The 144179-nt window shown below is 45.2% G+C and overlaps 3 protein-coding genes across 5 annotated transcripts; 1 reads left to right on the forward strand and 2 right to left on the reverse strand.

Moving 5' to 3' along the window:
• Positions 1 to 3966: 3966 nt before the first annotated feature.
• Positions 3967 to 60641, forward strand: SLC44A4 (solute carrier family 44 member 4). The gene is made up of 21 exons (XM_063122382.1): positions 3967 to 4251; positions 30160 to 30208; positions 31951 to 32024; positions 34496 to 34574; positions 36718 to 36817; positions 38433 to 38579; positions 40173 to 40233; positions 41125 to 41230; positions 41875 to 41958; positions 42678 to 42790; positions 45221 to 45343; positions 46664 to 46763; positions 48386 to 48478; positions 50904 to 51006; positions 52637 to 52893; positions 54634 to 54728; positions 55619 to 55722; positions 56885 to 56958; positions 57071 to 57236; positions 58474 to 58558; positions 58648 to 60641. The coding sequence occupies exons 1-21, from the start codon at positions 4191 to 4193 to the stop codon at positions 58752 to 58754; spliced, it is 2181 nt and encodes a 726-aa protein (XP_062978452.1). The 5' UTR covers positions 3967 to 4190; the 3' UTR covers positions 58755 to 60641.
• A 1092-nt stretch (positions 60642 to 61733) lies between these two features.
• On the reverse strand, positions 61734 to 75085 carry LOC134395556 (myosin-1-like). The gene is made up of 10 exons (XM_063121719.1): positions 74171 to 75085; positions 72444 to 72569; positions 70917 to 71012; positions 70142 to 70252; positions 69137 to 69274; positions 67403 to 67582; positions 65126 to 65302; positions 63930 to 64109; positions 62395 to 62488; positions 61734 to 61878 (listed from the first exon to the last, which is right to left on the reverse strand). Exons 1-10 carry the CDS (start codon positions 75083 to 75085, stop codon positions 61847 to 61849), a joined length of 2049 nt encoding a protein of 682 aa, XP_062977789.1. The 3' UTR covers positions 61734 to 61846.
• Positions 75086 to 98385: 23300 nt separating this feature from the next.
• PPT2 (palmitoyl-protein thioesterase 2) lies at positions 98386 to 140809 on the reverse strand. 3 transcript variants are annotated; one of them, XM_063122384.1, is made up of 9 exons: positions 140785 to 140809; positions 116980 to 117152; positions 110605 to 110758; positions 108539 to 108634; positions 106742 to 106849; positions 105898 to 105981; positions 105200 to 105284; positions 102432 to 102486; positions 98386 to 100714 (listed from the first exon to the last, which is right to left on the reverse strand). In XM_063122384.1, exons 2-9 carry the CDS (start codon positions 117139 to 117141, stop codon positions 100571 to 100573), a joined length of 888 nt encoding a protein of 295 aa, XP_062978454.1. In that variant the 5' UTR covers positions 117142 to 117152; positions 140785 to 140809; the 3' UTR covers positions 98386 to 100570. The 3 variants fall into 3 exon arrangements, with proteins under 3 accessions (XP_062978454.1, XP_062978455.1, XP_062978453.1); XM_063122385.1 differs by lacking the exon at positions 140785 to 140809 and adding an exon at positions 124864 to 124912; XM_063122383.1 differs by lacking the exon at positions 140785 to 140809 and adding an exon at positions 122421 to 122444.
• Positions 140810 to 144179: the final 3370 nt, after the last annotated feature.

The raw sequence follows: 144179 nt of genomic DNA on the forward strand, positions 1-144179 counted from the left end.
TTGCAAACGTATCCTTTTACCCAGGTATTTGATGATTTTAATACCTAACTTAGTAGATTTTCTTCATTTTTATCTATATATTTTATTTAAATTGTTTTAATTTATTTTGGTCACTGCCCCATGATTTCATCACTAAGGGAGGTATATTCAAGAAATAAACAAACCACAAGGTTTGGGGAAGTACAACAAATATCTGGGGCTGGGAATGTAGGCAGGGGGCTTCTAAGAACGGCTCAACAAGGACTGAACATGGAAAGCTTGCTGATTGTTGGGGGGAAATGGGGAAATGGAGTATCCTGGAAGAAAGGCTGGCTGGAACCCTGAATAAGAGCAACTTACATTCAACCTTTTGTTGCAGAACCTACTGGTTGAGTTAGTTCCCAATGCCTAGCTGACTGTCACTGGTTAGCAGAAGCTCATTAAACTGTTTAATGCGTTTATTTTTAGAAAGTCCAGCTGTGTTTTATTATTGACTTAAGAGATACAAATAAACTGGAAACCAACTGGGCCCTTCTGTGGTTTTTTTCCTCCTTTTGTGAATGACAAAGGTATTTATTTATTTCATTTCTATACCTCCCAATAGCCGAAGCTCTCTGGGCAGTTCACAAAAATTAAAACCATGAAGAGCATAATAAAACAACCAACAATTTAAAAACACAAATACAAAATACAATATAAAAAGCATGACCAGGATAAAAAGACAGCAAAAATTGATATAGGTTAAAATATGAGATTAAAACCGCAGAGTTTAAATTTAAGTTAAAATAGGTGTTAAAATACTGAGAAAATGAAAAGGTCTTCAGCTGGCGACGAAAGGAAAACAATGTAGGTGCCAAGCGAAACTCTCTGGGGAGCTCGTTCCACAGCCGGGGTGCCACAGCAGAGAAAGCCCTCCTCCTAGTAGCCACCTGCCTCACTTCCTTCGGCAGGGGCTCACGGAGAAGGACCCCTGCGGATGATCTTAAGGTCTGGGCAGGCACATATGGGAGGTATGACATAAGGCAAAGACGGTTCTGCTTGTACAGGAGTCGGGGAATTGGCTGGTGTGGAAGATGAAAGAGGAAGGCGAAGGCTAGGATTGTAGGATGGGAGAAAGGGCAGCTGTGTGGCTAAGGACGGTAGGGTGAGGATGATGTGCTTTGCATCTTGCAAGATATAGATTTTTTTTCTTGTTTGGTAATGGTTGACAAGCATTGGGGAGGGGGAGCTTCTTAGAGGAAAGGTGTAATAAAAAATGTAACAAATAAAGGTAGCAAGAGTTTTTTTACTCTTGGCATGACAATCCCTGGTCATGGGGTACGTGGCTATCGGAGCCATTGTGGTGTAGCTTCCTTTATTTGACTAGGGGACACAGAGCCAGGAAGCTCATGGGGTGGTCTGCGGGTGGTAGACCTCTTTCTTTCGACCTATCCTGCCTCCTGTGTTTGTCATGGGGTAAAACAAAACAAAACGCACTCTTCTTCAGCCCCTTCAAGGAACAGCAGACTACAAATGCCGACAGGATGACAGTTACAACACTACTGACCTAACTTACCTCATAGGGTTTCCGCTGAGGATGCAATTAACGTACAGATATGTGGTAACTTTTTCTCAAGAGGGAGCAGAGCAGGGGGATTGGGAGGGGGGAGGTTTGTGGATACCCTGAGAGCCTCCTGTATTCTTGACTGCTGCACAGAAAGGAAATTTTTACTAGGTATGTTAGCTTTCCCCACTATCATGCTTGCAAACTTATCCTTTCTGGGCAATTATTAACGGCACAAGGGCCCTCAACTTCTTTTTTTTCTGGCAAGGCTTCCATGGTGTTAACTGTAGAGTGACCAGATGAAAAGGAGGACAGGCCTTCTGTATCTAACAGGTGTATTGGAAAGGGAATTTCAACAGATGTCATTTTTATGCATGCAGCACATGGTGAAATTCCCTCATCACAACAGTTAAAGTTGCAGGAGCCCTGCCTAGCATGACCAGATACAAGAGAGAGCAGGGCTCCTGCATCTTTAACTGTTGTAAGGAAGAGTGGGGTTCACCAGGTGCTGCATGCATAAAAATGACATCTGCTGAAATTCCCTTTTCAATACAACTGTTAAAGCTACAGAAGGCCTGTCCTCCTTTTCATATGGTCACCCTAACTATTTACCATTTTTAACAGCTACTTGTCATACAAGCAAATAAAACTTATTTTTCTTGGCATGGAAGTATACCTGATGAGGTACACTACTCCTGTTACATTTCTTCCCTCCACTTTCTGCATATGTTATATGAACATTTTATTTGTCACTTTGTTTCTCTGCTGTTTTAAATCAGGAATGGCAGAAGGTAGAGTTCTAGATTTTGGGGGGACTACAACTCCCAGAAGTCCCTGCAGGCATGGCCAATGGTCAGAATACAACGAGGATTGTACCTACCTGTTCTAGATTATAGATTCCTAAGGAGCTGGAACCTGTTTTATGTAGCTGATGCAACTTGGTAAGGCAGAAAGTGTCTTCTAGGTTTTAGACTATTTTTTTTAAAAAAAAAATATGTTAGTATGTATGTGTGTGATTCTAATTTGATGTTCTCCACCCTATAGCTTATGCCTTGATGATAAGGAAACTCTTGACAGATACTTAATAGAGCACCATGTACACTGCTAGTGCAGTATAAATAATAAAATTGTCAGCATAATATAAGATAGCAACAGCTTACAGCATTGGTAAACGCTGCTCCATATTTGTGCATCAGGCAAAGAAGCCCTTGCCAATAATAATAATAATAATAATAATAATAATAATAATAATAATTTTAAAAAATCTTGCTTGTGGCGGTTTTTCTAGACAGACATGACGGGCTGTGCCATGTGCCAAGTCATGCTGTATTTTACAGATTCAGTAATTTCCTGACAATTGAGCATGTTTTAAATATGACTGCTTTCTGGATGTTGGTGTGGATGTATTTTGGTAGCCCCAGTTTCTGAAGGTTTTCTGAATAGTTTTTTTAAAAAAATGTGATGTGACCTTTTCCTGTTGCTATAATTCTTTGACTTCTGTGGCCAGTGGTATATATTTCTCTCTCTTTTCCTCTTCAACATTTTTTGTCATTAAGTATTGCTATGTCAATGAAGTGCAGACTTTATACTGTTAGTTTTACCCTACCCTGTGCCTGCTTACCCTACCCTGTGCCTGTTTGCATTCTCTTCCCCTCCTTATTGTTTTACTATGATTTTATTAGATTGTAAGCCTATGCGGCAGAGTCTTGCTATTTACTGTTTTACTCTGTACAGCACCATGTACATTGATGGTGCTATATAAATAAATAAATAAATAAATAATAATAATAATAATAATAATATGTGTGTTTTTCTATTATGTCTGGTCGTTTACAAGGTATTGTCTTGTCTGTATGAATTATTCTGTCCCAGTATATTTTGATTTGCATTTTCCAAGATTGTTTCTGGTGAGTATGTATAGTATGGTGTAGGTTGTTTGAGGTTGAATTTGATGGACAGTTGTTGAATTATTTTTGCAGCTGTATTGTGTCTGTCCATATAGACCATTTCTGCCAGAATTTTACATTCTCCTATTATATGGTCTATTTTTTCTTGGGATTGATGGCATTTCCTACATAAATCTGTTGTTACACTGTTATCTATTATTATTATTATTATTATTATTATTATTATTATTATTATTATTATTATTATTTATTATTATTATTATTATTATTATTATCTGGCAATCCTATTTTTAGTTTCTGGATCTCCTATGGAGCTGATCAAAGTTATATTTAAGGGTTGAAAAGTGAGGGGGAGAAAGGAGCGTCTTTCCTCTGTAGGAAAAGTTGGGACCACGTGACGCGTTCCGACGCTTAGCCGAACACGGGTGCGGGGACGTGAATGGCGCTCCAGCCCAGCGCGGGGCGGGTTAACGCGCAGATGTGGAGGGGCGTGGCTTGGGCTCAGCTGGGCGGGAAGGGGCGTGGCCGCCGGGCTGAGAGGCAGGTGAGCGCAGCCCGCAGGTGTGTACAGCTACGTCCAAGGCAGGGCTGGCGGCGATGATGATGATGATGTCAAAGCGGGCGGGGGAACGCAAGTGCCAAGCAACAGGTTCCAGATCAGAATCTCGCTTTTCAAACACTCGCATTTCGCCTTCCATCGCTGGGGAGCAGGTGGCGCCTGACTGATCGCAGCCCGCCTTTCCTCCCTCTCCCTCCTTACCATGGGGGGGAAAAAGAAAAAGGAAGATACCCCTGCCGAGGCTTCCTCCTCCGGCCCTTACGGTGAGTCACTGGAATGGTCTTTACGCATCGAGTTCCGCAGGTGTTTGAGACAAGGGAGGGGGCTGGAGGGGGGGTGTCTCCCGGCGCTCCAGAACTCGGGCATATATGTTGAGAGGGCTAGCAAGTGTCCTCTCTTCGCCCTTCCTGTTTTTCTTCTCTGGAGGAGTCGATGATTGGGGGAATTCTCCGATATGCGAACGGACAGACCTTGGGGCCACTTGGGGGCTTTGGGAGGTGGAACTTGAATCCGGTGTGTTTGGGGGACCTCCAGGGCGACACTCCAAGCCCTCTCCGCCCTTTCCCACCTCTGCAAGCTCGCGATTTTTACGAATCTGCTGGGGAGGGCTCAGGAAGGGGGTTGAAGAGGATGGGAAGTCCATCCCTTTTCGACTACCACACCCATCATCCCCGGCCAGCGTGGCCAGTGAGCCTGCTGGCTGGGGGCATAAGGGCATTGTAGTCCAACGCATCCGGAGGGCGTCAGGATGGAATGCTGAAGGGGAATTTTGGAGGGTTGTGTTGTGTTGGGGGGCGAATTCAGCTGGAACTTTCAAAGTACCTGAGGGGTGGGAGGAAGTCGGGGGACCTCTCTGGGTTCAGAGGTTTGAGCGCACAAATGTGCAAGTGATGTTTGTACTCCATTTTTTGCGGGGAGGGGAGTTAATGGAATAAGGAGGGTCACAGGTGGAGATAGGGATTTTATTATTATTATTATTATTATTATTATTATTATTATTATTATTATTTTATTTATGTATTTAATCTGGAAGACAGGGCTGTGGTCAGTATCCATTCATTTAGCTCCAGAGTCTGAGAGATGGGGCTGTATATATATTTGGGGAGGGGGGAGTTACAAGCAAGGAGTCTCCCCACTACTTTTCTTTTCTTTTCCAAATGATTAAAGGCACAATCATATGCATGTTTAGACAGGAAAAAAAGTCCTCCAACTCCTGGCTGGCTGGGGAATGCTGGGAGTTGGAGGACTTTTTTCTGTCTAAACATGCATAGGATTGTGCCCTAAATGTTTTATTTACATAAAACTGTCAATAGTAGAGTGACCATATGAAAAGGAGGATGGGGCTCCTGTATCTTTAACAGTTGTATTGAAAAGGGAATTTCAGGTGCCATTTGTATATATGGAGAATGTGGTGAAATTCCCTCTTCATCACAACAGTTAAAGCTGCAGGTGCCCTGCCCTCTTTTAAATCTTATTATTATTATTATTATTATTATTATTATTATTATTTATATAGCACCATCAATGTACATGGTGCTGTACTCTAGTATAGCTTCTGCAGCTTTAACTGTTGTGATGAAGAGGGAATTTCACCAGGTTCTCCATATATACAAATGACACCTGCTGAAATTCCCTTTTCTATGCAACTGTTAAAGATACAGGAGCCCCGTCCTCTTTTTCATATGGTCACCCTAGTCAATAGTATATTACAAAGTAACAAGACACACTCCCTACCCTGAGGAACTTATAATAAAAAAAATTAGACAGAAGTGCAAGAAGACAAGTAGTGGCAAACAGGCAATGGATACTGTGGGACTCGGGTCTTGCTTGTGGGTTTCCTGGGGTCAACTGGTTGGCCACTGTGTGAACAGAACACTGGACTAGATGGACCCTTGGTTCACTTGCATGTACTTACACTTTTTTCTGGTGGGGAAGGGGTGGAAAACCTGTGGTCTGACAACATCTGGAGGATCCCAACTCCCATCATCCCTGGTGGCTGGGGCTAATGGGAGATGGAGTCTGACAACATCTGGAGAAGCAGTACAGGAGACTCTGACCCTCCAGATGTTGTTGGGTCCAACTTCCATCAGCCCCAGCCAGCATCGCCAGTAGTTGGGGGTGATGGGAGATGTAGTCCCACAACATCTGGAGGGCCACAGATTTCCCACCCCTGTAGTAGGGGATGTGAACTAAGGTATTGTGCTACTGGCATACTTAGTTTGGTTTAGTTTCTAAAGGAAATAGGCAGAGGGAGAGCGGATATTTTCCACCTGACAACTCAAGGATTACTTACTGTGGAAATTAGTAGTAGTAGTGGGGAGGACAATAGCTCTAATAGAGCACCTGCTTTGTATGTGGAAGGTCTTGGACTGGGGGTGGCAACCTGGTGACCGCAAGATGTTTTCAACTGCAAGACCCATCACCCCTGACCATTGGCCATGCTGGCCAATGGTCTGATGGGCTCCAGGTTACCTATCCCTAGTCTTGCAGCTCAATTTCTATGATCTTTAATTAAATAACTGAGTAGCAAGGTGCTGGAAAAGGCCTCGGAGGGTGAGTAATGGGCTAGTTGAACCAGTGGTCTGACTCCTAAGAATGACGCCACTTCCTACGTTCCTAACTGAATAATAATTAACATTTATATAGTGCTTTGGATTAGAACATTCAAAGTACTTCCTGGACGGATTCTCTTTCAATCTTTGTGTCAATCTTTTAAGAGAGGATAGCTAGTACTGTACATGGGGAAGTGTCAAAGACCACCCTGTGGAGTTGAAAGTGAGAGGTGAGATAACCCCCAGATGTAGAGTTCAGTCTCCTAGCTGCTACTCAAAGCTCTTACAGCCAATAAGAGCTCTAAGGAGAGTATATAGAAAAAATGATGGACCACCTAAACTTAAGGAAATAAACGTCCCCTGTTTTGCCTGCATAGGGAAAGTACAAGCAAATACCGTTTCCCTACTGCCTGCTATTCACAGAAGAGACCAGGAAGTAATATGTGCTTCTATACTTAAAGTTCTGCAAAGAGAGCAGTAGGTGGAGGAGATAAACTATGTCTCCCTCCCTCTTGCAAATGTGGCAGGTACCAGATTATACTTCGGAAAACCTTATCTCAACACCAGTTCTTGCTAGCAAGGCGTAAACCCAAAATGTTCCAATGCTAGCAGCACTGAAACCGATGATGTTGGGCCTGTTCAGACAACACGCTAAGCCGTGGTTAAGCTGCTGACCCTTTTGCAGCAAATGGTTAATAAAAGTGTTTAAACCGTGGTTGTGTAGCCACCATGCTTAGGAATGGTTCATGTGACACATAATGCTTAGCTCAAAATGCTTAGCCACCGTGGCTTACGTGTTGTCTGAACGGGGTCGTTGTCTTACATTGCGTCAGAACCATTGATCCATCTAAGCCAGTATTTTCTACTCTGGGGGTGGATAGAAAGTAGATCTGCTGATAGATCACGATTAGATCAGCAAGGGTTTCTGACTCCCTTGCTTTTTTTTTTTAATATCAACAAAAAGGCTCTCCCCCACCTCCTTTCTAAATTAGGCCATTTGAATCTGTGATCTGAGGTAACTTTATGTACATAAGTACTTGTACATGTGGCTCATCTCAGTATCGGTCTAATAAAATAAGTGTTATCTTAAACCAAAAACAAACCTGAAAGAAAAATAGGTTTAAGGAAACTGGTAAGAAAAATATGTCAAATTCTGGTGTAACTATGCCTGTTAAAATAAAATCATGTGTTTGTAGAAAATATATTTAATCCTAAAACAAATATGTACACTTAAAATTTAAACAGAATGGTCCACATACAACAAACATCAAACATAAATCCCAAATGCATTTCGACCCTAAAGGTCTTCATCAGTGGGGAAAGAATTATATGCGGATTTTTAAAAAACTTATTATGGAAATTTTAAAACAACTTTTTTATGCCCCAGATACAGGGATTTCCAATAGGACCTGAAAAACAGAAAAAAAAAGAAAAAGAAATAATGATTGCCAAATGCCTATTAGTGGTCTCCATCTTTTTTTTTTTTGAGCCCAAGAATTTAATCTAATAATTATTTACCAAAAGTTGGCTCCTAGCTAATTTTAGACGCTGGACTTAATGGACTTTTGGACAACCCCCATTTGGAGACTCAGTGTGGTGTAGCAGTTAGAGTGTTGGACTGGGTCTCAGGAGATCCAGGTTCTAGTCCCCACTTAGCCATGAAGCTTACTGGGTGACTTTGGGCCAGTTGCTGACTCTCAGCTTCACCCACCTCACAGGGTTGTTGTGAGGATAAAATGGAGAGGGGAAGAGGATGACAACTATGTAAGCTGCTTTGAGTTCCTTAGAGGAAAAAAGGTGGGATATAAACGTAATAACAAATAATAAAATAAAAATCAATAATTACCTCAGTTGTGAAGCTCATCACTAACATTTCTCTTCATCCCACAACCAATATGCTTTATAAATGCTGCCACGTTCTACGTATCTTAGAACAAGAACAACAAAACCATTTGCCAACCCTGATTTCATAACAAATAAATCTGTGCATGTGCAGATTTGCATTTTAAACTCACTTAAATCATAACACCATCATAGCTGCAGGAATACAAGGGAGTTACTTCTGCTGCCCTAGTCACCTGCCTTTCAGTCATTAGGGGAGCTGTGGGGGCCCTGAACCTTGTCCCCAAGGTTCCAGCTCTAGTTGCACCACTGGGGTTCTTTGAAACTCAGAGCAGATTCACCACCCCACTGACATTGGAGCCACCAGCTTCCATTGCTCAGAGTTCTAGTTTTAAAAAAACCCACACAGAAGTAGGTTTCACATGCTTGATATCCACCCACACCTACATCTCTTCAGCCTGCCACGTGCTCCCCAAATAAGTAAGGTGATGTATCCTGTTCAGTCACACCTTCTGTGAATGAAAGAGTATGCAAACTTTCATATTATGCAAGAATCCTTGCCTGGCTGAATGTCAAGCTAATAGCCACGTGCCTGAAAAGCAAGGCTCCTTTGAGTACCTAACTGGTTAATAAGTTACTTTAAGGCATAATTGCTAAACGTTTAGCTCTTCAAATCAGTGGTGCAGTTGGGTAGCTCCATCACACCGGGGGTTAACACGCTCCCTACCTTCGCTTCTCCACCCGTGTTTTCGTTCCTCAGTTACTTCCTCTTTCAAAAAAGAGGAAGTACCCAACAAGCAGGAGGCCCATGGAGTCTGCCGTTCTAATGGCGCTGCTTCTCCTGCACACAGCAGGGGAGAGCAGCAATTCCGAGTATAAAAAAAATCGGACTTTGAGGGCTTTTTTGTCGCACAAGGAAGGCCAGAAGGGGCGGGAGGCAGACGATGTCATGTGAGGGACCTGAGCAAACTCCGTGAGGGCCCAGTAATGAGCGTGCAATAAAACACTCATCGGCTGGAGCTTTTAGGCTCTGAACTTAATGGTCTTACTGATGTGGAGGGGACTGTTTAGATGGTGTATTGCAACCTGCCCCAACCTGGTGCCCTCCAGATGTTTAGGGCGACAATTCCCAGCATTCTTGATCGTTGATCATGTGGGCTGGGTCTGATGAGAGTTAAAATAAAACACAACTGGAGGGCACCAGGTTGGGGAAGGCTGGAGTATTGCTTTGAAATGCAGTGTAACAACCCCTACTATGTTTGCGGGGGGGCGGCGGGGGGCTCCTGCTCATTTTGCTGAGCAGAGCCCTGGGCTTCTGCCCTGAAGTCCTACCCTGATGGCACTATTGCTACAAATCCTGGCCGTATAGTTACTGGCTGTGATACGTACACAAGAGAGCTTCTCTGCTTAAAGGGGTAACTTGTATTAATGCCTTGCTGATTTTGGATTCCACAAATTATTCTGTTGTTTCCTATTTATTATTATTATTATTATATACAGCCCCATGGCTGAAGCTCTCTGGGTGGTTTGCAAAAGATTCCTATGCATAGGTGGTATAGAAATTTCTATTTTTAAAAATTATCATAGTTGTTGTTGGCGGCGGCTTGTATTGGGCAACAGCACAAATAGTTCAATATTTGGACCACCCTAATTGTACTAAGAAAAGGTAGGCACCATCTCTTCGAAGGTCTTTTGCAATGATTTGGAATGAGAAACCAAGAGAGGTGTGTGTGAGAATGAAAGACATTGGCTCATGTTGCATGCAGAGGAAGAGCTTCGCAAGAGAGGAAGCAACCGGAAAGAATAACTTATTTAGCTTCACAACTTTTTAGTAGGGGTTTTGTGGTCAGAGTTCAGGAAAATGGCCAAGAGTCAGGCAAGGAGTAAAGTGTGGTTCGGAATGTTTGCATTCATCCCTGGGTTTTCCCTCTCACCAAATCTAGATTTGTAAGCTCTGCAGGGCAGAGACCTGTCTCTAGCATCTGTTTCTCCATAAAGCCTGGAATATCCTGAAAGCGCTGTATGGATAATAGATAATCAGAGATAGATAATTAGGTGCTCTCCTGATGTTTTGGACTACAACTCCCACAGTCCCTTACCGTTGGTCATGTTTGGGTGGCTGATGGGACTTGCAGTCCAAAATTCTGGAGGGCACCAAGTTCTCTACCTCGATAGATAGGGAGGCACACTGAACTCACCATGTGCCAATCTCAAGGCCAAGAACATGTACTTTACATGTAAAGGTCCCAGGTTCAAGTCCCACCATCTGCACTGAGAAATATCCTTGGTCTCAGGTGTTAGGAAGGCCTGTCTTTGAGACTCAGGTGAGGCACTCTTAATTAGATGAGACAGTCCTGGGGTAGATGAACTGTTGCCCTGACAAGTGTTACGGCAGTTTTATATGTTCAACCGTAGACATCAAAAGCAGGCCTGTGTAGGAGCCAAGAAAGAGGAAATTCATCATGAATTCATGATAAAAAAGGACAGATCTGCATAAATCTTTCATGTGATAATTTGTGTGTATAAGTATAAATTTAGAAGTAATTACAGTAATTTAAATGGAATTACAAGATATCTCTCCATTGTGGGGAAGGGTGTGACAGGTGACCTGTGTGCCTATGCAGTTTGCTGTTCAGGGATTCACTGTTGATGGAGCCCTTTAGCTCTTTCTTCTGATGGCTCTTTAGCTTTAAACCAGATTAAGCAGCCCTTCAAATCCTGGATAGTCAACTGTAAATAAAACATATGGCCATGTACCTGCATGGGTCCACCTCTGTTTGAAATAGGCTCTCGCTTAGGAAAAGTGCTGCTGTGATACATTTATTAGCCTTTAAGGCAGCCTTTACCATTCTGGTGCTTTGCAGATGTGTTGGACTGTATGCCCCATAATTCCCGGCCAGCAGGGCTAGTGCTGTCTGGGAATTATGGGAGTTGCAATCCAAATACATCTAAAAGTCACCAAATTGCTGCTTTAAAGGCTCTTTAGAGTTTTCATAACATCCTCCTAATCCAGGCGGTTCAGGACTGACATAATTTACTAAACGCCCCTAATATTTTTATTTTGTTTATTATTATATTTATAACCCACTATTTTCCCTCTTGCAAGGAACCCAAGGTGACGTTTACATAACCCTCCTCCTCTCCATTTTATCTTCACAACAACCCTGTGAGGTAGATTAGGCTGAGAGTCAGCAACTGGCCTAAAGTCACCCGGTGAGCTTCGTGGCCAAGTGGGGACTAGAACCCAGATCCCCTGAGTCCCAGTCCAACACTCTAACCACTATACCCCACAATAGCCAACGTTTCTCTTAATATCCAAACAAGGGTAGGTGTTTTCATTTGGCAAGCGTTGGGGATATATGTTCCTTTTAATGATCCTCATTGACTGCCCTCTCCCTTTGTGGGCAAAATGGTCTTATATCCTTTTGTTGAGGTGATGGAAGCGGTGGGGAACCGTTCCAGGCAACAAGCTGGCATGTTTGGCCAGAAGGGTGTAGCCCAACAAAGAGGAGGAGGAGAAGGCGGATATTTACTTACCTCTGTCTAGATTGTGAATAAGGAAATGCCAAAAAAACTCACCACACAAACCACCCCACTTTCATTGGGAGTCTATTAAGCACTCAAGTTTATAATCAGGATAGTTTGCTTCTGTAGCCAGCAGGAAGCAAAACTCTTTAAATGAAAGGAGGAAAGAACAGTGCCAGGGTCAGGTTAGGAGGGCAATGGGGCAACAGGCCCCCTCTCTCAGTGGGACTTCCTTTTCACTGCTGTTGTCCTGTTCATGATGGCTATCTCATTTTGAGAGCCAGTGTGGCGTAGTGGCTAAGATGCTGGACTGGGAGTTGAGAGACCCGGGTTCTAGTCCCTACTCAGCCATGGAAACCCACTGGGTGACTTTGGGCCAGTCACAGACTCTCAGCCCAACCTACCTCACAGGGTTGTTGTTGTGAGGATAAAAAATGGAGAAGGGGAGGATTATGTACGCCGCCTTGGGTTCCTTGGAGGAAAAAAGGCGGGATATAAATGTAATAAATAAAATAAAAATAAGTTGTCGCCAGCTGCTATCGTTCCTCCTCCTCGTTGCTACTGCTCGCTCACTCAGCAGGCAGCGCATGTAGGCTGTGGCCTCTGCTGCTCTTCTTTCTCTGCTACTTGCTGCTGGGGTCAGGGGTAGGCTTGGTCGAGTACCTGTTGAGGGCCCCACATCCCAGCAGGGGCCCACTGACAAGAGCCCCCGGGAGTTGCTGCTTTTCACCGTTGCCATGTTCCTTGTTCTGGCCCAAACTCTGGTGGTGGTGAAAAGGAGGAGCAGCCGATGCCACGGCCTCCTGGCTCTCTGCCTGACAAGCAAGCAAGCGGTGGCAATGATGTGAAGGAGGGTAAGGGCCAAGAGCAGCTGGTGGCAATGGAGGCGGGGATAGGGTGGCCACAGGAAAAGGAGGACCGGGCTCCTGTATCTTTAGCAGTTATATAGAAAAGGTAACTTCAGCAGGTGTCATTGTATGCGTCCAGCACCTGGTGAAATTCTCTCTTCATCGCAACAGTTAAAGCTGTAGGAGCCCTGCTCGCTCTAGTCTTGCTGTTTACTGTTTTACTCTGTACAGCACCATGTACATTGATGGTGCTATATAAATAAATAAATAATAATAATAATAATAATAATAATAATAATAATAATAGTATAGCTCCTGCAGCTTTTACAGTTGTGATGAAGAGGGAATTTCACTGGGTGCTCCATGCATAGAAATGACACCTGCTGAAATTCCCTTTTCTACACAACTGTTAAAGATGCAGGAGCCCTCTCCTCCTTTTCATAGGGTCACCCTAGGCAGGGAGACAGACTCACTAAAGGAAGAGTCCTATTGAATTTGTTTTGGGTTGTTTTCTGGCTTTTGGGCAGTTTCAGAATGCCTTTCCTAAGGGTTAGTTCCTGCGGCCTGTCTTGACGAGGGGTTTGCCCGGGGTGGGTTCAGAGTGGCGGCAGATATGACACTATATGATGCTGACACCATCCTGAAGCCATCAAGGGACAAACCTCCTAAACGCCACTCCAAAAAAGTTGGGCACTTACCCGATGTGCCACAGCCGATGGTGACTGCTGATTGGTCACCATCTGCTGGAAGAGGGCAGGTTCGGACGCTGCATGTCCCTTTCTTCCTACCCCCCTCTGGCTGCCCCGTTCCTCACATCGATAGATAAAAAATTTAAAAAATGGTGGGGGGAAGAAAGGAATGGGACAGGCAGAAGGGGAGGAAGAGAGAGACCCTCTCTCTGAACTCCCTCTCGCTGCACCCACCCACATTTTTAAAAATTTCTTATCTATGGATGTGATCCTTCGAAGGATCGCATCTTATAGGTAAAAAAGTGGGGGAGAGGAACTGGGCAGCGAGAGGGGGAGGGAGACAGGGAAGCGAACCGGCTCTCCTCCCTCTGCCCTCCTTCTCGCTGCCCCGTTCCTTCCACGCCCTCCTTTTTTTTAATCTGTAGATGCGATCTTTGGCATCTATAGATAAAAAAAATGGGGGGGAGGAACAGGTCAGGGAGAGGGAGGTCAGAGGGAGGAGAACTGGTTCGCTTCCCTGTATTCCCCCCCCCCGTTCCTCCCCCCTTCCTGGTGCTCAGCAGTTGCAACTCCGCACTTGCGCACCTTCTGGTGCAGATGCCAGGAAGGGAGCCCCACGCCTCCCGGGCACCAAGGCACTGCAGACAAGACGGGAACCTGGTATTTTTGTTTTGCTTTGGCCACACCCCTTGTACCCTTGACCCCACTCACCACAGCCATGTGGCCCCTGAGGGCTTCTTCAAAATTGAATTTGGCTGAAAGAGGTTCTGCACTTACGCTAAAAACAGACCCATCCTCCCCAGTCATTTGCTGGTGTTCTCCTTGCTCTGTTAGCATTCTGAGGGCGAGCCCAGTACATTCTGTGTTCAGAAAAGAGAAAGGTGGGTGGGTTGGCGAACGAAAGGGAGTGGGGGGGAGTTTGGTTTATCCCTTTTAATCCAGGAACATAAAAGGTGGGGCCGGAATTCCATTAGTGTGACTGGCCTTTGGCTCTTCTCCCTATGTCTTAAAGATGCCAACAAAGTGAATCAGGGCCATAAAACACTTGCAGCATCCCTCAAGGCTCATTTGGGCAGGATCTACACTACTGCTTTAAAATGGTTTATAACAGTAGTGACAACTGTTGGGGCCCAGGACATCCTCCATATACAGTTTTCAAAAGGTTTTCAAAGTGTCATATCCTGATTGGTGTAGATCTGGCCCTGGTTAAAACTCTTTAGGGCAGAGCTTTCCAAACTGTGTCGTGACAAGTTAGTGTGTCAGCTGCAGTGTGTAGGTGTGTCACGCGAACGTAACGAGAAACTTCTGAGTCTATGTGAAATAAGCAATACCAACTTGCATGCATTTTTATGCAGCAAAGGTGCCCATTAGTATGGTGCACTAGTATATTCCCCTTCTGTCATATCCATGTATGCACACCACAGTTGAGGGATCATACAGGTACTGCGCATGCACAGTATGCATAATCGGGTTGAAACAGCTGATTCCGCGTCACTTCCGGTGACGCGGCTGCACCTGAAGTGACACATTCGAGAAATTCCATGGGTCCAGTTTTTGATAGAACACTGTCTCAACCGCCACTCGATCGCAGCTCGTCAAAATTGGTTCAATATGAAAAGTCTTGGAAATGTATGTTATTATCTTGCAAATCATATATTTTAAAAAATATAAATGAAAGGTTTTCATGAGATATGTTGTGTCCCCATACATTTCGTTATTACAATTTATGTATGTGTCCGTATCTCTTATAAGGCGGTAGTTTAACTTTTGGTTTGCTAGTAAAACTGAATTACTGTGTCGCGAAATGATGCATGTCTAAAAAGTGTGTCACCAACATGAAAAGTTTGGAAAGCTCTGCTTTAGGGCTTACTGAGAGTTTTAGGGGACTTTGGGCAAAATGTCCTTTAGACCCTCTCCACCCACGGGCCCTGCCAGGCTTACCTGGCGACAGGTATTAGCACTCCAAAGAACATTTATTTATCATTTTATTTATTTATTACGTTTTTATACCGCCCAATAGCTGAAGCTCTCTGGGCGATTCACAAAAATTAAAACCATGAAGAGCATAAAAACAACCAACAAATTTAAAACACAAATACAAAATACAATATCAAAAGCACAACCAGAATAAAACCACACAGCAAAAATTAATATAGGTTAAAATATGAGATTAAAAACAGCAAAGTTTAAATTTAAGTTTTTTGTTTGTTTGTTGTATGGGTGGGCAGCTGCGTCTAGCCGGCATTTTAACTGTTTGCAATGCTGCAGAGCAGTGCTGTGAGGAATTGTAAAATTTAGGGGCATTCTGGGAAATTTAAATGGCAATTCGATCCAGCTGCTCAGAGCAGTAGGCTGGATTGTTTTTTGAAGTGGGAGGGGGGAGGCATTAACAATGGGTCCCACTGGGGCCTTGGCGGCTGCCCAAGCTTGCCAGGTTCTGATATCAGCCCTGAAACAGCTGCGTTCTACAGAGAAGTGAGTTAGGAAAAGTGCAGAAGCAATAGTAGTGAAATATCTTTAATGGGATGAACATGAACTGAAATTATAAGCATACATCTGAGGTTGCTCAAACGCTTCCTCAGGCTGGCCTCCCCCCAGCATTTCACAGATGAAAACAGAGACATGTTCGTGATGCACCCGGGCACCAGGGACACACTGCCCAGTGCTGACCCAGTGCCATTATGTATTGCTATCGGCCTTATTCCACTGCTGTATCTGTTAACTCTGCAACAGTCTGTTTTCCAGATTTAAAAGCCAAAACAATGTGTGTACTCTCAGAAGATATGCCGGAAAAGCAATTAATAGTCCATTGGTTTGTACGTGAACTCTTCCAACTATACTTCAGCAGTTATGTGTGAAATGGGAGGCTGCACAGCCCTTTAGTCAGTGGGTCACTTGCAAAGTACAGAAGTCAAAGGTGCTTTAGAAAGCAGAGATTGGCCCCGTTGAGACAGCGCGCTAAGCCATGATGGTTAAGCCTTTTGAGCTAACCATGATGGCTTAGCGTGTTGTGTGAACGGTGTTTTTCCTAACCGTGGTGGTTACATGTCCTGCTGTGGAAAATGCCACAGGGACAGAGCGAGTGAAGGGATTTTCCAAAGCAGCATCCCACCCTCTGGGTGGAAGGAACCTTCAGAGCCAGGCATTTGGGCTGAGATATCTCTTCGTAGAGATGGCTGGCTGCTTTTTATGGTTGGTGTGGCTCTTAAGAAGGCAACATTGGCAGCAGCAGTGGAGAAGGGGGCACAGGAGGTGAGAGGCATGGCAGGGGAGAAATGCAGCATTGGGTGCGGTGCGGTTATGCATGTGTGAGGAAGGCTGGTCCTGCAACAAGGAATCCTACATAGTAGGATTAGAACAACCTTTCCCAACCTGCAATAAAGGTTTACAGCGCTCCCTCAGATTACGGGATTTTCCTTTCAAACTTCTTATGGTTGGGAAACTTTTCCGCCAAAAATTTGTTTGCCAAAGAAGCCATGTTTGGAAAGGGTTTAGGGGGCATGTTGTTTGTGGGGCACCTCCAAATGCTGTTGGACTGCAGTTCCCACCATCCCTAACCATTGACCATTTTGCCTGTGGCTTATGGAAGTTCGAGTCAAAAAAGCACCCTCATTATCAGGACATTGACAACCTGGAACATGACCAACATGGAGAAGAAATGACTATAAGGGAGCCATGATTGTGGTCTTTAAAATACCTGAAAGGCTGTTATGGAGTCCTGTTCTCTCTTATTCTAGGTGGCAGGAAGGCCAGAACCAATGGGTAGATATTGCAGGGAAGAAGATTTTGGCTAAATGTTAGGAGAAACGTCCTGAAGATAGGAGTTCTTGTATGGTGGTACAGATGGGTTACCTTGGCAGGTGGACTTTCCTTTGTGAAAGTTATTTGAAGTGAGTTTGGGTAGCTGTCCTGCACTGAGCAAGGGATTGGGCTGGAAGGAGTGAACTGATTTTGGGCTTTTGGGGTGTACTTTGTTTTTTTTACTACTACCCCAGATCCACCAACAGGAGCCTGGTGCAAAGAACGTAAGAATGCTGAGCCCCTATAATATATATAATTATAATATGTGTGTGTGTGTGTATTTTTGTGTGTGTACTATTATGATTATTTATAAATCAATTTATATACTTATAGGTAAAATCTCTTATTTTACAAAATAAAAAATAAATACATCATCATTTATTTATTTATTTATTTATGTATTACATTTCTATACCACCCAATAGCCGGAGCTCTCTGGGCGGTTCACAAAAATTGTGAACAAAAATATCATGAGTATTCTCATGATATATGTATACAGCCAGTATGTTGCTTCTCTTGTTAGAGAATTGGGTGTTTGGAAAGATTTCCAAGCTACTGCTCCCTAGTTACCTAGGGAGGTTGTGGGCTCTCCCACACTAGAGGCCTTCAAGAGGCAGCTGGACAGCCATATGCTTTAGGGTGGATTCCTGCATTGAGCAGGGGGTTGGACTCAATGGCCTTATAGACCCCTTCTAACTCTACTATTCTATGATTCTATGAAATCATCTTCCGCCCACCTCTAAGCAATGACCGCCAAGGTCCCTGCATGAATTTACATGGATGTTCTCTAGAGCAGCCTTTCTCAACATAAAACCATGAGAATATATAAATATTATATATTTATTTATAAATATATAAATATTCTAAATAAATAAAATAAATAAATAATATAAGAGCCCTGCTGGATCGAACCAAGGGTCCATCTGGTCCAGCACTCTGTTCACCCAGTGGCCAACCAGCTATCCATGGGAAGCCCACGAGCAGGACATGAGTGCAACCGCACCCTCCTGCCCACGTTTCCCAGCAAGTGGTGGGCCTGGGCGTACTGCCAGTGATACTGAAGGTAGCATATAACAAACAGGACTAGTAGCCATTGAGAGCTTTCTCCAGCATGAATTTGTCCAATCCCTGTTTAAAGCCATCCAAATGGGTGGCCGTTGCCACATCTTGTGTTGGTGAATTCTATGGTTGAACCTCCTCTCTCTCTCCCTTTTCCTCCATGCCCTGCGAGCTGCTGGGTGGGTGGGTGGGTGGGTGAAATTGCTCCTTGCAACTGATTCCTTGCAGTCAGCTTTGGAAAAGAGGCTGAGGCCGGGCCGGGCAAAGCTGGTAATAGGCTCGGGCCAGATAGGAAATGTTGGCCCCATTTCAAACTGCTCATTAAGTATTTTTAAATCAGTTCTAAATACATATGAGCTAGAACGATTTATAAAAAAGGTAATGGCAAGCACTTTTATTCAAGATGTATATAAGACATCACTTCTTCACATTCAGAAATGCTTTACATGCTTTTCTTTGGGCAAATTCATCATCAACAGAAAAATCAAGCAACTTTGCCCAGGGGGACTCGGAGTAGCCCCACTCAGAATCATAGGCCCATGCCAACAGGCCCCACTGGGCCCCCCTCTGCCCAGCCCTGGGCTGAGGGCTGTAGGTTACCCATCCCCAGATTTGGTTGGGTCTGCTGCAAGCACACAGATCATTTCTGTTCCCCAATATGGGTTGTGTTTTACTATCCAGCCTGAAGAAGCATTCTGTTGACCGCAAAAGTTGCTCACTGCTTTCTAATATTTTCTCTTGGTCCCGATGAAGATACTATGAGCTGTTGCTGCTTTTGTCCCTCCCCCTCTCAATTTCCTAATGGACCAACTCACTTTCCATTAATTTGAGTAAAAGTGAAATTCTTATCCCTCAACGCCCTCCCTTGTTCACATAAGCAACAGCGGCCATAAAACTGTTCCTGGGCGGTATCGCTTCAGCCTGCTGGTGGGTTTACGTGTGTGAGTGTTCCCCATATATAAAAATGCTCCTTGCCCATAGAAAACTAGATGGCCGGAACAAGGGCTCTGTCCAAAGGAATTTTCTTTATGGGGATGCCTTCGGTCCTGCCTCTCCCTCAGCTGCAGTTAGAAGTAGGATAGGCCTGAAATCATTTGACCGCTTCATCTGCGCTTTGTATGAAATGTCTCCTTGAACTATGACTATAAGGTGTTGGGAGCAGCTTTTTCTGTGGTGTCACTAATAGCCTGTGATGCTTAAGGACCTGTAAAGGCAGGGCGGGGGCCATGATACTATTTTTTAAAGCAAAATTGAGGCCTGGCTGAGACTTGCCCAGTTGACTCAACACAGTGAAGTTGGAGGCCTGAAATGTTTAGATAGATTTATTTATTCAGCATTAGTCCACAGACCATTTATGTTTCTTTACAAATAAAAGGAAAATGAATTCACAAACAAAAAATGTAGGCTCATGACGACAGTATATAAATGTTAAATGAGCAACATCAAGGATGATCATTTGCAAGTATTTTTATGCCAAGGACCGGCATGAAGGGTAGGTATGGCTGGCTACCTCCCAAGGGTCCGTTGACAAGAATCCGCTAGCGTTGTTCCTCGTCTTCCCCACTGCAACCTGCTTGTTCGCCTCCCTCTCACTCCGATCCAAACAGTAGTGGTGGTGAGGAGGAGGAGGAGATTCCATGGCCTGCTTGCTCCCTGGCTCTCTGCCTGTCAAGCAAACAAGAGGTAGCAGTGATTAGAAAGAGGATAAGAAGCAACAGGAGCTTGGTGGCAACGGTGGTGAGTAGCTAGACACACTGAGGGAGTGTCCCTGGTGATTGCGCGTTTCCCCAGTGTCCTCAAAAACCTGGAGCCAGCACTGATCTCTGGTATAATTTTGAAAATTGTATTTTACAACCTTGAAATGTTCCAAGTAATGTTGACATTACTTTCCTCTCGTAGCACCACATCTGAATCATTTTTGCTCTAGCCCCCTTTTCAAAGTTATAACAAAACTTTGGTCTGGTTGACATGGGTTGAATCGTGGGTGGTCGTTCCATGTGAACCCTGCACTGTGGTTTAACTATAGTTTGGTAACCACAAACAACCCAGACTTCACAACCCAACAATAAACCATGGGTTTTTCCCCCTGGGTTGTTTATGGTTAACAACCCACAGTTGAACCATAGTGCAGGATTTGCCCATAACAACAATTCACAATTCAACAACAAGCCATACTCAACCTGTACTCTGGGTTGTTGGTACACAAGGGCAGAGTCTTATAGCAATAGGTATTTCTCCATATTTGTCCTGTAACAATTGGGACTACCACATAAGAAATTGCTAATTTGAAAGCCCCGTACTTTGGGATACATTATTTCAATTTCAGCTGATTGATTGTAGTCAGTTCCTGTTAGGGCTGGGTCCTAACATGAAACGGTAAGAAGCTGACACAGCAGGCAGCGGAGTATGGGAAGAGTAGTGCTCTCTCCCACCAGAAGGTCTTCCGCTTCTTGGTCCTGCTGGCCGCCTGTGAGGCTGGCCATGTAGACAGCCAGCAGGACCAAGAAGCACCCACTCGCTCGCCTGTGTGCCTCCTGTGTGTGCACATGCCCATCCGCCCACCCCACTTGTGCACTTCCCAACCCAGCTGGGCTTGCCCGCTGCACTGCCAGATAGCCAGCTTACATTCCATGGCATAGACACAGTGCCTGCATCGCTAGAGCGCTGCCTATAAGGTCTTCCTGTCTGCGCGAGGTTGGACAATCGCGAGAAGTTCCAGGATCTCTCATGATACTTTGCCAGGCACTGCGTGGCTCCTGAAGACGGAAACAGCTTAAGGGGCACTGGCAAGGTGGGTGTAAGGTTTAAGTCTCATGCAAAGCCAGGGAGGCCTTGCAGGGTTGTAGATTTAATTACAATTAGTTTGGAATGTCTGTGCAAGCTTGTCTCTGTCAGAGTTCTCGGAGAAGGTCACTCACTCCTTGTCTCAGCCTTGAAGCTGTTAGACGTCTGTGGGAAATTGATAAGAGTATTTTAGAAAGGGGAGCTTATTGAAGGAGTCACTCAGATTGTAGTGACATCTTGGTGGGCTGAGCAGTGCCGCCCTGTTTGGACACGGGTAGGGCTTACGGGCTGAGCCCCTGTCTCTCAAGTGGTTTTGAGCAGGCCTATGCCTCCCTTTATAAGCTGGAGCAAAGATGAGGAGTCTTTGCTAGGAACATCTTTCGACTCATGGCCTGAAAACCCTCCCTGTTTGGGTCTATCACCCTTTGAAAGCACTCTTCTCTTTGGACTTCGAAGGGCTGTGCCATGAAAAGTATTGTGAGACTTTTCGTAGACTTGAGCTCGCATTTGCTGTGGATTGTGTATTTGCGGTCAGCCAGCATATGGCAGGTTTGGATTGACCATTGGACTTTTCCTCTGCCAGACTCAGGTGGCAGAGAGTTCCCCCAGAGCTAAAGTACATGCAGGGGATTTCTTGCGCCTGAGATTTTTTACCCACCCTGTTATCTTGCTTAGGCTTTGGCTATGTTCCCTGAGTTGCCAATGTGTGGCTGCATTTGGGCCAGCTCCCTTGGGATGGTTTGTTAAGCCTTTTAAGAATTCCCCATTGTGATTGCCTGAAAGATGGTATCAGGAATCTTTCCCCTCCATTGGTCGGGTTTGGAACCCATTTTTGGAACCGTTGCGATGTCAACCAGGAAACCAGGTTGTTAAAGCATTTTGACTGTACATCATCTTGAAGCCTAAAGCTTTCTGACCATCAATCAGCTTTTGAGTATTTTGGAAGTGTGTAACCATTACGCTTTTCACCGTGAGATTTCCCTGAATAAAAGAAGTCTCACTGACTGGGTATCCTGGGTCGGTTTGTCAGCACGTGTGAATGCTGGAGGGAACAGGAATCCACGACAGTGGGCACGCATGGCCACGCTAGGAAAAGTAAACTATGTGTTGGCAGGAAGCATACAGATGGGGGGTGGGGTTTGGCGGCATGGTGGGTCCCCGTTTCAGGCGGCTCTCTGCCTTGGGCCAGGCCTGGTTCCTGTAAATATTAACTGTGCTGTGGGGTGAACTTTGGAAGGGGGGAAAGCTCTCATGGCACTATCGTAATGTTTGAAAGGAAGTTTATCCTTTCTCATTACCTGTGATTAATATTTATTTGCCACAGGACCAGAAGAGAAAATGGTTAGCAAAAGCTTTCAACAGATCTCTGCACCTCCTTAATGGGATAATGCCCCATCTCCATCTTCCAGTCCAGAGGATGCATTAAAGGCTGTTTGGCCCTACGTAGGAACATAAGGAGCTGCCTTATACTGAGCTAGATTCTAGCCCAGTGCTGTTGACAGTGGCTCTCCAGGATTTCAGGCAGGAGTTTCTTCCAGCTCTAACTGGAGATTGAACCTGAGACCTTCTGTGTGTGAAGCAGGTGCTGACTAGCAGCGCCTGAGTTACGGCGCCTTCCAGATGTGTTGAACTGTAACTCCTATCATCACCAGCCAGCTAGCAAAATAATTGTTGTAAACCGCCCAGAGAGCTTCGGCTGTGAAGTGGTATATAAATGTAATTAAATAAATAAATAAATAAAATGATGGGAGCTGTAGTCTGATGCCCCCTAGGGGCAACAGATTGGGAAAGGCTGCCCAGTGCATTTATTTTGTGGCATTTGTTTGGTTCATAGTTTGCAGACCTGTATCCCTCTTTATGTGTCGTTGGAGAGAAAGATAAGAGCAAATGCATCATGGGGCAAATGCGTCAGGGAGGAATTAACCAGGCTCAGCTTGCAGCTTCTTTGCATGTGGCTTCTGTCCAAAGAAAGGAAATTCAGTTTTTTTCCTCCTCCTCCTCCGAGTAACAGGGGATAATTCTATTCTCATGAACATGCTGTGAAATAGTCCAAATTACGGGCTGACTAGACCAGGACATTTGTCATGTGCAGGGCTAGCCCAGAATCTATTGCTGCCCAAGGCAAAGAACAAGATGGCGGCTCCTCCCATTTCATGTACAAAAGCAAACTGGACGTGCAGCTGAATCTTCCTTCAACACAAGCCATGGGTCAGCGCCCTCCACTACACCTGAAGGGAATAGGCTAGCTTAGGGAATACACTGCTCTCTCCTCGAACACCGTGCTGCCACCTCCCAGTTTCTGCCCCCTGAGGCAACGACTGCCTCTCTCTGCCTAACAGTAGGGCCGGCAACAGTCATATAGTTTACCTTGGTATAGTTCTTCCTCTTTAACCAATAGCTGATGTTGGGCAGCCCGATCAGGACCATGGTGTGAGAGGCTTCAATCCTTTGCCCCCACTGTGGGTTCCAACTGGGACTATGGCTGGGGCAAAGAATTAAAGCCTGGTGTGGATAGTACTGATCCAGCTAGCCCCTCCTCTCCACTGGGAGTCACCTCCAGCACTGATTTATTGTGTTTCCTTGGTCAAGTCACTTGGTTGCCTATTCCTAGGTCTCTTGGGGACCCGGCAACTGCAGCAAAGGCCTCTGGGAATCTGGCGTGCTGGGGCTCCTTCTTCGCTGTGGGCCAGCTCAGGTGTATCTGCTGCCATGGGGTGGATCCAACTAGTGCTATGGTGCTGACAAAGTTGCCTTTATGTTAAGAAAAGCCTTGTGGTATCAGACCAAAAGATCTGCCTTCCTTCAGTGCTAATGAGAAGTCTGAAGGCGCTGCACGAAAGTAATAGCCTCCTCTTGTTCCACACCTCCCCAATGGCTTCCCAGTTCTCTGCTGTCCTCCAGATTCTTTAGACTACAACTCCAGTCATCCCCACCATGCTGGCTGGAGATGATGGGGGTTGCAGTTTAAAACAGTCACGGGGTAAGTGCTTGGAGAAGGCCAACGGCAAACTCAGTTCTCCAAGTGCCAATGCTTATATAGCCAAAACAGCAGCATCTGTGCACAAGAGGGAGGTACTGATAGACTTGAAGAAACCCTAAACAATGCACAAGTACACACACAAAAATCTTTCAGGAAGAAAAGCCTACAGTTGATGGCAGTGGTGGTGAACCTCCAGAACAGCTTAATGAGGACTGATCGTGGTCACGTAATGTTAGCTGATTGTTGGAGAGGGAAAATCGGAAAAACTGGACGTGTATGGAATGGAGTCTCCTGGAATTGGGTGTGGTTGCCTGGCCAGGAACCTTTCACACTGCAACTTTTTGTTGCTGGCCCGGCTTGTCATTATTTAATAGTCATTGACAGATCCAGTTCTCCATGAATTAGGCTGGCTCCTTTAAAACCATCTAAACTAGGGTGACCATATGAAAAGGAGGACAGGGCTCCTGTATCTTTTACAGTTGTATTGAAAAGAGAATTTCAGCAGGTGTCATTTGTATGCATGCAGCACCTGGTAAAATGCCCCCTTCATTACAACAGTTAAAGCTGCAGGAGGTATATCAGAGTGACCAGATACAAGAGAGGGCAACTGTTAAAGATACAGGAGCCCTGTCCTCCTTTTCATATGGTCACCCTAACTAAGCTGTTGTGGAACTTTCTAATGTGCACAACAGCAGCTCAGAGTCTTTTGCTGACTTGTACTTTAAACCCAGGCCTTCATTCCACTGGACTACATTGGCTTATGAACAGAAGAGCTGCCTATCGCAGGTCATGTCCGGGATGAACTGGTCAGACCAGAAATGTGGGCATTGCGCCTCCATGCTCAGCCAGCATAGCAAGAAGGCGAGCCCTTCATTCTCTAGAAAAAGCCTGGAATGCTCAATGCCCTGCAGTGTTCGTGCCCTTAATGTGCCCGCAACCGAATAAATGACACCACTGACATTCTCATACTGTCATTATGATAATTACTCATGCGCCTCTTGCAGTAAATGCAAGGCGGCGGAGTCACAGGGCAGGCCCAGGTTGAGGGCAAAGCATTATTTCCTCTGATAAAAATAATCGTTACATATCACCCTTATATATTTATTTATTACACTTATATACTGCCCCATAGCCGAAGCTCTCTGGGCGGTTTACAAAAGTTAAAAACAATGAACATTAAAAACAAATATACAAAAATTTAAAAGCATGAAAACAGCAATATCCATTTAAAAGAGTTATTCTGGGGTTAGTTTAAAAACTCAGCATATGTTGTTAACTGCCTGGGAGAAAAGAAAAGTCTTAAGCTGGTGCCGAAAAGATAACAATTTTGGTGCCAGGCAAGCCTCATTGGGGAGATCATTCCATAATTGGGGGGCCACCACTGAAAAGGCCTTCTCCCTTGTTGCCATCCTCCGAGCTTCTCTCGGAGTAGGCATTCGGAGGAGGACCTTAGATGTTGAGCGCAGTGAGTGGGTAGGTTCATATCGGGAGAGGTGTTCCATCAGGTATTGTGGTCCCAAGCCATGTAGGGCTTTATAGGTTAAAACCAGCACCTTGAATTGGGCTTGGGAATGTATAGGTAGGCAATGCAAGCGGGCCAGAGTGGGTCTCATATGCTCGAACCTTCTGGTTCTAGTTATCAATCTGGCCGCTGTGTTTTTCACAAGCTGCAGCTTCCGAACTGTCTTCAAAGGCAGACCCACGTAGAGTGCATTGCAGTAATCTAATTTGGAGGTTATCAGAGCGTGGACAACTGAAGCTAGGTTATCCCTGTCCAGATAGGAGCGTATTAGGGGTATAGCTGGGCCACCAACTGAAGTTGGTAGAAGGCACTACGAGCCACCGAGGCCACCTGAGCCTCAAGGGACAGAGATGGTTCTAGGAGAACCCCCAGACTACGAACCTGCTCCATCAGGGGGAGCGCAACCCCATCCAGAGCAGGTTAAACACCCACTATCCCTTTACATTGATGAGGCTTGTAGCCTGATCCTACAATTCCACAGTACCAAGCAAAAATGGTGTCCGGTCAGGGGTGAGAGCTCTTTGCACCGCTTCATTATTGTGGCGTTCCAGCAGTGCAGGAAAACCGCCCCCGAATGTTGCATTGGTGGAGCAATGTGACAAAGCTTGTGCAAGATGAAGGCGGAAGGTGATGTCTGTATGTTTAGGTGTTGATGCATTTGCTAACTACGAGGCTGGACACACCTTTGGGATCTATGTGGGTTTTTTTAAAACTAGAACTCCAACCAAAGCCAGGTGCAAAACAGTCATATGGGGAGTGGGCGCACGTGTCCACTTAGAAAAAGGGTGTTAAAGCTCCAGACCAGCTGGGGTCTCAATCCAGTCCTCAGGGATTCCCCCGATGAACAGCCGCCCTGATTGTTTGGTGGTTCCCGGCTTTTGCGTAGCTTTTTCCCATTCTGAAAGGTTGAAATGCCTCTACTAAGGCTTAGTTACTCTTAATAAAAACTTTAAGGCGCAATCCGGCTGGCGAATGCTGGGAACGGGAGGACTTTTTTCTATCGGACCATGCCCAGGATTGCGCCCTGCAACTAAAATATGCTCGTGTTTTTCACTCCGCCCCTTTTACCTTCATCCATGCCCACATTGGAATGCAACAGCCCTAGAGTTTCTTCAAAATGGAGCTTGGTCCTCAGGCTAAAGCGGTTTGACATCCCCACCCCAACTTAGAATGAAGGAAAAGCAACCCTCAACCCAGAAAATAGTTTTTAGTGCCAGTACTGTGTTCTCAGTCCTTACACACGCAACTCTACTCCTCCTTCCTCTCAGGCTTTCTTTGTTTTTAGCAGTCTATTTTAGGACCTCAGAAAAAAAGCCTTTTCTTTGTTGTTAAAACAAGGCTGTTGTCAAACAGTGAGGTGTCAGTAAACTCTGGCAGATCGACTGCAGCTTATCCAGAGGTCTGCCAGCAGATGCCAGGTTCTTCCCTGCCTCATTCATAGAATTTTACCGGGGGCGGAGGGTGATTCCAGACATCATTGTCTACTCTTTACCATGCCCAGGTATTTTACCATCATGTCTTCCGTCTTTTTCCTTACCTTGGGAAATCCATTAAAGGCGCAATTCTAGGGTGACCATATGAAAAGGAGGGCAGGGCTCCTGTATCTTTAACAGTTGTATTGAAAAAGGAATTTCAGCAGGTGTCATTTGTATATATGGGGAACCTGGTGAAATTCCCTCTTCATCACAACAGTTAAAGCTGCAGGTGCCCTGCCCTCTTTTCAATCTGGTCACTCTAATATAGCTCCTGCAGCTTTAAATGTTGTGATGAAGAGGGAATTTCACCGGGTTCTCCATATATACAAACGACACTTGCTGAAATTCCCTTTTCTATGCAACTGTTAAAGATATAGGAGCTCTATCCTCCTTTTCACATGGTCACCCTACCTCAGACAATATAACATCTTGGCTTAGCCCTGCTTGTATCCTGGACTGTAGCTCTTGAGTTCCACAGGGAGCTATACTACAGTGACCAGATTTAAAAGAGGGCAAGGCACCTGCAGCTTTAACTGTTGTGATGAAGAGGGAATTTCACCAGGTTCTCCATATATACAAATGACACCTGCTGAAATTCCCTTTTCTATGCAACTGTTAAAAATACAGGAGCCCTGTCCTCCTTTTCATATGGTCACCCTACGCAATCCTATGCACATTTAGACCCCCCCAAAAAAGGCCTACAGCTCCCAGGATGCCCCAGGCAGCAACAAAATTGCATATCCCTAATTTTTCTTTTGCCTATCTTGCTCGGACATGTTAACTGCTGTATTAGTTAGCAGTCTCCACTCAAAAGATTGAGCACTTTGGCACCCAATCAGTTTGAGGTGGAATGAATGCTTTTCGAATGCCACCACTAGTTGTTGGTGTGTGTGTGTTTTTGCTCTTTGGTGAGAGCCTGATACACCCTTGCTCATTCCATTATAGAGTGCCAAACTCCTGGTGATGTCATTTTGGGCAAGAAACTTCCCTGTGCTCTGTTGTGAAGTTTTGCATTCCACAGCAGTGACCGCTACAGTCTTCTAGCACCTGATACTTCCTGGCTTCTTTTTTTCTTTTTAATTGATCTTTGGTGGTTTCGTGGTTGAATTTTTACAGCCTTTTTGTCCTTGCCTTATCTCTTATCTCTGGTAATTGGACTTAACAGCATCAATATCAAGGCTGCCATTGAACTTGGAGAGGTGATTTGCAAACAAAACACACACACAGGGATATAAACAGAGACTGGGACATGCGGTTCTGCACTGAGCCCGTCCAATCCGCTCTGAATACGTCATAGGATAGCTGGAATGCTTGGCTTCTTTTCCCCCTCCTGAAACCATTTCTGCCCTCCAAGCGCTGCCTTCTCCCTTAAAAAACGAAACTCTGATAGCCTGTCGGCCAATAGATCCCTGGGCAGTGCTCAGATTACAAGGGGAAGAAGGCAGCTGGACACCTTCAGTTTTTGTGATGGTCTCCTTAGTATAAAAGGTCCCCCTGTAATTTAGGCACTGCCTGGTAATTCTGAATTTATAGCCTTTGGGAGGCTGTGAGGTGTGTGCTTTGGCTAAAATTGGAGAGTGTCAAGCACCGGGGCTGGTGGGTTTCATGAAAGGCCCTACAACCACCATCATCCATTCCTAGTTTGAGCACTGATTCATACCTTTGGGAAATACTTTCCTTTAATGACTACATGTAGTGCAAATGATTGTGGCAAAGAGAAAACCACTCTGTGCATGCTCCAAGGCACTCTCCCTACTTGTACATCTAAGCTCTGGCCCTAGAAACAGGTTCTGGAATGACATCCAGGTCATTTATCTACCTCCGCTTCGTCGCAAAATTAAAATTGCATCTCTACACAGAGTTTTTCCTCTCCTGCCTTTCTTCTACATAACCTCTACGTGGTGCTGTGGTATAGTGGAATAACACAATTACACTAGTGGGGACTTGCGCTTTGTTTCAGGAAGAAAAGAAATACTGCATTTCCACCATGCCCAAAAAGCAAAACTGGTCTTTAAAAAACAGAAGTAAAACTTGTGGGGTTACAGCGTCTCAGACAATAAAAGCCTTGTGTAGAGAAGTCCAGAGTCTCTTTGCTCTCAGTGTCTTTTGTTGTTCATCTGTTAATCCCCACATCAGAGGGACACAATTAAAAACCACATGAACATATGCAATTAGCACAGATTTTTCAAGAACAAAATTTATATGAGCAAGGACTCCCAACCCCAAAGAAGCCACCACAGAGCAGGCCCACATTATATGCCTCAAGCGGGGCCTTGTCTGCATTAGAGCAGCCGAGGCCTTGATGTTGCCAGGCAACGCTTAGCACCTGGACGCAGACTGAGCAGGTACACAAGGTATGCTAGTCACTACCTTCCCCGGCTTTTGTCCTCTGTTGTGGCGATACATATGTGGCTGATGTAGGGATGTACAGATTTGGTTAAATCCATTATATTTGTGTTCTGGAAATTATCTTTCATTCTCTCATCTGCTCCTTGATGGAACTGGATTATTAAAACCAGAATTTTGTTGTCCTTGCGCTAATTTATATTACTAATGTGTATCAATAATGTGCATTAGCATTAAGGCATACAGTGGTGGCCAAAATTGTGGACACTTATTGAAATTTTCATGTTTTGCAACTTTGCAAGCTTATAGAAAGTGTTCTGTTTCACGAAATTCAAATGTTTGTATATCAACTGAGAGAAATTAATGCTGAATTCAATACAAAAACAGAATGCAAATACTTGTTCAAATACAGTAAACTGCACGAGTTAATGCAAAATAGTGATAATGTTCATTAACTAATGTGGATTAGCGCACTGCAGACGTGTGCATTAATGCAAATTAGTACAAATCCCCCCCCCCCTTCAAAAGTGGTAAAAGTGGTCTGCAAGAAAATTTGTATGGCTTGGGAAAAGCCCGTCCACTGTGGAATCTGCAGGTTGGATCCATAGAAATACGAACTCATTTGAATCCCTTGCAGATGTCTCTGCCATACCTCTACCAACCTACTGAAGAACTTTTGGTCTTGGCTCCTGGCCTTGTCCTTGTCTTACTCCCCCTCTTCCCCCCCTTTTTTTGTCTCTCTCACCAGGGGAGAAATGCAAATATGACCCCTCATTTCGTGGCCCTATCCAGAAAAGGTAAGAAACCCTCGCGATATGAACAGATGTACTGACTGGCATTTATTGGAGAAGTGGGCTGCCAGTGGGGCTGAAGAAGAGCTGGGAAGCTGGGTTGTCTAGCAGGGGTGTGGGCAGGCAGGCTTAGAAGCATTGGTGTGCCGGGGAGGGGGAATATTGGGGTAGCCAAAGTGTATTTTGGGGGGTGGGGATGGAAGTGTGGTCCAACAAATTAGATTTCTGAAACAGAACTAAAGGTCGACCCTAAACCTATTCCCCCGCACCGTAAACCCATTTCCTTTCAAATAAGGGTGTAATCCTATGCATGTTTAATCACAAAAAAGTCCTACAACTCCCAGCATTCCCCAGCCAGATATGCTGGCTGGAGAATGCTGGAGCTGTAGGACTTTTCCTCCCGTTCTAAACATGGATTGAATTGCGCCTTAAGTCTATTTCATTTAGATGGTTTATCATGTGACAAACCATAGGATTGTTGTCTTATTTTAATTTCTTCTTTATTTATTATTATTTATTAATTAATTACATTTCTATACCGCCCAATAGCCGGAGCTCTCTGGTCGGTTCACAAAAATTAAAAACATTCAAAGTGTAAAACAACAGTATAAAACCATACTATAAAATACAATATAAAAGCTCAACCCGATAAAAACAGCAGCAATGCAAAATTACAAATTTAAAACACCAAGTTGAAATTTATAGACTGTTAAAATGCTGGGAGAATAAAAAGGTCTTACCTGGTGTCTAAAAGCATATAATGTGGGTGCCAAGTGAACCTCCTTAGGGAGCTCATTCCACAGCCGGGGTGCCACAGCAGAGATTTATGATTCAGGCTCCACAGGCTCCAGCGTTAGGGAATAGGAAAGCTATTTACGGGAGAGGTTTTCCCCCCTTCACAGCTACTGCTTGTGGAAATGCCTGGAGCTCACCTTTTCCTGGCAGATGTGTCCTCAGTTTCAGATTTGTATAGATCAGCTGAGGTTACTCAGTGGTGAAGAAAATGTACTCTGTGCATGTTTAGAGGCATTTTGTTTATTTATTATGACTTCTTCCAGTGCTGAGAACATAAGGACCTAAGAAGAGCCCTGCTGGATCAGACCAAGGGTCCATCTATTTATTTATTTATTTATTTATTTATTTATTACATTTCTATACCGCCCAATAGCCGGAGCTCTAGTCCAGCACTCTGTTCACACAGTGGCCAAACAGCCATCAGCCAGAGATGAACAAGCAGGACATGGTGTAACAGCATCCTCCCACCCATGTTCCCCAGCAACTGGTGCATACAGGCTTATTGCCTCAAATACTGGAGATGGCACACAACCATCAGGGCTAGTAGCCATTGACAGCCTTTGCCTCCAGGAATTTATCCACCCCTCTTTTAAAGCCATCCAAATGGGTGGCCATCACTACATCTTGTGGTAGTGAGTTCTAAAATTTAACTCTGTGCTGTGTGAAGAAGTACTTCCTTTTATTTGTCCTGAATCTCCCACCAATCAGCTTCACAGGATGACCCCATTGGATTGGGATAGAGCAGGGATGGGCCTTTCAGATATTGTTGGACTGCCAACTCGTGTCAGACCTCACCGGGGCTGATGGGAGTTGTGGTCCAACAACATTGGAAGGGCATTTGTTCCCCACCACTGCTGTAGGGAGAAATGGACTATATATCTATGTGACGATATGAATTTGTGTGTGTGTGTGTGTTTGTGTTTGTATTTGGCTCCACTGTGCCTCTTTTCCAGGAGCTGCACCGATATCATTTGCTGCGTTCTCTTCACGCTCTTTATCGCTGGCTACATCGTGGTGGGGATTCTGGGTAAGTAGCACAGAAAGCTTCATAACTCGGAGAGAAAGGCGAGGAAGGAGCGATCAGATCAGGAGGAATGCTTTGGCAAGCAGACACTGTTTAACTGGAAATAAGAACCAAACAAACAAAACACGACGTTTCCACTGCTGGGAAGCAAGGCTCTGCCAACCGCATATGACGAATGAATCTGTGCACATAGTTTTATGCTCGTGCTTAATTGCGGGGGCAAACGCGGTGCAGCCTTGGCAGGTGTGAAAAGTTTGAAACATCGGCCTTTGTACCGAGCCAAAGCAAGCGTTATCTGGGAAACGGATGCAGGGCAGTGGATTTGCTTCTTGTGGGAGTGCTGAACTGTCAGCACCTAGGGTGGCCATGTTGTCCTCCTTCGCAGTCTTCTCTTTGAAGGTGCCCTCTATGTGAAGGGCTGTTCAGTCCAAAGGCTGTTCCAAGATAAAAGAACTATATAGGGATAAAGAAACCCACCCCCCAAAAGAATAGGAGGGAAGGGAGCACAGGAGCCGTGAAGTTCCCCATCAGCAGTTACCACCTGAACACAGGTGAATGAACAGGTACACGGGTTACCTGGTGACTCCCCACTGTGGTTGGATGTATTGGCTTTCATCATCACCATAACCACCACCACTTCAAATTTGCCTGCAGCTTTTCCACACCATCTGCTCAAAGTGGTTCCCAACTCAAGAACAACATTACAAAACCAAGAATGCATATCGATACATCGATTGCAACAATGCATAATTTAAAATAACAGGCCAAACAGTTCATTTCTCCTACAGGTGCGTCCTCCAAGGGAAGTTTGAAGGGTGGTAAAGAGGGAAAGGGCCTTTTTGTGGTCTGTCCCCCCACCACCACCCCGGATTATGGAAACCCTCCTCAATGAGGATCAACATTGTCATCCTTTTGGCTCCAGGTTAAGATTTCCCTCTATTCTCAGACATTTGACATAAGAAGGGCCCTGCTGGATCAGACCAAGGGTCCGTCTAGTCCAGCACTCTGTTCAAACAGGGGCCAACCATCTGTTGACCAGGGACCCACAAGCAGGACACAGTGCAACAGTAACTGGTGTATATAGACTTGCTGCCTTATTGACCCCAGATCTATATTTAGGCCCGGGTGAGAGTTCACAGTTGTTTTAAATATATATTGTCCTTGTCTGTTATTCGTTTTTATGGTTTTATGGCTTTGAATTTTGTATGTCGATCTTTAATGTTCAACGTTTTAATCTTTGTAAACCACCCAGAGAGCTTCGATTATGGGGCAGTATATAAATGTGGTTGATGATAATGATTCCTCTGATCCTGGAGAGAGCACATAGCCATCAGGACTAGTAGCCATTGATAGCCTTCTCCTCCAGGAATTTATCCAACCCCCTTTTAAAGCCATCCAAATTGGTGATAGCATTTGACAAAGGGAATTTCACCCAGTGCTGCATGCTTAAAAATGACACCTGCTGAAATTCCCTCTTCTATACAACTGTCAAAGACACAGGAGCCCAGTCCTCCTTTCCATAGGGTCACCCTAAGGTTAAGCTGAGAAATGGTTGCACTCACGTGTCATGTTAAGCCTGAAATCCTGTCTTATGAAGCCACAAAAGGCACGAGCTGTCGCTGCTGAGGCCTCCTGCCTATTTTCTCTCGCTTTGTTCCTCCTGCTCGCATGAGCAGGTAAAGAAAGCAAACATAGATACTTCTGCTTTACATCCAAGCCTGGGATTATGGTTAGCTGCCAGATTTAAGTCAGGTTTTGTTGTTGGTTTATGAATCCTGGCTTGTTTGGGTTCAATAAACCATGATCCTGGATTCGAATATAACATTAAACTACTCACATCTGGTTTGTTTCCCTGCTCATGCAAACAGGCGGGGCAAAATGAGAACAAGCAGACTGTGTGCATGAGCACATAGCTCATGCGTATTGTGGTTTAATAAACCAGGATTCCTGGCTTAAAGTGACATGCAAATGTGGCCATCAACTGACCCATGGTCACCCAGCGAGGTACATGGCTGAATGGGGATTTGAACTTGGGTCTCCTCAAACCTAGCCTTCCCCAACCTTGTGCCCTCGAAATGCGTTGGACTGCAACTCCCATCATTCCAAGACAGCCTGGCCATTGCTGACTGGGAATGATGGGAGTTGTAGTCCACAGTGAGAGCCAGTGTGGTGGTGTAATGGTTGAAGTGTTGGATTGGGACTCAAGAGAGCCAGGTATTAGTCCCCACTTGGTAATGAAGTTCCCTGGGTGCCTTAAGGCCAGTCACTGACTCTCAGCCCAACCTACCTCACAGGGTTGTTGTGAGGATAAAATGGAGAGAAGGACCATGTAAGCCACCTTGGGGGGAAAACAGGATATAAATGTAACAATAACAACACATTGGGGAAGGCTGCTCTAGCCACTATACAACACTGTCTTTCATCTGTTAACGGTGTGTTCCCTTTCATCTCTCTCTCTCTCTTTCATATACAAGCCTGGCTGTATGGCGATCCTCGGCAAGTTATTTATCCCAGGAATTCAACTGGAGCCTATTGCGGAATTGGTGCCAATAGGTGCGTTTGGAGATGCCTGAGAAGAAAGGGGAACCAATGGAAAAGGGATGTGTTGTCACAGGGACGGAATTTAATTCGCACACAAAGGCTGGGCTGCTGGTTTTCTCCCTGAATCCAAGACCTCTTCTTGGGGGGCGGGGGTTCCCCCTTAAATCAACATTTACGCAAGTTGCGGCCATAATTTGCTTAATTTTTGCAAATTTTGGCCATAATATGCTTGATTTGTGCAAATTATGCCTGCGATTTGTGGAAATTTGTGGGTGTATTTTGTGAAAATTAAGGATATGATGGCTGCGATTCACGCAAACTAAGCAAATTACAGCCAAAATTTGTAAAAATGAAGCAAACTATGGCAGCAATTTGCGTAAAAGTTGATTTCAGGGGAACAAACCAACAAAAATGAAAATCCATCATATGAAACAGGTGGGTTTTCGAAGCCTTTTTAAATACTGCAACTAATGGAGCCAACCATACATCCATTGGAAGGGAGTTCCATAAAGTAGGAGCCACAGCGGAAAAGACCCTGTCTCTAGTGCCTACTAATCTAACTGTTCTTCATGGCAGACCAACCAGTTGGGTTTCTGATGCTGATCTTAAAGCATGGTCAAATTAGTATTGGTACCGAATAGCTGTTGATATTCTTATCAACCGAGGATTTGTCTGATCCTTTAAAATAGGGCTGCATCACCTCTTTCAGCCTGAGTGCTGAATTCAAGTTCAGGGGAAATCTCCAAGGTTGGATTCCAGAGATGGGCTGAGCCAAAGAAAATGGAGGGGGGCTAATATACCCCAAATACCAACACATTTTACCTTAAAGTTCTTACTACCAGTAAATCTTAAGAGAGGCATTTTAGTCTTTTAGATTGGGGGGACAACAAAAGCCAGGAAACAACCAAATGATTGATATTTGGGAGAAAGGGGTGTGGCTATCTGAGAAGTTTTGGGGAGTGGGTGAATTGGCTTGCCAGGAAAGCAGGATTCCCCACCCCCCAGGTGTTAGGTTCTGCACTCCTGCTTTTCTTTAAAAAAAAACTTATGGTAGTGATTTTCATAAGTTAAGCAGATATTGCATGATAAAGTGCTGGATTCATTGTCTTAAGGTGACCACATGAAAAGGAGGACAGGGCTCGTGTATCTTTAACAGCTGAATAGAAAAGGGAATTTCGGCAGGTGTCATTGTTATGCATGTAGCACCTGGTGAAATTTAAAGCTGCAGGATCTATACTAGAGTGACCAGATACAAAAGAGGGCAGGGCTCCTGCAGCTTTGACTGTTGTGATGAAGAGAGGATTTCACCAGGTGCTGCAGGTATAACAATGACACCTGCTGAGTTTCCCTTTTCTAAACGATGCAGGAGCCCTGTTCTCCTTTCCACATGTGTGTATGTGGGGGGGGGGGACCAAATAGCATGGGTGCAAAGGAGACAAGCTCTGGTGCTAAGAAAATTCGTACAAAATTTCTTTTATTTGTATCCAAAGGTGCTCAACGCTTTGGACTGGGAATCCTTTGTCAGGAGCTGGAAAGAGATAATGAGCTGCCAGGTTGCTACTGTAGTGCAAAGTTTTTTTCAGATTGCGGCCTGCAGTTTCTAATGCTGTAGTTTTCAGCATTCTGTGCTGGAACTGCATCTGTAAATTTTAAAGAGCCGTGTTGCTATTTGCATGAGGCCAGCCCTACGGTTAAGTGGGGCGAGGCAGCCGTCTTAGGTCGCCGATTTTAGTGTTGTGTGAAAAGGGTAGCAAATTATTAGTTACTGAATTTATTATTGTTGCATTTTTACTGCCAGGGAGGAGGAGAGATGCTTGTGGGATTTTCCACTTCAGGTGCCAAAGTAGCTGAACCGGCCTTGGGCGCTATGCACCTTGGCTTGATTGGGGAACGGCCATTGGGCGTACTCTTTGGAGGATGGGGAAACAGAATTGGGATCAAGACACACGGCCAAGGAGGGTTACTCCTTTCCCCCCATGCCATAACGCTGGCGAAAATTGCCCTTCTTCTGAAGCTGCTACTATTAGCCCTGGGAGGAAAGCCTCCATTGCCCCTGACATCTGATCTCTTGGAAAAATTGTGCACCTGCTTAACATCTCCTCTTTGTTAACTTGAACGATTTAACCTGTTCCCTCCCTCCACTCTTTGCTTGCAGCGACAAACCTTTTGTTCTCTATTTCAACATCATAAAATGCGTCACCGCTCTGAACCCGCTGGCACTGGCAATGAATGGATTGCAATGCCCTACCACACAGGTAAGATACAATTCAGGAGCGGGTAACCCCACTTGAATGTTCTCAACCTGGGCTGCAGAGGCCCTTTAGATTCCTCCAGCCCCTGGAGTAATCCCGTTTGTTATTTCCAATCAATAATTGGAGATAACGGCTGGGATTCCTCCTCAATCCCCTTTCCCTCCCAATTAGGGACAGCAAGCAGTGCGCTAAGGGGGATCCTGGCTGTTATTTCCAATCAGAGATTAGGAAGAATAGCGGGGACCCAGCTTTGTGCGCTGTTCATCGTCCCAAATTCCAAGCAAGTCCCGAATCCTTTTGTGTGCTGCTCATCACCTTGAAGGAGGCACCGAGCTCAACCAGTGCTTGGAGGAGCTGTTCTTTCAGGCACCAGCAGAGTGAGCCTTTACGTACTGCACAGCACACTGATTGGGATGGCGCATAGTGCATGGAGAAGGCATCCCAGCTCAGCCTGTGCCTGGAGGAGCTGCTCACTGAGTCCATTTCTTCATGCGGAGGGAAGCGTGCAACTCTGTGGTTCTCCTCAGCATGGAGAAATGCAAAGCAGACAGGAAGAAGCACATGAGCTCAGGGGAGGCGGGGGAATGCCCCGCCCTCTGATGTCATCTGGCCCCGCCTCTGGACATGTTTTAGCCCCCAGACTAAAATAGTTACCTCACCCCTGATCTCAGTAGAAAGGCTCAGGGAAGCCTGGAGATTGAGTGGGTTGGAGCCAGGGCACATGGGTTCAATGGGCTTTAGGATTGCCGCCTTTTCCTTTTCTTTTGTCAAGGGTCCTGTGCCTGAAACAACTGCACAAGAAGTAGAAATTTCTTTTCTTTTCAAATGCCTGGCAGCAGAGGAGAGTATTCACCTGGCACTGAAAAAAATGACAAACTTGGTGCCAGGTGGGCCTCACTGGGGAAAATGTTCCACAATTGGAGGGCCACCACCGAGAAGGCCTGATCCCTTGTTGCTGTCCTCTGAGCCTCCCTTGGTGAAGGCACTCAGAGGAGGGCCTCAGATGATGACCATAATACAAGGATAGGCTCATATTGGGATAATTGACTAAGTAAACCGTCACCCCCCTCAACATATGTGTGGGATAAGATGGGAAGAGCCTCACATACTGAATTTCTAGGAATGTTTTAAGCTGCCTTAAATACTGAGTCGGACCACTGGTCCATTTAGCGCAGTAGTGTCTATCCAGGGTTGGGGAACCTGCAGTACCCTCCAGGTGTTGGACTCCAAATTCCATCATCCATAGTAATCAACCATGCTGGCTGGGGCTGATGGGAGTTGTAATACATCTCCATCTGGAGGGGCAGGAGTTTCTATCCCTTATCTGTGCTGACTGGCAGCAGTTCTCCCATTCAGGGCTCGTACTCTACCCCTGAGCTTCTCTTCTGCATACCATGCTGCTGTGAAAGGCACAGGAGCAGGGCCACGGGAGAAAAAGTTGGCAACCCTGCCTGCAAGAGAAGGGAAAGCCTGGGAAATGGCTGTGCATCTAGGTGTCGGGAGGCAGCAACTCCTTCCAGACTCCAGATCAGAAATTCTGTCACATCCTATAAGCAATGAATAACTTTGCAGATTCTGCCCAGGTTCATTCCACGCTCCTCTTCCTTTTTCCTTCCAGGTTTGTGTCTCTTCCTGTTCGGACAGTTTCTGGGTGGTGCCTCCAAAGGCTTTCATCCCTCCCAGTGCCTTAAATCAAGTGCACCCTTCCACGGTATGGAACCAGTCCCTGTGCCAGCCCGCCATTAACCTGACTACTACTGAGCTGGTAAGTAAGGCCTTGTTCACTCCTTTTGCGAGACCAGCTTGGGTCTTCATGCAGGACCACGCTTGGCTCAAGGCGTGGTCTGAGGGCTCAGGGTTCATCCACCTTCCTGAAGCTAAGCAGGTCTGTACTTGGGCAGAAGACCACGTGGGAATCCCATGGCACCCTCTTGAGCCCCACGATGGAAAAAACATGGGATACAAATGAAATAAATTCATACATGCCTACATTTCGGCCTCTCCATGTCCCACAAACATACCGTATTTCTTCGATTGTAAGACGCCATCGATTGTAAGACGCACACTAATTTCAGTACCACCAACAGAAAAAAAAACCCTAAGACACACTCATGATTCTAAGTCGCACCCCATTTTTAGAGATGTTTATATGGGGGGGGGGGGGGAAGTGCGTCTTAGAATCGAAGAAAGAGGGTATCATGCTTCCGGCGTGCTTTGACTCAGGTGGGGATTAATTCGTGCCAGGGCGCAGCTCAAGAACTTGTTTTCGGCATTAAGGCTGAGCCATGGGGTATATGAATCAATGCAACAGTTTTTCGGGGCATGTGCAGAAGGCTTTACCCTCACCACCACGAAGAACCCATAGCATGTCCCTCTCTGCACCTAGGCTCACAGAACAGACCGTCGCCTCTATTTTTTCCAAATTAAGCAGTGAACCAAGGGCTTCTCCGTCCCAGGAGAAGACAGATTTCAGATATGGCTTATTTCCCCTTCTTTCATGTGCCGGTTGCAAGCAGGGTAGAATAACATAACTAATCCCAGCAGCACGGTTTGCCATGTCATGTGAACCCGGGCAAGGTGGCTTGTTGCTGTGAGTAACAAGCCACCCAGACCCCCATGGCCTTGTGTAGGGCTCTGGGTGGCTTGTTACTACGAGCGAGCTTCACGGCTGGGGGGTGGGGACTAGAACCCGGATCTCCCAAATCCCAGTCCAACACTCTAACCCCTACATCACACTGGCTCTCATATAATTAGGGCTACAATCTTCAATGTAACGTGATGTGATCTGGAGTGATCTGACTGGGACCTGCAACAAAATATTGCAGTTGTATCTTCATTTTCTAGCAGGAAAGTTGCTGTTCAGGGTGCCAGCCAGCCAGCCATGGCCTCCTCCAGATACTCCATTCCGTTGATTCCATTTCCCCCTACCCATTTTTCCTTTGCCCTTCCTGCAACTTACATTCAACATTCCATGGCTACTGAGAATGCTGCATGGTCATTGGGTTAGTTTTGGTTTTTCAATCGATTTTTTGAGGGGGTATTTCTGCATTTCTCAGGATTCCACTGAGCATGCTAATAACTCCCTCTTGATTCTCAATGACCCCTGATTGGCTCCAGTTCAGCTGGCACTTACAACCTGCGTTCACTATTAGAGGGAATGATTTATATCCTATTAATGCAAGGCCATGCCATTACGCAAATCTCCCAGCAATTGCTAGGTGTGGTCCTCTGTTGGGCTGAAGTACAGAATAAAGATAATGATATTCTAGATACAGCATAACAACAACATTTTATACCAGTAGCTGATAACCTCATCTGCACCAGCAAACACATTAATTTCTTGATGCTTTTTTCCTAGACTGTGGCAGAAATTCTCAACCAGCAACTTTGTCCAGAATTCACCATCCCAACCAAACCACGTAAGTTGCTAATTGCAGATTCAGGCTCAGCGGGATCACCAGCTCCAGAACTTCCATGCGATGAGTGACCTTGATGAGTTGTACTAAAGGAGAGAATTCTGTTGGGTGCTGCTTCTCCCATCATATGAGCACTGCAAAAGGAAAAGCAGCACCTAGCAGGATTTTCTTCTCTACCACTTTTTAAAAGACAAGAAACTTCTCTGCATCCCTAGACATTATTTATTTATTTATTACACTTATATATCGCCCCCATAGCCAAAGCTCTCTGGGTGGTTTACAGAAATTCTAAAATTGAGATAAAAACAAGTATACAAAATTTAAAATTTTGAAACACAGAACATACACACATAAAGCATTAAAAATCATTAAAAAACTAAACACGTGAGTGATTAAGATGTGCTGCCATATGCCTGGGCAAAGAGGAAAGTCTTAACCTGGCGCCAGAAGATAGCAGCGTTGGTGCCGGGCGAGCCTTGTCAGGGAGATCATTCCATAGTCTGGGGGCCACTACCGAAAAGGCCCTGTCCCTCGTTGCCACACTCCGAGCCAATTACGATTGCTGGGGGAAAGGAGGAGAGAGAGAGAGAGAGGATTCCACTGAGCATGCTAATAACTCCCTTTTGATTTTTCAATCCCTTGTTGGCAGTGCCTGATGAAACCTGTAATGGGCAGATAGAACTAAGCAGTAGTTTGGAACTCAGAACAGGACAGAATTTAAACATCCCATCAAAATCTCAGCAAATATCCCCTCCTCCCAGTATGGAATGTAATTGGCCCTGAGGCCTGGGAATTGCAGGCGTGGATAGAACTGTGTGGTGCTAGGCCTTCAGTCTTTATGCTAACCTCTGTTTTTCAGAATCACTCCTAATTTACATCTGTTTCTTTATACAGTCATTAATCGTTGCTTCCCTAGTTTCAACATTTCTCAAGTTGAAAACTTTAAAGTGGGCGGTATGACGGCCAATGAAACCATGCAAAGTCTCAAGGATGGCACAGAGTAAGTCCTGTTTTCCAGAACCTCAGCCCATAGGCCTTGGGTCTGCCTAGGAAAATGTGGCATATCCCCTATTAACGTGTCACCTTCCCTCTTGCCTACTTCTTGAGGATGGGAATCCTTGATCAAATCTCCCATCTGTTTATATTTTAGCAAACAGCAGCTATAGAGGTGGGAGGTTGGATGGGATCATGGTGATGGGGGAGCAAAGTGTCCCCCTATCAGGCAAAAAGCTTTGGGGGAGTGGGGAGTGGATTTTCACTGAGAAAGCCCCAAGGGATCACCTCCCTCCCATGGAGGCATTTGGCTAAAATTTAAATATGGGAGGGTTTTTTTAAAGCAGGGAAAATGTGACACTTAATTCCAAAGAAAGTGTGATTTCCTCTTGGGTATTTGTGCTGTTCTGCTACACCACAGTGCCAACTAGAGGTGATGTAGCAGAAAAGCAGAAGAGGAAACACTCTCCCTGTAGTGCTCAAATCTCAATTCTACAACGAAACTGAAAGTAACTATAACAGTTTAAGAGCCAATTAACAGCCTCATGTAGAAAAACTCTAAATCCTCACCTCCCAGTTTTGGCATTGGCTTTTAGTTCCCACCTGTGGATTTCCCTCTAACAGTCCCTTTGGGGTTCCTTCTGTTGGCAGACAACTTCTACAGGGCCTTAATGCTAAGAATATAGGATTGAAGATCTTTGAGGACATCACACGGTCATGGTACTGGATCCTGATGTGAGTGCTTGGGAAATTAGCATTGCAAACGAGGGGCTTCTTGACTTTGGGTGACACGTGCTTTTTTCAGCATCGCGTAAACGTGGAGGAGAACGTCACCTTTGCGGTCTCCTGTTTTAAAATTTCCCCTCCTGGAAAAAGTGCAGAAAAGGGCAACTAAAATGATGAAGGGGCTGGAGCATCTCCCCTACGAGGGAAGGTTACATCAACTGGGATTGTTTAGCTTAGGGGGAAAAGGAGGCTAAGGGGAGACCTGAGAGAGGTGTACAAAATTATGCCTGGTATGGAGAATGTGGACAGGGAGACATTTTTCTCCCTCTCTCAAAATACTAGAACCCAGTGGGGTCGTCCCATGAAGCTGATTGGTGGGAGATTCAGGACAGATAAAAGGAAGAACTTCTTCACCCAGGGCATAGTTAAATTATGGAACTCACTACCAGATTTGGATGGCTTCAAAAGGGGGTTGGATAAATTCCTGGAGGCTATCAATGGCTACTAGCCCTGATGGTTGTGTGCTACCTCCAGTATTTGAGGCAGTAAGCCTATGTGCACCAGTTTCTGGGGAACATGGGTGGGAGGGTGCTGTTGCACCCTGTCCTGCTTGTTCATCCCTGGCCGATGGCTGCTTGGCCCCTGTGTGAACAGAGTGCTGGACTAGATGGACCCTTGGTCTGCTCCAGCAGGGCTCTTCTTATGTTGTTATGTTCTTAACCCTTAAGAGGACTCCTGATTGCCCTGGTGCTGAGCCTGCTCTTCCTCCTGCTGCTGAGGTTCACAGCTGGGGTGCTGGTGTGGATTCTCATCGTGGGGGTGCTGGCTGTCATTGCGTATGGTGAGTAAGTGACGGTGAACAATTGAATTAACCATTAAACGAAGTGTGCTAAAGCCCCGGCCTCCCGTGATGGTGCGATGAGCTGATGTTCATTCATGCAGTTCATTCATGCAGTTGTGCTTTTTATACTGTGTTTTGTATTTGTGCTTTTAACCTGTTGGTTGTTTTATGATGGTTTTAATTTTTGTGAACCGCCCAGAGAGCTTCGGCTATTGGGCGGTATAGAAATGGAATAAATAAATAAATAAATGCAGTAGGCATGCACATCTTGTTCCACTGTTACGTCCGGGGCGTGGGCGGCAGGGAGCTAGGCTGGGCCGCCGGGACCCGGGGGAGTGAGGCGGAAGAGAACACCACACTGAAGCAGGATCAAGAAGGGTTCAGCTTTATTGACTGTCACTAGTGTGTGCCAGGGCCGGAGCCAGAGGCCCCCTCCTGTAGCGTGCAAGAGTTCAGAGGCACAGTTGAACCTGCATCGGGCCGAGCTGGAGCAATGTCCCAGAACCGGCTCTAGGGTCCAGCACCGCCTGCAGAGGCAGAACCACGGAGTAGTCCAGAGGCAGTCCAAGGGTCAGGAACCAACAAGGTGTGGCAGAGGCAGGGGGCAAGGTGAAGTCCAAAGGCAGTCCAGAAGTCGGGAACCAAGGCAAAGCGAAGTCCAAAGGCAAAGCGAAGTCCAGAGGCAGTCCAAGGGTCAGGAACCAACAAGGCGTGGCAGAGGCAGGGGGCAAGGCGAAGTCCAAAGGCAGTCCAGAAGTCGGGAACCAAGGCAAAGCGAAGTCCAAAGGCAAAGCGAAGTCCAGAGGCAGTCCAGAAGTCAGGAACCAACACAATCAGGAACGGGCGTAGAGGTTTGTGGGAAGCGGAGCCAGGCAGCATAGGAGCAGTGTTGCTGTGGCGAGGGTTGAGAGAGAAGTGCAGTGCTTAAATAGCTCTTACCCTGGCCCCACTCAGCTGAACTCCAATCAGAGCTTCGGCTATTGGGCGGTATAAAAATGTAATAAATAAAATAAATAAAAAATAAATAAATACTCCCTGCCTGTAGTTAGTCAGGGCCCTGAGGCTTGCAAACACCCCAGCAGGACAGGTCCCGACCAAAGACCTGGGTCCTGCAAGCACTCAGTACAGCATAGGTCCTGACATCCTCCTGCCAGGGCAATTTTGAGTGTTTCCTTACAAATTGCAGTTACGCACATGATCAGTGTCCAGAGCTAGCGAGGGTTTCTTTCCTCGTGGAGAGGGCGGGACCTGGAAAGGAACCCTCTGCAGGCCAGAAGGGGATCCTCCATGGGCTACATTCGGCCCATGGGCCAAAGACTCCCCATCCCCAGCATAATGGAAAACTGTGGTTATCTGGCACTTAACTCATTTCCCCCCTTTTAATGTGAATTTAACAAAACAGAAAATAAATCAGAGGGGGGAGAACAAAGATGAAATGCACAGGAATGTCATTTCCCCCCATCAGATACACCCTTCATTAAAAAAAGGGGGGGGGAGAGTTATGCATAGGTTTTAAGAAAATCAGACCAAATATTCATGTATTTATCCACCAGCAAGTGGTGTCTCTATACCACCCGTTCAAATGCTGATAGCGTTGTTAAGTCCTATTGCATTATGGGAGGTGAACACTTATCCTTCCAACATAATAATATCAGTCTTTTAGCTGTCATAACGGCTCAGAAAATCCATTTGTGCTGACCATGTATTAACCAGATGCCCTTTTCTGTCCTCAGTTTGCTCTCCTGATGCTAACTGTGGATAGGAGACTTCAAGGCTCCTGCTGCTGCTCTCCCTTCTTAGGATACTTCAGCTTTCAACCAGGCTTAGACTGGGCAGCCCACCAAAGAGAAGACACCTTCAAACACAGGACTGTCCTCTAACCACCCTATAAATGCACTTTGCCCCTTTCTGTATCTTTTCTAGTGCCACCACTGAATTATTGATTTATATATTTCATTTCTACGTCGCCCAATAGCTGAAGCTCTCTGGGCGGTTCACAAAAAAAAATCATAAGGCATTGACCGTACAGAGCTGAGTTCCAACTCCCAGTTCAGCCTTGAAGCAATTTGGGCCAGCCGTTACCCCTGGAACTCGTGCCTGCTGCCAAAAATGGCAGGCAGGTGTCATCTTCTTGCCTAACAAGCAGTAACCTGATGCCATGATGTCATGCATCCCCTCCCCTCATTCCCCAGCCAGGGAGACACACACACACACAGAGGAGAAGTTCCTTTATAAACCAGCATAAAAGAAAGGGGACTGGAAGCCAATGGAGGCAATAGTGGCTCCAATGTCAATGGGACACTTTGGAGAGCTCTGACTGAAACCCAGAACTGATTCACCGCCCCACTGACATCGGAGCCACCAGCCTGCACTGCTGGAAACTCTTCCTGTCTGGGGAATTTCTCTCCATATCTGCTTTTTCTTTTCCAGGAATCTACCACTGCTATATGGAGTACAGTGAGCTCAACAAGAAGGGTGCCACCATCCAGACCCTTGGATTTACCACCAATGTAGCTGCCTATGGTAGCGTCAAGGAAACCTGGCTTGCGGCCTGTAAGTTTGTGTGGTGGGGAGTGGGCTTCATTTGGCAGGGGGTGGGTTAGAGGGGCAGAAGAGATTTGGCAAAGATAACAGTGGGGCCTAGAGACTGTATCCTGTGGTGAGGAATCACGGAATCATTGCAGAAACACAAGTGGTTAAAAGCAGGTAACCAAATACGTTTAAAATCAATTTGTTGCAATTAAAAGTGAACAGAATAAAATTTAATTTTATGCAGTTTGAAAATGAGGGCCCAGGCCTCGTCGGTGACTTTGGGTTAATTCGCCTTGAAAGGGAAGAGAAAGATTCTTCCCTCGAGACCAGATGGTAGAATCCTTCCTGTCTGCTTTTCTTTATAATGTCTGCAAGTTCAAAAAAGGTTGGAGGCTTGCTGGGGTTTTTATTTATTTTCTTTATTTAAGATGAAAATCCGGGTGGTGGGGGCTAAAAATTCCCTCAGGGGAGCCACCCCACATGGACCTGGTTTGCACAACACGACAGCCCAACATGGCTTAATTTACCTGCAGCGGCTGTTGCGTTGTGTGAGGCACCCGTGGGCACCACCAGGCAAAAATGGCATTTGCGGATGCCCTGCACAATGCAACACCCTCTGCAGGTAAATGAAGCCATGTTGGGCTGTTGTGTCACATGAGCAGGTGACAGAGTCTCCTGTGGTTACCTGCTTCTAATGGTTACTTGCTGTGAGTTGTCGTTGTGGCATAAGAGACTTCCACATCTTGAGGAATGAGAGAGTTTTCCTGTGGTGGGACAAAGGCTCCATTCCAACATCATGTCAAGTTATGGTTTGTATTATTTATGGTTTAGATTCCTAAGAGTGGTTTGAGCTTTAATGGGCCAGTTCAGACAATACGGTAAGCCACAGTTAGGCCACTAACCCTTTTGCAGCAAATAGTGAGTGAGTTTAAACCGTGGTTATGTAGCCATCATGGTTAGGAATGGTTCACACAACACATTATATCAAACCATGGTTCTTTAACTATGGTTTTAAGTGAAGTTGTGAATTAACAAACCATAGTTATGACCACAGCTCTGCCTCCAGAGGCTGCTGGACTATGAAGATGGGAGCAAGCTTATAAAGAAGAGGGCTGAGAGGGCAGAAAGCAGACAAGCAGCTCTAAACCATTGTTTGCCAGTTGCACATTTTGACCCTGCTCAGACGACACACTAAGCCATGGTGGTTAAGCATTTTGAGCTAAACAGTATGACTTATCGTGTCATGTGAACCATGACATAGTGTGTTTTTTATGTGGGCCCAGATTAAACCTCTCTCTCTCTCTCTCTCTCTCTCTCTCTCTCTCTCTTTCTCCCCCTCAGTGATAGTCCTTTGTGTGACGGAAGCCATTTTGCTTCTCTCCCTCCTGTTCCTCCGCAAACGGATCTTCATTGCCATTGCGCTCATCAAGGAAGCGAGCCGGTGAGTGCGTCTCTGGGTTTTTCCACATGACCGTTTCTTCCCGGAACAGTACCACTGTTCCGGCTCCCTTTTTCTCTCACAGGCCATTTACACTGGTTGGCTTTATCCCGGAACAGTTTCGTTTCGTTTCTTTACACGGAGAGGCAGCACCTCACCTGGGCGGCGGCATTCTTGCGAGTCAAACTTTTGTACGAACTTTTGAGTTCCTCATTTTCCTCTGTGGTTCACGCCTAGTTCCCTCCCGCTAGCTGGCTATTGGTCTCCCTGTCGTGATTGACACAGCCTTCCAGTATGGACGACCGGCAACCCAGTCTCATTGTAAAAAAAAAAAAATTAAAAAATACCTAGGTGCGAGGGAAATCTCGTGCTCCAAAAAGTAAAGCAAGTGGAAGGAAAGTGGCAGATTTGGGGGGGGGGGAAGCTTACTCCCAAGCCTTGTATTCAAGACCTAAGGTTTTTTTGGAGGGTGCTTCTGTGCACTTGCTCCTGTGTTTTCGTCTCCCCCAAATATCCAGCAGACAAGGAACTCCATGGCCCTGGCGGACGTGTGGACCAACAGCAGCAGCAGGAGAAACAATGTGCTCAACATTCTCAGCCATCCTTGTGTTGCATAATATGCTTTGACCAAGTGCAACGTTGTGTCCAGATATGTACACACTTGGTAGAAAGACAACTTGGAGGCCTTTTGGGAGTTTTCTCAGTTTACTGAACTGCAGTTAAGGGTGAACACTGCTGCTCATGCAAAAACAATGTCACGCCCCTCCCTAGTTGAGGGGCGGCTCTTATACATTTTTGTTATCAACACCATCAGCTTACATTCATTGGTCCATGTGATTTAGCATGTGGTTAGTAGTGTGGATATGTGTTTGTTAGTGCAATCAAACGTTTATTGAGATATTAAACACGCATGGGCAAAGGCAACTTATGGGTTAAGTTAGCACTTGAACTCTATTGGTTCACTTGATCATTTACATAACTGAGCTTGCGCTCTTAAAGCTTTTTTTGTCCTCGGCCCATGGGAATCTCTACAAACATTAGACTATGTAACTTTTACTCAGCGCTGAGGCTGAGTTTTTCCAGGTGGCGTCATTGGTTAGTAGCTTTGATTTCCTGTTAGGACAGGTAAACAGTGGAAATCCGTATAACACTTGTTCGGCCATTTTGCCACTCTGCCGTGGAGACGCCCTTGTTCAGCAGTGTCCGGCCTGCCGACCTGCCAATGCAACTGGAAATGGTAGCGACAGAAGTGCCCATAATGCGGAACTGGACACACTGCCCCAGTCAAGCCTCCTCAGCATAACTGCACCCCTCAGTCCCACCCACATGAAGCGACATGGAAACAATAAATGGGCTGGCAATGGTATGAGCAGGAAAAACACCGCATTTTCCCCAGTTTGAAATAACATGAGTTAGGCAAGGGGGAAATAGCAAGAAAGAAACTGGACAATGACGGCGTCATGTAAAGCACCCAGAAAATTCCATGCCTGAGGAATGTCGATTACACAACAAAACCATCATGTAGGAGACACCCTCTGTGACCCATTGTACTGCTTCTAGTGGAAACTAATCAAAGCTGAAGGGATCATGGTATTTACTGTTGTCTCTCTTGTCTTGTTCCCCAGAGCCATTGGGCACATGATGTCTTCCCTCGCTTACCCAATCGTGACCTTCGTCTTGCTGGTGGTATGTGTGGCCTACTGGGGAATGACTGCCCTGTATCCTTTCTAAGTGGGGGCTTGTATCTTGTTCACTGATCTTTTCTAAGTGCAGAGTTGTATCTTGTTCCATGATCCTCACCCTTCAAAGGGAGTCAGTGAGCTACAGACGCTGGAGAATGAACTAGTAGAATTATAGAACAGTACAGACTACAGGTTAGGAACAGCATTTTTAATGCTCCCTGTGTAAAACAACAACCAACTCTCTGCAAGTAACAGAATACTAGCACACAAGCCCTCTTCCTGCTGTGCTAGTTTTCTGCTTGCAGAGGTTTAAAAAAAGAAGAAAAAAGAATGTAGGGAAGCATTAAAAATGGGATTCCTCCACATACATTCTAAAGCAGTTCAGTTCACCTCACAGGGCCACGACTACATTTAATAAAAATCTTGGGAGGGTGGCACTGTCATATTAACTTTTTTTAAAAGCATTTTTCTTACATCTTCAACCCAATTTTATATGAAGCTACCTTGTACCAGGTGAAATGTTCATCTAGCCCAGTATGATATATTTTGACAGGCAGCGTCCCTTCCAGGGTCTCATCAACTCTGATCTGACCCTTTTTTAACCAGAGACATCTGGGATAAAGCTTGAGACCACCTATATGCAGAGCATGTGTTCCATCTTTCTTGACATATAGAATCATAGAATAGCAGAGTTGGAAGGGGCCTACAAGGCAATCGAGTCCAACCCCCTGCTCAATGCAGGAATCCACCCTAAAGCATCCCTGACAGATGGTAGTCCAGCTGCCTCTTGAATGCCTCTATTGTGGGAGAGCCCACAACCTCCCTGGGTAACCGGTTCCATTGTCGTACTGCTCTAACAGTCAGGAAGTTTTTCCTGATGTCCAGCCGGAATCTGGCTTCCTGTAACTTGAGCCCATTATTCCGTGTCCTGCACTCTGGGATGATGGAGAAGAGATCCTGGCCCTCCTCTGTGTGACAACCTTTTAAGTATTTGAAGAGCCACGTAGTCATTGTTTACTTCCTCTTTCTTCCCCCGTGTGAAGAAAGAGGAAGTATTTGGGGACAGAAGCGGGGAGGGGAAGTGACGGTAAGGCAATTTCCTGCCCCCATCTGATGACGCTCTCTTCCTTCCATGAACTTTCTCAAATTCTTTTTAAAAACCATCTGTGGTAATACCCATCATCACTAGATATGGTAGTGAACTCCGCCTGTTGTGTGAAGTATTTCCTTTTAACTTCCGACACTTCGTGCAAAACTATTTCATTGAGAGAGATTCCAAAATTCTAAAGCTGAGGCAAATATTTTCACTTACCTACTTTCATTGGACCATTTGTCCCCACATAAAAGTGTGTCTGTGGAGAATGGAGTGAATTTTGGAAAGTTGGGGGGGGGAGTGAATTTTCAGAATTTGTGTGGGTGTCTTAACGTTTTTCAAGGTGGACAAGGGTTTATTTTCCTTTCCTTCAAGTAAGAAAGAAAAGAAAAGCCGGACCACTAGTTCAAGTTGTTCTCATAAGGCAGTGTCATTCCCAGGGGCATGATTGGGAGCGGGAGGGAAAGATGGCCGCCCAATGCTGTATCAGAGAGCTTGAAGTGGCAGAAAGGTTTTTATGTTGTTAAAATGGAAAGGGAGGGAACCTTGTGAAAGTAAGACCATCACCTCCCTAAAAATTTGTAACATTTGCCTGCCCTGAAAGAATAATCCAAGCTTTAGCGTATTTAGTGTCACTGGGCAAAATATTTCGGAACAATGCTACCAAATTCAAGTATTTTGAGGGGGGGGAAAACGTTTTCGCTTTCAACACTCTCTACATCATTGGTAAATGTATATACCTCTATCATCTCCTCCTCTTACTTTTTTTTATATATATATATAAACTTAAAAAATCGAGACGTTTTATCCATTGCCAGGAAGGTGCTCCAGCACTTTGACCGGTTTGCTTGCCCATTTCGAAGTCCCTGTCCATCTCCACGTCTTTGAAATCAGGCAACCAAAACTGTACACAGCATTCCATACTTTGATGTGTCATAGATTCATATGAAACCATCCTGATGCTTTTATATATTTATTTATAAGCGTGTTCCTTGTCATTTCTGATCCGGAATTTGCATTTTTCACTATTACTACTGCCCTGAAATGATCCCTTTCCTGGGTAGTCACAGCCAGTCTGCGCCAATGTGCATTTATTTCCACTTATTTAACGCTGAATGTCACCTTCCGTTTTACCGGCATTCATCTACTTTAAAGACTTCCTCTTGGAACTTTTCAAAAGCCTTGTTAGAAATGACTAGGAGCGTGCTTATAAATAAAAATGACCATAATGCCCTGTCCAGAGCCATAACATCTCCATGTTTTAGATGGTAAAAAGTGAAAGGAGGAAAATGTCTCTCTCTGTATTATTTCTGTGGGTGGGATGTGTAGGTGTGTGATCTTCTTCCTTGACTGTAGTTCACCTTTTAGATATCTTGCCACCTCTGGAGCGCCCCTCTATCGCACCACTCCCACAAATGAGAGTGCTCCTGGCTGTGAAAATATCTCTGGTAATGTGAGCTGCAGTCCATTGGTGAGTGATCACAGAACCAAAGCTTCAAGTCATAGAATCATAGAATAGCAGAGTTGGAAGGGGCCTCCAACTTCCTCCTCAATGCAGGTATCCACCTTAAAGCATCCCTGACAGGTGGTTGTCCAGCTGCCTCTAGTGTGGGAGAGGTCACAACCTCCCTAGGTAATTGGTTCCATTGCCGTACTGCTCTAACAGTCAGGAAGTTTTTCCTGATGTCCAGCCGGAATCTGGCTTCCTGTCACTTGAGCCCATTATTCCGTATCCTGCACTCTGGGAGGATCGAGAAGAGATCCTGGCTCTCCTCTGTGTGACAACCTTTCAAGTATTTGAAGAGTGCTATCATGTCTCCCCTCAGCCTTCTCTTCTCCAGGCTGAACATGCCCAGTTCTTTCAGTCTCTCCTCATAAGGCTTTGCTTCCAGACCCCTGATCATCCTCGTCGTCCTCCTTTGAACCCGCTCCAGCTTCTCTGCATTGTCAGAGGGCTCCTAGCACTACCAGTCTAAAGACATTGTGCAGTGAATCCTAGTCTTTTTCTCCTTAATCCCTTTTTTGTGAACCACCCAGGGAGCTTCAGCTATTGGGCGGTATAAAAATGCAATAAATAAATAAATAAATTTGTGGAATGAAAAAAATATGACAGAAGAAGCAATTGGAAAACATAGGGTTACAAGTAGAAGATGGTGAGGTTTGTACCTCCTCACCCTCCATAAAATTGCTGAATGAGGCAGGGTGATAGTGAGATAAATGTTCCTCTGGAAGTACACTGGGTTCCCAGATCCGCCTCTGACATAGCCCATCACATGGACACATCCTTCATTTTTGCCAAAATGACAGGTCTGGATAGGTCCTGCACCTGTTCATTGTTCAAGGAATGCTGGGAATTGTAGTTTGATGAGAAAGCTGCTCGTTCCTTGCTAGAGGGAAATAGAAGCAGGGATAAATGAGAGAAGTGGGTGTGTTTATTTCACTTATATATGGGTGCATACGAAGATGCACCCTTATAAAAGCGATCTGTGATTGGGGTGGGAAATGGGGAAGGGGTCTTAACATTAGCCACAGTGCCTGGACCGCCCCCCAAAGGGAGATCCTGCCCAGATGTTTAGCCCTCGGCTACCCAGTGGTTCAGCTTCTCAGGAACACCATGGCAGCATAATACCACCCCTCCCCCACCCCTGCAACATTGTAGCCTTTAACTTTTATGTTAATATCAGTGTTTTTCAAAACATGTTGATCAAGGTGAGTCCTTGTGCTTCCTACTCCCTACTCCCAGCAGTAATCCAGTTGTTCAACACGTGGCAAAGTTACTTGAAACGTGGCCTGTGTTTAGATCTTCTTTGTCGCCTGGGGATAGACTTCTGATTTTTGTTTTGGATGCTTTTGAAGGATCCTGGTCAGGCAGGTCGTCTTCTCCTTCTCCTCGACTGGAGGGTGATGATAGTTCTTCCCCTGGATCTAGATTCGTGGCCGTCTTTGTGATCAGTAACTTCTATTGCCCTGTGGTCTAGCCGGTCCAGTATCTTAAAGGAGTAGCCCCAACTGGAGTTAGTTCCTTTTTTGCAGCAATTTCTGCCTCTCGTTTCCTTGAGACCAGCCATTTTCATGCCCTGTTCCTTCCTTTCCTCCCGTAGACGTTCAATGCCACCCAAGACCTCCCTTGCGTGACCGAATGCGTCTTCTTCAAGTACAACGACGAAGGGCTGTTCCAGCGCAACATCTTCAACCTTCAGATCTACAATGTCGTGGGCTTCCTCTGGTGCCTCAACTTTGTCATTGCTCTTGGACAGTGTGTGCTGGCGGGCGCCTTTGCCTCCTATTACTGGGCCTTCAACAAGCCCCGAGATATCCCCACCTGCGCTGTGACCAGTGCCTTTATCCGGACATTACGGTGCGCAGCTTGGCGTTCCCCCCACCTTCGGAGGCGCCTTCACCAGCATCTCCTTTGGGAATGGGGTGGTGGGGGCTCCAGGGATGTGGAACCTCAATCCAGGTTCCAAATCTGGCCCTATGGGATTCCCCAGCAGAACAGGCCTTCTTCCTCTGGTCCCGCAAACACCAATCAATTGTTGCTTCCTTGGCTTTTCTGAAATGTCTTCCCTAACATCTACTTACTGACAGTAAGAACTTTAAGCTAAAATATGCTGGCATTTTGGCCTCGCCCCTTTTGCCTTCCGTCCCGCCCACCACTGCAACGTGGCCCTCGAGAGTATCTCTGATATTGAATTCGGCCTTCGAGCTGAACGAGGTTCTCCATCCCTGCCTTGCATGGTCAGACACATTACTGCATAGCGTTGCCAGCTCCCACCAGTGGGGGGGAAACAGGCACCCAGCTGTTGCTAATTTGTATAGGATGGTGGTCAGAAACTGTTGATGTGTGGACGAAATCCAGGGACTATTTTATTACATTTATTTATTATGTTTCTATCCCACCTTTCTTCCATCATAGAACTATGGGTGGCTACATGTGTTTGCCAGATCATCTCCCTTCCAAAGAACATGGGAAGCTGCCTTATACTGAGTCAGATCATTGGTCCATCTAGCCCAGTATTGTCAATACTGATTGGCAGCCCTCATATCCTGCTTGTGGATTTCCCAGGGGCATCTGGTTGGCCAGTGTATGGACGAGACAGGCCTTTGGTCTGATCCAGCAGGGCCCTTCTTCTGTTCTTATGTTGTCCCATCATCCCTGACTATTGGCCATGCTGACTGGGGCTGTTGGGTATTGGAGTCCATCAAAAGGGCCACAGGTTTGTGTGGCGTTACACCCCACAAGTCAGTTCTCAAATGTATGTCTGAGTTTGTAAGTCTGTGGTTTTTAGAATGTTGACCTGAGTGGGCGGAGTTAGAATGTCTTGGGAGGGGGAGGAGTGATATATAAGGGAAGGACTGAGGGGATTGTTAGCACTCTGTTTGTGTGTTAGCTCTTGGTGTTTAGAGTACTTGGGTTCTGGAGAATTTGAGGTTCAGGGTAGAGAGTGGTGTCTTTGGAGTGTGGTGTGCACATAGTTGATGTATATTAAACAATACTGACAATAAAGAAAGCTCAAGAGTGATTGTGTGAGAGAAAGGAAAGCGTGTATGTGAATGGGTGAAAGGATTGGATGAAAGGTTTCAAAAAGGTTTTTAAATGTTTTATTTTGAAAGAAAGCTTGTGAACTTTTTAAAATAAATTTTAATTATTTTATTTTTAACTACCACAAAAATCCCACGTGTCTGTCTGGCATATATTATCTGAAGTTTCTACATTTAGCACCCACTCTGACAATAATTCACCTCCGCACATATAACTCACAGCGTATTATTTTATATATTGAAATCCTTCTCCATTTAACCCCTTTCTCCACATAGTTTGGACTAAGGCGGTGTTTGTCCCTCGCCTCAGGCATATCAAGCTGTGGTGCTTGGCTTGAGCAGGGAGTAGCCACAGCCAGGCCTGGTGTTCAGAGCCTGTGTCATGGCAATTTGCCACCCTGAACCTTGATGATGTCATCAGTACATGAGGGCCTATTTGAGGATTCCACTCTGATGCCACGTTGGTCTTCAAATTAACTATCTGTTCCCAATCTTAACATAGAATATTTTAAGGGGTATGTCCATATAATGGGGCCTCTGCTCTCTCTCTCCACAGATACCACATAGGGTCTCTCGCATTTGGTGCCCTCATCCTCACCATTGTCCAGGTCATCCGCATCATACTGGAATATTTGGACCACAAGTTGAAAGGCAAGTTGCAGGGCGGGCGAGAAGGCGAATCATTCTCATTTATTTCATTTATTATATTTCTATTCCGACCCATAGCCGAAGCTCTCTGGTCAGTTCTCAGAATAAGTCCGGAATAAATACCTCAAATACTCCCAGTCAGGTTCAGTAACATTGGAAGTAGATTTAGGAGTAACTTCCTTTCAAATTCTAGAAGAGTTTTGAAGCAGGCAGGGTCAAGGTAGAAGAGATGTGGATACTGAATTGGATCTCAACTTACGTGTGAGCAACCGCACTGGCTGAAGTGGACTTCCTTGTCCCCTTCTTCCTACAGTAGCCCGTCCAGCCTCCAGAAAATGCTACACAGTTCACATCACATGACCCACCAGGTCCACCATGGGTTATTTAACCCGCAATGAGCCGCAGTGAAAGCTGGGTGCCATTTTGAATATGCAGCCCCCAATGGGCTTGTGTTGTGTCTGTAGGGGTTATGTGAAGGTTAAACAACCCTTGCATAACTCTACAATAAACTGAGAATTATGTGAGGGTTCAGATGACACGCTGCAACCCCATTGGGGGTTGCATATTCAAAATGGCATCCAATACATGCCATGGCTTATCATGGGTTAAATAACCCATGGTGCAAACTGAGCCACAGAGGGTCAGGAGACCCTGCTGAATGGGGGAGCTCTGGTGTGCAGGGACCTGGGATCCCCCAAAATTGGGTGGAAGAACTTTCCAAAAGTAGAACCCTTCCTGCTGTAGAAGGCAGGTCCTAGATCCAGCCTGTGTGCAGATGTATTTACAAAGAGGAGCAGGCACAGCCTCGTACAGATTGAAGAAAGTTCAGTTGCAACATAACCAATGTGAGCCCCCATCCCAACCCAAATCAAATCTGAATGTGGTGTTTGCAGATTCCCACAATCCAGCTGCCCGGTGTATTCTTTGCTGTCTGAAATGTTGCTTCTGGTGTCTGGAGAAGTTCATCAAGTTCCTCAACAGAAACGCCTACATTATGGTGAGCCTTGCTGTCGGGCGAAAGAGAAAATCCGTGGGCCTACTGGGCTGGTTGTGGGGCAAGGGGCCTCTGATGTGAGGGAAGCAAAAAAGGGGGTGGGTGAATTGTACTCAGGGGGCCTGAATGGCAGTGCGGTGCAGTGGTTAGAGTGGTACATTTGGATGTGGGAAAGCCAAGTTCAACCATTGCTCGGATACTACCAACCACCCAGGGAGGGTGGTAGTCAAGCAACTATTGAACCTGGCTTTCCCACATGCAGTTGTGGGATCTGATTCCACAGGATTCCGGTGCAAACATAACACTAGCTTTCTGAAAACTATGGTTTGCACAGCAGGAAAGGCCTTGTGCCTTTCCTCTAATCCCCCATCCTCCATTGTTACAACAATGCTTGAACACCATATTTAAAACAACCCAGGTTCCCTCAAAAATCGTGGTTTGCTAACCCAAATTGTGCTTTCAAGGGCTCCATGAGCACTTATTTTATATATACACATTAATTGATGGCTGGATTAAATTTCTTAGATGCCTTTCTCAGAGAAAAAAGTAGATTATGGTGACTTGCAACAAAAAAATAATACATACCAAAAAATAAAATTGCTGAAAACTAACAATAAAATGCCATGATTTGATAAAACAACTAATTTAAGAAGCTCATCAAAAGCCATTTATTTTATTTATTGCATTTTTATATCACCCAATAGCCGAAGCTCCCTGGGAATTTGGTGGAAAGTCTTAACCTGGTGCCGAAAAGATAATAGTGTTGGTGCCAGGTGGGCCTCACTGGGGAAAGCGTTCAATATTTGGGGGGATGTCATATTCATAGGCAGACAGACAGGCACAAACACCCCTTCTCAAACAAAATTGGTTTCCAACCTATATTTTTGTGGATTTTACAATTGAAATCCACCATAATGTACAATTCGTCAGAGATATTTGGGATTCTCTGGCAAAACCATAATTATAGGAAGCAATTTTGCATGTGTGTAGCAGTGCCAATGTGAAGGGGTTGTGTATAGAAGTCTGAGGAAGCACAAGATGTGAGGGAAATGTGGTGTTGCTGTGTATTGTGTGTGTTTTACTGGGGAAGGGAGCAGGCATCTATATCCCTTCAAAAGATTTAATGTCTTTCTTTTTGTCTCTTGGAATCCTTCTCGGCCCCCAGATCGCCATTTATGGAAAGAATTTCTGTGTATCAGCCAAAAATGCCTTCAAGCTACTGATGCGCAACGTTGTCAGGTAACCAGGGCCAGAGGTTGGGAGCAGCAGGGGCCTCGGGATAAAGCAGGCCGATGGGACGGAATGGGAGGAAGACATTCCCTGTTCGGTCCTTCCCTTTCTCTCTGTGCAGAGTCGTCGTGCTGGATAAAATTACGGACCTGTTGCTGCTTTTTGGGAAGCTCTTGGTGGTCGGCGGAGTGGGCATTCTGGCCTTCTTCTTCTTCACGGGGCGAATCCCCATTGACAACTCCCAGTTCCAATCCCCCGTCCTCAACTACTATTGGCTGCCCATTCTGGTAGGTAACTGGGACCGATTACATAGCCCTTCCCAACCGTTTTGAAGGCAGTTCTGGGCCAGGGAAGAAGGAATCGAAGCAGACGGACGAAGACCACCTCAGGCCTGTGCTTCAGTTGGGCTATCCCCTCCCTTCCCCCCCCCCCACAGGGCGTCCTACCATCTACTGCCTTGTAGGGCGTCCTACCATCTACATCCTTATCAGCTGTTATTTTTAATATTGTTTTTTTTTAAAAAAAAATATATTAATGTATTGTTATTTTACTTGGAAACTTGGTAGGATTTCATCCTGAGAGGCGGGCTATCAATCATTGCAATCAATCCATAAATCATATGGTGACTGCTTCAATACCAGAAGATGGGTTGAATTAACTAGAATGTGTGACAGAGCCTGAGAAAACAAGTCACTGGTAGAAAACTGCAAGGAACATGAGTGGGGAAAATGGACTGTTGCCAGGAGGGGCCGTAGCTCAGCAGGAGAATACATACTTTGTGTGGATCAGTGGCGTAGCGTGCTAAAAAGGCAACTTGGTAGTTTCATATGTGCTTAGTCTGTTTGACAGAATAATTTGCAGAAGCCATTGCAGAAATTATATTGGTTGTTCAAACAAATTGGTTGACAGAAAATGGCTGACAGGAATATTGTAAACCAGGGTTGGGGAACCTTTCCCACCTCAAGGGCTGGATTCTGTTTTGGAGAAGCTCTTGGGGGGAACATGTCTACTCAACATGTCTACTCAGAAGTAAGCAGAATAAGTCTTTGCATGGCTATTCAGAATATGCAGGAAAATTCAGCAGCAAATAGCATATCAAACACGAGGCCTCTGTATGTAGACTCATAAGCAAACATGAACATCATGACTACTCACAAGTAAGCAGGGCAAGACTCCGCAGCTTCCTCCCCTGTCCTTGCCCCACAGGGGAAAGCTTTTATCTCCATTCAGCCACACTGATCAGAGATAAGAGCTTTTCCCTCCATGGCTGGGAGGGTAGGATGGGAAAGAAGTTGCTGGGCCAGATAGGGAACTCCAGGCCTCTTGTAAACCTAGTGTCCTCCAGATGTTTTAGACTACAACTCTCATCGGCCCTTGTGATTGGGAGTTGTAGTCCAAAACATCTGAAGGCACCATGTTGGGGAAAAGTATAGTAAGGTGTCTGGCTTTCTAAGTGGGTGCTTTATAATTGAAATTCTTCCCCTTTTCATTTCACTCCATGTTCCCCCCCCCCCGTCCCTTCAGACTGTGGTGGTAGGTGCCTACTTCATAGCCCAAGGATTCTTCAGTGTCTACAGTATGTGTGTCGACACTCTGTTCCTCTGTTTCCGTGAGTATTTTTCCTCATCCCTCTTGACTGCATTTCACTATTCAGCATATGGACAGGCCTAGATGCAAGGCTCTTGTTTCTCCTTGTAGTGGAAGACCTGGAGCGGAATGATGGCTCCCTGGAGAAACCCTATTACATGTCCAAGTCCCTCATGAAGATCCTCAACAAGAAGAACAAGAAAGCCAAGGACAAGTAGAAATAGTGCTTTTCGGTGGGAGGGGGGCAGCTCCCCTTATAACGTGCATTTCCGGTCCACATCATTTCTTCCTGCATCACTCCCTGTCAGCCATTTCTGCATTTTTAGGCTCTATGCCTGCCCATATCAGGTACAGCTCAATATATCGCTTCTCTCTCCATTCCAGTCCATACCGCATCCATGTTCGGCATTCGGAGCCTTGCATGAGGTGACTGACCAGCCTTTGCCACATTTTGATTTGCCACATTGCCTTGCCAGTTTCAAAAGTGCAATATTTTATTGACTATGTTGTTTTAGATTCTGGTGTGTGTGTTTTTAGATGATGGCAACCATTTTATCATGATGCCCCACTTTTAATCCAACCATATTGGGGTGGAGGTGGTGGTTTTTACATTTCTGTGACCAACCATTGTTTCCCCGTGTGCACGCACTCCGATACTTGGTCTTACTTCCCTGCCAGTGCCCTCACTTCTACTCCACGTAGCCCCTTCCAGACTGCTATTTTTCTTTCTGTCTTGTCTTCCAAATCTCCTGGTCTTCCAAATCCCCTTCGCTAGAGGCTCCCCGTACTTGATCAGTCAAAGCAGGGAAGCACTTTGCAGCATTTCCTGCCAACTAGTATCCTGATGAAGCTAATCAATCTGTAGGCTATGAGGTTGTAGCCAATGTTACTCTAACTTAAGTCCTGTTCATTTCAATAGGTCTCTCTTAAGCAGGACTAACACTGTGTCAAAACCACTGTTCTTCTATTCATGGCTGGTCACTTTCCTGGTCTTTTCAATAAACAGCAGGTTTCTTTGTGGTCTGTGCCAAATCAGGCAATTGGGATCCACGCGAGAGTCCCTTCTAAAACTCACTGTGCAGCGAGGCAGCCTGTTCTAGCTCCTGAACATGTGGCAAATTCCTGTGCTTCTCTAGCCCATTAAGTGACTTTAGTGGGGTGGGGGGAAGCCAAGGGCAGCCTTCTCCCAACCTGGGGCCCTTCAAGTGTGTTGGACTACAACTCTGTGGCTGAGGATGATGAGAGTTGTAGTCCAGCACACCTGGAGGGCCCCAGGTTGAGGAAGGCTGCCCTAGGTTAACTAGGTGGCTGGTAGCTCCCTTTGATGTCCTCTCCAGCTGTTTACAACTACTGCATGGTAAGCTACTCAGATGGCTTCAGTGTGTTTCATAGTTGCCCGTTTCCACCCTGACAGCCACTTCTGGATTAATTTGGGGAGGGGGGGGGAGACTCTTAATGTTTTCAGATTACTTGTGCCTACCAATTTTTCTGTTTCATTCATTGGTCTTCCAGGTAAATTTCATTATCTAACCCTGCCCAAACTCTTTGTTGCTGTTGTTCCTCTAATAACTTCCACCTGTCATCTGGTCTTTCAGTTCAAACTATACCAATTCCTGCACCGGCAGTTCTTTTTTCAGGGTATCTTGTCTGTTCTCTATGGCATTGGCCAAACTCCTAACAAAGAGTTGTGCACTTAAATCTAATGAAGCAAATGGGTTTACACACACACACACACACTCCACCCTGAATGGTAACCCACTAAGTGCCTTCATTTACAAATTACACTTCCCTTGTCCAAATTCGTTTCCTAGTTTTGCTATGGACTTTTGGTCTGCAATGTTGTTTTTTATTCCCACACTTTGAGCCTCACCTTCTACCAATCAGCTTCTAGCCTTATATTGTTTCTACGGGCCTGGCTGCCCTCTTTTGTAATACAAAAACAATTTGTTTGTGGTGCAAAATGCAATCAACGCTCCTTAGATCCCTTTTTATATGACCCATGTGAGCTGCTAAAATGTACTGTAAATATCTTTCTTTCTGTACAAAAAAATTAAGAGCTTTTTTATAAGGAGGAGACAAATTTATTAAAGCTGATTTTAACTAAACTTCGCTGTGGTCTCTCTCATTCATGCAACCTATTTTGAAACCAACAAAATGATCTACCTATGTCCCTTGTTGGCAATAGTATAGACAAATGCAAGAACACCCCTTTGCCCTGCACTCAATGGCATTGCATTCCAATTCTTCACCAAGTCAGCCTTAATGACACTATCATTGAATCTGCATAATACTATTTGTGCTGTGTGATTTATGCTAGTTCTTGCATTTAAGTTTGTTGCCTTTGGGGCCACCTTTGAAACGATTCAGAAACTTCAACTGGTCCAAAATGTGGCGTCCAGAACTTAATGACCAACTACTGGGGCATCTCACTCCAATTTTGTTCCATTTTTGTTGGTGATCTACTTTCCACACTCCATTTATTTTTTTATTTATGTCATTTATATCCTGCCTTTTTTCCTCCAAGGAACCCAAGGTGGCATACATAATCCTCCTCCTCTCCATGTTATCCTCACAACAACCCTGTAAGGTAGGTTGAGCTGAGAGTCTTTGACTGGCCCAAAGTCACCCAGTGGGTTTCCATGGCCGAGTGGGGACTAGAACCCAGATCTCCCGACTCCCAGTCCAACACTTAAGCCACTACGCCACACTGGCTCTTTATACTACTGGCCTTGGCCTTTAAAGCCCAAACCCATCAAGGGCCTGGTTCTTTCAGGAACCATCTGCTCCTGTTGTCTATGCTTTAAAATCTGCCTTCTCTAAGACAAAGGGACCGTTCATGAAAGGTCCCACTGCCTGACCACCCCTCAATCAGGAGAGGGTGTTCCTAGATTGCCCGTACCACAGCAGCAGTAACAGTGGCGGCAGCAACGGGAGATGTGGCAGAGGCAGGAGAGCTTGTGTACTGCCCTCTAGTGGAACACAGAAGAAAACCCCATCAGCATCATCAGAAGAGCGTTCACACCATCTTAAAGCAAAAACACTTTATTATTATCATTTCAGGCAGTGCATTAATGAGAAACAGTTTCTACATCATGAATCTTACTCTCCAACACCCCGAACATTCACCACATTCACTTCCATCCTGAGGAATGGAACCGGGAGAAAAAACTCACCTCACCAAACTCCCTTTCGTAAATAAGTGACAGTTCCATTCAATCAAACAATCAGTCTATTTATCTATCCCTGCACAGTGTCTTCGCTGATGAAGTGCCATTTCATTTTCTCCAGTTGATTTCTGGAACTCTTGAGGTCAAGTGGGAGGCAGAAGAATCCGGCTTGAAACTGGGAAGAAGCAACACTGTCAAAAAGCTTTTTGCAAATCCTAAAAAAGGGTGTGTGTGTTTTTAAAGTCCCCCATTGGCTAAGACTCCCATGGAAGCAGAGGGGATAACAGGGCCTTGTACATAATCCCACAAATGTTACAAGCCTGCCTGCTAAGAGGCCAGTAGCCTGTTTCTATGCTAGCCATGGAAGAAGAGGTAAAGGCAAGATGCCAGCTTCCTAACAGTCAATTTAAAAAAAAAACCCTACTAAGTAGCTTGCATAGAAAGGATATAGAACTGTAGAACAGGATTTCATTACTCCATGGACAGCAGAGGAAGTATGCAGTGGAGGAGGATGCCTGTTGCCACTGTTGAAGTAAAGTTCAGGTTTTTTGTCTAGGTAGCTTCTGTTTGTGGAGTGAGTGTGTATACATATGAGTACACACACTTGTCTTTTGCTTTGTTCTGCAAAATGTCTTGGGCCTCCACTAACAACTTTCCTTTCCCATTCTTACTGCCCCTCCACGGTGCTTACCTTCTGCGCCTGGCACCTGCTTCACCCTCCTCAACAAGCGCCCCTGCAGTGTCCTCAGGATCCGGTCCTTCTCCTCTCCCTCTCGCAAAACTTTCTGCCAGAGATGAAACAAATTCGCATCACAACCAGCTGCAAACCACAAACCTGACCCTGCCCGATCTTAGATATAAAGCTGGCCTGCGAAAAGGTGAAATTCCTATTAACGCCACTAGACGGAAGCAAGGTGCTAGCCACGGCTGACACGACATACGTGGAAAACCGCTTGCTAGTTATTGGAACAGAACAAGAGAAAACCTGCTGTTGGGGCTAGCAGGAAATTTTATGATAAGCCTAACGACAGGAAAGAGATAACGCTGTTTTCTCAACAAACCACAGCAAAATTGAAAAGCATAATTTTAGTCCAGCCACTGAAGCTAAAAAATTAAGAGTGCAAAACAGAAAAATGCGGCCCATGGGAAAAGCTCTTTGCTAAACCTTGTAATGGAATATTTAAGTTCAGTCCACTTCTAAAGCTGAGGAAAAGAAAGACTCTGCGTGACAGCTCCAATTAGCGAGAAACGTGTAATAGAAAGAATTGGAGTAAAGCGCATATTGCTCAAGGCTGGCCAAGTTATTGTGGCACCTGAGGCAAAAAATCCCACAAGCACCTCTCCCTAGGGAAAAACAAAATGGAAATCAGCTGCCTCAGGCGGTCGCCTCAGTTTGCATAATGCAGGTGTGGGAGACCTTTTTCTATTGTCACATTCCCTCAGGGCTAATCTGTCAGGGGATGCATTCCAGCAGTGGGGAGGGTCACCTCCTTTTCTCTTCACCCTCCCATTTCTTCTCTCTCTCTCTCTCTCACACACCCCCCCCATTTCTCCTTAGCAGTCTGCCAGGGGAGGGACATACCGCTCTTGTAAAGTCTAGACCAGCCTTTCTCAACCTGGGGCGCTCCAGATGTGTTGGACTGCATCTCCCAGAATGCCCCAGCCAGCTGGGGCATTCTGGGAGTTATAGTCCAACACATCTGGAGCACCCCAGGTTGAGAAAGGCTGGTCTAGACTAATCATTTGCAGAAAGCTTTTGAAATCAGGCTGAGGACCACATGAAATTAGGCGTAGGGCTACACTTTGCCCACCCCTGCCTAACAGTAGGGCTGGCCCTTTAATGCAGAGGGGAGTGAAATCCTCCCCCCACCCTACAACAGTACTTCACTGCACCCTGATACTTTAAAACCATTTTCCTTCAATGTGGTTTTGACACCAGAAGGGAGAAAATTGCTTAAAGCTACGGAGCACAGAGAGTCATGGCAGAGGAGGGGGCAGGTGTCTCCCCTCTGTGGATTCCTTTGTGCATCAAGAGTGGAGCCCTTCGCCCCTGCTTTACAGCTGAACGGAGCAAAACAAAAATCACATTGATTAACGACAGAAGACTGAGGTTTTCCAGCAAAACGTCTGGAAATCCCATTCCTGCTATTGACACATTTTCCAAAGTCTTGAGCATATTGCTAGTCTCCCGTTCCCTCAGAGTGTCCCTTGACTTTTTTAGCTCACCTCCAGGGCAAGGTCCTTCACATCCCCCGTCCCCTGGAGTCGAGCCAGTTCCACGCGACAGTCCTCCAGTGCCGTGGCCACCCGGGCCAGTTCTGCCTCTGCCTGCACCAGGCCCTTGCGTAGCTTTTCAGCTTCCTGCGATCGTTCTTGGGCATCCTGGGACTGCTGACGCAGCTGCTCCTGCACAGGGAAAGAGAAAGCTGTCTTGTTGCTGTTTTTCAAAGTCGTATTTCCTTATATTTTGATTATGAGCTGCTTTGATCATTCCACAGAGAAGCAGGGTATAAATATTAAACGGCCTGCAGGACTGATCAGTCTAAACACAAGCGAGGGTGCAATCCTATGTTGACGCTGATGCTTGGAAGCCTCCAAACTCGGAGGCTTACGGACATCAAATGCAGAGTGGGAAGACAACCTTTTTCACCCATCTAGCTGGGGCAGGTCAGATCGGGAGGCAAGGAGGTTGCAGTGGCCATGGATACATGGTGTCCCAGCTTCTCCAGTCCTCTCCCTTCCCTACCCACCGGCATGCCTCCTTTACCCCTCTCCGTGGCCTTTGTGACCTCGGAGAGGCAGCTGTTACAGTTCTCTCCGTGCCGGAGAACACGTTTTCCAGGTCTGAGGTTGGATCCAGGAATCCGAAAAACCCTACGGCCCCCAGGACACTGTCTAGGGGCCACAGGATTGCTGTGGATTTGATGACAAGCGCTTAGTTCTTTGACTCTCATACCTTGTGCTTTTGCAAGTCACTGGACAGTACTGACACTTTTTTTTCATCTATCAGTAATTGCTCTTGTGTTTTCAAACAGAAGCCTGACCTGCAGCCATTAGCAGGGAGCAGTGCTTATTTGCCACAACCTAAAAAAATGTCACCTGATGGTTGCTGCAGGCTGAGCTGCTATTTAAAAAGAAGAAAAGCAGACCAGGCTAGGGTTCTCCTTGTCATTTGGCAGTCTTATCTGGAAGGCATGAATGGGTTTACTGAGCAATTGGGGAGAATACCACCTGCATTTTTCCCCACCCGCTTTATCTTCTTAAGTAAGAAGAGGGCTGGCTTCTCCGCTCCGCTCAAATTAAAGACAAAGATGCAGGAAAGGAGCCTGGATTGTCCCTTGGGCAGAGAGGAAGGTCCTTATAGGGCAGCCCTGTGGCTGCCGCCCCCATGCACACATGCTCCTCCTTGTCCCCAAAGCTACCTGCAGTTCTCGTTCCCTGGCCGCAGCTGCATCTTCGGTCGCCTGCACACGTCTTTGCCACTGGGCTTGGCTCTGCTCCTGGTCAGCCAAGGACCGGGCTAGCAAGTCTTCCTTCTCCTGGATTCGCTGGAGCAGCCCTGGGGCAAAGTCCGGGCTGCCGAGGGAATTTGCAAGGGCCTTGGAAAGACAAGAGATGCAAGAGGTGTTGCAACCAGCATTGGAATGGAGTGTCCAGATTTACTGCCTCCCTCTTGTTCTTCACAAGGAATCATTTGCACATCTAATCATTAATTTTCCATTATTATTATTATTATTTATTTATTTATTTATTTATATAGCACCATCAATGTACATGGTGCTGTACAGAGTAAAACAGTAAATAGCAAGGCCCTGCCGCATAGGCTTACAATCTAATAAAATCATAGTAAAACAATAAGGAGGGGAAGAGAATGCCAACAGGCACAGGGTAGGGTAAGCAGGCACAGGGTAGGGTAAAACTAACAGTATAAAGTCCGCAAAACATCATGCTTTTACAGACCCTCAAGAGCGCAATTTCTTAGTGTGGGAGCCACAAGGCAAATGTGGCAGTGAGATTAGCCCTATAATGTGTAGGCAAACTAGTATCTCTCCATTTCTGAAATATGAGCCTCCCCCATGGAGTTTATGTAAGGATTTCTGAGCTAACGGTTGCGTTCAGTCAACACGATAGTCAACAGTGGGATAATAATCAACTTGACAGTTGTTTACCTAAGGGGTAGTCCCCACATAACATGATAATAATCAACCATGGTGTGGATTAGGATCAGCGTTGAGTTGATTATTAGTCCACACTGAGTAGACTCTTTCATCCCCTGCCCTCTCTCCCCCCTCAGTCCTCCCACTAGTATCCCATCAGCCATTGCTGCCGAAAATCTATCCTGCCAGCTGGACTAGAGTGGCAGCCACTGCTGCTTTGACTGCTCTTGCCTTGCGACTCTGTGGCTGACAAAATAACCAATGGCGGCCAAGGAAATAACCAACAGTGGCCTCCACACAACACAATAACCAAAGGTGGTTCAAATAGCCAACTCTGAACAGTATTGGTGATTTGTGTTGGCTATTTCGGCAGCCGTCCACTAAACTGGCAGTTCATTTCCACAATGCAGTACTGAGAGAAGGGAGAGGGGCATGATGGGTCCCGAAAGGAAGGATTGTGGGTTATCAACAACAGCATTGCTAAATCTCTCAACTCCACACTTGGATATCTGTGCACTCAGCCATATATGCAAGAAAACCCCTTCTAGAGGGCTTTGGATATTGGGGTAGGAGAGAAATGTAATCAATAGATAGATAGATAAGACCGTGTTCATCTAAGCCAGCATTGTCTTTTCAAGTGTGGCCAGACAGATGCCTGTAGGGAGCCAAAAAGCAGGACGTGAATTAGTTCAAGCATGGCACATTCAGAAATCAAGTGGTACAGTCTGCCCCAAATGGTACAGTTATCAGGTTGGAGCCAGGACCTCCCTTCTGCAAGATGAAGGGCTCTACGCATGGAAGGTCCCCCAGCCTGATTTGGAGGGATCTGCCCCTCTTCCCCACCCTACACTCCATTCAGTAGAGTCTCCTGAGCCTCTGGGAAGCATTTTCAGGGGGCTGGAAGGGCTGCTGTTGGAATGAGGGGGGCACAGACATCCACTTCTGCCAGTGCAGTTGAATCAGCTTCAATCTGTATCTCACCCTTTAAGCTGCAGGAGGATGGGTGAGATTCTGTCAGAGAATCATAGAATAGTAGAGTTGGAAGGGGCCTACAAGGCCATCAAGTCCACCCCCTGCTCATTTTCAGGAATCTACCTTAAAGCATCCCTGACAGATGGCTGTCCAGCTGTCCAGTGTGGGAGAGGCCATGACCTCCCTAGGTCACTGGTTCCATTGTCGTAATGTGCTAACAGTCAGGAACTTCCTGATGTCCAGCCGGAATCTGGCTTCCTGTCACTTGAGCCCTTTATTCCATATCCTGCACTCTGGGATGATCGAGAAGAGATCATGGCCCTCCTCTCTGTGACAACCTTTCAAGTATTTGTACCCCACCCCTCCCATTGAGATGCTAGAATTCCACAGACAGGGATGATTTATTATTATTATTATTATTATTATTGTTGTTGTTGTTGTTGTTGTTGTTGTTGTTGTTGTTGCACTCCCCCACCTGCAGTCTGAAGTGATAGAATCCAAGGTGGACCCTATTATTCCTGACTGTAGTGTTTGGCCTGTTATCATCTGAACCAATGTAAGAGTAACTACCTCCACATCCTTGGTGCTACTGCTAAGTGCTTGCTGGAGGGCTTTGATCAAGGCCTCCTTCTCTTTCAAGGCCAGGAGTAAAGTTTGGTCACGCTGTTGCCAGGATTCCCGGGTTGAGGCACAGAGCGATTCCAGGCGCTTGATCTCCCAATCCTTCTGGTGCAGTACCTCACGCAAGGCCTGGAGAAAGGGGAACGAGTGCAGAGGGTAAACAAGACAAGACAAAGCCCCAGACCAGATGGAGGGAACTTTTTGAGCCTGTGGGCACATAAACTGTCCTGGGCACAACCATAAAACGGCCGCCATGGCTAGTCACAAGGGACAAGTAACCTGCCCAGAGGCATTCATAAGAAATTAAGATGGCAAGCAGCGGTTCTCAACCTGTGGGTCGGGACCCCTTTGGGGGTCGAATGACCCTTTCACAGGGGTCGCCTAAGACCATCGGAAAACACATATTTCCGATGGTCTTCGGAAACTGTATTGACTGAACTATGTCATGTATCATCTTTTGTATTATTAAAGCTATTGTTATGTATTATTTTCATTAGCAAACCATCCCATGACAATGGATCGTGTAGAGAAGAACGAAAATAATTTTATGGTTGGGGGTCACCACAACATGAGGAACTGTATTAAAGGGTCGCGGCATTAGGAAGGTTGAGAACCACTGAGCTAGAGGCTCCCACTTTGTTTTGAAGCAAACCCAGGTGCCAGTAAGGAAATATAAAAATATGTTTCAAATAAAAATTGGGAGGAGTAGGGTGTCTCGGGGGGAACCCAGGAATGTGTCTGGGGCGCAGTGGTGCCCACAGGCACCCTGTTGCCTACCCCATGCCCCAGAGTGTACCAGGCAACCCAACTCTCATGGATCTTCTTTTGTCCTAAGACAAGAGCCGTAACGTCTGAGCCTCCGTCTCCTAGCAACCATCAAACCCTGCCTGGTAACCCAGCAGACATTTTGTATCCAGTTTTGTCTGTCTAACCCTGGAAAAATCCAGATGAATTGTCTAGCAACAATGGACACAAAAAAGACAGAGGTTAAAGTGTCACGTGGCATTTTGTTAATTGAAAAGAAAAGAAAAACCAGGAAAGGCAGGAGAGATGAAGTGAGAAGCCCGTGGTTGAAAGTAAGGTGAAATCAAGTGGGACTACAGGTGCTTCCAGACGATGCTTTTATTGTGCAATTGAACTGCCTCGTTCATGGATTTTTATGGGGTCAGTTCTCGTCGTCTTCCATCTGTAGCCCGCCTATGTTCCCCCACTGCTTTTCCTATCTTTTTTTCTTAACAGAAGAAATCCGTTAGGGAAGAAAACACAGGGCACCTGCACAATGCCTTTTGATTGGTAGCACTACGAGTCTTCTGTCTGGAAGCACCCTACATTTCCCACGATGCCATGCAAGGCCACGCTGCTTCCCACATTCTTCTTAAGGCATGAGGGACGCCCGTGTCATATTTATCTGGGGTGACGTAGATGTATCAGGTCAGCAACCCTCTGTAGCCATGAAGGCTAGAAACATGTCGGTTTGGTTTCTTAAAAGAAAGCCAAGATTCCCAGAATTCTGTAACAAGTGGTAGACTTTATCCAAAATTCAAAAACTACCTGCCCTGCCTAAAGGAAAGGACAGGACTTGAATACTTTCCCCATGATGTTGCACCATGAGTCAAATAGCTTTCCACCATATTGACCTTAATGCTGAACCCTTTATCTCAGTACTCATCTCTGCATTCATACATGAAGGGTCTCCTCTCCCGTGCGGAGGGCTGCACTGAGTCTTGCCAGGTCCGCATCTTTGTCCTTCAGAGCCTCCTGAAGTTGCCTCAGCTCTCGGTGCACCGACTCCAATGCCAAGAAGTGACTGGACAAGGTCTTCTGTGCGGGCAAAAGAACGACAGAGAAGGTGAAACTGGAAGGGAGAATCAGGAGCTGCTTTATTACAAATCAAGCCCATGGCTTTCACCGAGGGTGGGAAGCTGGTCAATTAGGGTCTACTGGTAGTAGATCGGTGGGTGTTTGCCAGTTGATCAGCAAGCGTTTCCAACTCCTAACTGTTAATGATAGTGACAACAAAAAATCACACTTGGTTCCCTCCTACTCTGACATCCCCTCGTCCTCCCAACCCCCACTTTGCACCTGACTCCAGGTGGTAAACTTTGAGGTAGTATTTAATTAAAAAAGATAGAAAATAAAACTCACAAACCTGGCATCTGCCCATGCCTGGCTTGCCCAGCCATTGCTATCTACCTTTCACTGGCAGGAGCATTCTCAGTCACCAGCCTCTTATCCAGTACAGACCAAAATACAGCCTTTTAACTGGAGAAGTCGAGGAACTTCTGTGTCAGGGATGCAGAACCGCTTTCAGCTAAAATGCTGAATTCCATTTTGAAGAAGCTTTCCTGGGGTGGGAGATGCATTCTGGTGGTGGGCGGGGCCAAAGGGGTGGGCCCAAAATGCCAATATATTTTAGTTTAAAGCCCTTATTGCCGAAAACTAAGCCTTAGGAGAGGTACAAAAGCCTGGAAAGGGAGTGAGTGGCCTTTTGGGGAACCCTGGAGGTCTGGATTGGGACTGAGGTTCTTACAGGTAGAACTAGGGACCTTCCAGTTGTGAACCACATGCTCTGCTACTGAGCTATGGCCCCTACTGGGAATCTTGGCTCCCAACATTCCATCCCAAACACACCAGGTTTCCTGACTCTTCCCTAAAAGGGCAAGCAGCACATATATTTTTGTACATTACCTCTAAAACTTGGTCTCTCTCCTTCAGGCGCTGGGCCATTTGGTTTATCTGGGCTTCCAACACATAGGGCTTGTTGGGAGATCCAAGGGACTGCAAGATGACCAGACAATCCTGGGGAAGAGAAGGAGGATGGCAGGTGTAGAGACTCACACTGATGGGCCTGAATCCTTCCCTGCCTCCTATTTCTCTCTCACGCTTTCACAACCCCCCATTCTGTTGTCAATTGGAGATGAGGCACCTGTATCTCCAATGCCTTTTTTTTTTAAAGTATATTTTATTATGTTTTGTTTATCACATCCCGCCCTTCCTCCAGGGAGCTCAAGGCAGCGTACAGAGTTCTTTCCACACACCACCACATTTACTCTCACAACAACCCTGTGAGGAAGGTTAGGCCAAGAGCGTGCGATTAGCCCAAGGGCAAGCAGCAAGCCTCATGGCCGAGCGGGGATTTGAATCCAGGTTTCCTTTTGCGTTTACAGCAGGCAGAAATCCAGCAGCTGAAGCTGTTCCCAAGACTGCAAACGCAACCATGCCAGGAAAAGGAAGAGTGCCCCTGTTGAATTTTTGCCTGATTCAAAAGGATCCTTGCCATGACCAGTGCCCCCACCTTGGTGCTCTCATTCCCCCTTCTAAATCCTTATTAATTCCTTTTACTGGCTTGGGAGAAAGGAATTCAAGAGAAATGAGACACAAGAAGGGCCCGCTGGTATTCTGGAATGCCAAATATTCCTTTCCTTTCTCTTCTCTCCCCCCCCCCCCACTGCCCCTTGCTCACCTGTAACACCTCTTCCTTGCTTTGAAGGCATCTTGTCAGCTGTTGGATCAGCCGTTCTTGGCTATTCATAGTCTTCTCGAGTAGAATTCCAGATTCCTACAAGAGAGAGGCAAGCAATGAAACAATAGGACATGTTTTTATTCCTTTGGTGCAACGATGAATTCTAGTGTTTCTCGCCTGCCCAAGGGTCTCTACTTCCCTTGCTTGGCTTCGTCCATTTTCTTCTGCTGCCCCTTATGCCTGGAACGCTCTTCGAGAACATTTGAGAACTACAAGTTCAACCGCAGCTTTTAAAGCTCAGCTAAAAACTTTTCTTTTTCCTAAAGCTTTTAAAACTTGATTTTGTTCTGACTTTACACTGTTAGTTTTCCCCCTACCCAGTGCCTGTTTACCCTACCCTGTGCCTGTTTGCATTCTCTTCCCCTCCTTATTGTTTCATTATGATTTTATTAGAATGTAAGCCTATGCGGCAGGGCCTTGCTATTTACTGTTTTACTCTGTACAGCACCATGTACATTGATGGTGCTATATAAATAAATAAATAATAATAATAATAGTGTAGGGCTTACAGGGGCAGGAAAGAAAATACACAGAAAGAGAGGCAAGGCTGGCCCAAGGTATCTTACTGTGCCTGAGGCAACGGACAAAATGGCAACTCCTCTACCACCACCACCCCATTCCCATCCCACATACAGAAGCCGACTGGGCTGGCACAGTGTGGCCATTTACTCAACACCAAAAAAGAGGACAGATTTGACTAATATTGGAATATGCTAATATCTATGTAGAAATAAATGCAAATTTAGAAAGATTTACTATTGTCTAAATAGAAATACAATAATCCACAGCATCACGGGGAGGGCTGTGACCTGTGTGTGCTGCTCAGTCTGCTGCACAAGGGCTAACCGTGGATGGAAAATGTCAGGGCCTCTGCTGCTCTCCCTTCTTAGGGGGCCGTTAAACGGGATTTGGGCTGGGCAGCTCGAATAGAGGACTCTCCTCTGTCAAGTAGGGCACCTGGCAGTTGAATCCTACTTCAACTGGATATGGGACACAGGGTCCATCACCAGCATTGTTTGGGAGCAGGAAGGGAAAATCTGCAGCTCCCAAAATTCCCTCTCCTGAATAACGTTTGTCTGTGCAAGAGCCCTGTCCCTGTACAGCAGGGTCACAGAACGTCAGACCTGTGGGTCAAATCTGGTCAACCTGAGGTCCCAATCTGGCCCTGTGGGGTTCCCCAGGTGGCCCCACCCACTTCCCTTGGCCCCACCCCTTTTCCATAAACCTTCTATCATCTGATGGTTTCCAAGCTTTTGTACAGTTTCCCCCCCCCCCCCATGCTAAAAGGCTGAAATGCCTCTCCTGAGGCTTAGTGACTGGCAGGAAGAACTTTCAACTAAAACAGGTTGGTATTTCTGGCCACATCCCTTTCACCTTCAGCTCCTCCCACCAATGGAATGTCCCCGGTGAGCATCTCCGAAACAGAATTCCCCACCCCTCCTGTACAGGAAAGTAGGATGGCTCTACCTGAACAGCAGCCTCTCCCTGCTTCTCCCGAAAGCTCCTGAGATCCTCTTCGGCTGCTTCGAGTCGTTCCTTCAGGGTGTTGAAAGCCCCTTGGAGGTCCTGGTGGAGCATCTGCTGAGCTTTGAGCTTTGAGAAGGAAATGGGTTAGGACTGGGAGCCAGGATTCCTAGGTTCATAGACAAGAATACTTTGGCTGCTGGCAAGGGTCTCAGGGTCTGACCTGAGGTTCCAGGGATTTGTTATTATTTACTTAGCTTCCTAGGGGTAAGAGTCAGAAGAAACATTTATAGGCTGACCTAATGAAAAGGAGGACAGGGCTCCTGTATCTTTAACGGTTGTATTGAAAAGGAAATTTCAGCAGGTGTCATGGTTATGACTGCAGCACCTGGTGAAATCCCCTCTTCATCACAACAGTTAAAACTACAGGAGCCCTGCCCTCTTTTGTATCTGGTCATGCTAGGCAGGGCTCCTGTAGTTTAACTGTTGTGATGAAGAGGGAATTTCACCAGGTGCTGCAGTCATAACCATGACACCTGCTGAAAGTCCCTTTTCAGTACAACTGTTAAAGATACAGGAGCCCTGTCCTCCTTTTCTATATAGTCAGACTACCATTGAAGCAGGCTATTTCCTGCTTTCCCACAAACTCCTAGGTTAAGGGGCAGAAAAAACATTGAAGCAGGCTATTTCTTGTTTGGCAAACACTTCTGCCATTCATGCCATCTGACACCATCCCCTCACATTCTGCCCTGAGAGATCAGGCACAAGGTGCCATTCTTTGCCCCGCTAAGCTCCTCTCCTATACCCACCCTCTTTTTCTTTCCGGGCACCGCCCCTTAGCTCTTAGGCTCCACCCCTTGGTGTGAGCCAAAGATCTGGGAATCTTAGTAAGGCCCCACTGTGGCAGTAATACTAGGGGCCTGGGTGCTAATCTCTAGGGCAGCCTTCCCCAGCCTGGATCCCTCTAGGCATTTTGGACTCCCGATCAGTCTTAGCCAATGGCCAGAGATGATGGGATTTGTAGTCCAAAACACCAGGAGGGCACTCAACTGGGGAAGGCTGCCCGAGTTATAACAGCCCTTGCTGACATTGAGAACTGGCCAGTTTTAAAAAACGATTAGCCTCGTTTCTTTGCCTTTTCAAGATCTGGAATCAATTTGAGTCCATAAGATGAGAAGGACCAGCCCTGCTCTTGGGGCTTTAACTGTAGCCTGACATGCAAAGCCTGTTCAAAATTAGTATGAGCAGCGCAGGCTCCATTCTGGCCAAAGCTGCCCCATGTATACTACATGAGATACCCAGGAAGAGGGGACAAGTGGTTGGGCAGAGAGGATCACAGGCAGGGCTGGTGTCACGGGTAGACACGATCGGGCACCTGCCAAGGCCCTAAACGCAAGCAGGGACCCACTGACAAGAGCCCCCAAAACTGCTCCTCCTTTTCACCACGGCAGTCTGCGAGTCCTCCTGCCTCTTGCTCTGGCTCAGACAGCGATGGTTGTGAGAAGCAGGAGCAGGAGATGCCGCTGCTTACTTGCTCCCTGGCTCTCTGCCTGTCAAGCAAGCAGGCAGTAGCAGTGAAAGAGGGCGAGGAGTCAGAGCAACTGGTGACAATGGCAGCGAGAAGGTAGACTCCCTGGAGAAGGGGGGCATTCAAGGTGCCTCATCGAAAGGCCCTCCAAACCTGGAGCAGGCATTGACCTGAGGTTCCTCCTCTTCTTTGTGCTGCTTACCTTTGACTCCAACGGCATAAACTCATCCACCACTTCTTCAAAAGCATCCTCCCCCAAGGGGCTCTCCCTCCGGGGTGTGGACATGCGCCTGTTCCCTGCCAGCACTGGGATCTTGCTGCCCTCTGGTGCTCTCAGCTGCTTCCTGCTAATGCCCCTCAGGGCCCTCAGGGCCTCCCAGGCCAGATCCGGCTCTGGCAATGTATCCAAGGACACCATCGAACACGACTCGGCATCCCCCAGGCTCTGCGACCGGAAGGAGGCCTGGGAGTTGGCGCGATGCACCGTAGGCATGCTCTGGGACTTGTCCCGGCAGAGAGGGAGGATTGGAGACAACATCCCCAGCCGCCTCGGGGTCCGGCACACCCACTCGTAATCGGAGTCCGCTACCCGGAGCCCGTGGCAGCCGCGGCACTGCTGGTTGCGGCACGGCATTCCCGGCTGGCTACTGCCGGCATCGCTTGCCCAGCACTCGTATTCAGACAGGGCCATGTCATCCTGCAAGAGCCGCTGGTACCGGACATGTGGCAAGTCTGCTATGCTGGCCGAGATCTCTTGGCCTACGTAGGAGACAGAGGCGTCGTCATCCGGGAAGTGCCGCGCATGGATGTGGCGCAGGGAGCGGGCCAGCTGGTCTTTTTCGGAAAGCAGGCGCTGGAGGCGGTCGATAGAGAGAGCTTGCACCCGGGTAATGACGGTATCGAACCGGTACACTCGGCTCAAGGCCTGCGTGCATTTTCCGCACAAGAACTCTCCCTGCCCGTCGCCGCGCTGGGGTGGCGCTCGGCTGAGGACATACGACAGCACCACCAGCAGGTCGGGACGCGAGTTGCCACTGCTGCGGCTGAAGAGCCATCGCCGATGGTTCCCGCGTAGCACCGCGCCACAGAGGCGGCAGAAATTGTTGGGGCTATCCATGTCTTCAAGGGAATCCTGTACTTGCAGCTCTTCTCTTTCTCTGTTTTCTGATTTCTCCACGTAACTCTGTGTGGTTATAAATTACTACAAGGTCTAGAATTTCTACAACCCTAAGGGAGCACCATCTCTGCGTTCAACAGCATGGTCAGTCTAAGAATAGCTGGATGTTGTTACCTGGATCGTCAGCCCCTATATTTATTTCTCTCTCCTAACTATGGGATCCAAATCCCTTCTCTAAATTCTAGTGCCTAGCACTCGTTTCTGAATAAAGTTCTTGTTCCCAGATCACTTCTAAACTGTTTCAATTTGATTTGTTAATCTGGTCCTCTCAAATTCAGGTCTAGTCTGGCCCCAAAGGAATCCAGAAACGAATTTCTAGATTCTTGGCGTTCATTGGATCAGAATCTAATCTGGGCAGACTTTTGATTGCTTCAAAAATCAGATTATAAGGATTCAATACAATCTAAGATTATACCCAAGAAACATCTAGAGCTTGTATCTAGATAACTATCCAATTTAAAGCTACATTTTCCTTCTCCAATTTTGGAGTGCCTACACTTGCTATATAATCTGTTTCCTACGTCTAATCCCCCCTTTTTATATAATAACTACCTGAATCTCAAAAATATGTGTTGTATAATATTAGCCACACAAAATCCAAAATTAATTTAAACTAACAGTACTGGATGTGAATCTAGATGGTTGCTATGTCTGTTCTAGATTTCTATTTAGATATCTGTTACCTAGCATGAAACACAGGTTTAATCCAGACCTGTAAGGTAACTGGGTATTCAGGGAATCTAAAACCCTAAGATTCCTTCTCCCTCTCCTGGTAGGATTCCTGGTAGCAACTGGGTGCAAGAAAGGGAATTATGAATATGAGTTCCGGAGTAGGTATATTAGAATGTTAATTCTTTGATCATAGTATTTCCAACTGGGAAAATATTCACAGAGCTAGATAGTTCTGGTTAGCTGAAAGTCTGGATATCTTCTCTCTCCTCCAGATTTCTCAATCATCTTGTCCTGGATCTTTGCCTAGAAACACTGGGAAAAAATGATTCCATGGATCAGACTAGACTTTATTTTCTGAAAGAATGGCTTTCCGAGCAACGACCATGGCCCATATGCTCAGCACACAGAAGGTTACAGGTTCAATCCCCGGCATCTCCCCTTAAAAGGATAGTGCAGCAGGAAAGACCCCTCTCTGACTCAGACGAGATAGAGAGCTATTGCTTGAGTAGATAAAAAGTGGGCTAGAAGGAAGGATAATTAATTTGACCAGTTATAAAGCATCTTCTGGTGTCCCAAATAATTCTTTTGCTGAGTGTCATCTAATAGCACGAACTCTGGCTATGCTGGTTAATGAGTCTCTGAGACTCATTAGCTGGCATGATAAAAGATTTCAAATATGGTCTTAGAACATTAGCTGGAACAGCAATACTGTGGGTCCTTAAGGGTGCAATCCTATGCATTTTTAGACAGAAAAAAGTCCTACAACTCCCAGCATTCCCCAGCCGGCCATGTTGGGAGTTGTAGGGCTTTTTTTCTGTCTAAACATGCACAGGATTGCACCTTAGAAGGCATAAAACACCATCAGACCTCTTACATTGCCCAAAGGACTCCAAGATCTGGCTTATCTGGGGTTCAAAATCTGGTTTTGTGGATCAGATTCTGAGTATCTACAGTATGAAACTTTCGACAATTACATCTGTGCATTCAAATTAAACACCATTTCTAACAGGCCCACTACCTCTCCATCCCAGTCAACATACCACACTAACATCGTATTTGCACCCATCTTCTGGGTGAAATTCTGTGAAAAATAAGATATTTATATATTTATGATATGTACATTCCACAGAATAACTCAAGTTCTCTTGCCAGCATCCAACAAAACGAAAACCAATGCAGAGGGTCACAAGGATGAGCCATTCCAAATCTCTGTAATGAGGCAGGATTTAGTGGGACGCCATTCTGAACCGACAGTACTGGGAGATGGGAATGGAATGAAGGCTGACAACAACACCCCTGCTGATGCTACAACTGGAGCTTCCTCCCTCTCTGTTATTCCTCATCTTTTCTCACAGTCCTGGCAAGCCACTATTTTGTTTTAGCATCAGTCACCCACCTATTCTGTCATATGCAGGATGCCAATACTGGCCTACCTTACAGGGCCGTTGTAACAATTATTGAGGTAACATTGATTTATTTGTCAGATTTGCATACTACCCAAGTGGCAAATGCCCTTAGGGCGGTTTACAATCATGAAACATTAAAAAGCAAACAATAAAATATCAAAGTAATACAATATTAAACATTCAAAATATATATTTTTAAAAACATTCAGGAATATGCAAACATTCTAGAGGCTGTATACAAGTACTGAGTATTATTATACACAACCTACGGCGTTCTGTGTCACGTTTTGAGAATTCTTGCTTGCCACCACTGGCCAATCAGCAGGGCTCCCTCTGTACTGTACATCAGTGATAGGAAACCTCTGGCATGCAAGTCAAATTTGATTTGCCAAGCCAACTCATCCAGCTCATAAGACAGAGGCCCCTCGCTCAAGCCCCATCCCTTCAGGGCTAGGGAGAAGCGGGATCCCCATGGTTATCTCTGATGGCTAATCAGAAGGAACAGCAGGGAATCTCCTGGGCACTGCTCCCCTCCCAACTGGAAAAGTAAACAGCATGCTAAGGGGAATTCCCGCTGTTATCTCCAGATACTGATCAGAGATAACAGCAGGGATTCCCTTAGGATTCTGCCCTAATTATAACTGCAAGAGGAGTACTAAATGCTTTGCCTGCCCCATGCCCACCCAGATGGGGAAGGTGCAAGGCAGGTGAAACCAGGTCCCCTACCAACATGTCAGGTGGACACCTCAGATGGGACAGCTTTGCTGCGCATGGGGGTTCTTCCCAACAGGGACAAGTGAAGCTAGGTCTGCATCAAGGGAGTATACTTCAATGACAGCTTGGTTCATATCATTTATCAAAACTGTCTGCTGAAAACAGCAAAGAGGATTTGCCTAAACACAGCACACCAGAAGTACCTGCAGGGCAAGAAATACGTTTTACAAATACACACCCAGGTACAAAACAAAACAAAAAAAAACAAAAAAAGGCAAAACAAAACCAACCAGAAAGCCTACAGACTAAGACACTCTAATCTCCTTATGGGGAAATTCTTTCTTGCTGCCAGCCAGGGCTGTGCATGTTCTACAGGTTTGCTCTGCCAGTACGTATTACACGCAGAATGTGACATATCAGCTACCTTCACTCTCACGTTAAAAAAGAAAAGAAAAAAACACACATTTCTAGTCCTCCTGGTTTTTAAACTACTTCAAAAGTACAAGTTGAAGGCCAGAACATTCAAATCAGTAAGTGATCAGAACATTCAAATCAGAACATTTGAAGGGAGGAAGCAGCAGCCAGGCACCTCTCCACTGTGCCTGGGTCCAGCTCCAGCTGAGAGCCCCCTCCCTCCTTCTGTCAACTGTCTCTGCAGAGGCCACCAGTGAGGGAGGAAGCAGCAGCCAGGCACCTCTCCACCGTGCCTGGGTCCAGCTCCAGCTGAGAGCCCCCTCCCTCCTGCTGTCACCTGTAACTGCTGAACTTTCCAACTAAGATTGTAGTGCCTGAATTTGCTTTCCTTTCCCCCCTCCTCCTCCTCCCTCCCAATCCCCTTTCATTTTGTGTCATGTCTTTTAGATTGTAAGCCTGTGGGCAGGGACTGTCAAGAAATACTTTTGTAAGCCGCCATGAGAGCCTTTTTTGGCTGAACGGCAGCATAAAAATCCTTAAATAAAAATAAAATAAATAAATAAACATTCAATCAGCAAAGATGTCATTGACAGAATTTATTCTTAATCACCAACAGCTCAATCTTGTGCACACATATTCAAATTGGAGTCTAATTCAGTTCAATGTGACTTACTCCTAGGTAAGTGTATTCAGATTTGCAGCCTCACTTCCCCCCCCCCCCTTTTTTTTTTCTTGCCTTGTGATGACAGTGTGTACTCTGTACATACTATTTCAATCCTGGGCATGAAAGCAAAATCTATTTGCTTAGCCTCACTAAGTCCGGGAAAAATGTTTCTTTCTGGGTGTGACTATTAGAAGTACTAAAGAAAGTAGCTAGAATCTGAGGACCAATTTACATTTTGCACATTTCCAAAATAAAAATAATTGAATGTTGAATTAACGAATCAGCTAAATTAATCTTTTTTAAAGCATTTTCACTAAAAAAAACCCACCTGCCCTTGATTAATAAGGTAGTGGCTTTTTAAAACAATGTTATTTTAATAAAGTTATTTCTAAAAAAAAAAAAAAGGCAGCAAGCATTATTTTAAGAGGTATTAATCTACATACACACTCACACACTGTTCAGACAACACACTAAGCCATGGTTAGACCACTAACCCTTTTGCAGCAATTGGTTAGTGAGCATGCTTGAATGTTACAGTTAGGAATGGTTCACACGACATGCTAAGCCATAATGTTTTGCTCAGAATGCTTAACCACTGTGGCTTAACGTGTCATCTGAACAGGGTCAAGATTTTCTCACGTAGGAGAGAATGCCTGTTCTAAGTGCTATGACACATTTCACATTTCGGAAGATACTTTTATGTTTGAACCTAGAGTTTTACCTGTTTCTGTTGGTTTTAAATGCTACTATATACTTTTAGTCTCTTATTCGGTTTTTAAATTGTGTTTTACTATTATATACTTGGTTTTTACTGTGAGCCGCTTTGAAAAATTATTTTGAAAACAGGGCATAAAAAACTGAAAGAAGTAAATGTGTGCATGACATTTAGGCCTCTTTCTTCAAGGAAATACATATGGCTTCATCAGTATTGGCTTTTTTTGGGGGGAAACCCCACACACCTGGAAATACATATATTTCAGTTTGCATTTCATGCTCAAAAATAATTTCCTCCTCCTGCTGCTCTCTGTGTGTGGGTGTGGGTGTAATTGTAATTTGTGTGTTCACGTTTTTATAATATTGTAAGCTGTCTAGTGAAGACAGGGTTCCCTGGAAAGTGGGTTAAATTATTTTAAATAAATAAATCTAAAAATAAAATATGGCTTTTGCTTCTGAAGTTTTTTTCTTATAGGCAAATTTAATCAGGTAACTAACTAAAACATGTAGGATTCATTGACTAAAATTTCTTTAAATTAGATGACAGCTCAAAAAATAATTTCTAGGTAGGAAACGCATGTTAAAAATCCACATGATTTTTCACTGCATGTGGTGCACAGGTGCTGGGAAGCCGTAGCCAAATATAGGTTTCCTAGTGTAAGTCATTGTAAACTCAATTCTCTGAGTGTGGGTCCTTATGTGGCCAAAACAAAGTAAAGGCATTTTTATCAGCAGGTTTGGTGGGAACCCAAAGTTTGTAGAAATACACATTTTTTAAAAAAAAACCCTAAGGGGGTCAAAATCTCCCTAAACAGCTAATTGAAGACAGAGCATGCTGAGTGGAAGGAAATGCTGACCTACAGGAGGTGAGGATGGAAACAGAAAGGAGGGGATGGAATGGAGTACCCTGGAAAGGGCACAGCTAGCTAACTATTGGTTGCTGGAGTGCAGTTTTTAATGTTTTTTTCCTCTGCAGAAGTACTCCCTGTGTAAGGAAAGCATAACACATTATGCATCAGTGAGGCACCAACTAATGCCAGCATCCTGGAGAGAAACCCCCTCTGCTTCCAAGCATGACAGATGGGCTGATGGTGGCTATAAATCTAGAGGCCTCCAGAGTTTACCATGGCAGATAAGAAAACCCATCTCAACCCTGTCTCTGGATCAAGGAGCTCAAAGGATGGCCAGGGAGAAACAGGGCAGATGGTGATCAATTTATCAGAGGCAGAAAGGGAGAGGAAATCAACACACAGGGACACAAACAATCTTCTCTCTCCTAGAAACAGCTGCTCCTGGCGTAGGCAGGAAAGAACATCCCTCTTCACAGATGGATCCTATACCTCGAGCTCCCTTAAACACTTCAACACCAACAAGGATAATAACAAGGATCTGTGCAGCACCTTTTTTAAAAAAGTAATGTTAACACATTTATCAGGGCATAAAACTTTTGTAGGCCAGAACCCCTTTGCTTAGATCAGCAGGTTCAGCAATTCTTATGCATGTTTAGATAGAAAAAAGCCCTACAATTCCCAGCCATGTTGGCTGGGACATACTGAGAGCTCTAGGAATTCTTTCTGTCTAAATATGCCTAAAATTGCACCCTTAATCTTCCAGAAGTGCTACACAACTCTCTAGTGAATGTTCTGCTTTTAGAGACTAGGAAACCTACCTATAACTTTCAAGTCTCATCTAGATCTTGAAGTAGAAATATAGGAAGTTGGTTTATACAAGGTCAGGCTATTGATCCATTTAACCTAGTATTGTCTTCTTTGACAAGGCATGGATCTCCATGGCTTCACAAAATAGAGGCAGCAGTTGCAAGAATTTAGCAAGAGCAATGCTAAACAGCACCCAACTGCACAAAATCTGAATAACAGACAAGACAGTGGGGTAAAAGGACTGATATAATATGAAAGAAATTATAACAAGATTGAACTATGCAACAAGCTATATAACAATGTCATATAAACATAACAGAGTAATAGTTACAAAAACAGGTTCGTGAATTGGCAATGAAATAGCTAAGCAAGAGAAAACTTTACAGGAAACTTTACAGGACTCCGGATTTTACACCTGTTTTGACACAGCTTCATCAGAACCTCGCTATAGTTACACCTCTAATACTGTATTTCTTTGATTGTAAGACACCATCAATTGTAAGACGCACACTAATTTCAGTACCACCAACAGAAAAAAAAATCCCTAAGACACACCTGCGATTCTAAGATGCACCCCATATTTAGAGATGTTTATATGGGGGGAAAGGTGTGTCTTAGAATTGAAGAAATAGGGTAAGCTTCTGCCCTGGGAGAAAGGTGAGGCAATTCTTAAATTGTTCCTCTGTCCCAAAACATCTTTAAATGCCCTCCAAGCCAGATTGACTCAAATCCCAGGCAAGTTTCCAGAAAGCTTCAGGGGCGGTGAGTTTTTTTGAGCAGCCGTTATGTATACTGACGTTATTGTTATATAGCTTGTTGCATAGTTATAATTTCTTTCATATTATATCAGTCCTTTTACCCCACTGTCTTTGCCTGTTCTCCAGGGCTTCAGGCAGAAGTCTTTTCCATGTTACTTGATCCTTTTAAGACAGGGGTGCACAACCTCAGGCCCACGGGCCAAATCTGGACCAGGTGGGATCCTCATGTCACCCTCTGGGATTCTCCGAACATCAGTTTCCCCTGCCAACTTCCCACCCCAGTCATTTATTTTTGTGTCATTCCCCTCCCCACCCCCATTCTAAAAGGTTAACATGTCTTTCCTGCACCTTAGTTACTGGCTGAAAGAGCTTTAAGCAGAAATATGCTTGTATCTGGGATATTTTTGCTTTCCCAACCCACACACACACACACCCTTCAGCCTTACCCATACCACTCGAATGCAGCCCACAAACAGTTCTCTGAAATGGAATCCAGCCCTCAGGCTGAAAGAAGTTGTGCTCCCCTGTTTTAAGTGGAGATGCAATGGATTGAATCTGGGACCTTCTGTGTGCAAAGGAGGGGCTCTAACAGTGAGCTATGCTAGCCCAGGCTAAAACCCCAACCGGCAACCGATGTGCTCAATAGAAGTGGACCCAGGAGCCTTGGTTAGCAAAATATTTCTTGAGCGGATCAGGAAAGAGCCAGAGAAGATGCACTCACCAACTGCCAGACTCTGGGTAGTTTCCAGAGCTCACCACGTTTCCCCTCCTCATCTTTAACAGCCTGGGACCCCTACTCACCTTTGGGGGAAGGGAAGAGAGTGCTTTCTCCCCAACAGCTGTAACCCACATCACTCTCCTTTTTACCTGTCTTTCTCTTGCCCTTCTGACACTCCACCCTGAGCAAAGGGCAGCAAGATTATAAGCACACCTGGCAGATACCTGAGCCAGCAGCTCCGCCTTCCAGGGAGGGACTCCTACTCAGTGATCCTGGACCGGTGCCTTCTCAGCTTAAGTGTCCCCGCCCTAACCAGACTTGCTCCTATAATGCGGAAGGTTTGGCTCAATTATTTACCCCACCCTGCCTGCCTTAGCATGCGATCCTTTGCACATCTACTCAGAAGTAAACCCCATTGAGTTCTATGGAACTTACGCCCAGACAGGATTTCAGCTTCCATCTACCAGATCTAAGGTTGCTACTTCCCACTCCCCAGTTATGTTGGTCACAGGTAGAAATTCATCCGGTGAAGTTTTTCCTAATCCCATCTCTATCCCAGTGGGAAAAAGCTATTCCTGACTTGTTGGGGTGGGGAAGGAGTTATACCTTACCAACTATTGTGGGTACAAACTACTGAGGTACAGGGATTTGCCTCCGCAGAAGGAATGCAGCTACTCTAAATTAGGGTGACCATATGAAAAGGAGGACAGGGCTCCTGTATCTTTAACAGTGGTATAGAAAAGGGAATTTCAGCAGGTATCATTTGTATATATAGAGAACCTGGTGAAATTCCCTCTTCATCAAACAGTTAAAGCTGCAGGAGCTATACTAGAGTGACCAGATTTAAAAGAGCACAGGGCACTCTGTAACTGTTGTGATGAAGAGGGAATTTCACCAGGTTCCCCATATATACAAATGACACCTGCTGAAATTTCCTTTTCAATACAACTGTTAAAGATAAAGGAGCCCTGCCCTCCTTTTCATATGGTCACCCTACTCTAAATCGATCATCTCCAGGTGATCCGGGCTCCCGCCCCCACTTTTTCCTCTACGTTTTCCAAATCACTTCTCATCAGAAAAAAACGGAAGTCCTCCTACAGCAAGGCTAAGCGAGCCGGTGCCCTCCAGTTGTTTTGAACTACAACATCCATAATCCCCGACTACTGACCCTGCTGGCTGGGGCTGATGGGAGTTGTAGTCCAAACGCCTTGAGAGCATCAGATTGCCTACCCCTGTCCTACAGCCTTAGACTGCAACCCTATACAGACTTACACGAGAGTAAGTCCTATTGGCATAAACGGGCCTTACTTCGGAGTAGACACGTGCAAGACTGAACTCCCAGCCTCCAGCTGTAACCCCGCCCTTGTCTGTAAAAGAGTCCCTCCCCCTACGCGCACTACAGTTTCTCCAAGTCTAGAATCCAAGTGATCCAACACTCCCGGTCCAGACCGGAAGATCGACCCGGTTGCGTTGCCACGGAGCAAGAGCCCCAAACGAGATTCCCCGCTTCTCCCCTTTGTGGTCTTACCTCTCTCATGCGTGTTTTTTCCCCTTCCCCCAGGGCCAATTTTCATCGCAGTCGGATTGTTTCCCTTTAAAGGGCATAATCAACCCCTTTCCTTGTACTACTAATTGCCTTGCGGAGAGGTTTGTAGGCAACAAGCCACTTAAACGGACCATGTGATGATTCGCAGTAAAAGGATTTGCACGGGCTTAATCCCCACGTCGGCCAACCGCCTCCCCCGCGGGCTCCGTCTGGCTGGCCAGCTGGGACGGCTCTTTCTCTGATCCTTCCCCTGTAGGCGACCCGCAGAGAGCAGGAACTAGGACGCCTGGCTGGGTTCTATTTTCGGGAGGAGTCGCGGGGCGATCGTCGGAAGCGCGGACAAGTTCGGAGCGGACAAGTTCGGGGAGAGCGAGAGCGTGGGCTCGATCCCATTTCCACACCCGGCCGCTAGGGGCGTCATGGCGCCGGCATTGCATCCTCCCAGGGACTAGTCACTTACCTGGGCGGGGACCCCGCGACTTGCTCGTGCCACGTCGCGCTCTTCTCCTCTGTTGAGTTTGGCTCCAGCCACGTAAAGCATCGGCGTGCGGTTCTCACACGCAAACTTTCCCTGAAAAAATGCCGGTCATTCATAAGGCCAGCTTTTCTTTTCTTTTGACAGGGCGGATGATCTACGAAGGGAATCTGCTATAGACCAAGCTCCAGGTGGCTTGATTTGGGGGTAGTCCTCTTGCCGGTGTAGTGGTTAAGAGCGTTGGATTGGGATTCATGAGATCCAGGTTCTAATCCCCACTGGTCCGTAGGTTACTATGGGCCAATCACTGACTCCAGGACTAACCCACCTCACAGGGTTATTATGAGGATAAACAGGAGAGGAAGGGGATCACTATGTAAGCCTCCTTAGTTCCTTGTAAAGGAGGGATATAAATGTAATAAAAATAAATGTTACAGGCACATCCCCGCCTGTCTTTTAGCCTTCAGAGAACCCAGGAGTCCTGGCCTCTCCTGTCCTTCCCCCACCCCAGTTGAGGAATCAGTTCAATTTCTAGTCATGCTCAACCTTTTTTTTCCCTTCCTTTTTTTATGCATGTATTACTTTCATGGAATGTGACAAGCCAAACAGCCATTGGCTTTTTAACCAACTCACATAAGCAAGTCAGGGAGCCAGGACGCCTGGGTTTACTGGGCCGGGACAGGGGACAGTTAGTCATGGGTCATTAGACTGCAGTGCAACTCATTGTTCAGGTACAGGACACACACACACACACACACACACACACACACACAGACAGAGAATCCTCATTTGTTTTCCTTGTTTGTAATTATAGAAAAAGTGTTGAACAGGAAGATAGGACTTTGCTATGAAAACATTTTAGAAAATAACTCCCCCCCAAAAAAAAAAAATACATAAAAGGCATGCATAGGGGAGCATTTGAGCACAGGCGTTTTACTCTCAGCATAAATTCTTTTGAGTTCTGCATCAATTAATTTGGCAAGATTACTATTGGGCCCAGGTCCTGAGACCCCGTGGTGTGTACTGGTTAAAATATTTGACATGGGGGTGGATCCAGCTTAAATCATGTTTAGAGCAGAATATGAAACAACAGAAGAGAATATGAAAACAATAGAGTAGAATATTGAAAGCAACCACACTCAAGTTAATCATGACTATCATAAGCACATTTGATTTCAATGGGTCAACTCTAAATATGACTGCACCTGGATCGCCCAGGTTCAAATCTCCACTCAGCCATCATGCTTGCTGCATGATCTTGGGTCTCTCTCTCTCTCTCTCTCTCTCTCACACACACACACACTCACACACACACACTTATTCTAACCTACCTCACAAGGAAAAAATGACAGGGGAGAGCCATGTACATGGGCTTGAGCTCCCAGGTGAAAAGTCTGTGTTACAGCTATTATAAAATAAATCATAACATAATATAAAGGCACATGATACAGCAACCTATGCACTACTAGGACAGGAACTCCATATATGCCCCTTTGAGTCGGCCATAAAATAAGGAGGGATGTGAGAGCAAATGAGTCCATTAAATACAAGTTAGTTATCTTGTGGAAGGTAAGAATGTCCAGGGCTTAGTCAATGCCTATATGGGAAACGAGTTAGGATCAAATCCTATGTACGTGCACACATGTAATTGAATATATTATACTGGCTCTTTTTCTTATACCTGTTGTCTAATCTCCACACACCACCCTGCCATTAGGTAGTCACCTCAGGCAGCAGATATTGGGGTGTGAGTCAAGGAATAATAAAATGTTGGGGGACAGCTCTCTGCCCCCTAAGCTACCATGCTGCTCTGAGGCGGAGTGGAGGATGCTGTCCCATCACCAGTGTTGAAGAGAGATTTAATTGTCAGTCTAGTCAGCTTTTGTTCATGGAATGAGAAGGAAACACCATCTTGTCCGTCACCCCAGAAAGCAAAATGAGCTGGCCCTGACACACACGTGCACACACCTCTTGGTTTGCATTTTTTGCCTTTGGTTTTTTTGCCTTTTAAATGTGTGATATAAGCCAGTTAGAGAGCTAGGGTAGCATAGTACCCTAAGTACACTTAGCAGAAGGTAAGTCTAGTTGAACTCGGTCTCAGTGGGACTTTCTTCAGTTGACAAACATAGGACTGTGTTGTAAATCACTTAGAAGCAAATCCTGATGTCCCCAATTCAAATTACACCTTTGTCACAAACTCACTAAGTCAGGGGTAGGCAACATGGTACCTATGGGCCCCAATGTGGCCCCACACACCTTGTTTGGTGCCCACCAAGACACTGTGCTCATCCCAAAGTTTTATTTTAAAATATTTTTATATTTTCAAAGTGGCAGCTGGGATTGCCTCAAGGTGAAGTGGAAGCCTCTAGCTGCTGCCATCTTAATGTCCCACAAATGCCCCTGGGCAGGTTACTTGACCTTTGTGACTAGCTTTTGCCCACCCATGGTGGCCATTTTGTGGTGGTGCCCAGGACAGTTTCTCAAATTTCCAGATGTGCCCACAGGCCCCAAAAGATGCCTGTCTCTGTACTAAGTGGCTTTCGGACTGTCTCTCAGCCTCAGTAAATCCTCCTGTCTGTAGTATGGGGGATAATAAGACTGACTTACCTGACAGGGTTGTTGTAAGGAGAATTGCAACTTGATAGTGCATGAGAAGCACTTTGAAGCATTGAAAGCGCTATACAAATGTTGAATATTGTTATTAGGGAATATTATTAGTGGGGGTATCTGTTGGGAGGGGGTGGAGTTGGGAGTGAGTGAGTAGGCCTGGTTACCAGGGAAACAGGAAAGAATGTGGGGATGGCGGGGGAAACAGAATTAAAGAAAGCAGCTTGGGGAGAGCGAGGAGCTATTGTGAGCAGCTCTAAGGAAATGAGAACTGTAGAATTTAAAATTTTATTTGCATATGAGTTATTTATTCCTCAACTGACCAGCCACTGTTTGCTTTTAAAAACTTTTAATATGATTCTTTATTCCTTTTATCTTTTATTGTTCACGGTTCTGTATCTGTTTAGATGTGAAGTGGTAAATAAATGTGGGAAATCATAAATAAATAAATAAATAAAAACTGTTATCTATTGTCATTTTCCTATTGCTTGCTCATGCCAAAAAATTCTAATCCTCTTAAACCCAAAATAATTCCTGTTTGTGGAAAGAATGCAGAAGTGCGGTTTCTTTTTTAATAATGGTGCAACCCTAGGCATGGTTAGATAGAAGACTTACAACTCCCAGGATGCCCCAGCCAGCCTGAATAAACACGCATAGGATTGTGCCCTAAGCAGTTTATAAAACCTCTAAGCAGACACGCACACTCTCTGCACTCCAGGAGAATATATTTACACTGCCATGAGCATTCAGGTAGAAGCAGAAAGATAGCATATATATATATTAATATTTGCTGTGGAAAGGTGGGCATTGGGGAATCCTGGGAGTTGTAGGGTTTTTTTCTGAACATGCGTAGGTTTGTGCCCTATTTACTTCATTTCTTGATTTTTTATCTCATATTTTTAGCAGGTAAGCCGCCTTGAAGGCAGAGCTATTGACATGAACAAACAAATATTCACGTCATGGTTGAGAATATTTTAAAAAAAACATGTACATTATCTCAGCAATCAGTAAAGCAACCCTGTGAAGTAGAGTAACACTGTTTCCACACTTCAGTGATTAGAGAGAGAGAGAGAGAGAGGCAGAATATGAAATAAATACAACTTTATGATATATGAAGTTTACTAAATATTGTTTAGAAGTGTTCTATGAATTTCAGCTTCTCTCTTTTTCTCATTATTCATTGACAATTTCATTTTCATAACTATGCCTGAACACTCAAAATATTTTTTGTATGCATTTCCCCTCATACTTGCATTTTGACTGTATATATGGCTTTTTGCAAGCAATGTGGCGTAGTGTTTAGGGTGTTAGGCTGAGACCCAGGAGATCCAGGTTCCAGTCCCCATTTGCTATGGAAGCCAACAGGGTGACGTTAGGCCAGGCACTGACTCTCAGCCTAACCTGCCTCACAGGGTTGTTGGGAGGATAAAATGGAGAGGACAGTCATCTAAGCTCTCTTGTTGAGTTCCTTGCAAGAAGAAAAAAAGCAGGATATAAATGTCATTTTAAGACTTACAGTTAGAGTGCCTTTTTAAACATTAATCTAACCAATCTACACAGTTTTGTAGGCATTTTTAAATTCGAAACTTAAGGAGTTAGTTTTGTTGTTTATTCGTTCAGTCGTTTCCGACTCTTCGTGACTTCATGGACCAGCCCACGCCAGAGCTTTCTGTCGGCTGACGCCACCCCCAGCTCCCCCAAGGTCAAGTCTGTCACCTCCAGAATATCATCCATCCATCTTGCCCTTGGTCGGCCCCTCTTCCTTTTGCCTTCCACTTTCCCTAGCATCAGCCTCTTCTCCAGGGTATCCTGTCTTCTCATTATGTGGCCAAAGTACTTCAGTTTTGCCTTTAATACCATTCCCTCAAGTGAGCAGTCTGGCTTTATTTCCTGGAGTATGGACTGGTTTGATCTTCGTGCAGTCCAAGGCACTCTCAGAATTTTCCTCCAACACCACAGTTCAAAAGCATCTTTCTTCCTTCGCTCAGCTTTCCTTACGGTCCAGCTCTCGCAGCCATAGGTTACTACGGGGAATACCATTGCTTTAACTATGCGGACCTTTGTTGTCAGCGTGGTGTCTCTGCTCTTAACTATTTTATCAAGATTTGTCATTGCTCTCCTCCCAAGAAGTAAACGTCTTCTGATTTCCTGGCTGCAGTCAGCGTCTGCAGTAATCTTTGTGCCCAGAAATACAAAGTCTGTCACTGCCTGCACGTTTTCTCCCTCTATTTGCCAGTTATCAATCAAGCTGTTTGCCATAATCTTGGTTTTTTTGAGGTTTAATTGCAACCCAGCTTTTGCACTTTCTTCTTTCACCAAAGGATTCTTTGCAGATATTCTCCTCCTCTTCTAAGAAAGCTCTTGTGGGAGAAGGCGGCTAGTTTAAGACACTGGATCTGGGAAGCAACTTAAATGTTGAGAGATTGCAGGAAAAGGAACTGTGAAGAAACACACCTTTGCCTTCCTCACCATTGTAGTCTGCATCAAGGTGATACAGCACCACCCTCTGGCGTCTGTGGGTGGGTATAGAAGCCACTTGTGTAGCAAACTAAAGACAACCTGGAACACAGGGCTTGTTCTGGAGCAGCCTTCCTCTACCTAGTACCCTCCAGACGCGATAGAATGTAACTCCCATCAGCTGGGGATGACAGAAGCTGTAATCCACCAGGCTGGGGAAAGCTGGTCTGGAAAGAGAGATACTGTATCATAGCTGGAACCTGATCAGTAGTGGAAGACAAGTGGAGGCCTGGTAGTAAACATCATATACATATAAATCATTAACAAGTTTCCTTGAAGCACATTAATTACCCCTTTAATACACAGTCTCTCCTTTGTCTATCTATGTAAACAGAGCATGGATAGATATGTGCCAGAAATCATCCAGTTTGCTTATACTGAGAAACCAAGAGGCTGAATGTACCATTGACCTTAGCAAGACCTTGTTGTAGCGAAGCATGTACTAGAGCAGCCTTCCTCAACCTGGAGCGCTCCAGAGGTGTTGGACTGCATCTCCCAGAATGCCCCAGCCAGCAGAGCTGGCTGGGGCATTCTGGGAGTTGTAGTCCCACACCTCTGGAGCGCCCCAGGTTGAGGAAGGCTGTACTAGAGTCTAGTAACTAGACCTTCAAGTTCCAGTTAAGAAAGGGGGGGATGCCCCTTACAGGTGTGTTATCTTCGTTTTTTTGTTTTGTTTTTGTTTAAATAGATATATTACATTGTAAAAATCAATTTAAAAGCTACCAAAAGTATGGCAGAGCACCCGAAGGGTGGGGTGTTTTTTTTGGTTTTTTTTAATGTTTTAGTGCATACTTACAGGTGAATATAGTAACACAGTGGCTAAAAAAGGATAGAACAAGTAGCTAAAAAGGGCGGTAAGCCTATATGTACCAGTTGCTGGGGAACATGGATGAGAGGGTGCTGTTGCGCCGTGTCCTGCTTGTGGATCCCTGGCTGACAGCTGGTTGGCCACTGTGTGAACGGAGTGCTAGTCTAGAAGGACCCTTGGTCTGACCCAGCATGTCTCTTATGTTCTGAACTACTCATTTTGGCAACACACACAATAACCAAATCAATGTTTTGTCCCCACTCTGCAAAGCAAGTGGGAGCTTCCATAGGGGAGAAGCAATAACCATGAAGTGAGGTTAACTTAACCCATATTCTGCCCAATGCTTTCCTGCTCCACTATTCCCCCTCCTCCCAGGTCACTGGACTAAAAGTCTAACCTGCAAACAGCTGTGGGGGTGGGACAGCTCAGGGAGATGGGTAAAAGTGAAAAATCAGCAGTCAGAGGAAGGATAAGAATCCCCTCCTGCTCAGTGCTTGTCCTCTGCAGATGTCTGCCTGGCCTGGCCATGCACATCATCAGAACACAAGAAGAGCCCTGCTGGATCAGACCCAGGGTCCATCTAGTCCAGCACTCTGTTCACAAAGTGGCCAACCAACTGTTGACCAGGGACCCACAAGCAGGACACGATGCAACAACACCCTCCCACCCATGTTCCACAGCAGCTGGTATTTATAGGCTTACTGTTCTTTTTATTTATTTATATAGCACCATCAATGCTATATAAATGGTGTTGTACATAGTAAAAGAATAAAACAGCTGCCTCTAATGCGGGGGGTTGCACTTAACCATCAGGGCTAGTAGCCATTGATAGCCTTCTCCAGGAATTTATCCAACCCCCTTTTAAACCAGCGGCCATCACAACATCTTGTGGCAGTGAATTCCATAGTTCAACTCTGCACTGTGTGAAGAAGTCCTTCCTTTTATCTGTCCTGGATCTCCCATCAATCAGCTTCATAGGATGACCCCATTTGGTTCTGTTATGGGAGAGGAAGAAAAAGGTCTCCCTATTCACATTCTCCACACCGTGCATAATTTTGTACACCTCCCTCATGTCTCCCCTTAGTCTCCTTTTTCCCAAGCTGATCAATCCCAGTTGATGTAACTTACATCTGTGAGCCAACTCTGCCCCACGTGGGATCCCAATCCGGCTCTCCAGGTTTCCCCACGTGGCCGTGCCCCCCTGCCCCACCCACTTTTCCTTGACCACCAGTCATTGGGTGGTTCTATTAATTTGAGAGAGGGAGAAAAATGTCTCCCTATCCCCTTTCTCCACACCATACATAATTTTGTGGGCTTGGAAAACATGGGGTTTAGAAATTCCTCAAACTGTAAATCTAGTTCGGACAGAAGATTGTCAACTGGAAAGGCCCTATTTCAGGGGCACTCAACTTCTTTGTTAATCCGGTGCTAAAAGGATTAAATTATGCTGCATGAAGGAGGCTACTTCAAGTGAAAAATGGATTTGATCTGGAATGGGGTGGCTTGAGTGAAGGGGTTGGGGAGATTTACAAGACGACCCCCTAATCTATTTATTGTAAAAATTGAAAAATTAAACAAGTGATGACACCCGAGTGTATGATATTGGACAAGGTTGTATGTGTGTATTATTATTATTATTATTATTATTATTATTATTATTATTATTTATTTATTTATTTATTTATTTATATAGCACCATCAATGTACATGGTGCTGTACAGAGTAAAACAGTAAATAGCAAGACCCTGCCGCATAGGCTTACATTCTAATAAAATCAAAGTAACTATGTGTCCTGAAGTATACTTCACACATACAACCTTGTCCAATATCATACACTCGGGTGTCATCACTTGTTTAATTTTGCAATTTTTACAATAAATAGAATCTTAATTACAATCACGTCTGTGGTGATGCTTGTCGGCAAGGATTAAATGTTCGTCTGTTTGGATTAGGGTTAGGGTTTACCCACCGGGGTGTTTCGGACCCAATTTGGTGTAGGTTCTGAGGTTAAAAAGGACCAAATTTACACTCTTTGAGTCCGAGGGCCAAATTCAATGGCAGAGCAGCTCTCAGGGGCTACATTCCAGTGGTGCTTGGGCCCAGAAGGCAAAAGGGGAAGCACTAAATACCAAATGTTAGCTTAACTCACTTACTGCGAGTAACTAAGCCTCAGGGGAGGCGTTTCAACCTTTCAGGATGGGGGAGTCCACCGGGGAAGAGCCTTCAGCGTGGTAGCCCCCCTTGTATGGAATTCCCTACGTCTGGAGGTCAGGCAGGCGCCAATTTTGTATTCCTTTCTGCGCCTCCTGAAAACGTCATTCCAGGAAGCCTTTCCTTAATAACCAGCCACAGTTCACTGTACATTTTGCTGCTTTTAAAATCTATTTTAAAGTGTTTTATTCTGGTTTTTATTTTATTTTATCTTGTACACCACTCCAAAATTTTCAATGAGGAGCGGTATATAAATTTTGTAAATAAAGAATAAATAAAAGCTAGGAAACCAACTCAAGATTTGGTGGTTGGGAGAAAGAGGGAATGGTCATCTGGGCAACCTCGGAGGGCCAGTTTTGGATCCCAAGTGGGCTGGATTTGGCCTGCAAGCCTCAAATTCAACATCCCTGCCCTCAACTTCAAATCTCAGCTCACTCACAAACTCACTTGATGCACTTAGGAAAGGCAGTCTCTCCCTGTCCCGCCCCCACCAATTTAATCTGCAGTTTGGAGATCATACCAGCCTAACTCACAAGTTGTTGCAAGGATGAGATCATGTAAGTGGAGCACTTTGCTTACTTGGGTCATGTCTTATAGCAATGGCAAGGATGTTGATGCTGAATGCCAATTTTTATCCCTGGCAGCAACCAAGAATATGGAACGCAAGGAGAGGGGTAGTTCTTTAGAGCGGCATCTGTACACAAAGCTTTCAAGCTGCTTGGGAAAACATGTTTGACTTCTTTACGGGAGCAAATGACTTTGTGACCCTTCTGTCGCACGTAGAACACAACACACGCAAAACACACTCCTTTTGGGAATGGATCACTTTTATTCTTATAAATACAGGGAGATTTCAGGTGCGAGCGAAGGGAGCCATGTTTCAAAGCACTGATCACCCCCTTCCTCTTAACCTTTTGACCTCAAAAGAAGGCAGAGGAACCCATTTTATAAAACTGTACCCGACCTAGGCAGAGGCAGATTTTCAGAGGGGATGTTTGGGGAAAACAGTCAACTAGCTCCCTACAACAAAGCCATCAGGCAAGCCATGCCTAGAACTAGCAAAAAATAAAAACATAACCTTTAAAACTATAAATATGTAAACAGTGCCTGTTTTCAGTGGCAGCAGGGATGTTCCAGTCCTATGGGTTTACACCCGCAAAGTTAAATAGAGCTTACTCCCAAGTAAAGATGAAGACAGCCAGAACATAACTTATATTAGATGCCTCAGTGGCAGTGTGAGTCCAGCTCCACATCTGAAACGAGAGACATGTATGGCAGCAAATTAAATGCTGGCTCAGCTGTCTATCTTGCCCCTCTCCCATTCCTTTAGAGGTCCATCTGCTTTTTAGTTTTTAAAAATGCCATGTGAATGTCCATGCATTTCCCCCCTACGGTTTTCTTTTATAAAAATAAATACAAAACCTCTACAGAGATGGGAGGGGAAAAGAAGAGTGTGTGACAGTACTGAAACCAGCCAATTGGCGCTGTACATAGTCCGCTTCCCTTTAAAACCTGCGGAATCATTTTCTTTTTCTTTTTCTTTTTTTGGAACTTGACTCTGCAGAGGAAAAGGTACGCTTGGACTGAATGTACTGAGGGCACGTTTAGAGCAGCCTGCCTGCTGTAAAATGTAAGTTACATTTGCCTTTGCCCTATATATAAAGTTGCAGACGCAGGTTAAATAGAATGGAAAGCACTCAAATCAGACAGACCCTGTTCAGATGACACGCTAAGCCAGCCTTCCTCAACCTGGGGCGCTCCAGATGTGTTGGACTGCATCTCCCAGAATGCCCCAGCCAGCTGGCTGGGGCATTCTGGGAGTTGTAGTCCAACACATCTGGAGCGCCCCAGGTTGAGGAAGGCTGCGCTAAGCCATGGTGGTTATATGAAGCATTTTGAGCTAAACATTGGCCCTGTTCAGAAGATACCTTAAACCATGGTGGTTAAGGCTTTTTCATTAACAAACTGGGCCATTATGGCTTAGCGTGTCATGTGAACCATTCCTACCCATGGTGGCTACATAACCCCAGTTTAAACACGCTCACTAACCATTTGCTTCAAAAAGGTTAGCAGCCCAACCATGGCTTAACGTGTCGTCTGAACAAAGCCCACAGTGTGAGCATTGCAGATTATATCAAAGCTTTGAGGATGCAAATGAAATTAAAGACGGGAAGGGGAAGACCACACAGGCTGTAATATTCATTCAAGTCTCATAGATTTCAACAGATGCTATTGACAAGTATGTGCTTTAAAATGGAGGCAGTGGAAACTAAGGAACAATACTTTAAAAGGGAGATGGTAAGGAAAAACATTTTCATCCATCCTTCCTATTTACTCTCAACTGTGAAATGCCACGACCTCCTGTTCTATTTTAATGTGTAACAAATGCAGAGAGAATCTACCCTGTGGCATCTTTTGGTGCTAGGATAACGCAGCTTGCTAACAGATTAAAAAAACACACACCAAAGTATTGAGCCAACTTAATTTGTAGCAAGAACCTATCAGAGCCAGCGTTTAGCACAGAGATGCAAACACCCAGCAGTCCAGTTGGTCTGGGCAAATGAAAGGAGCGGTGGAGCATAGGGCTTAAGGAAGGCGTTTTGAATGAGCGGCACACTTTATAGCTGCAAGTCTTCCCACTTGGTTAAATTCAGACCATGCTATGTTACCAAGTAGTAAAGAGTCACCTGTATCTAACCTCTTTCAAGGACCAAACATCACCAAGTTCATTGGTAGAAGGCAACAAACAGTCCAATAAAACAGGACTGTAGTATCTGGGTTGCAGTTAAAAATGCACGTACCGATCCGGAGTCTGTATTAAACATCCTCACAATAGCAGCACCCATTTAAAAAAAAAAAAACTTTTCAGGAACTAGTCACAGAATCTTTACACTGTACTGATACACACAGCGACCAGGCAAGTACCAAACACATGCTAAAGTGGCCATCCCTTGCCACACATACAGATCATCACGCCATAAGAATCTTTCAGTAAAGGGGCTGAGCAGTGATATGATGAACTCGAACACGGATTCACCATCCTCCCAGTGTAGTCCACAATTTGCCATATTAAGAGCAGGGCTGTGTGTATCCCATGATTCTGCAGAAGGATGAAATCCAAGGTACTAAGAATCCTAGTTTGTTTTTTAAAAACAGGTTTCTAGCCCTTATGGATGTGAAGATAAGCTTTGAACGTACAGGAACAATACTTCAGAACCTTAGAAGGGGAACAGATTCAAGGGACAGGATACCAGGGCCTTGTATAGCTCTTTACCTCTCCCTCCATGACTTACAGAAATGGACCAAACATATGCAAAGTAAGAAAAAATGTGTATATTTCTTCAAATTGATTTACTGGTCTATTTCAAAATGCTCCCACTATAACCCTCCCATTTGTAGGTGGCAACATTTGATGTGTGTACTTGTGTGAAATTCAGGTTAGGTGAGGGCGAAACGCCACCAGCCCAGTGCTCCTGCCTTCCTGCCAGCCAACCTATCCAGAATGACACTAGAACAACGTGTTATGATGTAGCACCATTCCAGGGGCATTCTGAGGATGAGGAGGAAATGGTAGCCTGGAGTACTGCCTGCATACCACCACCCTTGCCAAAGCGTTGGCAGCAAAACCAAAAAAAAGTGCTGCACCACCACCAGAAAGTCCCTGCCTACAACAAATTCTTTATCCTATTTCCCCCTCTGAACTTGGCCCATGATTCCCAGGGGCTATTTTTACACACACACACACACACACACACACACACACACACACACACACACACCAAATCTGGAAGCCTTAATAATATATAGGACCCAGAATACTGGTCACCTTGGTCCAGAATTATTGATCTTTTTCAGTAACAACAAAAAATTAAAGAAAAACCAGAGTACCCACAGCTTGTCCCAAGAGGGTTGCATGAATTGTCCCTCAGCATACCTTGAAAGTGAGTCATTCTCAACACTGTGCCATGACAGGACTGCTACTGCAGCTGTGCTATTGCATTGCAAGTCACAACATTAGTTAAATAAGTCAGAGGCTTCCTAGGAGCCCAAAATACCTATCCATAGAGGGAGGCTGCCTGGCACTTCTCTGCATGATACCCTGGCCTGATGTCCTCCCTCTGTTTCAAATTAGCTTTTTCTGGGAACAGGGAGGCGTAATTCTGCCCTGTCACTGCATCAGGAGTGATTGGATAGTTCATATGCTCCCAATAAAGAGAGAAGGTAGAATTCCCTGCTCTCAGTGGAGAGGTGGCTTAGCATCCGGGAGCACTGCTTCTAAACTCAGGAGGTAAACCTGGATGGGCAGTTCATCCAGAAATACAGGGGGAGGGGGGCATCTCTAAAAACAAAAAAACTTCAGGTGTAACAATGGTGCATACGCTCCAATTTTAACAACAACAACTGCATTCCTCAGCCATCAGAAATGAGGGAAGTCTTCCCTTAAAACATGCCTCTCCCTAAATTCAAATCAGAGCCCACAAGTTAAAATAAAAACTCATGCAAAACAAAACAAAGTTTCCTCATCCATGTTAAATGTAAGTCGGAAGGAGCATCAAAACATTGTGTTCAATATTAGAATAAAATAACTTAAAGGCTTAAAATTCATTCAATGGTTTTGAGGCTAATATATTATCAACCCTCTCAGCCCCCAATATGAATGAGTCACTATTAATATCATGCACAGACCATTAATGGTTTCTGCAATTATCAGCACCTCTGAATCAAACCCATTTCTGAAGATGGAATTCTAAACTAAAGCAGAATGGGAAATAAACCCAAGTGAATTGCTTCCCATGAAGACTCCAGCACAGGGGTGGGCAACGTGCAGGCTGCATGTGGCCGCCCGTCCTTTTTTGCGGCCCCTGAAACCCCCAAATCTCTGCTGCACGGCTGAATTTTCTTGGCAACAAAAGCTACATTTTCACTTTAAAACAAGGCCTGTTAGTCTTCCACTACAACCGTCTATGCAATCCAAATCCAAAACCATTTCTTGAAAACAAACAACTCTACATTAAAGCAGAATATTAAACTAAACCAAGCTTAAGCTTTAAATGAAACTGATTTGCTCCATTTTCTTCTTGCCTTTCCTGTCCCTGCCATTCTCTCTGTTCTACTTCTGTTCAAGCCAAACCGAGGGACCAGATGAAACAGTGTCTTTCTAAAACAGCCTTCCTCAACCTGGGGTGCTCCAGATGTGTTGGACTGCATCTCCCAGAATGCCCCAGCCAGGCTGGGGCATTCTGGGAGTTGTAGTCAAACACATCTGGAGCACCCCAGGTTGAGGAAGGCTGTTCTAAAAGCTTATTACCTGTAATGTGCAAATACATAATACTAGACATCTGGAACTGTCAGCTCGTTGGCATTAATTTGCACCTAGTCCGGAATGCTATCATCGCATTCTGCATAACGTGTCGTAGAAGAGAGGCGCAGAGCCTCTTTCAGCCCAGGGGCCAGAGGCCATTTTGGAGAACCTCTAAGAGGTTGTCTTCAAATGGTGGGCAGGGGCCAAAGGCAAAATTGGGCGGGGCAAAGAAGGCGGGGCCAAAATACCAGCATATTGTAGTGTAAACTCTTACTGCCAGGAGCACAGACTTCGAAGAGGTGTTTCAACCTTTTAGAATGGGGGGGATGGGGGAACACTGCACAAAAGTCAGGAAAGCACCAAAGATCAGTAGTTGGGAGAAAGGCCATCTGGGAATTTCCTGGAGGGCTTGATTGACTCCCCAGGCAGGCAGGATTTGGCCGTTGGGCTGGGGGTTCTGCACCTCTTTAGTAGGACATCTCATTTCTAAAAACTAAGTGTCCCTCCCAAATGCCCCAAAGCTCAGCTTAAAGTGCATCCTGCCTTGTATTCTACTGATTTCCTTTTTCATATCACATCGGAGGTTAGCGTTAAACCTGGATCCTTTTGAGCATGTCCTATTGTACCTTGATGAAATTAAGAGTTAATACTGTAACAGGTGAAGCTATGAGGTCTGCCCACCCCACAAGAGTTGTGGGGTGGGAGGGTACCTAAGGGGAAGCCTCACCAAACCAGCCAACAGCTAGCTGCCCCTTAACAATTACTGGTGGATGGTTTAAGTACATAGAATCATAGAACAGTAGAGTTGGAAGGGGCTTACAAGGCCGAGTCCAACCCCCTGCTCATTGCAGGAATCTACCTTAAAGCACACCTGACAGATGTCCAGCTGCCTCTTGAATGCCTCTAGTGTGGGGCAGGCCATGACCTCCCTAGGTCATTGGTTCCATTGCCACACTGCTCTAACAATCAGGAAGTTTTTCCTGATGTCCAGCTGGAATCTGGTTTCCTGTCACTTGAGCCCATTATTCTGTGTCCTGCACTCTGGGAGGATTGAGAAGAGATCCTGGCCCTCCTCTGTGTGACAACCTTTCAAGTACTTGAAGAGTGCTATCATGTCTCCCCTCAATCTTCTCCCCTCAATGTTTTTTTAAAAAAAGAAAATAGAAACTAGAGCAGGTTATGAATGTCTCTGTCTATGCTGATTTTCTGTTGCCATCCTGAGTTTCTAAGAATGTGCTTCTAAAGGAAGAGAAAAATATACACATACATACATATACATATTGTCATATATCAATAATTTAAAACTTTCATTTCAACGTATTACTGAAAGAACAGTCTCTGAAGTACCATCTAACTATGCTATGGAAACAAAGAGACACTGTAAACTGGAACACTGAACTGTTTGATGGTTCGGTGGCGATACATTTTACCCTTAATTTTGAAAATGCCATGGAACTGGAGTTTTTGTCAAAAGGCTACAAACTGACCCATTCTCTCCGGTGAAACAGAAAAGGAAGAATTTGAGTTTTCTACGCAAATTAACTCGGCAATAATAAAATAAAGCTCTGTGAACTTAATCAAACTAACTTTCTCTGAGTTAGTCTTTTGTTAGCTTTCTGGATGTCTCTTAAAAAGTGTTGGGTCCTTATGGGTGTGTGTGGCTGTTACAGTCAGAATATGAAAAAGATAAAGATGTTCCATTTAAAAGACTTTTCTAAATTTGGGGCAAAATAATTCAAACCTTTTCAAGGGGTCAACATTTCAAAGGGGAATATTGCAAACTTCCACATAGCATAGAGTTCTGCTAGAAGTTAGGAACTAGGAAATATAACAACCGAACGCTTTTGATTACATTTAAATGTAATCAATTTCCTATTTTCAGTCTTGACCAACTTCTAAAACCCCACATCTCTTCTCAAATATCTGATACTGCTGAATTGTCCTTTTGTGTTTTTTCCTGTAGCTTTTAAAGCTCAGATCCGACAAAAGAGAGAAGACTCATTCATCCCCCCGCCCCGATGCAGCACTCTGCAAACCCCAAACAGCTTCCAGCCTCCACCAAAAAATTCCTGCAGAAAAATGTTTCTTCCACTATGAAAGAAAATACCACTCATCCTCGAAAAGCTATAGGTAACAGTTTCTTCTGTGTGGGTGAAGTGCCCAGACGACGTAACAGAGCACATCTCAGCTTAGGACTCTCTCTCTCTCTCCTCCACCCACTTCTTCCCAGGCCATCACCAGCTACGTCAGCCATTTAGCAATGCAGTTGTCATAAACTGTGCGATTGGAATGCCATAACGTGTGAAAAACGCCGGGCATTGTGTAGGAAGTGATGTCACCGCGAGCATGTAGGGTCTTCAAACCAAAGGTGTCCAGGAGGTAGACCTAAGAGACACAGAGAGAAAGACAACCAAGGAGTCTTCTTAGCTCACAGTTGAAAACAGGTCCTACCATGAGGGCAAAGTGAGGCTGCAACATCAGGAGGCAGATTTTGGGTGTCAGGAAGGGGGGGGGCAGATAGGGAAACAAACCAATCTGCCCCCAGGTGGCACAATCTACTGGAGTATTCTCTGGTAATGATGGTATTCTCATCATCATCATCATCTAACTCAAATGAACAGGAGCTATGTGAGAACACTACTGGGGTCTACTTCACAGAAAGGAAGTGGCCATTTGGATTTTCCAATACAGGACCCAAAATGAACTGGATCACCTTGCCCTAAACCTTTCAAGAGGTTTATGCATTCTTGTGTCTCCTACCTTTCGGAACATTCAACACAGCAGCTCATATCCGTTCTTTGTTTCTGCAGCCTCCCCCAATTTCTCTCCCCTTGTTCATGACCTTTCTCTTTCTTTGCCTTCCTACCACCTTACCCAAATTTAGACTGTAAACACCTAGTGAGCAGGAACCTATCGTTTGTTGACAATTACAAGGCAAAGCACCAAGTGGATTGCTTGAGATTGTCTTATAGGCCGCTGGAATAGAATCAGACAAAGAAATAGTTACCATAGAATCATAGAATAGTAGAGTTGGAAGGGGCCTAGAAGGCCATCGAGTCCAACCCCCTGCTCAATGCAGGAATCCACCCTAAAGCATCCCTGACAGATGCTTGTCCAGCTGCCTCTTGAAGGCCTCTAGTGTGGGAGAGCCCACAACCTCCCTAGGTAACTGATTCCATTGTCGTACTGCTCTAACAGTCAGGAAGTTTTTCCTGATGTCCAGCCGGAATCTGGCTTCCTTTAACTTGAGCCCGTTATTCTGTGTCCTGCACTCTGGGAGGATCGAGAAGAGATCCTGGCCCTCCTCTGTGTGACAACCGTTTAAGTATTTGAAGAGTGCTATCATGTCTCCCTTCAATCTTCTCTTCTCCAAGCTAAACATGCCCAGTCTCTCCTCATAGGGCTTTGTTTCCAGACCAAGATCCAGGATGTTTCCAGACCAAGATCCAAGATGTTTCCAGACCAAGGTCCAGGATGCACAGCAGGGCTGGCTCAAGACATTTTGCTCCCTGAGGTGAAGGGCAGGATAGCGCAACTCCATTTCATGTATAGAACGCGACCAGACTGGCAGTTGATACTCCCAGTCAATACTGGCAACAGGGCAGTGCCCTCCACCGCACCTGAGGGCAGCAGGCGAATTTAGGGGACACAGAGTAGGCCGCATGAAACACACAGATCTATACTTTCTCCAACACAAGGAAATGGCCAGGGGCTCAGGAGGAAAAAGCCTGGGGGCATTTCCCCAGCACCTATTGCCTGAGGCAGCTGCCTCACTCTACCTAATGGTAGAGCTGGCCCTGGTTTTAACTTTTGTGAACTGCCCAGAGAGCTTCAGCTATTGGGTGGTATATTAATAAATTCAAAAATAAACAACTGTGTTATTTGAATATGTTATGGAGGTTATTGATTACTAAGATAATGTCTGTTGAGTTTACTCTTCAGATCTTCAGCAACCATTGGCGATGTCTTTAACAACTTCTTTCATGTGTTTGTCCCTGAATTACAGCCCCTTCCTCTCCCAGTTTACCAAAATGTACCCTTCTTGTCATAGATTCTCCCGGCCCACCTCCCTCAGGGTCTAAGGCAGTTTATTCTTACTCACCGGCTGAGATGTCATGTCCCTCACTGTCTCATTATCATCATAGAAGGCAAACAAACTGCGGAGAGGAGAAAAAAGTATTTTTTAAAATAGCACGTGACCTTTATCATCTCCCGCGTGAATGTGTGTGTGTGCGTGCATATTTTCTGTGATTTTAAAAAAAGACATGTAAAATTATGTACCTGGCTAATAAATTCATGACAATCACTAGCCAACTACCCTCATATACCTAAGTTAAACTTCTGAAGCATGTTGACAGACGAAAAAAAAAAAAAAAACCCCACACCCATTCCTATTTGTGCAGGCATGTAAGTTTCCTCTACCTTTTTGCCTGGGGGCAATTCTGATTTGCCACAGACAAGAAGCTGTTTGCAAACCTGTTGGGATCTAAATATTACATACTGCAATATTTATTTATTTATTTATTACATTTATATCCCGCCTTTTTTCCTCCAAGGAACCCAAGGCGGCGTACATAATCCTCCTCCTCTCCACTTTATCCTGACGACAACAACCCTGTGAGGTAGGTTGGGCTGAGAGTCTGCGACTGGCCCAAAGTCACCCAGTGGGTTTCTATGGCCGAGTGGGGACTAGAACCCAGATCTCCCAACTCCCAGTCCAACACCTTAGCCACTACACCACATTGAATTTTTATTTTCCTGTTCACGAAGTTCAATATAGTTTGGCATAGGCTTGCCACTATTTATTTATTTTAAAAAATGCCCAAATCTATTGGGCCTTCCCCACCTAACAGATGTGAGGCAGAGAGGTACTGCTCAATTTCTCTGTCACCCAAATATTTATACTTAACAAAGGAAGCTGCCTAATACTACATCAGACCATGGGTTCATCTAGCTCAATCTTGTCTACACTGACTGGAAGCAGCTCTCCAGGGGCCTGTCTATACTCAAGGAAAGCCCTTCGGTGGCTGTGGGTCTGCACTGCGCCAGTCAGGAGACACCGGCATAGCTTCGAAGCCATGGTGGGGCTTCCCCCCAAAGTTGTTTATTGAAAAAACCAGCGATTTACCCCTGGGGCCATCTATGGAACCTCAGTGGACTGGATTAGGACCCCAGGAAGGCCAGATTCAGACCCCTGAGGATGACAGTCTGCACCCCTGTTTTATATTGAAATAAAAAATATCTATCTTGACAGGACTGACAGTCACTTGAGTCGCTGCAGGGGTGTGTGTGGATTTTTGAGTAGCATGTTTAAAAGGGAACGCTAAATTGCAGCCTTCCCAACCCAGGAGTTATTATAATTATTAGAGTTATGGGAGTTGCAGTCCAACATATCTGGAAGGTGCCAAGCTGGGGAAGGGTGCTATATGGGCGTTAAACAGAGGGGGCGGGAGGATTTATGGAGAAGGTAAAAAAATACTGCATGGCTGCACAGCCATTAAGCTCATGGACGGCTGTTTATTTATTACTATGCTTTCCTATTGTGGCTTAAGCAGGGAGATGAGTTAACGGAGTTAGGGGCCATGGAAATCTAAAATAGCCAGGGTGCAGAGTAGCAGGAGTGTTTTCACCTTTACGCATGCAGGAAGCTGGAAAGAATTCTCCGACTCAGTAGTGAGGGTAGAGGCTTTAGCTGGCTCTAATTGACAGTCAATAAAACAAAGTACAGTAATCCATCTGCCCGTATTACTGGGACTTCAAGCTGTATTTAAATGCCCCCCCTCCCCAAAACCTGTCTGCACAGGTCTGCAGGAATACTTCAATGGAGTAATGGGATGGAGTCTCAGGGTGTTGACAAAAATATATGTGGTTTTATTCCAAGAAGTATTTATTTATTATTGCATTTATGTCCCGCCTTTTTTTCCTCCAAGGAACCGAAGGCGGCATACATACATAACCTTTCTCTCCATTTAATCCTCATAACAACAACCCTGTGAGGTAGGTTGGGCTGAGAGTCAGTGACTGGCCCAAAGTCACCCAGAGAGTTTCCATGGCTGAGTGGAGACTAGAACCCAGATCTCCTGACTCCCAGTCCAACACTCTAACCACTATACCACACTGCCCCTAACTATGGGCTTCTTTAGGTATATATATATATATATATATATATATATATATATATATGCCTGAAAAAGATAGGCACAGGATTCATCTTGGAACCTGGGGCAGAATCCAGCTGGGTGCTTATGCCCCTGTTGATTCCCTCTCTACCCCACTGATTCCCTTTCGCAAGTGGTGGGTCCTGCCAATTCCATCATACAAGCATTACTCACCACTTATGCACGGGAGATGTAGCCCTTCCTAGAAACCTGAGGAGAAAGGTCAGTGCAGCTCTCTTATGTGAGCTACGCCAACCTTCCTCCTTCCAGAAATGAGTGTTTCCATTCATTACAAGTTGTCCTTGAAGTGCAAAATCGCCATTATGTAAGTGGGGGCAGGGAAGGCAGGCGCAATGACATTGGTGGGGCGTCAGAGAAACAGCAGGAACTTAAGAGAATCAGCAGGAACGTAAGTGCCCTGTTGAATTCTGCCTTCTTTTTCAGAGATCTCTGTAGTTTTATATATCAAAACTGACTCCAGAAGAAAATCCATATTCAGGAATGAAATGCATAATGCTACTTCTTGGAATAAAACCACATATGGTTTTTTCAACATCCTGTTATTTCATCTCTTTATTCCATTGGACTGGATTGGATGTTCTCCAGTTTTGTTTTACCCAGCAGGAATACTTGTCTCTTCTCCCTCCAAAACTGAACCCCTCTCGACCCCATCACAGGTGAGAGGGTCCTCGCCTCACCTCTAGGCACTCACCTGGACTCCCATGGCATGATTACTCCATCATCCGGACCCCCAATCAGAACCAACTTCCGGATCCGCAGGAGGTTTCTCTTCCAGGCTGCATGGAGAGAGAAGCGGGGCTCCAGGAGTTTGGCCCCCAGGTCCCCATCCTGATCTTCCCACCCCCCTCCCTGCCCTGACTGCAAGCACAGCTCTTTTGTGGGAAGCAGAAGCAGAGAAAACAAGGTTTGTGCTGTTCCTGCCCTCATGCAGAAGCCCAAAGGAAGAGAAGGCCCCTCCCTCAAGCCCTGTGGGAAGAGCGTTGGGTTAGCGTGTTGTACGAACCCAGTCATAGCACACTTCAGGATGGAATAGTACCAATGAGAAGGCCCTGTTCTATCGTTTTCTCATTAACAGATATATATATATATATATATATATATATATATATATATATATTTATGACAAGAAAAAAGATGGAAGAGGTTGTGGGAAAACACAGGAGGGTTACAAGTAGAAGATGACATTGTCTGGACCCCCTATAAAATCCCATAAACCGGGAAGGCCGGTGGCACCATAAAAGTCCCTACTGTGTTGTCCAAGGCTGTGGGGCTACTAGGATAACACGGGAATCCGCTGGAAGTGAGGATATGAGGTACACCTGCCAAGTGGAGTTACCCTCCCACACTGCCCATTGTGTATTGGGTCTGAGGGGGCCCATCACTTATTACCAGTTGCATTGGGGTGGAGTTTCTCGTCATTCAACAGAGCCAGGAAGTTGCTGTTGTTGAGGTAAAGGTCTCGATGATGTGGATCTGAAAATGCAGAAGCCATGAAAAAAAAAGCATTGAGAACTCTTGTTTGGTTCCTAAACTCAATAAACTCCCCCCTCCACTTGCCTCTCTCCATAGAAGGCAGAAGACTGGCTCTTCCACCCCCTCCCATATTTTTAAGACACTAAAGGCTCGATCCTATGCACGTTTAGAAGGAACTATTTATTTATTTATTTATTGCATTTATATCCCGCCTTTTTTCCTCCAAGGAACCCAAGGTGGCATACATAATCCTCCTCTTCTCCATTTTATCCTCACAACAACCACCCTGTGAGGTAGGTTGGGCTGAGAGTCTGTGACTGGCCCAAAGTCACCCAGTGGGTTTCCATGGCCGAGTGGGGACTAGAACATGGATCTCCCAACTCCTGCATTGAGTAGCAGGTTGGACTCGATAGACCCATTCCAACTCTACTATTTTATGATTCTACGACTCCCAGTCCAACACGTTAGCCACTACACCACACTGGCACTCCACAATGTCCTACACTTTCCAGTATTCCCCGGTCAGCCAGTAATGACAGATGGCTTTCCATCACCACCACTCCTGTATTCCTGAGACTGAGGTTGGCAGACTTCCAGGTTGGTTAGAGCACTGTCTAGAAAGGAACCACTGCCTAATGATGATAATACTGGCCTAGCTTATAGAGCTGTTGTACTGAGAATATGTAGGTGAAAGCCACTTGATCAACCAAAAGCGCAACATAAAATGTTAAAGAACTAATAGAACTAGGAGTAAGCTCACCATTCCAGTAGTTGCAGATGGAGAAATCCTGGCCCATACGCGTGTAGCACAAGCGGTACAGGTTGGATTTCATGTACTCAGGAAAAAGCCATTTCAAGTATTGGGTGTCTGAATTGAAAAATGCAGAGAGAGTAAGAGCATGATTCCCACAGGCATTGTTTATTATTTTTATTTATTTATTTATATAGCACCATCAATGTACATGTTTCCCCCACTATTGTTTAAAGTGCAGGATCCTGTGTAGGGGTCCCCAACTTTTTGTGGAACGTAGGCACATCTGGATTTTTAATTTATTTTTTAGTGTCATGGGGGTGACTTAAAAATGGCTGCTGTGAGGGTGTGACTAGTCACAAAATGGCCATGGGGGTGTGGCCACTCAGGTTCACACAACACAACAAGCCAGAGTACAGACTGAGTATGGGTTGTTGTTGAATCATGGTTTGTTTTAGAATAGTGGGTCGTCCTGTTAACAACCATGTTAACAAACCAGAAACAACCCACGGAGAGAACTCATGGTTTGTTTCTGCATTGTGAATTGTGGGTTGTTTGCAGTTAACAAATCATAGTTTGTAAGTCCGGTTGGGTCCACACAACACGACAACCCACAACTCAACAACAGCCCACACTCAGCACATACTTGACCTATACCCTGGCTTGTCGTGTTGTGTGAACCGGATCTCTCTCTCTTTTCTCTCTGTGTATGTTTTCTCAGAGAAAAACACATACCACAGAGAAAGGGAGCAAACACCTCTGCGTTTCTCCCTCCCCACCCCCTGAAAACAGAGCAATGTCTCCACTAACTTGCATGGGGTGGGAGAAGGGAAACTGCACTACCAAAACCAGCTGGTGATGGGGAGAAGCCCATCCCCCACCAAGGCAACTACCAACCAGTTTTTTAAGCAGTGCAGCTTCCCACGGCCACTACAGAAGTGAATGCTTGGGACCGCAATACCTGATGGAACGCCTCTCCCGACATGAACCTACCCGTACACTGCGCTCAACATCTAAGGTCCTCCTCCAAGCTCGGAGGATGGCAACAAGGGAGAGGGCCTTTTCACTGGTGGCCCCCCCGGCTGTGGAATGATCTCCCTGATGAGGCTCGCCTGGCACCAACACTGTTATCTTTCAGGCGCCAGGTCAAGACTTTTTTCTTCTCCCAGGCATTTAACAGCATTTAACAACGCTAAGTTTGTTTTTTAAAGGCCCCCCAGAACTGTTGTTTTATAAATGGATACTGCCGGTTTTATAATGTTGTTTTTATGTTTCTGATGGTTTTTAAATTTTGTATACTTTTTAATGTTTACTGTTTTAACTTTTGTGAACCACCCAGAGAGCTTCGGCTGTGGGGCGGTATATAAATGTAATAAACAAATAAAAAAATAAATAGAGAAATTGCAGCAACACCCTCCCAAAATAAAACACAGCAAGGGGGCGATGGTGTCTATTTATCACCAGGGATTCTGAAGGGTCCTTGGCAGAGGCTGGCTTCCTCTCTACTATCATCCTGGGGCCATTTTTCAGCAACATGGCCTCTCCCCACTCCCCTCCAAGCAAGTGAATGAAAAAAATAACTCCGTTCTCGAGCAGCTGAGCAATATCCTGGGGGAGCCATCTTATCTTCATGGGCTGCCCAGGGCAAATATACAATTGTAAATTGGATTAAAGAAAGACGGGAACAGTGTTGAACAATGAATATTAGAGAGGCCCCAATCTGTTCATTTTGTTGAATGGCGCTCTAGACGTCTGCCCCAAAGTCCTGCCCAGAGGTCACCCCTGTGCCCCTGCCTCATTACTCACCCCCATACTGTCCCATTTGCGGAGAAGAGAGAGAGATGAATGTGTCCACGTTGTGATCGGCCATTGTCGAGAGGAGGGCGCGGCAAATGAGTCCTCCTGCAAGACAGAGGAAGGGGAGTTGATTTTTAGAACAAACAGCAGGAGTTGCTTCCTTCCAGAAGAATCCTAACCCCACATAACTTCCACACTGATCCATCGGGGGAACTAAATCTTTGGGATATTTTGGTTTCTGAAGTTTTAATATTGTTCAAAACAGGTCAACTTTCTACTTAATTTTTTCATTTCAAAAGTTAATCACCCATTTGAAGTTGTTGTGTCTCTTTAATAATATTTAGAGGTTGTATCTTTGGAGTATGGGGCATATCCCCAGCTTTTTTAAACACACACACACACACACACAACCCTGCCTTTTATGGGAAAACTTCAAAGTCACAGAAAACTGAAAGCATTCTCTCGCATATTTTCAAATGGGCTTTACTGAACACATCCAATGTGAATGACCTTGAAAATCCACAAAAGAGCCAAATTTCCCCCAAAGTGGCAGAGAGAACTATGGCCCTACGGTTTTCAAAACCAGATGTCTCCTTCATTAAATTGGAAAAGCCAGAAAATAAAGAAATACTTCTCTCACACAAAAAAAACCCCAAACAGAATAACATAGCCTTGATGTGACATTTTGAATGGAGATGAAGTGTATGCATACTCTCAGAATTTAAAAAAGAGGTGTGTGTAAATAAATAAATGATGATACGTCCAAATCAACATCCAGAAAGCAGTCATACTTAAAACAGGCTCAATAGTCAGGAAATTTTTGAATCAGTAAAAGATAGCAAAGCGCATCATTTATTATTTATTTATTTAGAACATTTGAATCCTGCCCTATATCATTAGGATCTCAGGGCGGCGTACAGATAAAATCATACAATCTAAAACAATAAATATACACAGCTAAAACAAATTAAATCACATTCATGTAGAAAAAAACGCTATGAGCAAGAAAAGAGGTATAATGATGATAGAGGATATGGGTCCGGACCGTGAAAGTTAGACACCTAAAACTTGGCATGCAGATTATTGATGGTTTATTTATTTATTTATTACATTTATATACTGCCCCACAGCTGAAGCTCTCTGGGCGGTTTACAAAAGTTAAAAACAGTGAACATTAAAAAGTATACAAAATTTAAGATTTAAGATTAAAAGGACATCCCTAGCGGTTATTTTACGTGCACACCCTTAGGGGTTATTTTGTTTTTAAAACAGTGATAAATTTTCATGAATTTAACTATGTCCATGTGATTGAAACCTGCAGTAACACCTTCAGCCACTAGGCGCAGACTTCCCTAAACAGCACAGAGCTTTGCAGGCCAGAGAGTTTGAAGAGAGGGGAGGGGGGACGAATCACTGGGTCAAGGGACAGCATTATAGGCCTGCCCCTGCCCCTGCCCCCTGTTGTGAGGCAGACCCACAGGGGAATGGAGTGGACAGACCCTTCCTTCAAGGGACTGTAGGGATGTGTCATGGCTATGTTTCTGACTCAGTAGGACCTTGGTAGTTGTCAGCCATTTGCAGAAACAGGATTTACTATGCAGACAATTGTGTTAAGAATAATTGCAAGGCCTCATCAGTCTAGATCGTCCCCTCGATGTTATCTTCGCCTTTATCAAACGCAGAAATCAGAAGATAAAAGCACTGTGTCCCAACACCCCCTTCAAGACTGGGAACAGCCCCTTCCTTGCTGATGTCTATCCTGGTCACCTTCCTGCTTACACTTCTTTTTCCTGACTTAGATCCAACTCCCATCCTGTCTTGAGCAGCACCAGATTCAGCCACCATTTAAATTTCCCACAATGCCCCTGGCCAAGTGTTGCTCTGGGACCCTGGGAAAATTAAAATGAGGGGTGTCACCCATCCATCCAGTACTGCAATTGCAGCCATGTAAGCCCGCCACAGCCTACTCACAGAAAGAGGGGGGGCCATCGGAGGGCACCTTGCCCAGGGCCCCCTCAAACCTGGAGCCAGCCCTGCCCCTGCCCCCCCTGCCCCCGCTCAAAGAAGCCACATACCTTGTGAGTAGCAGATGAGGTGGACCCCGTCGACAGCATTCTGCATGATGGGGTAAATGGCTTGCCTAAAGCCCTCCACTTGCATCCAGAGGGATTTCAGGCTCTCTGTGCGGTCGAACAGATCGACAACCGTTACGTTGGTCCCCGGATGGGTCTGTAGGGGAGGGGCAGAAAGAGAGAAATTTACACCCATGACGAAAGAGCTGAAAGTACAGTCTCACCTGCAAAATCCAAGGTCAGGTGAGGATGATCCTGCCTTACTAAGGGTGTGTTTACATTAAGGGGGAAAACACACCATTCCCACGGTTTCTTCTCCTGGAGTCTTTCCGCATTTACTGTGTGCTCCTTTAGATGGCAACCACATGATTTTGAATTGAAAACATCCCCTCTCAGCAATGCTATTAAATTCAATGAAACATCGCCATCTCGTGACAGAATTGTAGCACTACTCCAGCTTTACACACTGAGAAAATCCCACGATAATTTAAACACTGTATTATCTCCACTTTTTTAAAAAAGCAAGGTTACCAGGGAGGGGGGGGGGAAGCACAGGGATGTCCTAGAGGTTGATAGCGTCATGTAAAGAACCTGCAAACTTCCGCCAGTCATGAGAATGCAATACTGCTCATGTAGAGAAGTCCTAACAATGTACACTCAGAGCCTGGGCTACACACCACAATTGTTTCTGCATTGGGGTCTCCAACACGGTGCCAACGGGCACCAATGTTCCTGCTCTCCCCTCTTTTGGCACCCGCCAGATTATTTGCCCTTCCTAATTTTTATTTTATTTCTTAAGATTTTTTAATTAACGTTTTTCTTTTGGTAATTCAGTGGCTGACATGCTGCAAAGTGAAAGGCTGCCTCGAGGCCCTCTCAGTCTGTTCCCAGCCCAGCCCACTTCCTCCAGGGTTCATCTCCAAACTCCCTTCACTATATTTCCTGTAAGGGAGTGTCTCTAAATTACAACAATCACTACAAAGTCCAAAACATCTGACAGGTACCAGGTTGAGGAAGGATTGTCTAGGCAATTGAAGGAAGCTTGAGGGAGTTGCCTCAAAATCATAGCAAGAGGGAAGCCTCTTCCCTTCTCTTGTATCTAGTGAGGCAGTGTGGTGCAAAGGTTTGTTTATTTTAAGATTTATAAAGAGCACCTTTTAGGGGAATCCTAAGAGCAGCCTTCCAACCTGGAACCCTCCAGAGGCATTGGACTACACCCCCTATGTGTAGACCATACTGGTTGGGGGATGATGGGAGTTGTAACTCAACATATCTAGAGTGCACCTGGTTGGGGAAAGCTGGGTTAGACTTTCAGAGCAGGGGTGGAAAGCATTGACTTCAAATCCCTACTCAGCCATGAATCTCTCAACCTAACCTACCTCACAGGGTTGTTGCAAAGATAAAACGGGGGCAAAAGGGGACTATTGTAACACTGTCCTAACCCTCTTGGAGGAGGGGCAGAATAAAAATGTAATAAAATGTTTGTCTTCTGTAGCCTTCTTGGTGGGGGATAAGCTGCAACAGCCCAGCCCAGGCCAGCCCATGCAAACTCAATCTGTGGTGTTACACCCCACAAATCAGTTCCCTAATGTATGTCTAAAATTTGTAAGTCTATCGTGTTTAGAATGTTGACCTGAGTGGGTGGAGACTGAATATCTTAGGAAGGGGGAGGAGGATATATAAGGGAATGACTGAGGTGATAAGGAGGGTGTTTTTGAAGTACTTTGGTTTGAGGGAGAATTAGAGGATCAGGATAAAGAGCGTTGTCTTTTGAGTGTAGTGTGCAGGTAGCCAGTTGGTGTATATTAAACAATCCGGATAATAAAGAAAGTTCAAGAGTGAAGGTGTGTGTGAGAGAGAAAGGACTGGATAAGAGGTTTTAACAAGGGTCTGAAAAGTTTTATTATGAAACAAAGTTTGTGAACATTGGAATAAATTTTTATTCAGTTTGCTTTACTACCACAAAAATCCCACGTGTCTCCTTGGCATTTATCACCTGCAGTTATATACATATTAACACCCGTTCTGACATTAATGCACCATCAGCACATATAATTCGCAGTGCATTATTTTATTCCTGAAATTATTCCTGTTTAACCCCTTTCTCCACATAGTTTGTAGAAAGGTGGTGTTTGTCCCTCACCTGAGGCTCATAAAGCGGTGGCGCTTAGCTTGAGCAGGGAGTGTCCGCGGACAGGCCTGTTGTGAAGAGCCTGTGTCGTGGCACAGTCTTCCGTATCCTTCTTGGTGGGGGTAAGCTGCAACACCCTACCCCACCCCACCTCATGCAAACACAACCAACTCTATCTCTCCTCCAATTTCTGGAAGGCTAAACTAAAAATTGTCAACAGGAGACCCATGTGCAGGATTAGATCTCCTGCCAAATCGCTAAGAAGAGATGGAGTAGGTGATTTAAAACGTAGTGCGAGCAAGAACTATGGGGTGGTATACAAATGCAATAAAAATAATATATTATCATTATTATCATTATTATCATTATTATTATTATTTACATTTATATACCACCCCACAGCTGAAGCTCTCTGGGCGGTTTACAAAAGTAAATAAGTAAAATCAGCCAGGGCAAGATTGGGTCCTGCTGCTGATACGTCTTGTTGTGCCCAAGGCTTCATCAGGCAACGTGTACATACTTTCAAAGCCATCGATGCATTATTAAGGACTAGAAACTTGTGGCTTTTAAAAACAAAAGCAGACCCACTCGGGAAGTCGGTTTCTGCACCTCCCTACCACGTTCTGCATTTGTGAAATTCAATTAGCGCATGGACAGATGCACACTCTAGTCAATGGGTTATGGCAGAGGTAGGCCTCTAGACGGTTTGGACTACAATTCCCTTAATCCCTGACTATTGGCGATAGTGGCTGGGGCTTATGGAATTTGTAGTCCGAAACCTCTGGAGGGTACCAGGTTGCTCATCCTGGTTAATAACTCTTTTGAGTTCTTCCAGCCTTACCATTAGACTTCTGCAGAAAGGTTTGGCCACACACAAAAAGCAGCTTTGTGTGGAAAATAACAAAAGGGGCCGGGAGAGGGAGGGCTCAGGAGCCTCATACCTTCTTTTCCAGTAGCCAGGAAACCAGACTTTCCAGTCAAACCAGTGAACCCCAGTGCAAACATCAGCTCATTTATAAGCTCACACAGGGAAATACCCCACCTGCAACCTGTCAACACTCTGAGTCACACAGAGCCTGTAGAAATAAATTACAACACATCCCAGTCTCTAACTGGGAGAGGTTTTCATACAGCCTTATTGCATTTATATCCTCCCTTTTTTCCTCCAAAGCACCCAAGGCAGCATACATAGTCCTCCTCCTCTGCATTTTATCCATGTTTTTGATGGTTTAAAATTTTGTATACTTTTTAATGTTCACTGTTTTTAACTTTTGTAAACCGCCCAGAGGGCTTCGGCTATGGGGCGGTATACAAATGTAATAAAATAAATATTATTCTCACAACAACAACCCTGTGAGGTAGGTTGGGCTGAGAGGCTGCGACTGGCCCAAAGTCACCCAGTGGGTTTCCATGGCTGAGTGGGGACTAGAACCTGGATCTCCTGACTCCAAGTCCAAAACTTTAGCCACTGCACTACACTGGCTCAGATTAAAAGGAAGTAAGTTCATCAGACCCAATGACTAGCAGCGGCTCTCCATGTTTCAGGCAGGAGTTTCCCAGCCCTACCTGGAGATGCCACGGAACAAACCTGAGACTTTCCACATGCAAAACACATACTCTCCCACTGAATCCCCTCCTCTGGAGGTAAATAGGAAAGGAGGTAAATGGCAAAACCAGTCTGGTGTAGTGATGAGAAGCCTTCCCCAACCTGGTACGCTCCAACTGTGTTGGACTACAACTCCCAGCATTCCCAGCCCGGCACATCATCCCACAGTCCAACACAGCTGGAGGGCACCAGGTTGGGGACAACTGGGCCAGGGTGTTAGCTAGGTCTGGGGAGCCCCAGATTCAAATCCCCTCTCTGCCATGAAGTTTACTGGATGGCCTTGAGCCAGTCACACTCTTACAGCCTAACCAACCTCATAGGGTTGTTGTGGGGGGGTTAAATCCTGGGGATAAGGGGGGACATCAAAGTATAAATAAATAAAAATAGAGAGGGAGAAAGATAGACAGACAGATAGGGATGGAAAAAGGGCTGGAACCCACCCCTTTCTTTCGCCCTCCCCTTCTGGAGTTTCACAGGCCTTTCGCTAGTAATAATACAAAAACTTGTTTGCATCCTGTCTAACAGTTATGTGGTATAGTTGGTAGCTAGTGACGTAGAGTTTATTTATTTATTTATTTGTAATACTTGTATACCACTTAATAAAATCTCTAAGCAGACTGTAGTAAACTAATTCTACCCCAAAATATCACTTTTTTCCTTTTCTTTTTGAAAATGTCTATATGTACAAGTCCTGCTACCTCAAAAACTAAAAATTCTAGAGCTTCCTTCCTGAGGAAAGGCTGTTTTCCTGATGCTTATCCATTTTTCACATGTATTTATAGCATTTCTGATTGCCTTACCACAAACCCTTAACAGTACATTGAAGACACTTTTGAAAACCAAAGGCCTTTTCTGATCCAAATACTCAAGTTACCACCTTTAAATAGAAACCCTGATGAAGTGTTCTCTCTCTTTTCATCTCTTCCTGCTTCTAATTGTATTAATGTTTTGGGTGTTGTTGTTTTTTATTATTTTTACCAAAGAAAAAAGCACTCTGAGGTTTATTTGCAGTATCACAACAACATATGGGCCTGCCTCAGATCGAGTCAGAACACGGCTCCATCCTGTGCAGCCTTCCCCGGTCTGGTGTCTGCTAAATGGGTTGGATTGCAACCCCCATCATCCCCAGCCAACATGGGAGATGTAGTCCAAGACATCTGGCTGGTGCCAGTTTGGGGAAGGCTGCTCTTAGGTTCCCCCTAAAAGCTGCCCTATACATCTTATTTACAATTACATGATTTAAAAATAAATAAATAAATGACGATACTGCACTGCCTCCCTAGATGCAAGAAAAGGAAAGAGGCAGCTGCCTTCTTGGCTATGCTGCCTGTGAATGATGGGAGTTGCAGTCCAACACATCCAGAAGGCTCCAGGTTGGAAAAGGCCTAATATGGTGTACTACACTGACTAGCAGTGATACCCCGAGCTACAGCACTCCAAAACAAATCACCAGCAATAGCACATCCAGTTTATAAATTTATAGATTAATAATAATAATAATAATAATAATGATAATAATAATTCATAATAATAATTTTATTTCTTACCCGCCTCTCCCTTTGGATCGAGGCGGGGAACAACATTAGTACAGGAATCAACACATCTTAAGCATGATATATAAACAGATTTTAAAATGTGAAATGTTTTGGTATAAAACATCAGCTTCAGTGGTGTTTGTGACTGAAGCTGGTGGTTTATACTGAAACATTTCACATTTTAAATTCTCTCTCTCTATATATATGTATATATGACTGGTGGTCATATGGTTTGTTTTGGAGTTTATTGGGTTTTCTTTTCTTGGCTCGTTATGTTAATGCTGTTTCTCTAGGATTGTTGTTTTAAGCATTATGATTGGATATTGCAGGGGGCAGGGCTTCGGGAGGGGGCCAGAGCTTCATTGGCCAGATTGGGAACCTCCGTGGGTTCCCCCCCACCCCTTGTTTTACATCCTCTTATATACTGTGTGATGTTTTAATCTGTAAACTGCATTGAATTCTTTTTAAGGTAGGGTGTACACTTTTATATCATGAATCATAGAATAGCAGAGTTGGAAGGGGCCTACAAGGCCATCGAGTCCAACCCCCTGCTCAATGCAGGAATCCACCTTAAAGCATCCCTGACAGATGGTTGTCCAGCTGCCTCTTGAAGGCCTCTAGTATGGGAGAGCCCACAACCCCCCTAGGTAACTGGTTCCATTGTTGTACTGCTCTAAGAGTCAGGAAGTTTTTCCTGATGTCCAGCTGGAATCTGGCTTCCTTTAACTTGAGCCCATTATTCCGTGTCCTGCACTCTGGGAGGATCGAGACGAGATCCTGGCCCTCCTCTGTACACTTTTATATGATAGGGTGTACACTTTTTTTGAGAGTAAGTGTGGTATAGCAGCTAAAGTGTTGGACTGGGAGTCGGGAGATCCAGGTTCTAGTCCCCACTCGGCTATGGAAGTTGACTGGGTGACTTTGGGCCAGTCACAGACTGTCAGCCCAACCTACCTCACAGGGTTGTTGTTGTGAGGACAAAATGGAGAGGAGGATGATTATATACGCCGCCTTGGGTTCCTTGGAGGAAAGAGGCATAAATACTCTCCAGAATCGTCCGTGCTACCTCCCACATTCATTGCAAGCATCCCAGCGCCCAGACTCACCTCATTGATGTAGCCAAGCATCAGCTGGAAATCAGAGGGGCTGTCGAACAGGCCATGGACCACAATGACAGGCTTGTACGAGGCAGTGAGAGTGAGCAGGAGGAAGACGAGCAGGACGCAGAATGGAGCCAGGATCCCAATGTAGCCTCGGCGCTGCCGCATGATCCCGCCAGCTGGACAAGACAGAAAAGGACGTCTGTGACTTCCCAGGGCTACTTCTCACGCTGCTGCTTAACAGTGGTGTCGTCTTGGTAAATTAAAGTGCAGCGGCTCATGGTGACAGTCCCCATAGCCACCACCCAAAGCAGAGTCCAAATTTGCAGGTAGTTGTGTTGATCCCAGCAGTTTTCATCCCGACCAGGAGCAGGTCTTTTGTAAAGCTAATGAGCCTAAATTACCTGTTCAAGGCCAGGCCACCTGGGAAGCGCTTTGCACTACAACAGGGAACAATATATTGTTGTTGGGAAAATGCATTTCCTCCCTCCCCAGTTACTGTGATGATTGTAGCTAACCAAAGTCTGAGGAAGCGAAGTCTGAGGAAAGGGGGCGGGGCAAATGACGTGCTTCCCTGCTAATAAAAAAATTCTGGCGCTGTGTCCTGATTCCGCTACACCACTGCTGCCTATAATAATAATAAATTTTATTTCTTACCCGCCTCTCCATTTTGATCGAGGCGGGGAACAACAGTAAATATAAAATACATAAAACTGAATTAAAACATAATATACATTCTTAAAACATCGTAAAAACATTATAAAAACAACTTAAAATTCCACTGGATAGGCCTGCCGGAAGAGATCAGTCTTGATAGCTTTCTTGAATGCTAATAGACTGTCAAGTTGACGAGTCTCCTCCGGCAGGCCGTTCCACAGTCTGGGAGCAGCAGAAGAGAAGGTCCTCTGGGTAATACTTGCCAGCCTAACTTTGTCTGACTGAAGTTGATTCTTCCAAGAGGACCTGAGTGTGCGGGGCGGATTGTACGGGAGAAGGCGATCCCGCAGGTAGCCTGGACCCAAACCATGTAGGGCTTTAAAGGTAATAACCAACACTTTATAATTCGCCCGGAAACTAAGCATCACGCTGTTCTTAATGGACCAGTTCAACCCACACACACTCTTTCTCTGCCCACTAGGATTGCTCAGTCAGGACCTGGAGATTCTGCCTATACTCTTGAAAGCACCACCATCAACCATTTTCCATTTTGGGACCTATGAATACCTGAACATCCCCTTCCTAAAGAAGTGTTCTTTTTTATATAGATTTTTTTTTACAGTGTTCATATATCATCACCTCAAGACTCTTTAGAACAGCCTTGAAAAGTAGGCAGTATTCTTCTGATATTGCAAAGCTGAAACAAACGGTTTTGTTTAATCTAAAATCACCCAGCGATGTGCTTCTCTGCACTCTCATGATTGGCTATTCACGGATGTTTGCAAGTCCTTTACATGACACTGTCAAATTCTAGGACGTCTCCTGTGCTTTTCACCAGTAATCCCGCTTTTTAAAACACACACACACACACAGATAATGCAGTATTTAAATTATTGTGGGATTTCCCCAGCACGTAAAGCCAGCGTAGCACAGTAATTCCTCCACTAGATGGCGGTATTTCATATAAAAGAATAGCATTGCAGAGAGGGGAAGATTTCAATTCAAAATCATATAGTTGCTGTCTAAAAGAGCCACTCTCAAATGCAGAAAGAGTCCAAAAGAAGAAACCCCAGTAAGGGTGAGGGGTATTTTCCTTAAGGCAGAGACACCTGGTATCTACGGGCCAAGACGATATTTTAAACACGGTACACTTATTTCCTGCTTTAATCATTTTGTTATTGTTTTAACTGCTTGATAGCATTTTAGGGTTTTTCTGTTACAAAAACATCCCTGGATCATTCTGATGAAGGACGGTACAGAAATGACTTCAATAAATAAATAATTTGAGCAGGCAAAGGCATCATTGAGATAATAAACCTATGGCTGGACTGTATCACTACCATTTGTTAGATCAATGTTCTTTTCACCCAAGGACGAGATCCAAACAGCCCTTAAGCACGACTCCACCATTCCAGCGACAGAGGGTTCAAAAGCGCTTTATTGATTAGTAATCAAGGCCTGGTCTCTTCAAAGGGAGCAATCAGACAAAAGACATAGGGAATATGGTACAGTATTAAAGCTTTCAAGGGGCAGGGCCCAGTAGCAGCATTAACCAATCAGAACATAACACTGGTGCATAGCTAATTATGCTAAACAGTCCTGTAAACAATACCTTTGGCCTGACAGTAAGTTATAGAAGTTAACCGACACAGACAGCTGGAGCCAGAGCTCTTGTTTATATTAGTAATCAAGGATGCAAGGACGCACACAAGGAGACATTCTCATACAGGGCATTATGACATTTTGCTTGGTGTGCAATGGAGATTTTACAGTTTCCTGTTAAAAATGGAGGTGGTTATGCTAACAGTATCACTACAGCAGGGGTGTCAAACCTCAGCCCTGTGGGCCAAACCTGGCTTGCCTAGATTCCCCAGGTATTCTTCCCTCCCCCCGCCCCCAGCTCCAACCACTTTCCCCACAACTACTAGTCCTGACAGCTATGTGCTACCTCCAGTAGCTGACTCAGTATACTAATCTATGCTAATTGCTGGGGAACATGTGCGGGAGGGTGCTGTTGCACTCATGTTCTGATTGTGGGCTTCTCGTTGGGCAGCTGGTTGGCCACTGAGTGAACAGAATGCTAGACTAGATGGACTCTTCCAGACTGTTGTGCAGTGTCCCATCCCCATCCCCCCATTCTTAAAGATTGACCTGTCTCTCCTGAGGCTTAGTTACTGGCAATAAGACCTTTCAGTTACACTATGCTGGCATTTTTGGTATTTGGGCCCCACCCCCTTTTGCATTGGTCCACCCCATTTTGCCTTCAGCCCCGCCCACCACTTCTCTGACATTGAATTTGACCCTTTGGCTGAAAGCTATTGGACAGCCCTGAACTACAGACTCCAGGAGAGGAGACCACATGACTGAATGTGCCACCATCCCAAAACCAACTCCTCCCCCTAGAAAACTAGATTTCAGCGAGAAGGATTCTATTTTAACCTTCTCTCTGATACATTAGTTTTCTATCTCTGATACACTAGTCCCAGTACTGAGGAAAAGGTGGTAAAATAAAATAATAATAATAATAACAACAACAACAACAACAACAACAACAACAACAACAACAACTCACCTGAAACAATCTTGGAAAATGCAGATCATAAAATATACTAGGACAGAACAATTCATACCTTGCAACTGACCAGACATAATGGTCATAGACAAAAAAAGAAAACACACACACACCTCATCGACATAGCAATTATTATTATTATTATTATTGGCTTCCATGGCCAGTGGTGTATATTTTTTCTCTTTTCCTCTTCCTTTTCAACAACATTTTTGTCATTCAGTATTGCTATGTCTATTATTATTATTATTATTATTATTATTATTATTATTATTACCCGCCTCTCCGTTTGGATCAAGGCGGGGAACAAAGTATAAATACATAAAATTGATTTAAAACATAGTACACATTATTAAAACATCCTAAAAACACCCTAAAATTCCACTGGGTAGGCCTGCCAGAAGAGATCAGTCTTGATAGCTTTCTTAAAGTCAAAGAATTATGGCAACAGGAAAAGATCAAAATTATTCCATTAGTCACATCAGTCACTGGCATCACATGAAAAACTATACAGAAAACCTTCAGAAATTGGGCCTACCAAAATACATCCACACCAACATCCAGAGAACAGTCATAATTAAAACATGCTCAATTGTCAGGAAATTCCTGAATTTGTAAAAGACAGCATGACTTGGCAATGCCTGTCATGTTCGTCTAGAAAAACCGCCATGAGCGAGAGATGATGATGATGATTTATTTATTTATTTATTACATTTTTGTACCGCCCAGTAGCTGAAGTTCTCTGAGCGGTTCACAAAAATTAAAACCACAATAAAACAACCAACAGGTTAAAAGCACAAATACAAAGTACAGTATAAAAAGAACAGCCAAGATAAAACCATGCAGCAAAACTGATATAAGATTAAAATACAGAGTTAGAACAGTAAAATTTAAATTTAACTTAAAATTAAGTGTTAAAATACTGAGTGAATAAAAAGGTCTTCAGCTGGCGACGAAAGGAGTACCGTGTAGGTGCCAGGCGGACCTCTCTGGGGAGCTCATTCCACAACCGGGGTGCCACAGCGGAGAAAGCCCTCCTCCTAGTAGCCACCGGCCTCACTTCCTTTGGCAGGGGCTAACGGAGAAAGTCCCCTGTAGATGATCTTAAGGTCTGGGCAGGTACATATGGGAGGAGGCGTTCCTTCAAATAACCTGGCCCCAAACCGTTTAGGGCTTTAAATGTCAATACCAGCACTTTGAATCGGGCCCGGACCTGGACTGGCAGCCAATGAAGTTGTAAAAGGACTGGCTTAATGTGATCTCGCCAGCCAATCCCTGTTAGTAAACGGGCTGCCCTGTTTTGTGCCAGCTGAAGCTTCCAGACCGTTTTCAAAGGCAACCCCACGTATAACGCATTGCAGTAATGATGATAACTTTCTATGTGCATGGATTTATTTATTTATTTTAAGCAGGGAAGATGATTCAATCCTGAGACACTCCCACATGCAGCTTGAGGTGGTACAGTCCAGACACAAATTTACTACCTAGACTGCAAGTTAAACCAATGTTACTATGCTATACCAGTTCTCATGATTTCATGCATGCTATGCCTAGTCTAAAGACACTCCGGTAGTGACAGGAAATTGGGAAAAGTATTATTACTATTATTAACCAGGCATAATGTTAAACACATCATCATGAGTACATTAACTTTCATATGATTCAAGTAATGCATGGAGTAATTCAGGAGTAATTAGCACCTTCCACCTTTACTTCACTTGACCCCTCGGCCACCTGACCTAGGTGACTATTATTCCTGTTCAAACAAAGGCACTGAGATTTGGAGACCCTTTTTGGGTCGGTGGGTTCATTTGGAATTTTGAGAGCGTGTCATGGGTGCTTTCATAAAAAGGCTGTTATGGGCGTGGGAGGGGAGCTTGACCATTCATAAAAGGGCCTGGCCTGTCATAAAATACCCATTTCACAGATGGCAAACAAGCAAGTTCAAAAGAAAAGTAACTTGCTAAGTACAAGGCAGAGGTGGGGGTCTGAGCTCTAAAACACAAAACCACCTTTTTGAGCCCAATTAAAGGTGGCACTGGAGGGCAACACTTCACTTTGTAGATTGCCAGCCTCCTAGTTAATTTTTTTAAAAAAAAAACTGTTGAAGAAACAAAATAAAAATCAGGACAGGCAGGGAGCATGGTGGACACCAAGAGTGGTGGCTGTGAGCACACTGGTTCCCACGGACATCACGTTGCGGATCCTCTCTCAAAATCACCTGGTATCCAAAATCCAGGATGAGTTTGTCAAGGCCTGGACTCCATCCAATCCACGCTCCTATAAATAAGCAGGGTGTTTTTACAAATCAGCGCTGGAACAGAAGGATTAGTCTGTGACACAGGATGTAAGTACAGATCCTGCGGCATTCCATATGTGTACACTTCTAACCCCCTCTGGAATGCAGAATCCAAGCCAGCGTGATCAGATAGCAATTTAATAATGATCAAATGCACACTGGTGGTGGTGGTTGCATTTATATCCCGCCTTTTCCCCTCCAAGGAACCCAAGGCAGTACACATAATCCTCCTCCTCTCCATTATATCCTCACAACAACAACCCTGTGAGGTGGGTTGGGCTGAAAGACTATGACTGGCCCAAAGTCACCCAGTGGATTTCCATGGCCGAGAACCCCGATCACCCAACTCCCAGTCCAACACTTTATCCACTACACCACACTGGTGGGTGCCTAGTTCAGATACCCAGGTGGCTCTGTATTTCCACATGCATCACAACGAAGCTAGGATCTCGTTATAAATCCAAATGTCTTCTCTGCCCCTTTCTTCCAAACTGGCTTATATTGGCCCTGTTCAGACAACATTCGAAACCATGATGGTTAAGCATTTTGAGCTAAACGTTATGGTTTAGTGTGTTGTGTGAACCATCCCTAACACTGGTGGCTACATAACCACAGTTTAAACACTCTCACTAACCACTTGCTGCAAAAGGATTAGTGACCTAACCATAGTTTAGCATGTTCTCTGAACAGGCTGTTCACCTTGTTAAATAGCTCTTCCCTGGAGGCTAAGATTAGAGTATGGCGACAGGGTATGCCAGAAGGCCTGCCACACACATAAGAATCAAGAACACGTCAGCAAAACAGGCAGAACAGTGAGAGACACATTCCAAGCCATGCACATGGAAGCCAAGTATCTCCCATCTTGTAACTGTGCATTTGGTTTCTATTTCCTAATGTAGAACTTGGCATTTATCCCTATTAAATTTCATTCTGTTGTTTTCAGCCCAGCACTCCAGCCTATCAAGATCACTTTGAAGTTTGTTTCTGTCTTCCAGGGTATTAGCTATCCCTCCCAATTTGGTGTCCTCTGCAAATTTGATCAGCGTTCCCTGCACCTCCTCGTCCAAATCATTAATAAAAATGTTGAAGAGCACTGGGCCCAGGACTGAGCCCTGCGGCACCCCACTCGTTGCCTCTCCCCAGTTTGAGAAGGTTCCATTGATAAGTACTCTTTGTGTCCGATTCTGTAGCCAACTGTGAATCCACCTAATAGTTGTTCCATCTAGCCCACTTTTAGCTAGTTTGTTAATCAGAATGTCATGGGGCACTTTGTCAAAAGCTTTGCTGAAGTCAAGATATATGACATCCACAGCATTCCCACAGACCACAAGGGAGGTTACCCGATCAAAAAATGAGTTCAAATTAGTCTGACAGGATTTGTTCCTGACAAATCCATGTTGGCTTCTAGTAATCACTGCATTGATTTCAAGGTGTTTACAGATTGACTTCTTTATAATCTGCTCCAGAATTTTCCCAGGGATGGATGTCAGACTGACTGGTCTGTAGTTCCCAGGTTCCTCCTTTTTGCCCTTTTTGAAGATAGGGACAACGTTAGCCCTCCTCCAGTCGTCCGGCACCTCACCCGTCTTCCATGATTTTGCAAAGATAATAGACAAAGGTTCTGAGAGTTCTTCCGCTAGCTCCTTCATTACTCTAGGATGCAGTTCATCAGGCCCTGGAGATTTGAACTCACTCAAGGAAATTAGGTTTTCTTTGACCATTTGTTTATCAATCTCAAACTGCAATCCTGCCCCCTCAACTTCTGCTTCACTTTTTCCAGGGGGGTCATAGACCCGCTTTTGGGAGAAGACCGAGGCAAAGTAGGAATTGAGCACTTCAGCATTTTCTTTGTCGTCTGTTATCAATTTGCCATCCTCATTAAGCAGTTGAACCACCATTACTTTCCTCTGTCTTTTACTACTCATGTATCTGAAGAAAGCCTTTTTATTGCTTTTAGCATCCCTTGCTAATCTCAGCTCATTCACAGCTTTAGTCCTTTCTGACGCCATTTGTGCTTCCTGACGCCCTCCATTTGTGCTGCCCTACAACTCCCATAATCCCCGACCAACAGGGTCCAGGGCCAGGCTGGCTAGGGACAATGGGAGTTATAGTCCAACACATCTGGTGGGATCAAGGTGAGGGAAGATTGGCCTAAGCAAACTTGAGAGATCCAGCACCCTTCATATGATTAGCCATTTAAGCACTGTCATGCTTCCACTGGAAGCAGAAGAGTCTCTCAGGTAGCTCCAGAGTTATAAACAACACCCCACAGTGGACTGATCAGATTGCCTTGCCTCGTGTGTGGGTGGAAGGAGGCAGACAGATCAGATCAGAGTCCAGCCCTTAGTTACCTCAGAAGTCTTACCTGGCTCAAGCCTGTGTGGATGACACACTCCCAACTCTGGACTGCTTGCTTGGAGAGGCCTAGAGCTCTACATGCCACATGCTTCTCATCTCCTATGATTAAGAGGCCTTCCCCTGGTCTCACCCATGCCCTTCAGCCAATAGCAATGCAGAGGGGCAGAGACAGGAACGCCCTAAGATGAACTGGGGAGGGTGGAGCTCCCGAAATGAATTTTCTAGATCTCCTGACCTACTGATGGTAAAGGCTAGCACAAACTAACACTTGCACATCAATTATACTTGCTAGTGCAAATGGGTTTCTTGAGAAACCCACTTCACTAGCAAGTACTGATGACAGTATACAAGCTTTGATTAATGCTAGTGCACCTTAGGAACAAAGGAAACTGCCTTATACTGAGTTAGACCATTGATCCATCTAGCTTAGTATTGTCGACACTGACTGGCAGCAACTCTGCAAGGTTTCAGGCAGGATTCGTTCCTTGCCCTACCTAGAAAAGCTGGGGATTGAACCTGGAACCTTCTGCTTGCAAAGCATGTGCTCTATCACACTGAGCTATGGCCCCTCCCATCAATAGCGCTAGCACTGGGACACCACTGGATCTTTCCCTATTGAGAAGAGCCATGATGGATCAGACCAAGGGTCCATCTAGTCCAGCACTCTGTTCACACAGTGGCCAAAAAGCTGTCAACCAGGGACACAGTGGAATAGATAGCCCAGGATAGGGCTATCAATAGCCATAAAAGGCAAGTCCCAGAGTATCATCTGAAATCCCCTAAAACAGCCTACTAATTAGTTTCCAGGTGAAGTATAAAGTGTTGGTTATCAGCTTTAAAGCCCTACATGGTTTGGGTCCAGGCTACCTGTGGGATCGCCTTCTCCTGTACAATCCACCCCACACACTCAGGTCCTCTGGGAAGAATCTAGTTCAGTCAGTCAAAGTTAGGCTGATGGGTATTACCCAGAGGACTGTCTCTTCTGCTGTTCCCAGACTGTGGAATGACCTGCTGGAGGAGACTTGTCAACTTGACAGTCTATTAGCATTCAAGAAAGCTGTCAAGACTGATCTCTTCCGGCAGGCCTATCCAGTGGAATTTTAGGATGTTTTTAGAATGTTTTTAGGATGTTTTAACAATGTATATTGTGTTTTAATTCAGTTTTATGTATTTTATATTTACTGTTGTTCCCCGCCTCAATCAGAATGGAGAGGAGGGTAAGAAATAATAATAATTATTATTATTATTATTATTATTATTATTATTATTATTATTATTATTATGTCAAGCCAGTGTCTGGATGAAAAGATTAGTTGGAAATCCCCATGAATGCTTTGATTTCCACAGAAGAAAGCTGGGATAGAAATGTCCCACACACACACACACACACACACACACAAGAATGGAATCATCACGTTCAGAGGCAGGATGGCTCTCTGAACACCAGATGCTAGGACATGCAACAGTGTTATCACATCTTGCTTTGCCTTGCCACCACTGGAAATGGTGGTGAGGCAAAGCGTTGGACGAGACAGGTTCTTGGGATTGATCCAGCAAGGCAATTTCTTGTATTTTTATTATTAAACTTCAAATGAATAATGAATCACAAGCAACAGAGTCACTGAATGGATTGAAGTGACGTGTCTTCCCTGCCAACATATTGCTTGCAGGTCGCAAGAGGTCTCTTGATGAGCTGCTCCTCTTGCCCCACAGGTATGGTGACTGTTCCATAGGAACATCGGGAGCTGCTTTATACGGAGCCAGGTCATCATTGGTATATCTGGTGCACAGACTTGTCTACTCCTGGGGTCTCTAATATGGTGCCCGTGGGCGCAAATGCGCACAGATGCCTTTCTTCATGCCTGATATGCTCCAAGACCCTCCAGATTTTTATTTTAGTGAGCATGTTTAAACCGTGGTTGTTATTATTATTTATTATTACTATTATATTACATATTTATACCTCCCCATAGCAGAAGCTCTCTGGGCGGTTTACAAAGGTTAAAACACTGAACATTAAAAACCAATATACAAAATTTAAATCCATAAAAAGCATAAAAACAGATTAGATACAATGTCCATTTAAAACAGCTATCATGGTTAGGAATGATTCAGATGACACGCTAAGCCATCATGTTTAGCTCAAAACTCTTAACCATCATGGTTTAGTGTGTTGTTTGAACTAGGGCTGTGCACACACCCCCGAACTGCTTCGTATCCTGATCCAGACCTTCCAGGTTGGGCCCGAACTGGTCGATTCGGATGCCATTTTGCCCCCCCCCACTTACCTGCCTCCATGCTGAGGCAGGTAAGTGGGGAAGGGGGAGCAAAATGGCGCCCCAATAAGCCCCCCTCGCCCCCTTACCTGACTCTGCCGTCCACTGCCACACAGACCGCGACAGTGGCGGACGGCGGAGCCAGGTAAGCCCCCCTCCCCCCCTACCTGGCTCCGCCACTATCACCACATAGACGGTGGCAGACGACGGAGCCAGGTAAGCCCCCCTGCCCCCTCCCCCACTTACCTGGCTGTGCCGTGGTCCATGTGGCGGAGGCTTCAACTGCCGCTGACACCTAAGGCTGGAAATAGGCCATGGCCTACTTCCAGCCTTAGGCATCAGCGGCAGTCAAAGCCGCCGCACAAACCGCAGCCGTGGCGGCAGACAGCAGAGCCAGGTAAGCCCCACCTCCCCACTTACCTGGCTCCGAAGCTTCGGAATGGTCCGAATCGATTCAGGCCATTCCGAACCGTCTCTTTATTCCGACTTCGTCTCTTTATTCCAGTGGATCGTTTTTATGTTCTTCAGCAGGAATTCTTGTCTTAAGAACATAAGAAAAGCCATCCTGGATCACACCAAGGGTCAGTCTAGTCCAGCATTCTGTTCACACTCTGCCCAACCAGCTGTTTGACCAGGAACCCACAAATAGGACAAGGGTGCAACAACATCCTCCCGCCCATGTTCCCCAGCAACTGATGTATATAGACTTAGTGCCTCTGATACTGGAGGTAACACATAGCCATCAGGACTAGTAGCCATCCATAGCCTTCTTCTCCAAGAATTTATCCAACCCCTTTTAAAGCCATCCAAGCTGGTGGCCATCACTACATCCTGTGGTAGTGAATTCCATAGTTTAACTATGTGCTGTGTGAAGAAGTCCTTCCTATTATCTGTCCTGAATCTCCCACCAATCAGCTTCATGGGGTGACCCCACTGGGTTCTAGTATTATGGAGGAGGAGAAAAATGTCTCCCTCTCTACATTCTCTGGTCTCCTCTTAGCTTCTTTTTTCCAAACTAAACAATCCCAGCTGTCGTAACTTCCATCATAGGGGAGATGCTCCAGTCTCTTGAGCATTTTAGTTGCCCTTTACTGAACTTTTTCCAGCTCCAGAATATTGGAACTGGGGAACAAGGATGGGATGCTGCTGTTACACCGTGACCTGCTTGTGGGTTCCTGGTCGACAGCTACATCTGATCCAGCAGGGCTCTTCTTATGGTCTTAAGAACTGTACACAGTATTCTAAGTAATCTATACTATAGATTTGTATAAAGGCAGTATGATACTGGCAGTCCTTTTCCCAATTATGCCTAACATAGGATGATTTGCCTTCTTTATAGCGGCTGCACACAGCTCACCTAGTTACAGTCTTTACCACTACAAAAAGATGTTTTACGTTTCTATTTCAATTATATTAATAATGTTCAAATTTGGATCTACGCTTATACAAAATTCACCTATGGATGATTTAAGTGTCCCTTTTCTTTTCTGTCCTCTTTTTCTGGAAATGTATATGTGGCTATGCCAATTATTAGCCAGCTTGCCAAGACACCTGAGCCATGTTTCAGCTATTTTGTGGAAAGCATCCACGATCAAGAGGGAGAAGCGGGTAAGAAACGAATTTGTTGTTGTTGTTGTTGTTGTTATTGTGAGGACTGTGTTCCCAGGAACACAAGAGCATGTAGCCAGCTGTCTAGCACCAGTACCATAATGGATATGTAATACAGGATGGCCCTGATGTAGCACGGCTGCTTATGAATTGCCAATGTGGCATAGTGGCTAGAGTGTTGGACTGGGAGTCGGGAGATCCGGGTTCTAGTCCCCACTCAGCCATGGAAGCTGACTGGGTGACTTTGGGCCAGTCACAGACTCTCAGTCCAACCTACCTCACAGGGTTGTTGTTGTGAGGATAAAAATGGAGAGGAGGAGGATTATGTACACTGCCTTGAGTTCCTTGAAGGAAAAAAGGCGGGATATAAACGCAATAAATAAATAAAATAGGGGACATGCAGCATCACCCCAAAAGAGGGCAAAAGACAACACCAATTCGCATCAAAATTGCATATGCTAGTTTTAGAAATAATTTGAGTTTATAATAATTTTGATAATTTTAATTTTTAAAACGATTAGAAATTATTATAATTTAACCAGATCTCACCATAGCGTGGAAGACTCTGAACAAGTGACCCGAGTGCATGTTTGTTCAGTCTGTTATCCAGGTGCTGCTAATAATGGCCAAAACTTCTTATAGTTTGGTTTTAAACTGGAAATGGACAAAATAGCCTTTCAAAGAGAAGACAACCTTCTATAAAAGAGGACAGTGGCCACCCCACTTAAAGAGACCAAAATTCTCATAATACTGGCTCCTGTGACACAAAGAAAAGGCTCCAATTGCATGCCTCCTCTATTTTCATGGTATCCTAACTAGAAACCACCCAAACGGCTTATTGATTGATTGATTGATTGATTGCATTTATATCCTGCCTTAGCTGTTAGTCTAGCAGTACAAACGTTGGCCATGTGGGCAATTTATTTAGAGAAAAATAATGAGAAGTTGTATTTTCCTTTGTATATCCAATATAAATAGAACATGGGTGAAATCCAGTGGAGGTTGGTGACTCTGACGTCAGTGGAGCAGTGAACCTGTTCCAGGTTTCAGTCAGAACCACTACGAGGGAAGGTTACATCAACTGGGATTGTTTAGCTTGGAAAAAAGGAGGCTAAGAAGTGTACAAAATTATGCATGGTGTGGAGAATGAAGATAGGGAGACATTTTTCTCCCTCTCTCAAAATAACCAGAACCCGGGGTCATCCCATGAAGCTGATTGGTGGGAGATCCAGGACAAATAAAAGGAAGGACTTCTTCACACAGCACATAGTTAAATTATGGAACTCACTACCACAAGATGTAGTGATGGCCACCAATCTGGATGGCTTCAAAAGGGGTTTGGATAAATTCCTGGAGGCAAAGGCTATCAATGGCTACTAGCCCTGATGGTTGTGTGCTATCTTCAGTATTCGAGGCAACAAGCCTGTGTGCACCAGTTGCTGAGGAACATGGGTGGGAGGCTGCTGTTGCACCATGTTCTGCTTGTTCATCCCTGGCCGATGGCTGGTTGGCCACTCTGCGAACAGAGTCCTGGACTAGTTGAACCCTTGGTCTGATCCAGCATGGCACTTCTTAAGTTCTTAACTCTAAAATTAAAGTCTGCTGCAGTTTGCAGCTTGAAGAGGAGAAGCAACTTAGCTCTCTGAGAAGCCATTGAGCAACACTGACTAACTGCGATTGGTCTGTTTGAATTGCAACCTTTGCTCCTCCCCTCTCTTTCAGGTACTTCAAGCCTCCAGTTTGCTGGAGGCGCGAGCCTTCGGCGCGAAGCCGGTCAAGCGGATCTTCTACTCCGGAGGAAAAACCCCAGCCACGGTCCGGTCGCTGCCACTTTCTGATTCAGGTCACGATCTTCTCATTGTCTCCTCTCAGTTCTTTTCTCCTCTTATCTGTTCCTTATGGCTCGTTCCAATCTCGTCTCTCCTAACTTAGTTCCTATCCGGTGTCTCCCCTCTTCTCAGCTGCCTTTTTCGTGTTCCTTATGGAACTGTCGCTCTGTTGCTTCTAAGGCCCCTGTCATCCAGGACTTGTTTATCTCTAGGTCTCTCCACCTCCTTGCTCTTACTGAAACCTGGCTTCCTGCCCATGATACTGCCATCTCTGCTGCCCTCTCTCTTGGAGGACTTCTTTCTCTCACACTAGTCGCCCAGAGGGTCGGGGTGGTGGTGTGGGTCTTTTATTATCTAGTTTGTGCCAGTTCCAGCCTCTTTCCATTCCACCTTCACATTGCTTCTCCTCCTTTGAGGTACATGTGGTGAGGCTCTTCGCTCCACTGCGACTGCGGGTTGCAGTTCTGTACCGCCCCCCAGGCTCGTCCTCAAAATTTATCTCTGATTTTGATTCGTGGCTGTCCTTTTTCCTCTCTGATAACTGTCCTACTCTTCTCTTGGGTGATTTCAATATTCATGTGGATGACCCTCAAGATGCTGCAGCTCTACGATTTCACTCATTATCTTCCTCTTATGATCTTAAGCTTTGGTCTGATGCACCCACACATTTCCTTGGACACTGTCTGGATCTTGTTCTCACTCGGAATTGCTCTGTGTTGGACTTTTCTACTGCTCACTTTCCGCTGTCAGATCATCACCTAGTTTCTTTCAATATTACTCATAATCCTCCTCCTTCACGTCCCGCTTCTCGCTCTTGTCGTGACTTGCAATCTATCAATTATGAGGCTTTTTCCCAGTCTCTAGCCTCCTCCCTTCCTTCTGTCTGTTCGGCTGTCTCCTTGGACTCAGCTGTCTCCTTCTTTAATTCCTCCTTATCTTCAACTCTTGATAATCTTGCTCCATCTACAACTCGGATAGTTCGCCCTTCTCAACCCCAACCGTGGCTCACCTCTTCCCTCCGCTACCTTCGCTCTTGTTCCCGGGCAGCTGAACGCCTTTGGCGTAAGAGCAGGGACCGGGCAGACTTTGTCCATTACAAATTTGTACTCTCCTCTTTCTCTTCTGCCATTTCACTGGCCAAACAGCAGTACTACTCAACGCTGATCCAGTCAAATGCTAGGCATCCTCAGCGGCTCTTTGCATCCTTCAATTCTCTTCTGAAGCCTAATCCGCCATCTCTCCCCGCCTCTCTGTCTGCTAATAACTTTGCCTCTTTTTTCAATGCTAAAATCCAAACTATCCGCTCTGATCTGGCCAGCTCTGCGCCTCTTCCAGTTCCTGTTCCTCATCTGTCAGCTCCTCCTGCAAATTTCTCTGCGTTTCCTTCGGTCTCTGCGGATGAACTGTCTACAATACTGCGCTCTTCGAAGCCTTCCACTTGTTCTCGTGATCCGATTCCTTCTCGCGTCTTTATTAATCTTATTCCTGCTATCCTCCCTTCCTTACTACATATTATTAATCTTTCTCTGTCCTCTGGTTCATTTCCTTCTGCTTTTAAACATGCTACAGTCTCTCCCATTCTCAAGAAACCTACTCTTGATAGGCTATCTCTGTCTAACTACCGACCTGTCTCTTTGTTGCCGTTTGTTTCAAAGATCCTGGAGCGTGCGGTCTACTCTCGCTGTCTTGACTTTCTTTCTAGTAACTCTGCTTTGGATCCATTTCAATCTGGATTCCGTCCTCTGCATTCCACCGAAACAGCCCTTACTAAGATCACCAATGATCTCCTTACTGCCAAGTCTAAAGGCCATTATTCCGTTCTTATTCTCCTTGATCTAACTGCAGCCTTTGACACGGTTGATCATGATCTTCTCTTAGATTCCCTTCATGACCTTGGATTTTGTGGCTCTGTCTATAACTGGTTTGCCTCCTATCTAGCAGGTCGCTCTTTCAGCGTGTTGGCTAATGGCAGCTTGTCTTCCTCCTTTCCCCTTTCAGTAGGGGTTCCGCAAGGCTCGGTGCTTGGCCCGTTGTTGTTTTCCTTATACATGTTGCCCTTGGGCAAGCTTATTCAGTCTCATGGCCTCCAATATCATCTGTACGCCGATGATACACAACTATATCTGTCATCTCCGGAACTTTCTCCTGATGTTCACGATCGTATCTCGGCATGTCTTTCAGATATCTCAGCTTGGCTGCTTCATCGTCGCTTGAAACTTAACATGGCAAAGACTGAATTACTTGTTTTTCCTCCTAAACCTTCTCCTCATCTCTCATTCTCTCTTACTGTCAATGATGTTACGCTTACTCCGGTCAAGGAAGCTCGTAGCCTTGGCTTTATCTTCGACTCCTCACTCTCCTTTATTCCTCATATTGAAGCAGTAGCTAAATCTTGTCGATTTTTCCTGTATAATATTGCCAGGATTCGATCATTTTTGTCTGCCTCTTCTGCCAAAACGCTTGTTCATGCACTGGTCATTTCACGGTTGGACTACTGCAACCTTCTTCTCTCTGGCCTTCCTTCTTCTCACATCAGTCCGTTGGTTTCTGTTCACCACTCTGCCGCAAAGATCATCTTCTTGGCTCGCCGCTCCGACCGTGTTACTCCGCTTCTGAAATCTCTTCATTGGCTTCCAATTCACTTCAGAATCCAATATAAACTTCTCCTGTTAACCTTCAAAGCTTTTCACGGTCTAGCTCCTTCCTATCTCTCCTCTCTCATCTCACACTATCGCCCCGCTCGTGCTCTTCGCTCCTCTGATGCCATGTTTCTCACCTGCCCAAGGGCCTCTACTTCCCTTGCTCGGCTTCGTCCATTTTCTTCTGCTGCCCCTTACGCCTGGAACGCTCTTCCAGAACATTTGAGAACTACAAGTTCAACCGCAGCTTTTAAAGCTCAACTAAAAACTTTTCTTTTTCCTAAAGCTTTTAAAACTTGATGTTGTGCGGACTTTATACTGTTACTTTCTACTGTTAGTTTTACCCTACCCTGTGCCTGCTTACCCTACCCTGTACCTGTTTGCATTCTCTTCCCCTCCTTATTGTTTTACTATGATTTTATTAGATTGTAAGCCTATGCGGCAGGGTCTTGCTATTTACTGCTTTACTCTGTACAGCACCATGTACATTGATGGTGCTATATAAATAAATAATAATAATAATAATAATAATAAAGGATCTGTCCAAGGTGTGGAAGCCCCTTTAGAGTTCTGACTGAAACCTGGAATGGACTCACTGCCCCACTGACATCAGAGCCACCAGCCTCCAATGGTGAAATCCAATTACACCCTAACTTCTGATGAAGATTTCCATCAGCAGAACAAGGAGGGGGCAATTCCCTTTCCCCACCCACATTTCCCTAAAATCTGCTCCACAGGGTTGGGGGACCCTCAGAGCAGATCTTAGGAAAGGGAAATGCCACTTTACGAGCGCATGTCCGCTTACGCAATGTTGGATGTCATCTGATGTTTCTATGTGGTCAAACTGATGGGTTTTAATAATATTTTAAATAATGTATATTTTCATGTTTTATGATTTTTTTGCAAGCTGCTTTCAGAGAGTTTAGACCGTAACGCTGGATAGAAATCTATCAAATAATAATAAAAAATACAATATGTAGGAAATGCAAAAAACTGGAGGAGGGAATGACAGAAATGGAAGAGCAAGGAGTATCAACAACATAAAAATAATGTCCTTAGGTAATTACTAAATGTTCTGATCTCATATCTTCCATTATTTATTCATTAACATATTTTTATCCTGCACCTTCCATTTCATCCTAATGGGACTTTTAGGTTTTCTAAAATCATACAATATCAGAAAACACAACACACACACACACCTATATGAACAACCTAAAGTGCAATCCTATATATGCAAGCCCTATTCCCTTCAATGGGGTAAGTGTGCATAGGATTGAAGCCTCAAACACGAAGAAACAAATCAGCAGACAGAACTAAAAAAACAGGAACATAAACTTGAGACCGTGTAATCAAAGCAATGAGTCAAAGAATACAATTACAATTGGAACAAGTCAAAGAATACAATAAAAAAAATTTAATAGGAGGATGTGATCCTACCTGCGTATTCATTAGCACCATAGCACCACAACCGTGAAACCTAGAACTTGGCAGGCATACTAAAGACACCATGGGAGTGTGCACCTCAAGGTTATTTTGTTCTTTTAAACAAATGAGTAATTTTAATTAATGTTAATGTGTCCATGTGGTTGAAACCTGCAGTAACATCTTTGGTCACTAGGAGCGGGGTGGATAAAAATCAATGGGTTTTTTTTACAAAAAAAACGGATTTTTTTATTTAAATCGGATTTTTTTAGTAAAATGCTTTTTGAGGAAAAATCTATCTAAAGATAGTTTTCTATTTAAGATACATTATAGTCCAAAGATTATTCATCATGAAATAAGGATTCGTTTTTAATTATGTAGCATGAGGCTGCATATTCATGCAATGTTTTATTTTTTTGGTAAATGAATTCCATTAATCCATTCGCAATGTCATGCTCTTCCTGAGGTTTCGGTAAGATTATTGGGCAATTTTTCTATCTAGAAGATATGATCACAGATGCTTGGTTTTACAACTGTGATTTTGTGTCTGCAGAGATCACAATCCCATTGTACCTTTGCAAATCTATGTACACAGAATCAACCCCTTACCTCTTAAGTGCTAAGTTTCAAAAAATTCAATGAACAGAGTGCACTTTGGGGGGGGGGGAGTTACATGATTAAATCGAGTCTTTCTGAGTAGTGATTTAAATCATGATTTAAATCAAACTGATTTAAATCAAATCCACCCTGACTAGGGGCAGACCTCCCTAATAACACGCCTTTACAGGCAATACAGATTGAACCCAGGGGAGGTTAGGCGGCCGAGGGCCTGTTTAATACACCTGCGCTGTCCCTTCCCAATGCTGTGGGGTGGCCCTCCTCAGGAGAAAGGAGGAGAAAGACCTCTCCTTCAGTGGGTTAAAGGGGGGGCATCATGGCAGGGTGTGTGCCAAGAGGTGCCAAAGGACATGGCTTTACTCAGACAGGGCAGCCACAACTCTGAGAGCTGTGTAAGTTGGCTCAAAGGCTTCACTGTATCAAACTATGGGCTGTTCCAATGTGTGTTAATAACAAAGGTTAAAGCAGTAGAGATTTAAACAAGGTTTCAACTCTTTAGCAGCAAAATCCTTTACATATCTCCTGTGAAGCCCCATTCATTTCAAGGGGGCCTAGTCACAAGTAAGTGGGTATAAGATTGCAGCCTCAATATATTGGCAAAAGCGTCTTATCAAGGTGCACTTACATGGAAGTAAGCCCCACTGAACTCAGCAGGGGTCACTTTTGAGTAGTAGACACGCATAGGATTACACTGTTACCGCTACACCGAGCTGCATCCAAGGAAGTAACTAGCTGGATCTCATGACACATAGCATTCAACTGACTGCGTGCCACTGCAGAGAAGGCCCTGTTATCCATCCACACCTCAAATGGTAAGGAGACAAGAAACCTCTCCCCACAACCAACCCTAATGGGGCAATCCTCCAGACACACAGGTCCACTTAGGTCAGAAGAAGCACAGGAAATCGTACCCAGAAACAAAGTGGGGTTATGTTTCTCCCCTTTGCACACATTTTCACTACCACAAGCCATGTATGTAATTCATTAATTAAATTTCTGTACCGCCCAATAGCTGCAAGGTTCAGAAATGTTAAAAACACACACCATACAATACGACATAATAATGCAGAATATCAAAACTTTAAAAAGTTTACAGCTACAAGATAAAACCAAAGTAAAAGCCAGCAGCGGTGCAAAGATCTAAAAATACAACAACACAATTAAAAACAACAAAAATCTGATAGACTATGTGCATTGTATATTGTACAGTGTGGTATAGTGGCTAAAGTGTCAGACTGGGAGCCGGGAGATCCAGGTTCTAGATGCCACTCAGCCATGGAAACCCACTGGGTGACTTCGGGCCAGTCACAGACTCTCAGCCCAACCTACCCCACAGGGTTGTTGTTGTGAGGATAAAATGGAGAGGAGGAGGATTATGTAAGCCACCTTGGATTCCTTGGAGGAAAAAGGAGGCATATAAATACAATAATAATGATGATGATGATGATAATGACGACGATCAGCCACAGTCCTCCTCTCCAAAATTAGTGGCATTTCAACACGCACCTTTTCGCCTGAAGTGTGTCTATCCTCCTGCACTGAAATATTAAACCTGGCTCAGCAGAGGGCTCTCATGACAGTAAACAGGCAAGATGCAAAACAACATGCCCAACAGATAGAATATAACCAATGAACCGCCCACACTGAGTCATAAGCAAGAGTGGTCTTGTAGGTAATGGCACCCAAAATAGGTCTATCTCAGGGATGCCTGTCCCAGAGCGACCAAGAGGTGGGGGATGTATCAGTAAGTGAAGATAGCTACTTTTGCATCCAAGAAGGGGTGATGGAAGCGCACACCAGCAAATTCTTCACCCCTCTGAGAGAGCACACATTCAGGCTTTCTTAATGTGATGTATTTTCATTTCCATGGAAAAAATGTCCTAAGATCAGCCTTCCCTGCCCTGGAGCTCTCCAGAGGTTTTAGACCACAACTCCCAACACCCCTAACCATTAGTCATGCTGGCTAGGACTGAAGGGAGTTGAAGCTGAAAACATCTGGAGGGCAAGAGATTGGGGCAGGCTGCCTTAGATCCTCCCAAACCACCGAGTCTGAGAAGGCTCATACCACATCTGGGTTCATCTGGTCAAGCGTTTATTTTCAGAGGCAATACCAGGTGTGTAACAGGTCAGTAGCTCTCAGTCTGGTTGCGGCCACACACGAACGGGAACAGGCCAATAGGCGCCTGCGACCACAACACATGCAGCATTCCAGACATATTTCAGAGGTATTAGCTGAGGAAAGAATTGCATTTATCCTCCACCAACATGAATGTGACTTTTTAAAGATTAGTTCATTGTTGGTTGAAAGGTAAGAGCGGAGACAAAGATGTTCCATTCTGTTCCCTCCCTCATCCTGCACCACCAACACACACTGCAATGCCCAAGCAAAAACAAAACAACGCCCCCCCCCCCTTTCAAGGCCCTAAAGAGGCAGATCTTCAACTGCAACAGGGCAATGTATATGCTGCAATTCTGCTATGGCAACACAGGAAAAGTGACAAGGAACTCAGCTTTAGCAAGTTTCTAGTCCTTATGGCTTCAAAGGTACACTTGAAAGTGTGTGTAGGCACAGTGCATGCGGGAATCTCAGGGGGGGAAAGCTGGCTGAATAACATCCTCAACAGACAGGGATAGAGCAGCCATCCCCAAGCACTGGCTAAAGGTTTTGAGAATTGTAGTCCAGACAATTTCCATCACCCACTTTCAACCTTGGCTCTACTGAGCTTCCACAGGCACTGGCTGGGGGTTTGGTTAATTGTAGTCTGGCACATCTATGAGGGTGACAGGTTGGGAGAGGCTGCAACACAGGAACTAAAAACTAAATTTCCAAGTGCCTGTCAATCGTCTCAGAATCTTTGCACTTTTTGGCAAAAGCCTGGAAGCTTACTTCTTATTGCCAGCACATTTTCATTTGTATATCCATAAGTTAAAATAAAAATCAAGATCAGGGGTGGGAAAACCCTGGCCCCTCAAATGCTGTTGTACTACAACCACCATCATCCCTAACCATTGGCCATGCCGCCTGGAGCTGATTGGAGTTTGAGTGAAACAATATCTGGAATACCACAAGTTCTCCAGTCTGGAGACATGTAGTATGATCAGCCAGGGTTTCTGACTTCTAATTGTTTTTTTAAATTATTTATTTTTTTATTATTGCATTTATATCCCGCCATTTTTCCTTCAAGGAACCCAAGGCGGCGTACATAACTCACAGTAACAACTAAAGGTGCAATCCTATGCATGTTTAGATAGGAAAAAAGGCCTACAACTTCCAGCATGCCCCTGTGGCATGCTGGGAGTTGTAGGCCTTTTCCCCCTATCTAAACATGCATAGGATTGCAGCTCAAATCTCTCTCTCTCTCTCAGAGGCTACTGAGACAAAGACAAGTTGGTGGCAAAGCCAGGGATGGATCTGTATGTGGGAAAGCCAAGAGTTCAGTTCCAGTCATGCAAAGAAATTCCTGGGCTATGTGCCCCAGGGAAGGTATTTTTTATCCTTTGTTAATTCATATCTGCTCCGCTGAGCCACTACAAAAACACTTGGCTCCAGCTGATGGTCCTCAAGAACTTGTGTTTTTTTAACACAGACACACACACATACTCACAGAAAGAGAGAGAGAGAGAGAGAGAGAGAGAGAGAGAGAGAAGACCCCATTCCACAAAACTGAAATCTGCCCATTCTAGGCCTGGAATATTGCTGAGGCAAGCCAGTCCCCCACTCAGCTACAGTGCTTAGAAAAACTTTTCGATCTAGAATTGCCAGGTTACAACCTTGTCCTTGTACATTAGGAGAAAATAAGAGGATGGTTTCACATGCTTGTTCTCTTACCCACCTCCAACCTTGGCTGTACAGAACTACAGGAGTGTCCTATAATGGAGAAAGAAAGCCCCAAAGGGAGGGAAGGCGGAATGTATGAGTGAAGCTGCATGTGATTCAGGGCCTAGTTTACAGTCTGTTTTCCATAAAAGGAACCAACATTTTCCAGGACTTGTCCCTTTGGCTCCACCCACCAGAGAAGCACTTGGGGAAATGTGGCCCAATTGAATTAGGGCCCTTGGGCTGAAAGAGGTTCAACACCCCTGGTGCTAACCTAGGCCTTACTTTCTCTCCACAGATTAACAAATACATTATATGGGGAAAGAATCTCTACCTCAGCCTTCTCCAACTTGGCATCCTCCAGATGTGCTGGACTACAACTCCCATCATGCTACTCTACAGTCACAGGCTGCTGCTGCTGGCTAAAGCAGTAACTAACCAGGCCTGGCTGAAATACTCATGGCATCTCACCTCCCTTTGCTAATCCAAAATCGCTCAAAATCAGCCACCCCCAAAACCCATTCAATTAGTAAAGCATCACATCAGGCAAATCCGGCCCTTTCTGCCACAGTGCCATCCTCCAAAGAGCCATTCACACACTGCTAAAGCATTCCTAACACCCGCCCACCCCCCACGGCAAGCTGTGGAGTCACCAATGGGCTGGGGAGAAAAGAAGGCTGTGTTGCCTGCTTTTCACAACAGCTTGATGCGCAGCCTGGAAAAGCTCTAAAACCAATGTGCTCTTAAAGGCACAGCCACAGCAGCAAGTTCAGCCTCATTCCCCAAGCAGGTGCCCGCCAAAAGGGGGATTCCGGGAGTTGTAGTCCCAACACTTCCAGAGGGCACAAACTTGGATTACTCTGCGATGGCTGGAATTTTTTGGGGGGGGGGAGGGGGGAGAGCAACAATACACTCCACTGTTCCCTTAACACTTCTGTTCATTGGCCTCATCAAGCTGCATAGCCCCCCCCCCCCGGCCCCCATTTTCAACAGGAAATCTCTAGCTTCGAGAATTTGCAAGGAATTACAGTAGGATAAAGAAGTTCACCCTTCCTACCCTGGAAATAATACACACCAACACACACACACACACACACACACACTTGCAAATCCGTCATATACAAGTTAACACCGGGTGTAAAAACCTGTCAAGTTCAGCGTCTAAGGCTCCTATCTCTTTAAGAGCTACATAAAAGGGGGGAAATTTACCAGATGCGGCTTCTCCCAACAGAGCAGCTTTGTCGAGAATTTTCACCCCCTGTTGAAAATCTTAAAGGCGCAGGAGCTATCTCGGATCTAGACCTGCTACTTTCAAAGGAGACAAACAAAACAGAAAATCACGAAGATTGCATCCAATGTGAGCCTAACTTAACTCATTTTAATAGCTCTGTTGTAAGTAGGACTAGCACCGGATACAACCCGAAGTCGACACGACCCCTTACCGTCCGCTGCACGTCAGTAGGCCTTAGCAGCCTAAAAGCATTATGATCCGGTTTTAGAAAGTCCGACAACTCCACATTAACATCCAGCCCATTCCCTTCCCCTGACCCAGTTCATATGGTGGGCTAATTCGCCTCTCCTAAATCGAATTTCCCCGCTGCAACCCCATTAATTGATAAAGTTCGGTGAAGCGGGATGTTCCGCTTTGCAATGAACCCCTTCGTACGCTACTGATCTCCCCCCAACGCCCATCGGATCTTGCCTGAATCAACGCACCGGCCGCTTCCCTGCCCCCATACGCCAGCTGATCTCCCGTCTCCCTTTTTCTCTGCTTGTTTATTCCCCTTCTCGTGCTGGAGAGGGCGCGCATCAGATCCGGAAATGCTCCCCCGCCCCTCCCCACCCCCCAGGTACCCACCCATCCCAGTCCCGGCAACCGCGCAGGCGTCCCTGGCAACCAAATGTAGCAACGTTCTATTCTCACCTTCACCCCTCCCCCTCCCTTCATTCATCTCTGCACTTCGCAATGGTAAAGCAAGAGCAAGCGGTTGAGGCGCGCCCGGGCCCAAGGCAGTTTTTCTCTCCCTTAGCATTGTTTTAGTTTTTGTGAACCGCTCAGGGAGCTTCGGCTATTGGGCGGTATAAAAACGCAATAAATAATAATGAATAATAATAACATTTCCCCAAAGCCTCAATGTCTGCCTTTTAAATTAACCAACCACCAGTGGAGGCTGGGGCCCTGATTCCGGCGGAGTTGTGAATCCATTCTGGCTTGCAATGAGAACTCTGAAGGAGCTGTCCCTCTATCCCCATTTTGGGGGCAGAGCTGAACCCTATCCCCAAAATGGATTTAGCACCTTGGATATTCAGCTCCTCTAGAGTTCTGGCCGATTCTGACTGAAACCCAGAATGGATTCTCAGCCCCACCGAAGTTGGAGCCACCAGCCTCCTCGGCCTGTACGCACGCTTTCTGCCTTCCAAGGAATCAGAGGCCCTGACGATACTTCCAGACCACCCGTGATCAGTACTTAATTTCTAAAAATGTTCATTGCCGGATTGCAAACCTTCAGGGGGAGCTGCACCAAGTGACCTCTGAAAAACATTCTCCTTTAATTTAACGTGTTTGTTCATTAATAAGAACTATTATCTTGAATGGAATTTACTTCCAAATTTGGATTGCAACCTAGTGCCACAATCATTTGCGTTTTGCAGCCGGAGTCTGTACAAAAGAGAGCAGGGCTCCTGCAGCTTTAACTGTTGTGATGAAGAGGGAATTTCACCAGGTGGTGCATGTATACAAATGACACCTGCTGAAACCCCCTTCTCTACACAATGTTTAAAGATACAGGAGCCCTGTTCTCCTTTTCCTATGGTCACCCTAATTTACCTCAGTGGGGCAAATTGTAACTTTGGGGTGCAATTTAGATCTGGGAAATAGCACAGCAAAAGGTTTTTTGTTGCTAAATGTTCAAAATTCAAGTGGATCCAGTCCAATTCGGGGGTCATAGAATCATAGAATAGCAGAGTTGGAAGGAGCCTACAAGGCCATCGAGTCCAACCCACTGCTCAATGCAGGAATCCACCCTAAAGCATCCCTGACAGATGTTTGTCCAGCTGCCTCTTGAATGCCTCTAGCGTGGGAGAGCCCACAACCTCCCTAGGTAACTGATTCCATTGTCATACTGCTCTAACAGTCAGGAAGTTTTTCCTGATGTCCAGCTGAAATCTGGCTTCCTTTGAGCCCATTATTCCGTGTCCTGCACTCTGGGATGATCGAGAAGAGATCCTGGCCCTCCTTTGTGTGACAACCTTTAAAGTTAAAAACAACCTTTTAAGTATTTGAAGAGTACTTAAGTGTTTGAAGAGTATGTGGGTCCCACACATACATACACCCAATTACTTTAAAGTTAAAGCAGAAACGTCAGGCGCTCCAATTATGGGTCTCCCTACTCCTTGTCTATTTTGGCCCCTAACTTTAGTGTTAGAAACACTGGATTGCATCCAATGATAGTCCTACTTAGAGTAAACCCATAAAAATGAATGGGGCTTAGGTTAGACTATCATTGGATACAACCCCCATTGTGGGGGTGAATCTTGGCACAAATGGCCAGCAATCCACTGGAGACAGCCTTCTCCTAAAATACATATAATTAACTTTTCTCGGGTGGAGCTGTGTTGCAAGCAATGGCTGACTTGGCGGCAGGTGACTGTGTTTGCTGGGAAAACAATCAGAAGCCAGCAAGAGCTTGTCAAGTGGGAAATGTCACAGAGGCCGTCGCTCAAGGAGCTGTAAAATGAACAGGCAGCATTCTGAAGAACCCAGAGAGGCAGCTGAGTGGGTCTGGAATAGGCAGGGCTACAGATTATGTTTCCTTGGCTACTGCGGCAAGGAGCAGCTAGTTTTGTGACTCTGAAGAGGCTGTGGAGTGTAGCATGTAAGTCTCCCACTCCCCTGGTGGACTGGTGATGATGTTGCCCAGGGGCAAGGGGGTTTGTTCCCCTGGAGGACCGTGCTCAATTTGTCCTTCAGAGTAGAATCAGACTCATAGACCTTCGGCGGATGCAACTCAGCTTTATTTCTCGAGAAAGGCAAGACACCAACATAGGGTGACCCTATGAAAAGGAGGACAGGGCTCCTGTATCTTTAACAGTAATGTAGAAAAGGGAATATCAGCAGGTGTCAATTGAAGAGGGTGAAATTCTCTCTTCATCACAACAGTTAAAGCTGCAGGTGCCCTGCCCTCTTTTGTATCTGGCCACTCTACCATAGCTAGTGTAGCTTTAACTGTTGTGATGAAGAGGGAATTTCACCCTCTTCAATTGACACCTGCTGAAATTCCCTTTTCTACATTACTGTTAAAGATACAGGAGCCCTGTCCTCCTTTTCATAGGGTCACCCTACACTAACAAGCTAACGCCCTGCAGGGTCTGGCCCGGAACAATCTAAAGGTATTTCCTTATGCCTGTTTACCCTACCCTGTGCCTGTTTGCATTCTCTTCCCCTCCTTATTGTTTTATTATGATTTTATTAGAATGTAAGCCTATGCGGCAGGGTCTTGCTATTTACTGTTTTACTCTGTACAGCACCATGTACATTGATGGTGCTATATAAATAAATAAATAAATAAATAATACTATATTAGCATACAAACAAAGGAGATGAGCCACAATCATGTGAGGTTACTTCAGAGTCAGGTTAAGCGCCATGTCGCTGTTGCTGGGCAGAGTTTGCACTCAGAACTTGAGGCTATGCTCCCGGCCCAGTACCTTAGGCACGTCTGTGACACGTATACAGGGTCTTGTGATTACCTGATTCGAGCAGGCATTTTGCAGTATATCCAACAATGACAGTGGTAGCTTCAGGGCTATATTTATTATGAGAATGATGATTATTAGTACATTTCTATCGCGCCTTTTCCCCATCTTAGAAAGAACCTAAAGTGACTTACATAGCCCTTGCCCTGCATTGGCTGTAGCAGTCTCAGTGAAAGGGCTGATCACAAGGAAGAGTAATAAACCAGGCCAATTTCCAGCAGAGAGGTTTCAGTTCAAGGGAGCTTAGGCGAAGGACAAAGCGGTCAAGATGACAGGCAAAGTTTGAAACAGTCAGATATATGAATTCAGGTGTAAACAGGAGTGGTCAGATTAACAGGTCACGTCAAACACACAGA

This window comes from Elgaria multicarinata, chromosome 3, assembly GCF_023053635.1.
Source record: "Elgaria multicarinata webbii isolate HBS135686 ecotype San Diego chromosome 3, rElgMul1.1.pri, whole genome shotgun sequence".
Classification (NCBI taxonomy): domain Eukaryota; kingdom Metazoa; phylum Chordata; class Lepidosauria; order Squamata; family Anguidae; genus Elgaria; species Elgaria multicarinata.

Coding starts and splice junctions, on each gene's coding strand:
- SLC44A4 (XM_063122382.1), top strand. CDS start 4,191: ATGGGGGGGAAAAAGAAAAAGGAAGATACCCCTGCCGAGGCTTCCTCC. Junction 54,729..55,618: donor TTTGGACCACAAGTTGAAAG/GCAAGTTGCAGG, acceptor TGGTGTTTGCAG/ATTCCCACAATCCAGCTGCC. Junction 56,959..57,070: donor CTGATGCGCAACGTTGTCAG/GTAACCAGGGCC, acceptor CTCTCTGTGCAG/AGTCGTCGTGCTGGATAAAA.
- LOC134395556 (XM_063121719.1), bottom strand. CDS start 75,085: ATGGATAGCCCCAACAATTTCTGCCGCCTCTGTGGCGCGGTGCTACGC. Junction 72,570..74,170: donor TTATGCCGTTGGAGTCAAAG/GTAAGCAGCACA, acceptor TCCTTCTCAAAG/CTCAAAGCTCAGCAGATGCT. Junction 65,303..67,402: donor GTAGCACCAAGGATGTGGAG/GTAGTTACTCTT, acceptor TGTCTTTCCAAG/GCCCTTGCAAATTCCCTCGG.
- PPT2 (XM_063122384.1), bottom strand. CDS start 117,141: ATGCGGCAGCGCCGAGGCTACATTGGGATCCTGGCTCCATTCTGCGTC. Junction 106,850..108,538: donor GCAAATGGGACAGTATGGGG/GTGAGTAATGAG, acceptor TTTTCAATTCAG/ACACCCAATACTTGAAATGG. Junction 105,982..106,741: donor CATCTGCAACTACTGGAATG/GTGAGCTTACTC, acceptor CTGCATTTTCAG/ATCCACATCATCGAGACCTT.